Below are 144,179 nucleotides of genomic sequence, written 5' to 3' on the forward strand. Positions count from 1 at the left end.
ATTCGTTGTGTCTCGCTGGCGTTAAATCATGGACTCGATTCCCTGGGCATCTTAAGGTTATTTTACCAGTGACCTTGTAAGTACAATGAAGTGTGTATATTATCATACATCTCTCTTTACACCACGACTGAGACAAACATTTAAATTTGTGCCATACCGTCTACACAAGACTAGAAGAAACTATTGTACACTTATACATAGGAAAAAAAATGATAGTAATATCTTTATTTCGTAATTTATAATACGTAGCCATATGGCAACAGTGGGAATTAAAGGGTTAAAACCTGACCGTAGACACGTCTCCATTCTATCTCCCAACTTCCTCGTGTTTATCACCTTCTCCCCTGTAGAAGATCCTCCTTCCGAGGCGCTTCGATCCTCAACAGACGATCCTTCAGAGGATCACACAGTGGCATCTGAATGTCTGCACGCACGACTGGTCCCTGTATCGCATCAGGGATCTATAATTAACAGAGGATTACATGGTTTTCTTGCATGGTCCACCGTCCCTTCTGGAGTGCCTGCGCTCGATAGATGCACCGGATGCACTCGAGAGTCCAGCGAGCAGCGATCGAGGAAGAAGTGCTAGGAGGATCGTGGTCTCACGGATGCTCGAGGGGTGGGGGACTGGCCACATCGCGTATGGCTCCGTTACTGCCGAAACTTTCCCAGTAACTTAAAAGATAAAGGCAAACGGTATCGTGGATCTGGCGCGGGACGCGTGCTAGGTACCCCGTCTGGGAAACTTTTCTGATTTCCCGGGGCAGCAGGCGTCACGTGGACACACACTATCGGACCAGGAAACTTTGGACCACGGTGTATGGGTGTTTGTGTCGTGTACGGGAATTTCGTTGTTATTATTGTTAAGTCGATCGTATCACGACTAAACGCCGCGCGATAGGAGTGGTCATTGCGACCAGGTGGAATTTGGTGGAGGAACGTGTTTTGTCGCGGGTGCAAGCTGCTTTTCGGGCACCTTTGGAAATGAGCTTATGCTCGCTGGAATTTGTTACTCTTAATGGACCGTCTGAAACGTGTACGGAAGCGATGAAACGTAGTGACCAGTTGCGCAGATTTCGATTAGTAGGAGAATGTGCAGGTGAATTTTTTTTATTAATTAACCCAGTAACAGTTTATCTCGAGTGAGTGTCGGGCACGTCGCATTTTTTTGTTATTATTAAGGTCCCCAAACCCTTGTGGTTTTATTTAGCTTTACAATTATAGAGTTACAAATATATCATATTTTACAACTATATGCCTAGATTAGATACTTTGAGGAGGAATGAATACAAGTACAAGCTTCGACGTAATTTTATTCGACTGTTAATGAGTTGATATTTACAATTATGTGAATCGACGACAGCTTGAAACCCCCTACCACAGGATCTATTCTGTTGAATACAAAAGACACCAATTGATCGAGCTTAATTAGAATACACGTTTGATTGTTCTTGCAGATTCGAATTTACTGTACACGTGATTGGTCCACGGTATATTAATTGGATAATGAAATACGACTATTGGATCTACTCCGATAATGAGTTACTATCATGTGACGATTATTAAACAGTTACATACATTCAATCCCCGGCGAAAGTATATATTCCAAGGATTTTATTCGCGTCACGGTTAACGATGTTACTGTCACGAACGGAAACACGAATGCGGTTGATCGATTACCTCTCCTTTTTCATCGGTGTATATATTTTAATGCGCGAGCTTCCGTATCGACAGCGTACAGTGTAAACCGCTCTCTACCCTCCAGAGGAACAATATTTCCGAATAAATATTTCGCAAAATCGGTTGAAACGCGCGACGCGCCAGAAAGTGAGGCGGAAAAAAAATAGAACGCTCGGCGGAAGGAAGGAAAAATTTTGATGGGCCCGCGCCGTTTCCCAGACAAATTTATCGCTTTCACTTTTCGTTGGGGGATTTTTTTTTTGTTTAAAAAAACACGAATCATCGACGGAAAAATATTTTGCCAACGGAAGTATATTTTGTTCTTTTTTGGTTGTATCGTTTTCGCGAACGAAAACAGAACCAGCGGGGTCGTGGAATAAAACCGAGGAAAAAATATATCGGCCGCGATGTCCGGATATTTTCACGATGTCCCGCGGAACGATCAACTGGTAATCGTCGGGAAATGTTTCGGCGATCGGTGTTAGGTGTTGCCCCTTGTACCGCGAACTCCGTGTGAAATGTGGGACACTTCTATATTTCTTTTTAATAAAAATACGAATCCCGCCTGCGGGGAATTTTACACGCGTTTCGATCCATCATTTAGCAAGCTTTTAGAAAGAACCGTACCACGGTACCGTTCAAAACCATAAATCCTCCCACGTTTTTACGATTTTTCGAATATTTTACAGATACTTTTCACACGCTGTGTATTTTTTTCTTTTTTGAAAATATACAAGCAAGTTTTACATCATTCAAGATTTGTACGTGGAAGGATTTCTCAATGGGGATTGGCATACTATGTGCGATTCGATCTGTAAACCACGGGGCTCTCCTTCCTCGAAAGTGGATAAATCTCGACTGATTATCGGTTTGCTGTAAAAATACATGTGTAGCATTCGTGCAGCAAACAACGCCGCAATTAAAGTAATAATGGGAAAGTATACGGTTCACTCAGGGGTTGTAGATTTCGTAGAATTTCGCTGGGAAGCGGCTTAACGTTCATCGATGGAAAACAAAAATTTCACCCCTGACGGGTTATGGAAATTTCCTTTGAGAGACACAATTACGTTGTATCGATGGCCTGAGACGCGTTTATGGTCACTAAGGATAGGACATCAAACTAAAGTAGATTTTAACTGCAGATAGAAGCTGTCGTGAGAAGCTTATGAACTTCGTGAAATTCTGTAGAACACGGCGCCAGGTGGGGTGGGGGCGGGCGCGATTACCGTTTCTGGGAGGGAAAAATTTCGCGTAAGCAGGATATGCAAATTTTGTTTCTGAAATAAGGTTACATTGTGGCCGCAGTTTGAAAGACGTTTATAGGCATTAAAGATGGAAATCTGGCGACATATAATTTTTGCTCAAACTCGAGGACGGTGTATCGAACTCAATAAGAGGGATTTGAAGACTGGATGCAACAGTGTTTCGGGGTGGAAATACTTCAAGTAGGACAACAGATTCAAATAGAAGCTTTCGTACACATCCCTAAAACGTATTCTTCCTTAACTTGTAAATTCTCTTCTACCGTAGATACACATAATCCACAGTCTATCTTTAATACAAAGTTCATTGATGTCAATCCATTCCTCCAACATCAGTCCTTCCGATTTATCATCTAGAAGCATAATGTCTTTATATCCTCATTCTTATTCTCGTCGAAAAATTTCCTTATCTGTCGGCCAGACAGACGAACCATTCCCCGCTTCTCATTAGTGTCCGTTTCATGTCGACAACAAACGCGTCCATCGCCAAGAAGACACGTACTTCAGTCACAATCCAATACCCAGTGGAGCAATTTCCCTGGTGTTCGGAGGAGCGATGCGAGCCGAGAGGATCGATCCTCTCCGGAGTCAAATGAATCCGCCCTCGAAGTCCAATCACACTCGTTCCGCGTAAGTCACGCTGTCAACGTGTCGTTAAGAGATCGATGCACCCCCCGACGGACGTGCATCCGTTTGGCGCCTGTTCTCGGAAAGAAAAAATTCTCGGACGTGTTGCTGCGCTCGCGCTTCCAGCAAAATAGGGAAATCGCGCACCGTCTAACGTGAATTCGATGGCGTTTACAGGAATTCTATACATGGTGGTGGAAAAACCATTCAATATGTATGCGGTACATAGAGTTTACTGTACTGAGTAAAAAAGCCTTAGTAAGCATAGGTCGAAAGGTCAACTATTTCTGAGATATAAATATTTTTGTATGTTAGCATCACGATTGACTTACTACTGGTTTTTTGATATTTATAGAACGTGTTTCATATGTACCACATAAATATTGATTGGTTTTTCTTGAACACCCTGTATAGGCTCTATGCTATAGACATTCCGCGAGAGGGTATCGTGACAGTCGATCCCCCAATAAGTCTTCTTAATTAGAATCTTATCGGGCCGTGAGCCAGACTCCAGCCGACTCGAATACCGGGTGTCCCGGAAACGGCCACTCCTCTTCACAATACGGCAACGCGTGCGATCCGTAATCCCGTTGCTTAAGTTATTACTCGGCCAGCAGCTTTAAACCGTCGCGATAAAACGAATTGCCTGCCGTGGACCAGGCATGATGGGGGGTGGCAACCCTTGTTCGATGGAGAGAAAGAGAGGGGTTGGCAGTCGGGTAAGAAACGGGGTATTTTCTTTTTCACGATGATCGTTAGCTCCGCGCGCCCGTTGACCATTAAACGTAAGCGACACTCGTATCGTAGAACATCCAGCCACCCTCTCAAGCTTGTGTTTTTTTTTTTATTATTACTTTCATGACGGGCTTCGTACGCCGTGCCGCGAATTGTGAACGATTCCTGACGACTGGGGGTCGATAGTGACACTCTGCTCTTGTCGGTGTTCCATACGTATAATATTGCGATCCAGGTTGATTTCGACGTCTGGAGGATTGGAAATTGTACAAAATACAGAGTTGCTTCTCTAGATGTAATACCTCGGGGAGAGCCACAAGAATCGTAAGTTCGAAATATCGTCTCAAAATCTAGACCATGGAAAATAACCTTCTCCTCGTCTCCCTTCTCCAATGTTTCCCGTAGAATCTCGGAAACTGTAAACATTAAATCGGGCCATTCAACGAACCTTCACACAGTACACAACCTCCAATAACCACTCCGGGGGCAACCTGATCCGAACGTAGAGACGATCCAAAAGCACCCGAACGCATTCTCCACGAGGTAACAATGCTAAGAAGTCGCGAGGGAAGTTGCGAGAGAGGATTCGTATCTGGAATTCGTCGACGGGGTACGCATTTGAATAATTTCCCAACAAGACGTTCTCACCCTGCCCCACCCCTCTCTCCGTTTACGTAACGTTTGTCGACGCGTAAAGCCGTTTACCGGTTTCGTGGGACGAACCGTCCCTCTGTCTCTTCGGTGGATCCCTCGAATCGGTTCTGTTGGCTCGGCGCGCGTCGACCGGAGGGGCCTTGAAAGTTTTAAGTGAAATTCCTCGGGAATAATCCGGATGCGTTCATCCCCCTTGGCTCGTTGTGTACAGGAGGTGTCGCGCGTGCTGCGTGCCAATTCGTCGATGCATAGGCACGTCTCTGTGTATGCGCAGAGAGGCATCGAGCCTCGTCGCCGTTCGGCAACCGTCCAACAGAGACGGATTCCCGTGAATGCGACACGAGGAGCGTTTACCAGGGCTCCGGTGCCTTGAAACGACGACGCAACGGTGTCTGCGGAATGTTCAAGCGAGACTGACTCGATGTTGGATAGGGGTGGGAAGGTTTCACCGTGATTTTTAAACCCTTTGCAGGCAGAGTCATGCTTCTGCTAGATACGGCCAAGGTTTGACGCTTTGCATCCGGGCTATGTGTAACTTTCGGGTGAAAGATGGTTGTCCCTGTTTAGGAATCGGTACAGTACTTTGGTTGTTGGGCTTGGTACGAATACAGTCAATCATCGAAGATTGTTTGGAGACTCTTTGGCAATAGTAAAGTGAGGTCCTCAGGTGTAATGCTGATTTTTTAATGAGGTGCAGCAGAGGGATAGGGGTTAGAATTCTGAAGCCGATGATATTTGTTTGAGTCGCATATGATCATTAGTTTATGAAATATTTTATGTTCGAAGAGCCTTTGTTGAGTGTTCAGCAATTGTTGAGTGATTTATGAGTAGACTGCGGATGTTTATGCATTTATCGCGTTTCTTAACTTGGCAAATGCTATAAAATGAGCAGTATGAATGAAGTTTAATGTTACTTGCGTGTTAATATTAACACACTAAAACCTCTAGTACAGAATTCAAAATTATGCTCCAGTTTAATTGCCCGATATCAGCATCTAAAATTTTGATTCTGCATAAACATCCGCAGTCTATTTACGAGAGTGATAAAGTGAATTAATAATGTTACAAGTATCGTTAATGCAACCCATTCCAAGAAGAAAATACTATATGTCTCCTAAAAGTTACGTACTGTTGCCCCATATCATTATAAACACACAGTATATCTATATTCTGCTCCGACAGAGTCCCCAAGACGCGGTAACATTATCAATAAAGTCCGTTTTCCCGTATCTTTATCGACTTCGTTCTGGAACACATGAAAATTCCGACATCTGGAACAACGTGATATTTTCACCAGGGGGCTGGAGTCCAACGTCAACGCCCTTCTTTCCCTTTATCTATGCTCGTTTCCGGCAACAAGCCTCCCTCTTACGTTCACCCCTGGTTCTCCAGCGTTCTCCTCCGCTTCTCTTTCCGGCACTCCGTTCGCGTAATTGCATAATTTTACGAACGGGTCGACCGTCGATAGACTTCATTATTTTTACCCGTTGAACGTTTTAGTATCCATTCAGCCCCCTCCTTAACCACCCCCTACCCCTGTTTAGTATTCTCGTGCGAAGCCGTTGATAATTGGGCGGGGGCAATTGTAGATTATTTCACGGGGGTCGGTTGAATGAATTCAACGATGATCGCGCCTGGAATACCGTGAGGATCGTTTCACTTGGTTCCACGGGGGTAATCTTGTACGTGATAGCAATCCTTTCTCAGATCACCCAACGGTGTCCGTTTGCTTATCGTCTGCGATCTGAAAAGGCGATAGCTTCGACTCGGTAAATCCTCTTGCGCGCGCGCGACAATATCCTGGGTGCGCAACCCCTCTATCGCGACCAGGTAAGTCCACGAACGATATCTAACCGGAACAATCACGTACGAAACCCGTTGCTCGATTCACGCCGTGTGAAATCTCGATGGTATTAAGTGGGAGCGTGCGCGCATACACGTGCGATCGTTCGTGGCGTGGGTTCTGGTGAAAATGATCGAACGTCTTTAACGACAGGTGTATAGGTCAATATACTAGTAGTTATATTGAATCAACGATGTGTTCGAAGGGTCGTCGACACTGAGTGTCAGACATGGGAGTTCGCCGTGGAACCAGTCAAGCGCCCATTGGTGGGGATGACGTCTGAATACTCAATGCACAGAAGTCTACGGACATTCATCGATGATTTACTGTATATCAATAGATGAGACAGTTCTTCTTTGGATAACGCCGAGGTTCCTTAATTTTCGTAATCTCTTCAGTGTAATTTATATCTCGAGAAAATAGAACTTATTAATTCTATGAATGGAAAGGTAAAGACATTTGAGGACAGAGGAAACCATTAGTCTGGGTATTAATTAAATTTTCTGAGTCTGCTTTATAAATGTAGCGAAGCTGAATAATTATTATTATTTCTAGAGTAGTCTGCCGACCCTTCTTTTTTTTGTTGGTAACTTTGGGACGATTTCTGAACCCAGACTCATACCCTAAAATTCTCTTTCAACCCCCGTCGACCGCGTACATATTCATACGATCGCGACAGTTCGGTTGGTCAGTGAATAATATCGATTTATCGAGGAAAATATTTTCAAGTATTCATTCAACGGTCGAAATTGTTGGGTGTCGGGCGTAGCCCTTTGTAACGCGAACGTTTGCGTTGCAGTTCAGCTTCAAACTCGGCCTGGAATTCGGTTTGTCTATGGACTTGGATATGTCTGGAATGCTATGCACAGTGTTATCCTCGAATTTCTAAATCGTTATCGCGCGAAAATTTATCGTTCTTCGATAAAGAAACTTCAGGTGATTTTATGTGTTTGACAATAATCTCTCTTCCGAAGTGTTTTGCGAAACTCGCTCGAACGGTAGCTTGGAAATCTCCGGGAAAAGGGTATCGAACGCTTATCGTTGGCCCACGGAAATCCATTCGCCGTTGCAACACAGGGACGATAAAACAGCGTGGTGGATTCTGCAGTGCAAATTGAAACACAAAAGAGGATTCCCCGCGCCGGCAATACGCTAGCCCACGAGCTCGTATTTCCGTGGAATCGTTGGATTCGCTCCGAGCCAAACATTAAGGAACACTTTGCTTCTTCTGTTTCTGTCTTTCATCGGTTTTGCACGACTTCAATCGTCGATTACATGTCCCGCGATCTGACAATTCCTCTTCGTGGAAGGCGTATCCGCGCGGCACAAAAGCCACTTTATACAGCTCTGATCTTGCGATCCACGCTCTCGAGATTGTGCCACTGTTTAGACTAATACACCGTCGTCTGCATCGAGAGTAATCTCGAGAAATTGTTTTCAAACTGTTCACAGTCGCCGTAAATCGACGATATTCAGCTGGTAGATTATCCCAGTATATTTTAACGAAAACGTTTGCAATAACCAGAACCTTGATAACGCGGTTAATTTTCCAGCTGATACGCGATACAGTGATTCACTCTTTGAGAACGGAATTTTTAGTGGCCGCGAACACCCTAGGAATTTTATCCCCCGGATATTCGAGCAGGTGAGATAGGGAATTAATAAATTGCATTATCGTGGTGCGTTGTGCATCATTGAGGCATTTCGACATCACGGACGGGACAATGAAGTCCCTTTTTCGTGGGAATTATCGCGGGGACACGTTCGCCACCCGAAACTCATTGATATCGAATGCTGCGACACGTTGTTTCCTCATGGTATAAATATTAAATACGTCTTTTCAAACTTCAAATTTTGTTAAAATTTTCTCTATACACACTCTTAAATTGATTGATCAAAATATCGAGGTAAATAAAAGGGAAGTACAGTAGGGTGAGGGGTCCAAATTTCTCCCCTTCCCCACGGAAGGTTTTTTAGTTCTTGTTCGAAAACTAATCTAGACTATAGTCTGACAAAAATTGTATAGTCACTTTGAAACCTCATTTATGAAACCCTATTATCACTTTTTCAGTCATAAGTGATATACTATACTGCTACTTTATTAGAATCATATTTAACGAAAATGTGTACAATTGCCACTAGACTGCTGCACTTAACACTATAAATAAAATGGAGGACGTAATTAGGCACGGGGGCAGAAGTAAAAATTCTCCGTGATTTTCTCGAACAATTTTCTGGAGAGCCAGCAACCTGAGCCCTCGACCTCAGAGTGGCGTTAAAAAGGCACTAGCTCGCGACGCGATCCGTAATCCCGGAATATCCCCCAGCAGCACTAGGTTTTCCTCGGGGGCGGTGATTTCCATCGGTATCTCGCTAAACGGTAGCAATCGGAAGACGAATTTCCCCGGCCGTAAGCTCGCGCTAACAGTTCGAGGAGCCAGGGGCAACGCTGCTCCGCCTACGTCTGAGCTTTGAGCCTGGGGTTGTCTCCTCTCTTGGCTCTTCCTCGTATCCCCCCTCCCCTAGCGCACTGTTGGCGATAAATCGTCGGTTTCGCTTCTTGCCCCGAGAGTGCTGGCGAAGCAACCTGTTCAATCCTTAACCGGGGTTCTTCGCGAACTTCGCGACGAAAGTTCGCTCGCGTATTATACGGCACTGTTACTTTTATGAAGGACGAGCTGACTTTTAAGGGCCCTCTCGTCGAAAGACTTCCGTCATTTTATCTGGTACCTGATTAGGTATTGTATTTCTGGTGAGAAAGACACAATTAATTCACGTTTAGGAAATTGGGGGTGAATGCAATCGATCGAAAAATTGAACGTCTGGAATCGTACACAGTGAGGTATAACGAACGCAGACAAAAACAATTGGCCATTCTGCTGATTGTTCCAATACGACTTCGTTACCATGGAGAAGAAACAAATGACGACACGAATATCTGTTAATAATAGTCGTGAATAGTATTAGAGCGTCAGTTTCCATATTTTGGTATAGTTCGTGAAATTACAGCGACTGGAGGGCAAATAAAAATCGTGAAGTAATTTTTTTCCAGAATACCGTGGTAAACATTAACGCGCTCGTAAGGTACGTCGAATATGTTGGTCCGCCTGTGCAGTCAACTTATGGGCGTCAGGCACTTTTTACGACGAGTAGGCGAACGAGCGTGTTTCGCTTCTCCTGCCGGTTATATTTCCTCTAATTGAAAATTTGCGTGGAGTGTGTGTACATATGACTCTCCAGGCGCGTGCGTCGTACCGTGGCGAAATAAAAATGTCCCCCGGTGGTCGTCATGCGTTATTCAAGACAGTCGATTAAACAGGATCGTTTGGTAAGTTTTTTTCCGTTCGGCACGATGTGCCCTACGAATTCGTGTGAACTGTCAAGCCACGCTGTCCATCGTTCCATGGACAAATTCTTTTAGTTGAACACGCTACGCGTGGCACACACAGATCGCCGGATTACACATTGAAAAAAACGACGACGAATGGCGACATTCATTCTTTATCGCGCAATTCGTCGATAAACGGCCGTGCAACGTTCAAGCTCAGCCAATCGAACGATTTAGCCTCGGTCCTTTCAATTAGCACCGCATCCGCGGGGTTTTAGCAATCCTCGGATTTCTGGTCAGTAGAGAATTTGAGCCAGCTTCTCGGGATTAGAGAAATCGTTCTCGCAACCCTCTACGAGAACGATTTTTCACTTTTCAGTCATCACTTTTCATATTTTAACTAAGGAATTGGCGCCTTATGATAGACAATACGTGTACGACAGTGATGCTGCGCTGCATGCGACGCAGAATTGTTCACATAGGGGAGAGTTGCCTATATTGGACCGAAACTTTCCTTACCCCATTTCTGGTGACGTTGTACGGTATAGAAAAAAGAACGTAGCGAGACAGCGGGCAGCAGCCCAGCGAAACAAAACCTCCAGACCGTTTTCCACGCTTGTAAAGCCCGGATGACCGGCGGGGAACACGCACGTAGCGTGAGCGACGAACCGACGCCAGGCGTCTGCGTGCGCCAGTTGAAAAATAAAAGCAAACGAGACGACGCCGCCGCCGTAGCACGGCATTATGCGAGCTTCCACTTGAGAGGATAATTTTTCAAAGGGACTTCCGCGAGAGGTGTCTCTTTTCGGCTCGTCTTCGTTTTGCGAGGGAAAAAAAAGGCGAGGCCAGGTGAAAGGCCGACACCGCACCCCTTCCGCCCCTCCACGGCACCCTCTGCGTGTCCGTGAACGACAACTCCACCGCAGCTTACCTTCATCCCTCGTCTTTCGTTTACCTTTTTCACGGCCTTTACGTACCGCTACCTCCAGGCTTCTTCTTTTTTCACCCCTTTCCTCCCTTCTCGACCCCCCAGGTATCTTTCTCTCGGTTCTTTCCAAGATTTTTCTGGGCCGATGAAGCATGCCTTGATACAGTCATCTGTGAACAGCCACTTGTAGCCCAATAGCGTTCCCGAAGGTGTCTGCATCGACGAGCTTCATAAAGGGACGGTAGCGAAATGATTTTGCAGATTTGGATGAGATCTGACTACTAATCGAATGATGACCGTAACCACGTGACTGGTACAAATGACAATTTAACTTCATTTACTTAAAATTTGTTCTTGAAATAATCTATTAACCCGTTCGTTCCCAATGTTGCCATATGGCTACGTATTCCAAAGTATGAAATAAAATATTTAGTACTATGTATTTTTTCATATCTGTGAGTATGTAATTATTTCTTCTAGACTTGGGTTTCATTGAACTGATATTACATGCAGAGGGAAAGAATGTATTAGAAACTATGGGTAATAGCACGGAAAGTTCGTACATACTACGATTACTATTGATTGTCCCAATCTCCATTATGGAGTTCATCGAAATTCAATCGTAGAATTTGTTATTCATATTATTCTATCATTAAAACACGCAAACCTTTGTCATTGACTATCACCGACGAACAATTTAAATATTACAATTCCCCCCACCCGCGAATTTCAATCAGCGATGGAGCCGACGATACCTCCAATATTCGTTCTGGCTCACAATTAATTGCAGACTCCTCCCTCCCTGATTATTCACCGTGTCCATGTTCAATGATTCCGGCGATATCTTCAGCATATTTGTATCTGGTTAACGGTTTCATCGTTACACTCAGTACTAATACACCGATATGTATGCCGATAATAAACAGGTCAGTGGTACCTTATTAATAATAATTCATTGGACCGGCGATAAAGTGTGTAACGATTACCCGGTGGCCACGAATCGCAACGATATGGATTCACAAACGTTTTCTAAAACCAGGTGAAATGTGTTTGTTGCAGATATACGTGGGTAGCAGTATGGGCCAATTACCCTGGACCTATCTGTTTCTTCAAGCGTTATTGTTGACCACGCTGCTCTCCCCCTGTCTGTCCGCGTCGACGAGGTCACGGGGCAAGAAAAAGCTGTCGAAGGAGACGAAGGAGGTGAACATCTGCGACATCGAGGGCCAACAGGTGCCGATCTACTGTTACTGCGACAACAACGCGATCAAGAACGCGTCGCACGCGAAATGCCTGGTCCTGAACCCGATCAATCTGAACGATCCGACCTGGGACTACTTCAGCTCCCAGAACCACCTGCGGGAGCTGACGTTCAACGTTCAAATGATGAACAGCCTGGAGTACATACCGACGCAACTGTTGCGACAACTGAAGAATCTTCAGAAAATCGCGTTTCAGTACGCGAAGATCGACGAGCTCGCTGAATACGCGTTCTCGAACCTGTCCACGATCACGGAGATCAATCTGAATCGCAATTCTATATTGGCGCTCCGAATGCACGCGTTCGAGAACATGAGAAATCTGTCGATCATCAATCTCAACGAAAACAGGATCACCGAGATTAACAGGTACCGAATATTATAGTTTCAGACTTGATTTAAACTCCCTCTAAAATAGCTCATTACCTAATTGTATCAGAAAAGGTTTTTAATGAATTATGCAGCATTTTAAGGGATGCATTGGATCAAGGTGACCTTAAGTTTTTTGAAGGTCAATGTATCTTTGTTTTAATACCATTTTGTTGTAAATCTGTGTTAAACACATTCAGTTAAGACACATTGCCCACTAAAATAAGGTGCCCGGATTAAACAGGCAAATTGTGGTCTGACCAGCTCGTAATACAATATATGTAGAAACCGAAATGAATTGGTTTGGCTCTCGGGGAAAGCTCGGCGTGTGCATTAAAATTAACGAACTCGCAATGAGAATCATATTCGTTAAAGCTCTTGTACGATTTCGAGGCTAATCGTAGACCGACGTGGACGGGACAATAAACCCTCCGGATTCCATTTTCGATAGTCTCGGAGTGATAAGAACCCTCAACACGATGAGAACACCCATCATAATTCCGAATGATTCGTTCAATTCTGCCGTTATTGCGAAGTCAGCCTCACCGCCGAGCGGGTAAATTGAAAACGTCTTTAGCCCGCATAGCGACGTTTTACGAGGAACACTTGGGGGTGAGGTGGGGATATAAATTGCCGAGGAATTTCTCCTCTGGTTCGCGATGCTCGGGGAATTCGCGGGGCTCGAGCTCGTTCCGGTGAATCGGCGGGTTTGATAATCGAATAGGCGGTACAACACGATGAAACGTCGCTACCGCTCTAGGCAGCTCTTGTAATCCGGATAAACAGGTGTTTAGCGCGGTTAATAATCGATTGATCAATTAGCGGCCGGTTATACAGGTTTGGAGCGTCTGCCAATACAATTGATTAGATATTTTTGTCCCTATACACTTCGTCGATCTGATTCGAACGATCCTATTTTAGTTTTGGATATTGCGTTTAGAAATATAGATTTACGGAGAGAAACTAACAGTTTGACTGCCACGTCACTGGAATATTATCTAATCTCATTAACTGTTTAAAGCTCAGCACTTAGATACTGCTGCTTTTCACTGTGTATTATTCGAATAAAATTCTGCCCAACTCTAAATAACTGGTATTGGTATAAGAAGCCAAGATAACAAATTATATCTATTCCGAATAAATAAAACAAAAATAAAATTCATTATATTACACCTTTAGTTATCGCTGCAAAAGTCATCGCATCATTGCGGGAAAGAAATGTAACATGAAAGGAATTTTAAAATGAAATTGTAAAACCAGTCATTTTGACTGGTAGTTCTAGTGTTAAAAAATGATAGCGTTACAGGATTAATGCACCGCGGGTTTGCAAGTATGTGTATCGGGGTCTCGTATCTGGCGTGCTCCCGGGAGCGTGCCATACGCAATGCATTATCGAGGGGAACGGTGCCGCGTCTCGCCGCCGTTGCGTCGCGAGTTCACCGACACGGTTTTCCAAACGGGTGCAAGCTACTTATCGTCGGGCGTGTGCCCGCGGAGGGTGTCGTAGCCGCGATCGCGCGATTTTGATTGCCGTTGGAGCTCGCGTAATCTCGGCATTGTCCCCGTTGCGACGCGACACTATAAATAACCGTAGACCGGGCTTGCAAGATCGCTGACGTTCGATATGAATCCAGTCACGCGATAGAGAACACGGACAATACGGTCCTGGAGGATGACGATGTGTTCCCGGTTGCCTCGAACCGCCTGATGTCGCTCCGTCGGTCGTGACTTTCGACGTCGCGTTAAAAGCTCGCCACGTTTAACGGGGAACACGGTCGACGAATGAATAGAGAAAGTTTATGACGCCTCTTTGTCGCGATACCAGCCGATTCCTGGTCGTTCGCGTACGGTATTCGCAACTGGTACGCGGGAATTGGCTGTACACGGAAAATACCAGGGATGGGTTTCTCGACTACCGATTCAGCGATCGGACTAAGGCAACTCGCGGGTCACGGATAAATTTTGTTGGGTTACGAGGTTTTAACGCTTCGGGAAACTCTTCCGTAATTTATACTTTCGTTCAGAAGAAGAAAATTGAATACTGGAATACACATATAAAAGTGTAATTTCTATAGAAACAGGCTAGTATTTATAGACACCTTTTTTCACTTGAAATGCAATGATTATGGCATGATAAAAGAGGCTTAGAAGTTCTCCGAATCATCCGGGTCTCTCCTAGTGATTGGTAAAAATCGGCAATCTTTACGAAAATTCAAAATACCAAAGCGACATTGGCGCCGATTCAATTTGCCGTGCAAGGACGTTGAACTTTCCGGGAGCCATTAACACGGTCATAAAGCTCGTCCTCGCCGCCTCCTCCCAGCGGAATTCCTTCGACGAAGCTCCGCCGCCGCCAGTGTCTCTCACACGCATCCCTTGTCTGAATTCCGTTTGCATATTCGTTGAACCGTTTCCCAATTTTGATTCGCAGGGACACGTTCGTCAATCTGCCCTCGATGAAGAGCCTGTTCCTCAGTCACAACAACATCAGCACCATCCACGACAAGGCGTTCAAGCATCTGACATCCCTGGAGGAGCTGGAACTGTCCGACAATCAGATCAAAGTGATCACCGGCGACTGTTTTCACGGTCTGAGAAGTTTGGTCAGGCTCGATCTACGAAACAATCTGATCGACATGATCGGCGATCGTACCTTCGTCGAGATGTCCGTTCTGCGCGAGCTCGAGCTTGACTCGAACAGGATCGTCTACATCTCGGAGAAGGCACTCGACGGATTGAGAAACTTGAAGAATCTCAGTCTCAGCGACAATCGATTGACCACCCTCGAACCGGACTTCCTCGCTGGAGCGCCTGGAGTGTATTTCCTGAACCTCAGGGACAATCACCTGAAGACCATCACCTTCGACAACATCAAGCCCATCGTGACCAATCTGTACAACAGTACCAGCCACTTCTTCGTCACCGGTGAGTCCTTTTGATACCTTGCTAGATCTTTCTTTTACTCTAGTGTCTTTCGAGAAGAAGATTCGATAGGTCTAAGCGATGGTCTTCGCTTCCTGAATATCCGTGTTTCTTCACAGGAATTTCTGTGGGTATTAAATTACTGATTTATTAAAATCATTGTCGCCACAGCCTGTACACGCGATTAACAATTTTCAAAACTTCAGAATTACATCTTCGATAGTCTGAATTTTCCCATCCGTGTCGCCTGATACGATTATTCCACCGAAATTTGATTTAATAACGCGTGGACTTTACGAGCGGATCTCGACGGCGGATCATCGAAAAGTTTAACGAAACGACCGTAACAGTTTTATAGATGGGGTTCGACCGCAATAACGGCCAATATGCTGATAAATTCACCGTCGGGGGATCGAGGGTTCATCGTCGAACGTCCTTTTTGCCAGCGTCGGTTAATAGATAATTTCCTAACTATCCTCGTAACGGCCGTCGTTAAAGGACATCCCCGTGAATATCTTGAATCTCGACGTTCAAGTTACGCGGCCCGGTAATTGCTCTCGAGTGAGGGAACAGACGTTGTTATCACGCTCGTGGAATCTTTAATTTCGCTCGTTAGACGAGCGATGCGTGCCAATTCCGCGGTGGTTCGAGGGTGCCTTTTGAGGGGAACCCCTGTACGAGCATCGTACGGTCCACCTCCCACCCCCCTCTGATGCCCTGATTAACTTCTCCGGACCTTGAGGATGCTCTACAGTCGCAAATCAACGACGGGTTCCTCGAATGTTTGCCCAAACTCTGACATCGTAATCCACTAACCGCGTTAGAACCTCACCAAAACGGACCTTATTACCCGGATAGTTAACGCCATTTTTGGGGGAGACACACGAAATATGGGAATTAAGAAGATCGAGGTCAGAAGTTTAGATTCTCGGAAATTTACCTGTTTGCGCGGAAGTTTGGGGTTTGTCAAGTCCATTTTAAGGTAGCTAGCGAGAAAAGTAGATTTACGACTTGGTTACTAGAGAAGGTGGCCTTTAGATAATTGACGAATTTAACCATCAGGTGGTGAAATCGAAAGAGACCTAATAACAGTCGTTTAGGTCTACTAGCATGTAATTGTACTCTACCATATTTTAGGCAAAACATTTAGTGGACTTAAACTCTTCAAGTTGAATGGTATACTTTTGTCACCAACCAATGCGAAGCTCGCAATCGAACGACTACAAAACACTTGACCACCTTGCCACCCGGTGAACCTCGAAAAATATTGTTCTCCGAGGTGGCACTTGCTCGCCAAAGACTCCTGCTCCTTAGTTTGAAATGTAAATAATCCCAGGCGCAATATTTCCATCCGGCCCGCGCACAGTTTCCGATATACCGTCGGCTGGGGTCTGTCTCTGCCAGGGTTCCATCCATCCTGAAATTACCATAGACCGGCAAAAAGACCTGGCCGTGGGGTTTGGCCCGTTGTTATATATAGCGAGAAAGTGCCAGGAGTAACACGAACTCGAGCAACGAGTTCTGGCAATGAAGCAGACTTTTTGCTCGACTACGGAGCAAACCTGGAAATTGGCGAAATTGTGAAACGTCTGAGAATCTCTAAAACCCATACAACACTATAAAAATGATCACTGACGGACACCTATGCACACACCTGATTTCCATTCTTGGAACAATCAAAAGCACATCGTTTCGGGGCAAAATTGGCGTCAGACGTGGTGTTTTTTTTTTTTTTTCGTTCACGGTGCTTCTGATCGAACAGCGTTCGAAGCATTCGGGTCGACGACCCTCTTCCCGTCGAGGCAGACTCGACAGGACGTTACGTGTCCGTCAGACTCCTTATTAAACTCGCGCTTCCCAGAAATTTCTTGCCGGCGAATCGTCGTCGGCCCGGCGGACACGGTTTTAGCCGTTGGATGTTGATCAACTTTCTGACGAGGCGACGGCGCGGCCTGCCTCTCGTCCGATTCCATTAGCGGACGGGGAGTTACACAATCCTCCCGTTGGATCGTCCGGGCGTCCCAACAACCTGGGGGCTCGTGATCGTCGGGCTGGCGGCTCCCGTGGAGTTCTGTGAGCTAGAAATTCCGGGAACGTACCCCGGAAGGGCTGATTTCCAGGCACAAATTGTGCCGCTCTTTTAGCGGGGAAAGATCGATAACTCGATTGAAATTGTTGCCTGAATTGCTGTTCCCCGACGGGAATCGGGTCACTATGTTTAGTGACCGGCACAGGATACGTAGGTTTGTTGATCAAAATAGACTTAAATAATGATTGGTACAATTAGTGGAAGTATTTGAAAGGTCAGATTGATACCCCGAAGAGTTGAAATTTGTATAATTTTTTAAAGAAAGTGTTAAGTGTAGAAATTAATTCGTGGCACTTACAATTAATTATTCACTCGAAACCGCCGTCATTTCTTCGAGGGGGATTCGTTAACTGCCTGAAATATAACGTAAATGTGTAGAAAGTGATAGGGAATATTTACATGGCCGGACTGTATTTTGGTTATTTGTGAATAAACAACGAATGTATGAAAAGAAGACCACGAATTAATTAGTACACCTAATATATTCGATATTTTGTTTAAATAATTTATTTCGGATACTATCTATAAACGAGAAAGATACATTAACGGTAATAATCACATTTGCGCGCACACGTATGGTTGGTGGTTCGTAGGTGATTGGTTTAATTAGCGTTAATATGGGCGCAGCGATTTTTACTAATATCGTTAATTAACATTATTAGTTACGATTGAATGAAATTCTATTACGAAGAGTTAAATTGTACGAAGCATTTCGATACCGTAATCTAGTGGTCTCTTGGGTGAAATCGGTTCGAAATGTCTCTGTTTATCAAATACTTCATAATTTATACTTAAAACACTTAGAATTTGAGGCATGCACCATATAATTTTCTGTAATTAATGCCGCCGATCTGTATACATTTGAAACACTCCGTTGCGTTTGGTGTGTTCGATTTGAAATATCAATGGCCATTGACTTTCAATTAGGTAAGTACATCGTAGGTTCATTTCGTTGTATCAATTTTGAAGCGGTTTCCGCTTCGGATTGTTCCTTTAAATCGCGTTCCGTTTTCAAACGGAGCTTGTGGCGCGCTCAAAGCTTTGTGGTTCGCGTTGCGAAATCATCAAATATGCACGGTACATTAAATTCAAACGGTCCTCGAGTGATGTCTATTAAAACGAGATCCGCTATTCAGTTATATTTCATTACCACTTAATGTTGCGAGTGCATACACGGGGTTCTTTCGTCCTGGCCTCTTCCATTTATTGATTCTCGATTACTGCTGCATGGAAAACGATTTAAAAAGCGTCAGTACTAACTACGGTATCATAAATATTATCCATGTTTCCGAGAAAGCGTGACACACACGTAGAAAATTAAACATGGGCTTCGTCTGTTATATTCTCGACATACATAATTTGCATCCTCATTTTTCATTACTGTAATTACGAAATTTCTTTTCATATTTTTCATATTATCTCCACTTTACATACAGTTCTTTGATACATTTCTAATTTTTCAGTTTTTCCAATGCTTTTCAAAGCTGAAAAAGATAATTAAAATCTGTACGCTGTTTGTTGCTAAATGTGAAATACACGGAAACGAATATATCTACCTGATGAATATTAACATTGATAAAAGACGCAGACCGTGCGGTCCATCAGTTGGGCTTCTGTAGAACTCGTACATATTTGACCAACGTTGAATTCGAACAATTTCAAAAGTAATACGCAAACTGGGCCACCGGTACCCAGGGCCAAAATGGATTTCCGTATCATCCACGGTGGTCTAACACCACCCCCTGCTTTTTCCCTCTTTCAGATAGTTCTCGCCAGACCATACAGCCGAACGGCTCGGGGGGAAGATATCGAAGAGAAGTTCAATAACAGGGCATCGTCCCATGTATCGATTTCTCGGAGTCTACTTCGTTCGTTCCGAATGGGACGGCTTACGTTTATTTCGCCTCGTGGTCTCCATAGGAAATTGTTTGAACTACTGTTGGGAGCAGCGACGAGAAAAAGGGGGTCTCGGGGAATCGAGAACTGACCATCGAAGAAAATCGAAATTTCGATTTGTTTCACCGCACACACGCACACTTGTAACGGGAATAGAAATGCCACGGTGTTTAATCGGCTGGTTTAATATTTGCGAAGTAGAAACGCGTGTGAATCTTCGAATGTATCGAGTAACACCGACACACGCACACACACACCTGACGATTCTATTTTCCTACGTGAAGAAATTTTATTCGCAAGCCGTGTCTTGATCCACGAATTTATACACGGAAATATTCCGCGGGCTTCGGCCGCCAGGAAACTCATCGCGAAAGCTGTTTTCCTAGAGCGGGAAGGAGAAAACTTGGGTATCGGATACGCGAAGCAGCCGATTATAGGAAATACGTACTTGAATATGTGCGCCACAGGTGGCACGCAGATGCTCCAATATTTAACCCCACCGATATTGTTCCTTAAAGTCGCGAGAGATTACCACGCTTAAGCGCAAGAGATTTACGCGCGAGCACGACCCAGCTGAACAACTTCCGGTGGACCACTCGCGGATAATGGAACAATTATCGCGGAGTTAAACAGATATCCCGACAATTAAACAACAATAGTCAGTGATTTCGTTGAAAGCTTTGCCTTTTCGATCTTTACAAAGTGCATATACTTAGATTATTTTTCAATTTTTTTAGTTTCTTAGATCATTTCATATAGGGTTGATGCATGAATAATGTCAATAATTACTGTCACCCCAATTTGCAATAGACAAATCGTATTGTTGGAGTGATATGTTGTACAGCACATTATTGAAAATACATAGTTCATTAAATTCATTATTTTCATGTTTTAATTAGAACCTTTGTTTTCGTATGGAACAATTCCAGTTATTTAGGCATCAATCCAATATATCGTTTCCTTCTGGGATATAATACATGTATTATCTGCTAAATATATTAAAATGCTGTTTGTTCTGTACATTTATATAACGTTTGTAATAATTATATTGCGCATGTTTATGCATTTTCAGCATCTCTTAAATTGAAAAACGGAATAAAATAAACGTAACAATAAAGATTAATACTATTTATGTGGGATTATTAACGTAGCAAAGCCTCTAATACAGAATTCAGAATTCTGCTCCATTTTTATATTTTCAGACATCAGTACCTAAAGTTTTCATTTTGCATAAACTTCTGCAGTGTAGTCATAGTAAACTATAGTACAGCGTGAATTCTAATTAACACAAGAAGCAGGATTATTTAAATACAGTTCCAACATTTTTCAGTAAAATTAATGTCAAAGAAATATTTTTTTCTTTTTTTTGGGGAAATTTTGCTGTTTAATATTTAATTACAGCGTAGGAATGATGCTTGAATGAAAGGAAAACTAAATGTACACATACGTGTTACAATCTGGTAAGAGCTTAAAACAAGACCAATAACCACTTGTTAACCAAACGCACACATTTTCGACCATTTATGATTTTATAGAACGAAGTAAAGTGTGTCTGACTACGTACGGTCTTTTTCACTGTATCAGTCAACGTGTCGAAGAATGAGTAGTTAGTACAATGGTTATTGATCAGAATTTGAAGTTAAGAACAACAATTCATTATTTGAAGAGGGAAAGATTTTTATCGATAAAATAATTGAACGCTTATCTTATCAAATATCCTAGGTTATTAATAATCCAGTACCACTCGAAATTGCCACGGAGAATATCCCATCCAAAAGAAGGGAAGAAAGTGTGTCGAGCCATCCATTCTCTATTTATAATCCATCGAGCACTCCGCCGGGCCGATTTTTCCCTTTTTTTTAATTTGCGGTCTGATAGGGACTCCTGGACCAGGACGGAACGTCGCGAAAGATTCATTGTAACCGAGCAAATAAGAAGCGGCCAACACGAAATATCAATCTCGAGCCGGCGGTCTTTTCTGTTCCCCCAGCCGTTGTCGTTCGTTGTTTTTCCGTTCTTCGTTTTTGCTAATCGACCCGGTGACCGTGTGACGCGCAGAGACGGCCAGACCACGCGACGGAAGAAAAAAATGTCGAGGCGTGGTCGGTGTTGTCGACGATTTATTAATCGTCGCGATAACGTCGACGCGAATGATTATTAACGTGGAACTCATCAGCAGGAGCGAGCATAACAAACCGATAGTATCGATGATGTAATATTGTAATAGCAATAATGTCGGCTGATAATTAGAAAGCAATTTTCGCTGATATAATCGAGTCCTATAATTGTCGAATCGAAAATAGAGAACGAGGTAATTGGACGAAATATATTTCGCGAAACGAATGGTAACAGTGTAAAATTACCACGGTAACGTTGCAGCAGAATTACAATTGGATATACTGGTATACGAACACGAAGTCTGGTTTTGGAAAACGCAGCTATTTTGTAAATGAAACTTTCTACATAGTTAACCCTTGTTTTATTGAACGCATTCGGTCATAAGTTACATTTTTCTGACAATCAAAGGACCTCAACTGTTCGACTTCGATTTTTACAGGGTTTTGTAAGGTGATAGTATACAGGTGTATTAGGTGTAGACACATGATAATTTTAAAGATATAAACAATCAAAGTTACATACCTTCAAGACATATTATGAATATGAGTCAAACTTATCGAAGTGTAAGGTTGTTTGGTTGGTAAAACGAAGGTCCTGGGATCGATTCCCGTTCACCGAAAGATTTTTGTTTTCCTTTCCCAACGTAACTTCCATAACTTCGACTTATATTCCTACTTTAATTGCTTATATCTTTAAAATTACCGAGTGCATTTCACATATATCATTTGGAACCTGTATACTATCATCTTATATAACTCCGTTAATATCGAAGTCGGTTAATTGTGGTCCTTCCCTTATAATTAATCCATCTGATCGATAAAATTGTAAATGATTCCCTAGAAACACGCAGTTTCTGAAGTGAGCGATGGTATATTTCTAGTTCGTTAAAACTGATCGTCGACGCGATAAAAATAGGTTAAATCAGGATCAAGTGGACAGGCCGAGTTATTTCTACCGTGTTCACCCTGGATCGGCTCTTCCTCTCCGTCGCGGGTTCAAGAACCTCCGACGTCACTGTATCATTACAAATGACGTTCCCCATCCCCGTCCGCGTCATTTCATTGATCCTTAATAGATCCTCCCGTGTCCGACGGCCGTAAATCGCGACGCTGATCGCCGTTCTCTTTAAGCACGCCACGTAATAGAAAAGCGAATCGGCGCAGTGAAATACACCGGGACGAATGCCACCCCTTTCGCCCCGTCCTAGTCGAAGCTTTTCTGAAAACACTTGAGGGATGCAACGTCGTGTACCGAGGCCGGCTCGCGAGAGTAATTGCCTGAAATTTATTACCTCATCGCCGACGGTTACGCGATATATCAGAATACGAGCAGGTGGCACGCCTACTCCCGACGATTAATAAAATGTACAGGCGCCGTTTTACTCGGTTTCACGTAATCACCTGCACGCGCCGTTCTGTCCCGCCGCCGATGAGTAATCGACGCGTTCTAGAGCAACACGCCGGTTTCATGGAGACACGACAACCGAGAATACAGGTTTTCCTCTCAAGTTCGATCGTCGACGAACAAATTGGCGTCCGTTCGAGCGGTCGAGATTCGGTGAATTTCACCTGAATTTCTCGAAAAGAGTTCAATATTCTATCCGAAGACAGTATAGTAAATTCTCGACGAGTGTTTGAAGGCTTCACGGCTCGACAGTGAGAAGTTTCCAGGTGCAACGTTGATTTTTTAACCCTTTGCACTCGACTGTCCCCTCTGGAGGGACAAAATTTATGTAAAATTAAGAAATTCCGAGTGCAAACGGTTCATGAGGTTTAGCACGGTGATAAAGCGTGGAATTCTGAAGTGTATAATATTTGTTTCAGCCGCATATAGCCATTCGTTTATGAAATATTTAATATTCAGTGCCGTGGAGCTGACGAGCACTGATCGAACACTCAGAAATAATGACAATTGAATGGAAGTATTCTACTTATCGGTATTTCCTCGACCACCCTGTGTATTAAAGACATTTTCCTTCCGGAGAACTGGAATCGCGAGGGGGCGGGGCAGAAATGTAACAAAGGGTTCGAAGAAATCATAAATCAAGCACGTCCATTCTTTCCTCGTTGCTGCTGTGAATGGCCTATAAAACGTATTTAAGACTCCGTGGACTTTTCACGAAACGGGAAGTTCGTGTTTGAAGCGGTGAAATATCGCGGAACAAGGCGATTGCGCCGTTGCCGGGGCTGAAATCGATGAATAAACGGCGGAAAGGTCCCGATACGATCATCCGTTGGTTGGCGTATCGTCGCGAACAGGGTCTCTCTCTTGTTTTTACGGTTACCAACAGTGTTTTTCCCGATGAAATTGCCAGTGTGTGTTTAATTTCGGAGTCGAATTTACGGGGAAAAATATTTTATTTCTCGAAACGGCGCGTGCGGCCGCCACGATTCTCGATTCGGCCCCATACGATTCAAGTAAACCCCGGATCGTTACCTTTTTTTTGCCATAATCGGCGGAGGGTGTGCAGCTGGCGACTAATTACCGAAATATTGGAAATAAATTAGCGCGTCGAGGCCCATCGAAATTGATCCTCGAGCGAGCAAACAATCGGGACCGAATCGAACGCGATATAAATGATTATCATCGCGCATCTATCCGAAACACTGTGGAAATTACTTACTTCTTGAAGGACGTACGAAATATTTCATAAAACTTCAGAAGCTGGCAGCGTAATTTTCAGTAACGAGAACGTGGACGATTCGAATTGTAACTCGTCGATTCGTTATATCCCATAAATATGATTCGACGTTCGCTTGTAAAGTTGGTAAAGCGACCACGATTTAAAGTGGCCTCTCCCCGAAAGTATCTCGGTGGAGTGGCGAGGAACTTGATCTCAAAGGACCGTCATCGAGTAAAAAATTGGCCGGTAGATCAAAGTCATGGAGCTCATACACCGTATATTTCATTTCATTCACTCTGCACGTTCACGGGGCCCCCGTATATCGCCGGGCTCTGTCCAATCTTCGCTTTGTCACTGACTCCTCCTAAATGGAACAGCTTGGACACCGTCGAATCCGGGTGTAATTCCTGCGATCACGATATAAGGGCTCATCCGCTGAAATAATTGAACAAAAACTCGTACAATAATAAACAGTTACAGGAATTCTTATTCGATAAAGCACCTATAACTTTACATTCATCTCGGGCTGATTTGGATTAACCCTTTCGCTCCCAGTGTCGGGCGTACACTGACTCTAAAATTTGTTCACGTAAGACTGCAATATTTCTTTAACCAAATTACATACTAAATCATCAATTTTAATTTAAAATTCAGAGGAATTTATTGTAAGAGTATAGTACAATTGAAAGTAACAGGAATAAATGAGTATAAATCGTATGAAAACTTTTTCCACAGACACCAGTGTCGGATATATCCGTCATCCTCAAAAAGGTTCCCACATACCGTGGAGATTATTTTATGTAAATTCCCCTTTCTCGGTTTCTATACTCGAATTCTACATTCTTAAATAACTTTTACAAAAATGATAAATTATGTTATACATACAGTGAAATAAATTCCGTACCAATTCAACCTGGACTCTTCATCGCGGTCACAATTACGACTCGTTGGTCCATGAAGTATCAGAGTATTGACTGACCACTCACTGGTGTCGAAAGGATTAAATGCCAGTGTATTATTCGAATATCGAGCTTGATTTTCACGATTGCTGCAGTACGAGTAGTCTCGCTTCCCAAGCCTGGTTTGATCCTCCCTTCTCTCCCTGATTTTAATTGACGCCTCGGAACAGTCGCGGCGCGCTACGAAACCGTCGCTCGAGTCACCGCAACCACGAAATGCAATCGTCAAACGTAAAAGTCACAGAGGCCACGCGTCAAATTCTCGTGCCAGTGCACTTTCGAGAGTGCAACTGGGGGTGCTTGGTGTGCATCAAAGTTCGCCTCGCCACCGCACCACCCTCGAAAACACCTACGGGTCGTGCACGCGGCTCGGCGAAAATCTCGGGGGCAGGAGGAAAGGTGCACGTGTCGAGGTTCGAGACGTCTTGTTAGGCACGCGTGTCGGGGAGACACGAACGTGCATACAACGGCCGCTTATAATTATTCAAGCGACAGCTAGTTCACGCTTCCGCTGAGTTAACAACTTAGTCTCGACAAAGAAGGCGTGACGCGATCGCGATGTTCGTTAGATCCTACGAACATTGGATATTCATCGATTGTCGTTGCTTTTTGCGGAGAACTTATAATAACCGTGTTTCGCGTCGCAAAGTCGATTACCTTTGAAGTTCGTAATCTGGTACTTTGATTAAAATTTCGGCGAGTAGTTAGGACGACAGAATGCTTCGTGAGAACAAATAACAATTATTAATCAAGAAGACAATAATCCTTTTTTTTTTTTCGAAGTTTTCATACACGATCATTCATAAACGCACTATCAAAAATTTGTTTACTTCGAACCGATTAAAATCCGCAGCCTCGATCGGTCTCTCCGCGAGACGGACCACGGAACGACTTTTCTCCCCGACGTTCCTCCAACAAAGAAACTTTTTTGCGCATCACGAACCACCCCAAGCTGGAAATTACGCAAACAAGCTTCGCCGCGAAAATTCCCCGAGTCCGGGTGCGCGCCTGGGAGGAACCAGGACAGAGACACGGCTTATCCTCGCGGTGCCGCGAGATTGAAAAATTGAGAAATAAAATTAACCTCCGCCCCGGCTACGCAAGACGTCTTTTCCTCGTCCGCGTAATTTCATATTTCTCCTCTTTTCATTTTTTTTACGGCCACCGTTGCCCGTGTAATCCCCGCGTATATACATATACGGGTCCACGGATGGGGTATTCGTGTCGTCTGGTTTAAAATGAGAGCGGGAAGAAGAAAGCAGGGACCAAAAGTGAGGGAACGGGGGCAGTGGCAAAATGGGGGTAGAAAGCTCTTTACAGTGTGTTTCACGAGCTATGGGGGATGCCAGAGAGCACCCTTAATGGCGTCGCAACGGGGACGCTCGCCCCCGTCACAGCCGAAATGAATCGAGGCCTCGAAAACGGTTCTCCGATTCGACGTCCAACCGATGTAAAGTCAGATTTTATTGCGGCCGAGTGGGGCAAGTGTGATTGAATGCAGTAAAGAGTTACCGCCTGGTCGGTAGAGTCTATCATTTTTCCACGGGGAAAATTCGCGCGGCTGGGGTAATTACGCGGGTTCGAAAAACGCGTTTCGTCCACGGACGAATTCGTGGTCGTGATCGTCTCGATGAAAGTCAAGTTGGAGAGTGTAAACTGTCGTTGTGAGACAAAGTAAATTCGAAATGGAAAATTCCCGACTTTTGTCGCGGGCTTTTAGGTTACATTATAGTTTGGGAAAGCGATACAAATTTATAAATTAAATAATTTCTTCAATTTTATATCACAGTAAAAGTTGCCAAGGATCTGAGAAAAAGTACACAAGTGATTTTGACTTGTTCGATAATTCTAATGCTATCCCTTATCTAAGAGTAACTTACGAGGCTTCTTATTTATCAGTAAAATATCTTTCGTATTTAAGTCCAAGGATTCAACTATAATGTTGAAATGCAAAATTTCACGGATGTTTGGTTTACTCTAGCAACCGAGGCGAAAGAGCTCAAAGTACGAAATTATTCAGGCTCCTCGTTACGGATCTTCCTCAAAGGATGCGTCTTTTTAATTTAAAAAAAAGAGCTGCAAACGTACAGCTGGAATGAATTTCGGTGTCGAAATTCTTTCATCCCGCTCCACGTCCTCTCGAGTGACTACCGACGAAACTTGCGGCCGTTACCGGCAGAACGTAATTCCCAGGGCCTCTATCTCAATCTCTGTCAGTCCAGCGTCGCCGGGGATGAAATAAAGACAAAGACGCGGGCAGAATTCGGGGGAGGTGAAGCGTTCATCTCGCCCCCCACTGGCAAACGGGCGATGTTCATCCGCCGGCATCCCGTGAAACGCAATGATTTAACGTCCCAGATAAAACTACTACTCGAAGACATTACTTTCCGGCCACGTCTCCTCGTCTCAGCGCACGGGGTGTTAACTTTATGACTGGTATCCTCGGCCCGATTCACCCCAGCGGAATCGCGGCTCGATCATTCAGCGTCGCTTCGCTACCTCCGCTCGTGTGTCCCCGTTGAATTCTCAGATCCGCGGCTAATTGTGAGACATCTCTACCGTCTCTAGAAAATTTACGTTCTTAACGATTTAACGACTGGTACCTACGAAACCTATCGGCACGTTGACTGCCACAGTGAAACAGGCCGTACGTAACCAGGCACACTTTATTTCATTTTTTTTTAATGAAAGAATTCTGGAATATTAAGGGAGTATAGAATATGATCCTATTTCTTGGTACACATTCGTTACACTACTTCCGATCGATAAGTCTCTTGCATAGTCATAATAGTTTGTACAGGTAAATGCAAGCTGAAAAAGAGGGTGGTTCAGGGGTTACTGGATCGTTGATTAAACGGCTGTCCACACGGTTAAAGATACAACGAGCCTCTCTGCCGGTAGCTCGGCTACAAGTCCCGTGTTCCCATTCCTGTCACCGGTAAAAGCACCGATATTTCAACTCGGCCACGCCTATAGCGACTCGCGCCAGCTCGCGCTCGCGGAGTCGCGTGTGTATCGCTCGGCCCCGAAACGTTTAAGCATACGCTTAAGCGCTATGTGAAAAGTCTCCCGTGGAGGGCAAAAGAGCACTTTCCCAGCGCCAACCCGCGTTGCGAATTAAGTGCTACCGATCCTCTAAAGTAACTGCTTAACTGAAGCACCCCTCTGCCAGGAGGAGGGCCACTCTCGCGCAGTGTTTTCAAGTAGCTGGGTGCACGCTTACCCCGCCTTTTCACCGTTTTGTCGCGAATTCTTGCCGGTTTCTCGACCCACTGGCCCGGCCACGGTTCCGTTTCCAGTCGTTTCCACGGAACTTACTCCCTCCTCTTTGACGTGTCTCTCCGCCTCAGGATTCCTTTCCCATATAGTATGCGCTCTTCTCGGGGCTTCTTAATTGCTATCCGAAACAGTTATATGAAGGCTGCGAGTGGAGTAGCGAATGAAAAACATTTTGTGGAAACGGTAAAATTGTCTGGAATTTATTTCGACCATCTGGTAGTAGCAATATTCTTTTACTGGGAAGTAGAGGAGGAAATCCTATTGTTGGGAACTCGTCTGGATTTATTGGCTTCTAACAAGGGTAAGAACCCAATTGTTCGACTTCGATTTCGATGGAGTTTTGTAGGATGATACTATACATATTCCTTATGATATATGTGATATTTCACATAATTTTGTAATATTTAGGGTATTATTATTTATTTTAATATTTTAGGTATAGACACTCGATAATTTTAAATATATAAACAGTCGATTCTTTTCACGTGGTGGCGAAAAAAAAAGGGACAAAGAAACCCCTTCCCCTGGGGGAGCGCGACGTCTTCGCGCGAACAGAGACATCCCTTCGTGCTATATCTTTTATTTTAATTTCTTTCGCTTATTTACCTCTTTGCCTTTACGCCGCCACCCCTTGGCGAAGATAGGACAGGGAGGAAAAAATATGAACCCTTTGGGGATGTAATTCTTCCGAGGGTCAGGGCGCATCGTACCGGACGGAATTATTTTCAACGGCCGAGGTCTCGCGAGACACGCGAATCCACAAATTTCATTTTAATAAACTGTCAGTGCGTCTGCTCAGTGGGGTATATCCTCCCCCAGCCCCTTGTGTGTCTCTTTTATTTCACCTCGAGCAAGGTCATAAGCTAGAATTTAAAGCTACTTTGAAATCGCTAGAGGAGTGGGAGGAGGGTTTGACATCCCGCTGCTGCCGGCAGAGGATTAATTTTGCGCGGAAGATTATTTAATACGGTTTCCTCCGTATTCGTTTCTGAATCGCAGGTCGCTGGACTTTATAGAACACTCGAACAGAAGTACCCTGTGATTAAACCTCGTTCGACAGCTTTGTGCCCGGTAATTATTTTATCGTTGACTGCTGTTGTTTCGTTGGCCGCTTTTACAACAAAATCCAATAACGTTTCGTACGCATCGTGCAAATCATTTTTAATCGAATTCCAGGAAGAATCTGTTCCTTTCGGTTGCTGATTAAAAACGTGGGAATTTGTGCCGCCGTACACGGGTAATTTCCAACCTAGGTCGCGGAAATGGTTCTTGAATCGATCGTCTTGCAATAAATTCTAGTGTAGAATGGGGTACACAACGCGAAACAAGCTCGTTCGGTAACATTGTTAATGAATAAAAATCAGCGAAAACGATTGAACCGGGTAATGAACAGAAACGATTTGGTCGGGCAGCAATTGATTTTTTCACGGTAGAACGGACTGGGTGGGTCGGCTGTGGTTCAATCTTGCCAGCTTTTAATTAAAGAAATGTCTGGGGTGCGTAATTCGGAGTGTTTATCGCGTGTATTGGTAAATTAGGAGTTGAATAATTCGTATCCTGCTTTTTTTAATGTTAAACTTTCACGATATACATTGCCGTGTGCTTCTATGAATCGAGTCAATTCGATTGACAGATCGTATTCATGGTCTTCGACTTTCGGTCTTAACCCTTTAACGACCAGTGTTACTACCGGCCAAAAGTATCGGTCGATTTACCTATCTAATAACCAGTCTAATAACCAGTCACTTTGGCTGCTATGGTCGTTCAACTGCCACCGCTTCAATTCCTCGGTACAGAATCACACACAACAAACCCTCAGAAATCCAGTATATAATCTCCAGTAGACAACCTCGAAATGCAAGAACAGCGGCAGGACTGATCAAAGGTATCATCACCAACAGCTTATTTCCTGGCCCGAGATCAAAAACGTTTCCTTACGGCCCAAGTTCCCGGGCTAAACGTTCCCCCTCGCGAACGTCTACTTTCATGTGGTAACCGATGTGTCGGTAGCTCGGTATCCGCCTTAATCGTGACGGGTGAAGGGGGAGGGAAATTTAAAGCCCGATCACCATAAAATCGCTCGAATTATGGCAAATCGATAGCCTGATAAATCGCGCACGCGATAGTGCTACGAACGCCGCTGCTCCGTGGCGTAGCTTTCTCTCTCTCTCTCTCTGCCCACATAACATCCTCGGGGCCGATTCATTTAAATAAAGAATGTGTCCGCGGAGAACCAATCAGCCCGTGGATGAATGAACGATGGAGCCACTCGAGTTTCTGGCCAGGGCGTCATTTCCATCGGTGAATGCGCGCAACCCTTTGCCGCTGCCACCGCCACCCCTTCGGTCGCCCTCTGACGCTCGCCGCGAATGATGCATTATCGAGGGAACATCGGGCAGTGTGGCCGTCGACGCGACGTTCGTCGAATAATGGCCACTGGAATACGAAGGTAAAATTTTCCGTATGTCGAAATCGTTCTCTTATTTTTTTTTTTTTAACGTTGCGCGTACGGGGGGAAATCGGCCGATACGGCGCTCATTGTGCCTGGCAGTGAATCATTGCAGGATGGTGTTGAGAGTGGCCACGAGCAAAATAAATGGTAGACTGGCTGGAGCCTTGATGACAGTTTTTCTGTGTACCATGGTTGTCAAGAATTGCTGTCGATCCGACGGGCGAATCGTGAAACTTTTCAGTGTACAGAATTATTCGTGCAACTGGGGGTGGTTGTAGTGTTTATCGAAGAAACGTGTCGATGGATCTACAGGGTGGAACGAAAAAATGGTTTGTAATTTTTGGGGTAGATAGTACTTGAAGAAAAGGCCGAATAAACATGGGTCGGAAGATTAATATTTTCAAAGTTATAAACAATTTTTTGTTTCGGTTAAAATGACTGGCTCTCGTTTCTGGAGCTATCGTATCGTATGTGGAAAGAATGGAGTACCTTGTTATTTCTTCTTTTTCCGGTTACAGAAGATTTTCTATAATCTTTATTACTTTCTTTACAATTTCTTTCATTGAACAGTAAGATTGTTTATTAGTTCAAAAATGTTAGTTCTTCGACCCATGTTTTTCAGGACTTTTTTTTATCTACCCAAGAAGTTACGAATCCTTTTTTTGTTTCACCCTTGGTATGTTCCTGGGAAGCGATTAGCATCTATCGTGTGGTTCGTAAAACTCCTTTGACCCGATTGTTTAGGCTCGTGTCGTGTTTCGGTTCGTTTACTCGCATTCAGAGGAATATTATCTGGTAAATGCAGGCGAAAGAGGTACCCTTGGTATTGTATGTACGTACATATATGTATACATATAGGTACTCTTCAGCATGCCCCAGGGACCACGAATTTCCCTCTCGTCGACACTTGGAACTCGCTACACCTAGGAGGGGGCGTAAATCATTCATGGACGCGGCCTGCCGAGAAGCAGGATTAGAAAGGGTCCGTTCGCCTCGGATACGGCCGATAAGCCGTGCCATTTACAAGCTAGAGACCCCTGCTCTCGCCTGGACGACACGGTTTCGTTTATTAAAGCCAGCGTCGCCGATGGTATTACCCACGAGTTCGAACGAATTCGGCGCGGTGACTCGTGAAAAAGTCACTACAAAGCCTTCCGGATAGAATCTCCTGTCTGGCTGAATCGAGTCGTGAAAAGACTCTGCATTTCCCGTCGAGACTGCGACCACCGAGATTCGTTGAACAAATGAGGACGAACTCGCTTCCACGATTTCCCTTCCTTTTTTCATAATACACCACGTTGCTTTTGGACTGTATAACAAAGAAACGTATTCTTCTTCTTGTACCTAGAAAATCACTAGCTGAAGTTCAAAGAACTTTCCCCTTCCCATAGCATTCGCATCGAAATTTATTTATGTAAACGGAACGTTCCTCTTGGAGTCTACCAGACTTGACGTTCGAAACGAGCCATGGTTGACCGATAGTTAACGGAAGCCAAAAGGTATATTTTCGTCAATCATGCGAATCGATCATAAATTTGAATGATTCAAGCCAGATGTGGGGGATGGTAAGGGGGTATGGGGGCAAGAACAACGATCAGCCGAGGGACCGCGTCTTATGTAAATGACATGCTAAGACACTCGGTAAACATCGCGACGATACCGGTGGTTGCCGTCTCGTTGAATTTATTTTCACATCCTGCCCAGTCGAGCGTTAATTAAGCTCTGAAAGCACGGCAAATATAGTGGCCCGTGAGCCGTTTGTCTCGGAGGAGCTCTCTCTCCGAGTCCGTCGGTGCGGTGCGGCTTCGAGAGAATACCAGAGGGTGAGAATGAAAGGAGACGGGGCGGATCGGGGGGTTTATTAGGGGCCCCATATTTATCCACGTACGGAGGGTACCCCCTCAAACACGGAAATCGACGACTCTACGGATAGTTAAAACGCGATCCGCGACCTCTCGTCTCCAGTAGAACTCTCGTCGTTCACGAAGATCAAGATGGACGTCGTTGATCGTCGTTGAATATTCGAGATTTCGTTGAATTTTGTGCCTCGCGTTTAAGCGACTACGTGCACCGTGAACCAATCATTCGAGCCGTCGATTGGCTGCTTATCTTGTGACACAAATGGTAAGAATACATTCGAACATTTCAATTTAATCTTTGACTGGTTATGTATTAACAAGGTACAAGGTTATGTTTTTTAAGTTAAAAGTTATTAGTTTCATTTTTAAATTCTGAAAACAGAACAGAACAGAAAAGAATACCTTCTAATTAACCAGAATTAGATTCATCTGAATTCTTATAATTTAATAACATAAACTCAGCTATACGAAAGCACAAAATTCGTACGATTGGAAGAACAATGTTATGACTATTTAAAGCTAGCTTGGGTCTATTAAAACCTACGTTCCCAGTTGAAGGTCAAATACAATTTATCGTGTGCGGAATATTTACCTTCTTAAGGGAAACTAGGTATATAAGGACCCTCGCTCAGCAACGAAGGACATTAGTAGTACATCAAGGCATTATACAGTTCAGTGATGACAATTCTGTGACGAAAAATGACGACAGTTCGTGCGTAGGGACCTTGAGAAGCAAAGTGGATTTGTTAAAAAGATCAACCGTGTAAGTCCATCCATAACAATTTAAATTTAATCGAAATAATTCTTGCGTATACATCCATATCTATTCTGAAGATTTTCCTTCGTTTCGCGTCTGATTCCCTGTGACATAACATTCTGTGCCCTAGTAACAGGAGCGAAAAACGCGCGTGTCAAAAGGAAACGAAACGGCTTTGGAAGTTTTATTATTGAAAAATTACGAAAACCGTGAAGGTTGTCTTTTTCCAAGTAATACCGATGGCTGGGAACTTTTTCGCGCGTTGCCCGTCCGCACGGAACAGTTTCGAAAGTTTTCGAAAGCGAGGAATGCTTCTTCGGGACGCTTTCGTGTGCCCCTTTGTGCCCCGGCGAGTCGTCAGAATGCTTTCTTTTCGAGCGTACAAAGCATTGTTTCGTCGCCATAAATGTTTCAAACGTAACGGCGCGGCCTCTGGTAACTGTTCCGCGCCCGCGGATTTGTCGAGAAGTTTTGCGCCGGAAGCTCTCGGTTGTCGCTCCAAATTTTTCTCGCATTACGCGCTCCCGGGGATAAAAGACGACGAATTCTCTCCCCTCCCACGTCCCTTGCCCCTTTTTCCATTGGAGTTTACATCATTTAATTTCGGGACGTGCGCGCAACTTTTTAATTCGTTCGCGGTAAGCTTCTTCAACATTTCACGCTGCGGCCGCCTCGAGAGTTCTGTCCTCCTTCCTAATTTTTCGAAATTTACATCCCTCCGCTAAGCCCCCGGGAGACCCAACCGAGGCTAAACACTCGCACCTGTTCCTTGATTAATTACCCAGAGATCCAAAGGAAAGCCTTCTCAGACGATTCCAGACACCAGAAAATATTGTTTGTATCCTAAACTTACAGGAACCACAGTAGACGATCGTTTATTGCATATTTCGGGGATGTACAGGGTCAAATTTCTAGTAATGATGCAATAGACAGGGGCCAATCACACATTCGATCTTCCCGTCTATCGACCGTTCATTTGTTCGAAATAGCTAAATACAGTAAATTCTCTATGAATATATCATCGAAGATTCACTGAATAAAGTGAGTTAAATTACGTACTGTTTGACCACCTTACTATCTCCGTTACATTTAGAGATATCAAAATAGTTTATTCGCAAAAATTACTGACTAACATTTTTATTAGTACAATATCATATACACGGTACTTTATATGATGAAAAATATACCAGTTGAACGCAACACCGTACGTATTCGTTCCTTCGTAGCTGGGCAACAGAGTGGGCTGCGAGCACGTGCGTGAGAAATACGTGTAAGCAAGAGGGCGTTCCTAAGATGCACTAAACTGGCCTACATTAAAAGAGGGTCTGCTGTATTCAACAAATTCCAAGATTCTCTATGTCCGTTTTGACACATTTCCGCTGCCTCCGCTCGGTCCGAGATTTTTATATCTCGCCGAGCCCGTTTCTCTATCTCCTTTTCTCTCTGTCTCCGTAGGAATCAAAAAGGATTCAATTTGCATGAGAAAGAATCTCCACCGCTCAAACGCGGTTTTACGTGCGCTCGTAAAGGGGTTGCAGCAGAAAAAAACGTGGAAAGAGACGAAAAAACAGTGAAGGAAGAGGAATGGATGGGGGTCGCGAGCAGCGCATTCTTCGCGGCATAAAAATTACGCGAAATTACGTATGTCCCGGGTATGCTTGTACCCAGGGAATGTTGCTCGGTCCTACCAACGGGTTTTCGTAAATATTAATGCGGGTTCCTTCGCCATCCAGCCACGGAACGCGTAATTATTTACAGATCCTTCCCTCCCTTGTGGTGGATGCCGCGAGGACACGAGACGCTTTTCTGTTCGAGGCGAGGCGGCGGCGTCGTAAAGCGTTCGATCGTAAAAACGAGAAATTCCGTGGTCTTCCGCGACGTGAGATCGGGCATGCTTATCGGGGCAATTTCGGGGACGCTGGGTATATTCAATCGAGCTGTTTTGTGGGAAAGTGTATCTTTGTTGCTCTGACCCCGTGATAAGCAACGCACGATAGTTTACGAGCCAATTATCGGTGGACAGGCCCTACCGATTCCATTATCGACGACCTGGACCCATCAGGAACCCTACGACTCGGATACAGATTTAAATTTTATTGTGTCCAAAAGAACTTGGGGAATTATTTGTCGGACAGTGGTACCTGTGGATCGTTACTTTTCTGGGCAGAGAATTGGGATTTTGATTGTAGGTAGAATAATGTTGATTGTAAAATTGGTTCTTCTGGTCTTGGTTACCTGATATGTTTCAGACTACTACTCAGAAACGGTACTAACATCATCGAGTGACTTAATATTTATGTTAGTTAACAACGTTAAAAATACGAATATACGAATGAAATGTGGAAAATCGTGGGGGAACAAGAAAAAAATTAACCGTACCCAGTTGCATCTGTGAAAACGCTGCGGTGGGTAGGTATTGCGAAAGGGAATATCGAACACTCGAAATAACTTTTACATCCATTTCTGGTGGATTTATGCGGCCAGGATGTGTTCCGTGTAAAAATTTTCACCGAAATTCACGGCCTCGATATTGCCCTAGCCTGCCGTGTGCGCGCGCGCGCTCGCACTGACTTATAAAACTGGCAGGCGTCGTTATTTAAGTTTAACGACCGCCAATAACGATTTACCGCAGAAATTACGCGTGTGTCGAACATAACGAAGCCAACGAGAAACACGGTGAAATTGGCGACTGCCTTTAAATGAAATCGTCGAACCGGGACGAATATGTATTTATTTGCGCACGATTGGACCGCTGCAATTTCGGGGGTGATGCTTGAAATGTAATCGACTCGAGGATGTTTTTTTTTGTCCCTTTAACCCTTAGACTGCTGGCAATCTTTCATAAAAAAAACTTTTTTTAGTAGCAGTACCAGTACCGTACGGTAGGAAAACTTAAAAAATTTTCAATTTTTTATTTAAAGTACTTCTGGGGTTTTCCATTTCACTGATTACAATTTTTAAGTCAGATTTAAAATTTTGTTGGATTACAAAGCTAGCTTGCATAACGAGAAATGCATGGACAAATAAACATACCTATATTCAAATTTAAAGAATTTTCTTTCTTTTTTGTTCAGCGCCCGAAGAGAAAAGGAATGAAAAGATATTTCACGGGTGTAACAGGGAAGAATGAATGTACGCAATATACGGCGATACAAATTGAAAGATTCGGGTGAGTTGTTTCAATGTAGCGGTGGAATATGTATGCCCAGATAAAATAAGGATCGTTAACTCAAAATGCGAGCACTTAAAGAGTCCGCGAGTGTCCCGAGACGAATATTCAAGTCGGGAGAAAGAAAAAGGAATCTCGAATAAAAGGGGCAGGGTTAGAAGAAAGACGGGATGAAAAGTAGAAATGTATGAAGTCTGGTTTATGGAAGGGAAAATATATTCATCGCATCCCCCTTCTTCTGTCGTGCCCGTGCTAAAGAAAAATCCTCGGTCGAGTCGTCGTGTTCTACAAAATTGCGAGACTTCTTTTTGTATCCTAACTGTGCATGTGTTCGTTTTTCAATTTGTCGTTCGTCTTTCTATTAAATCTTCGTCCCGAAAAATTCGAGCTCCACGATGGATATCCTCGAACGACGAGAACTGTTACGTGCCGCACGGTTGAATGTTTGATAAATTTGAATAACGCCGAACTTTCGAGACCCGTTCGCGTGATCGATCTCGCATATTAAACTAGGGGGTGGGGAACAACGAGAGAGTCAGAGCGCTTTAAAACAACCAGCAATTTAATTTGTCGCTAAGGAAAAATTACGGGTGCGGCTTGTTAACCTTTTTAAAACGGTTTAAATGGCCTCGAAACAGCTCGTGGCCTCGCGGCAGCTGCTTTTGTTTAGCGATATTCGCGTCGCGCGAACACCCTTAAAAACGAAACGTTTTACCCCGGGAGCTAACGTGATTAAACTGGGCGACACTTTCTCCCCTATTCCCACGGAAAACATTTTTCCGTTGGTACATCCTGCTTTGAAAAGCACTTTCCTTCCTGTCCGTGGAAAGCGTCGGTACATCCGGGCTTGTTCGAGCACCAGGAAAAAGTTTGACGAATCGTACGAGAAGCTTCGTCTTTGAACGAACTGTCTAGTAAAACCACGGTTAATTACGCGAAAGTATAATTTAAAATGATCTCTCACATGTTTGTAGAACACTTGGTCGGAAGTTAATTAAAATAGCGTACGTTTGACTTTATATATCGCATCCTTCTGTAAAAAAATTTTACTTTTCCCTTTGATTCGGTCTCTGTCCGTACCAGAAGTGCCGTGATTTTAATACTCTCTGGTACTTATGGTGCGTATAAAAATAACAACGCCGCGCAGTGATAACCATATTGGGTCACGGGAAATTATCACGCGAGAACAGAATATTTACGGAAGCATTTATCGACGGGGAAATCGTGCTGGCGTCTGTATTTTTTCGGAAATATTGAAACAACGACTGTGCATTATTGCGATTGAATGAAAAGTAACGAACGTCGATATAAAACGAGAAAATATGAAGCGGACGTTTTGTTTTCACGTCATCTCTGTTTTCGACACACGCAGCTCGGTCAATGTTATATATAATAAACTCGTTGAAACCATTTCGCCTGCGTTTATCATAATATACAGGTTAACTGGTTCCGTGCTTCGACAAACCAGAGATTGAGTTTTGTCGCGTTTTATCCGTACATATGTATACTAGTCTTTTTTTTTTTTTAATTATTATTAAAGTTCGCTTGGAAATTACATCATTGTTTAGGGCAGTGATGGGCAACTCAGCGCCCACCAAACTCACTAACGGGCAATAACGTGCAGCATGCGGGCATATGGCAGTGGTGGGTGAAATGTGTGAATGAGAGCACGTATCTATCATTTTCTTCACACACAAATATGTAATACATAAAATTTCGACGACAAATGTATGAAACTATTCCATATGAAGCTTTGAACATCGTACGGAAGATTTACTGAATCCAAGATGGCGGAAATTGGAACTAATTCCAGAACTTAAAAACGTGTAGGGGTTTGTTCGTGTCGAGTACACCGCGAACGCGACGCGAATTTAATGAACATCAGGGGTTGACGTTTCTCTCATTCACTCTCCTGAATGCAGATTCATGGGCGAGCGCGTGCGTGGCGCGTTGAACAACAATAAACGTCCGCGAGTTCGACAATGAAAAGAAAGGAATCCCCAACCATATGTCGTACGTGTAGAAGTGCCATAAATCGACGGATCTTGAGCTCAGCCACTGCCTCGATTCGAGTTTCCCGCGATGCATCGGATGCGGTACAACCCCGTTTGAAATATCAGTCGTAAAGTGGCAGGGAATTCTCGAATATATATCACGCGGCGATTCTACGAATTGCTACACAACTTTCGACGTTTTCGCCGTCACGGAAAACCTCATTCTCTTTTATATTTTTCCGATTCCGCGGACAGTTCAGGTTTTCTATAGATACTACTCCCGATTTGCGTGATAAATATATTGCAGGTCCTGTGGACACTCAACGGATTCCATGTACGCTCTATCAAGGCTCTAGAGATATTCTGAACCTTTCTCAGAGATGCTCCATGGGGCATAGAGACGATCAACAGACTCTATAACCATTATCGTGTATCGTACGGGTGTTTCATGTATTCTATGGCCTCTATACAGAAGTTATAAATGTTTTACAGACATTGTGAGCATTCTGCAAAATACTGTGTAGGATTTAGAGATCTTGAGATAGATGTTACACGCAATCTACAAGTTTGATCGATATCCTGAAGATATTGTACGCACATTTCAGAAATGTTCCATAGAAAAACCACAAATATTCATTTCCCACACGTTCCACAAATTCCACGCCGTTTCATACTTTATTCCCCACCCCTATCACAGAGGGAAAGTTCACCCAAAACAAACGTATCCGAAAAGTCGCAACTTCCCGGCGATCCACCCTCCCCCCTGAAACTCAGCAACGAATCCCCCGCCCGTAGAAAACCTCTCCCTGACTCTTAACTCCGACAGAACATACCCACAAATTTCCCGACAATATTTCAAACACACGGGGTTTGTGTACACCGGCAGCTCGGTTCACAAAGGGTTCATTTACACTCAGGGGCCCAGTGTGTCCCCGTTCCCCCGGATGGATCTTTCGCTCAAACGAAAGGCGAAAAAAAAAGAAAGAAGGAATCGAATTAAGGGACAAAACGACACGTACCCCGTGTCAGATAATCCGCAAACACAGCGGGCCGGAGATGACACGCGTGCACAACCCCTCTACCCCTCTTGTGACACGCCAGGCCACGAGGGTTAATTTCATCCTTTTCAATTATTAATGCCCTCGCTACGCCCGAAGATTTATGGACCCGTAAAAATACAGGACCATCCATTTTCACGGGATCGGTCGTGCAACCGTCACGAAGTCCAGCATTATGGCTTTGAAGCGGGGGCGAATGTAAACGAGCCAACCTGAAAGATTCACGAAGAACACAGAGGGGAGGGAGGGCGGTTCAAAGATGCAGGACGCCTTCGCTTCTTCCCTTTGTTTAGCGGCTCGGCTACGGGCGCGAAGTATTGTTTTTATGTTTAACGAAGCTGCGGGCCATGGTTGAGCTACGTTATTCATGGTTAAAGAGAGAACCTTATTCGGAGCTGGGCCTCTCTCTTCCCGTCTGCCCTATTGTTCGACGTAGTTTTCTCTCGGATGCTTCGTATTATGGATGTTCCTTCTTTAAATTCCCCGCTTAACGTTGTTCCGAACAGCGTCGCGTGAACTCTCCGGTAGAGATCGAAAACATTTATTATATCGTCATTACGACTGTCTTCTTAACTCGAGATACATAGTTTATTTTAGATAAGGAATCTGGAATCTTTTGAAAGTTAACACGATGACGACTGATTTTTTTTACTTGTATGGTTTCACTACCTTGTCTGTGACAGGCACCATGGTGTTAAAGAATTTTTGGAACTATATAATGGAACACCGTAAGTGTATGAAACAATAAGCATTTTTTAATCCCTTACAGTCTGAATATTTTTCGTGAACATAGATAGATTTATTTAACGTGAAACCAACAAATATCAACCATTAAACACAAATTAACAATGAATCAATCTTCAAAGGTTTTATTGTATCTCAAGCTAGAGTTGCTAATCGTTACAAAGAATGTAAACTATTTACATTAATTAACGCTAAAACTACCAGTAACTGAATGTATTCTACTACACTATACAGTGTAATATAAAATATATTTAAAAAAAAAAAGAAAGCTCCTTAACAGTTTCAGTAACTGTTTAATAACTTCAAGAGTTTTTCAGTTCCCCTGTTAACATATTATTACCAAAGAGATGTTCTACGCCATACAGCGGCAAAAACATAAATTAGACCAAGAAAATATCGCTACATCAATATATACGCGACTTGAAAGTCACACGAGGCTATACGGGGTTAAATTATTCCCTCCGACGAAATCATATTTCCCCGCGTTAATAACAATTTCATCGAGCGTGCGCCAGCACCCTCCAAAAAACCTTCGATTCTTCGTCATACCGCCGTGTTCACCTCCCTGTTTCAATTATTAACGTTTACGACTGCCAGAGGATTTATAGCGAGTGTTTCCCCCGTTCTATAGTCGGACACAGTGTAGAGTCGCGTCGCGACAGCTTCGAACCCTTCCTCCAGCCTGTCGAAAACCCGCGCGCCCCCTCTGTGCGTACATTGTTTTTCGTCAAAAAAAAAACTCTGAATTCTCGCGCGGATCCCGCTTAACGGCCGTTCGAATCGACGTCTCCAACCCCCATCGTGTACCGACCCTGTTTGTACGCGCCCGTTAACTGAGCGAGAGGGTAGAGGGACCAAGAGGAGGGACATTTCCCACGAGATCGTGGACGTATGCACCATGGCACTGTATGTACAATACGTTCTGGGCGCGTGTAAGCCGATCGACGACGCCATGTGGCCTCGCGTCGAGACGCATTGTACGTAGTTCCGTTGAAACAATGGAGGGATCGCCTTTTAATAAATGGAACGGATTACGTCATACAGAGACACGGACTATTCTGGCCAGAGAACGCGCGGCAAGGTACGCACCGTGTGCGTCACGACGGCCAAAACGCCGTTCTTTTTTTTTTGTCTTTTTTAAACCCCCCCTCCCCCTCTACGGTGACCAGGTTCGGTGGTGAGGTGGGGGTTGCGTTCGTTGTTGTAAGCTGATTATTCGTCGGGAGACCCCGGTGACGAGGGTGAAAATATTTTGTTTTCACTTTTCCCCGGGTTCCTTTACACACCTCCGAGCCGGCTGTTTTTTGTCCCGACCAACGACAATGGGAAGCGCCCGCGAATAGACTATATAATTTCTTGCGGGGTTTGATGCCGGCTGGCGCGCGGGAGTATTTTTCCATATTTATTTTCTTGCGGGCAAAATAGTGACCGACCGTGTTTCCGCGCTTTTGCTTTGGATCTTCCTGTTTCCACCCTCCCAATGCTTTTCGGGGGTGGTTCGAGGTTTTTTTAAAATACATATACCGTGGAAGAGTGGCAGCTCGTTATACAATTTTGCTGGGCGAACGGTACATGCGGTGGCTAGACTGAGTTTAACAATAGGACTGTGCATGTGTATTGTACTGAGTGAGTAGAATACTTTAGGCTATGCTTGTGAAAAAATGAAATAGGTAAAAGGGAGAAAGAGAGTGTAACGTTTTGTATGGGGAATATAATATTTAGGGTATATGTCTACGGTGTCCTCCGAGGACTTCTGGACCCTCCAGGGGCCTCTGGAGCACCATAGAGAATCCCCTGAATGCTTATGAGCTCCCAGAGATCAATATTTACATTGTTGATGGAAAACAAATGGTTACTCGTGTATTTCACCCTTTCTAATTATCGATTAGTGGCGAATGGACAAGAAGTTCGAGGTTAGATACACAAACGACCGGAAATTCAAATATCTGTTTGCTTTATTGAAATACCACAGCATCCATAGTCCAGTCGGTATTTTCGTCGAGCGTATCCGATACTTCGAACGCATATTTTCAGCGACCAGTTATCACACGACAACGAATCCCGGTCGGTCTGTGTTTCTTCTGGAACAAAAAGTAACAAAATGGAATTTTCGTTGTACCCCGATAAAATATCGTAACGGAGAAGCTCACGATGAGGGATGATACCCGAGCAATAACAATTTTCCCTCGACGAACGCTTGGTCGGCTAAGGCGACGCGCGGGCTCTTATTATTTCAGCCTGGATTTCAATGAAAACCTCGACCACGGCCGATAACGCCCCGGGAATATTATCCAATGATCGCGATCTGAATTTCAAATCCATAGATTGCGCGGCTGGTAAAGAGCCCCGAAACCAAGGGAATTCCTTTTCTCCGCGGCGATATAATGATAATCGCGAAACGAGATTATTCAACGGTACGTGACGCGATCGGATAGGGGAGGGAACAACAGGGGGATGTTCGATCGCTTTTTTTTTTAACCGTGTCGCGGCTCGATCGATCGTTTCGCCCTTTAACGGTCGACGTCTGCAAGAACTGAATCCCATTCCTTACTTCGACCATGTTCCTTTTTAACACTAGAACAAGATTCGCTTTTGTTTATATTTCTGAAACAATATAGGAACGAACGCATTTATAAGAAATTACGAAACCCATAGACGTATCATCGTAGGGGTTGGAATCATGGGCGTGAACCATTCTCAAGTGCTCGATCCCCTTCGTGGTACGGCCCATTGCAATATCGATTCAGACGTTCAATTTACATCGCGTTGTTTCGTCTGCGAAAAATCGTTCCACCGTCGCTGGTAAATTAGAGTGGCGGTCGTGTTGGGGATGGTGGTTGTTTCAATGCGGTCCACACTTCAGATCCCGACATAATCGCTCGTAAACAACGAAAATGCCATCCCCTTTCTCACCGTTCCTCCCTTTTTTTTTTAACGAAACGGTACGCATATGGATTATAATCGATGCACGCGACAACGTCTGCTTTTTCCAGAAATTATTCCACATTCGCGAATAATATAGGGGTATACTCGATTTTTCCACGGTTTTTCATATGTAGATACGAGAATTCCTCTTCTGCACCGTTCGAGAAGAAAAAACACGCGGTTTGTTGGTCATACTGTGTATTAAAACATATTTGCTTAATTAAAATTCAGTCGCTGAACACGATAAATGTGCAGACCAATACACAGAAAACCTCTGGAAACTCCGTCTCTGCGATTAATTGCTACGTTGTTCGTTACACGGTCTCGGTAATTTTTCGTATTTTAGTTTGCCTTCAATTAGAAAATTGTTTTTTGAACAGCGAGAAAAGTGCCGCGTTTTCCGTTGTTTATGGTTGGAGCGCGTGACAGATCGTTGCTTGTGAAAAATAACGACTTTGCTTTATATCGACGAACTGTGAAATATTTAAAAATTTCATTATTCCTTAACTACGAATTTTCAATAACGTGTAATAGTTAAGTCATACACTTTTTTTATTTATCACAAAAAAACATAAGACAATTTATAGAGCTATCTACCAAATACCTTTTACAGGAATGTGCTAACTATAAAGAAACAAAGAAAAAAGAGGAATTACCGGTAATCATAAAACAAGTAATGTAAAAAAACTACCATATGTACCTACTGAATTTGACTGCAGTCGCTAGTAGCTATTAAGCGTTTACGATTTTAAATAAATAAATACAAAAATACAAATTCTGTAACACCACAGGTATTAATAATTCTCTAAATTTGTCGTTATTGTCACGCCAAGGGAGCAATTTATTTTTTAACATCACCATCACAAGGGAACAATTTATTTTTTTCTGCAAACGAAAACAGTACACAATTGCGTATCGAGTTTGCGTTTTAATTAACATCACAGTCGAGCAGAATGGAGAGCGTGAAGTTGCGTTATTCGCTTCCGAGTAATATTTCCATTCGACCGTCGACGAAAACATTCATTTGTATCGCGGGAACATATTGTACCTACGGTAAACAAGCGAGAGTAAAACAAAAACAAAAAAAGGGTCGGGAATACATTCATGAACCTATTTCCAAGCGGTCGGAAAAATGCCATCCGGGGTTGCATTTGCAATCACCGCGGCAAAAACACGACCCGTACCACGCGACGGAGAGTCTCCTGTTCATTACCAACCGCGTTAACCGATCGAGTGTTTTTCCATTGACGTTGGGGGGCGAGAACGAGAGAAAGAGGGGAAAAAAAATGAGCGGAAAAAACGGAGGATCGAGCGCAGAAGAACGATCAAAACCGAGGGGGGATGATTCGAGGGTGGGGGGGTTGCGACACGCCTCGAAACGTTTAATCGAATTCCGAAACAACCGGTTAAGCTCCCTTGAAAATCCGGCATGCGAGGCGGCGGTACCGAGGTTTAAAGAGCCGCGATTTATGGCGACGAATCGATTTATAGTGGCGAAAACAATGAACGACCACGCTCGTCTTGTTCCCGTTTATTTGTTAACAAATGGACCGGATCGGTTCGCTTGCGGCTGCGGACACATTCCTCACGCGATTTAACGCTTTGCCGCGGGAATCTCGCGATCACGCGTGGAAGGGGACTGCAGCTTTGTTGTATCCGCGCTTTGCTGAATTCGTTCACCCTTGTGTGCAAAGCCCTCGTTCTTGTTGAAGCAACAGCGAGGAATTTTTTGTCTATTTTTCGTGTTTCTTGACAATGTCGCCACTTATTGACGAACGTTTCTCCGAGTTTCTCCGAGTGAATATACCAAGTAATGCCTCAAGTGGGTCTATACCTTTCTATTCCAACCAGTCGCCTCGCCTACTGGACTTAGAGGATACACGTTCAATAGCCGATGAGAACGCGCACATCATCGACTATACATTCCGCCAACGAATAAGGACGCAGTGAATCGTGTGTCGCCTGTAAATTTCACGAGACACTGTCACAATCATCCATGTACACTCCATTAACCGTGTTCCTCCGTAACAGCACACGCGTTGCAACGGGATCGTTCACCCCCATTCTCCTCCTCCGAGAATCGGTCACCCCTCTTCCCTGGCCCAATCGGCGTTGATATTCCACGGGTGCCATTTTTATCCACTTTGCGAGCAGAGGGCTCCACAATATATTCAGGTTGTCCTTGTGCGCAGTTAACCTCATTAGGATCCACACGAAAGGGTTACAATAAAGGTGAAGGAGGGTGGGACGTGGCCGAGCGAAGAGGATAGAGACAAGCAAGGGAGGTTTTGGGAGGGGGGCGAAAGTAACGCATCTGCCCGGATTAGAATCTGACCTTCGTAATCGCTTTAAAACCGACGGCTAATTTATTCGCGGCACGGGCTCGACCTCTCCGGTTTGACGGTGCCCCAGGTCGATGCTCGATCCTCTGGAAAAATCGGCTAACCCTTTTTTTTCCGTGACGGAGAGCTGGCAGACTGTACGGCGCAACGGACCCGGCACCAGGGATAGAGAATATTGATCCTGAACGAGGCGCGCGATACCTAGCAATACGAGGCTGCTTGAATTTCGATGAGTACACTCCTTTTTCTACGTTTCACGTTTTCCCCCTACCCTCTAACCCCGTCTCTAACCCCCCGACGACCCTGTCTTTCGTCGTTCGTTTTCGAAACGCCAGGGGAATTCCAGCGAGACGCGCGGGTGAAATTATCGTGTCGCCGATATTACGCTCGAGTGCGTTCCTGCGAGACACGAGACGCGTGCCAGAAAAACGGGGCCGTCGCGATATGCTCGGAGCGATGAATCGATCGAACGAGCATGGAATTTATTGTACGCTTAATCCCCGTGGCATGCTTCGATCTTGGGAACCATGGATGTTCTAGGTTTCGGATGGGGAATTTTTTCATTGATGCACGGAACGTGGATCGTGTTTTGACTCGAGGAGCTTCAGGCGGAATTTCTTATCGGATGGAACTGTGTCACCTGTGAGATTCCCGTTTTATTCGGCTGCGGTCTCATGCGGGATGATTGACGATCGTCTGCTTTGACGGTGATAGGGGATCCCTTATTTGGGGAACCGATCGGATACGTGTGCGTTGCTTTGATGAAAAAGCTTGGAAAAGTTAAACAGTTGTGGTTTTCAAAAACAGTAAATCGTGGGTGAGTATTCTATAACTCCTCGGCACCGAACGTTAAATATTTCATATACTAATGTTAAATACTGCCAAAGATTGATCAGAAACAAATATCATTCGCTTTAGAACTCCAAGCTCTATCACTATGACAAAGCTCATTAAAAAATCATTGTTATATCTGAGGACCTCTCCTTGTTAATGCTGAGGAGTTTTCGAACACTCATCAATGATTTACTGTACACTACCACTCGACAAGTGCTGGGCCAGTTATCGAATATGCAGTAAATGTTACGAGGCATTACGAAATTATTGACAGTCTGTAATAAATATTGTTTAGGGGATATTACCCTTGCTCAGTGACTACAAATGTAATAAGACTACGGATGCCATTGTTATCGAGGGGTCATGAATCTGTGACACGAGAACAACCGCCATCTGCTCTATCTTGCCATAAAAGTATGAAACACATTCGTCCTGCAGAATATATCTACATATGGATGTACGTGATAGCACAGGCGAGAATCTCGTCTGTGGTATAGAGACCTAACTTCACTCTGGGGTCCTTAAGCACCCAAATTCCTTGACCCCTCGATAACAATGGCGTCTTATTATATCTGTAGTCACTGCCTTGCTGTTCTCGGCTCTATACGACACCCACGATAAAGATTATATTTCGATAAGTATTAAATTCTGAAACATTTGTCTTTAGTATCCAGTGTATTTACATTTCACGCCTACCTTTTGTGTATATTCCATTTCTTATGAACGAATCATTTCAAAATTTGACATAATTGTATTCAAAGGGATACAAACATGACGAATAAGTAAGGAGAACAGCAAGGTTAAAGCTCGATGCACAATCTCGTACTACTGTAAAGTTAAACGAAATGGCCAAAAAAATAGAATTTATACGAGACATCACATTCTCTTCGTATAGACCAGGTGTTCAAATACTTATGAGTAGACAGCTCATGTTTATGTATTTATAGCGCCCATAAAAGTTCAATGAAATGAAGGTTCCAATAAAATTGCCTACTACTTATGTATTATTATAATGGCAGTAAAGACTCTATTGCAGAATTCATAATGTTGTCCCATTTTAATTTTTATATATTGGTATCAAAAATTGTGAATTTGCATAAACCTCCGCATTTTACTGGAGAATAAGGTCGACTTGAATTTTTGTTTCAATAACCGACGATTATCGATTACAACCGCGTGTCGGTTGCACCGATCTGGAATGAAAAAGGTGTGTAGTGAAACCTTTGTGTCGAGACGCGACAAGGGGCTGTGAATTTTAACAGTTAAAATCTGCGTGGAGGATCAATGTCTCATACGACTCGTTTCCGATAAACGTCGTGCGCGATCTCGATGTCATTGCGCGGTTTTTGCGTCGAAGACAGGGCCTCCAGGCGGAATTGCGAATGACAGACCGAGCACTTCTCTTTGGTCTACTCCCCGTTGCGTACTACTTCTCCCCGTTGATGGATGATTTTCGAACGATTCCCGTCGCGTGCACCATTTGCATGCGTCTAAAAATCGATCGCTGATCCTGACAGGTTCGAAAACTATCATGGAGAATGGGGGCCGTAGGCTCGAGCGCGCGACAATTGTTTCCTCTTTGCAACGGAGAATTGTCTGCAAATTTTAGAAAAAACATTTCAGCGAGCAAAACGTTTTTATCGAAGAATATACGAGAGTCGGTAAACAGGGAAGGGAATCGTAAGAAATATATTAACAGTGACGAATATATTCTATATTTTTGTAGACAGATACTGTAACAATATCAAGAATATTTTCCACTGGACAAGAATTTAATATCCAATGACATCGCGATGAACGATGAGGAATCGCGGGTGGTGTCATGTCACGATCACGCTTCGATAATTTCAACATATGTCACCTGGATACGATATATCCACGGGAATATACGTAATGCATTAACATATTAAAATTCCATTCCCCGGAATGGGCCGCGCGCCACGAATGAAATTTTTATCATGGTAAAAGGATATATTAAACAGAGACGCCGAGCGGTACGTGTCCCGGCAGATATAAATTGAAAGAAAATATCCGATATCTCCCTTTCCGCGGGGTATAGAGAGGGAGAGAAAGAGAGAGATGTTTATTTTAACAAGAAGCTGGAAATTGAAAGACCGTGTGGGGCGTTTCGGAAGAGAAACGAGGAGGGAAAATTCTATGTATAACATACATAGAAAAAAATATAAAATCCTCCGGACATATTCAACATTCGACCAGTGTCGACAGCAACAATACGGCTCGATGAATTGCTAAACGAATAGGGGTAACGAGACCGCCCCTTGTGTATCGAGAGGCACAGGAGGTAGATTGGAAGAATCCTGCGGTCAGTCCAGTCAAGAAACATATCCCCTATCCATACCCCAACTTTCCCACCGGGTACTGGGCTACGTTTTGGCAATTAACCGGACCTTTCCCGTCTCCCCCTCTACCTCCTCTATCCAACGTATCGGTTTCCAGCCCTCGCGGCGGGAACGGCTATTTACACACGAATAACGCGCTTTATGGGATTACGTCAAAACATCGGGCGCGGAATCACCGGTCCCCGATACATCCAACCGGCCAGGATAACAATGAACGAAAAATAGAGAAGGAAACAGTGGAATGGGGCGGGTGTACGACGGCTGACGGGTAGCGAAAGGGTGAGTTTACCGGGGTTACAGACCACCCCCTCTAACCCCTTCCCTCCCTTGCCGCCGACGTTCGTTGACGAATGCAAAATCAACGGACCATTGTTTGGTTCGGTCGAGGGATACACCGCGTTCTTCAGGGGTACCGGCTGCGTGTCGGGCCCCGGGGGCTGCATGGAGTGTGCCACTACCGGGGCTGAGTGGCGCGATTCGAGCCCGCTAATTGGAACGTGGCTATCTCGGGGGATGATCGAGGGATGATGCGCCGACTGGCAGCGGGGGAGAACCTAGACCCGTCGCCTAGGCTCTGCTTTTTTTTTAACAGAATTTGTTTAACTGGCATTTCTTTCAGGGATCATACTCAGTCAGGAGGCCGAAAAAAGAGTGTTCTTTGGGAATTTTTTTCTCAGAAACTATAAGACCTTTTTCAAAAAATGAGGTTGTGTTTCAAGGATTGCAGTTCCTAGATTATAAGGTAAATAATCGATTTTTTCAAAACCTGCAGAATTTAAAATAAAATTGGAATATTCGAGGGCCACCCAAGTCTTCCTTGTTAGTTTTATTTTTTATTGCAGTCTTCGCTGTTCTTATTTCTTCCTGTACAGTCAGGAGTTAAGGAGTTAATATAGACCTACTAAGAATCCACGGAACACTCTGCAGGATTCGAGGACTCTCGGGTCCAGTCCGAAAGTATTAAAATCTCCCGAGAATATCGGAGCGCTTATCTTTTCTGGAAGACTCTCTTCGAGTAATTTGTAGGCGGGATTTCTTTCCTTTCCGTATCTTCGTCGAGGTTTAGCCACGAACAGAGGAGGAGCCGCCTAAAAGCCCCGAAAATCGCGGCCGAACTCGATGGTGCGGTGGCCTTGAGTTTCCGAGAGTAGCTTGAAAGCTTCGAAAGTCTCCCGAAACTTCTGAAACGCTGTAATTTCTTAAGGACCTTGAATAGTTCATTAACAGTTTTAATGAATTTCGAAGGCTCGAAAGTTTCGGGAACGTTGGAAATCTCGGGAGTCCACGGATACCGGGGCATATTAAATCTTCTTTCGAAATTTTCATTTCGTTCGCCGTCGAAACCGCCAAACAGACATTTTCTAGGCTGCCTCTCCCCTCCCCCACGATAATATCATTCTAATCCGTCGATGCTGGTTCGTTATAGCCGACCAGAATGATATATGGTGAGAAAGGCCTGCGCACGAGTTCGACGAATCGTTCGTCGAGGATCGTCGATGCCGGAGAGTGCTTTATGTTTGTTTGATTCGATATACGGTAGAAGGGTGGGTTTTAGGGGTGCGGATGGGTTGCTTAATCCCCGTTTCGATAAAACGTTTGCCCGTGGGGTGGGGCAGAGGGTCAGGGGCTCCATTGTAAATAAATTATCGGGATTGAACGGGGTGGGCCAGAGATTTCGGGACTGGGATATCAAAGTCCTCTCTCCTTTTTTTTCTCGCTGTGATCTATGGACGTCTCTGCTATGGGGGTTGTGGTGTTTCGACCGTTTAGCGACCTCTTCTTGTGTATTACAGAACATGGTAATTCTCGTGTGTCGTATATGAAAGCCAAAGCAAAGGAAAAATTTTTTTAACATTTGTGTGCCAGAACGTAATCATACAAATGATATAACAAACAAATAAGTGATTTATTAAAAATGTTCTTCTTGCCACTGAAACTAAACGCTTCTACGAGAAAAGGTCTGTAAATTTCTCCCAAGCATAGGAAATATTTCTTCGGAAATTTCTCGTACAAACGTTCCGCCTGGAGATTTAGAGAGCAGAAGATCAAACAGCGGACTATCGCCAGAACGTATTATATTTTTCTTTTCTATTCGTTAGTTATAATACTTCGCACGGGCTAGGTGGAATCAAGGTAAAAATAGCGCAAGCAGACAAAGAGAGAGAAAGAGGAATTAACTGCTGAAGAAAGAAATTTCGTCGCCACCCCCTTCGCCTGGCCGAGGTGATTTTTAACGTCGATTGCAAAAATCCCCGGGTTCGATATGTATTTTTCACGGTTGCGAGCCCGTTCTTCATCGTTCCACCGTTCGCCTTAGTCCCTTTATCCCCCCAGCAGAAATAGAGATTCGAAAGGAAAAATCTCGCAGCCGCGCATCGATTGAAACAAACCAACGTTTTAATCCCGAATGTTTCGACCAAAAAAAAAAAGGATAAAAAGAGAAGGAATAACGGTGGAAAAAATTCTCGATCGTACATTCATACACCGCCGCGAATTCTTGCTCATCGATCCGGGAGAACGCATTATATGAGAGAATTCTTCCACATCCATTCCGTCGAAACTTTTACCCCTTCTTTTTTTTGGGGGGGGGGGGGGTTCAACGATCGGATTTCTATGTATTTGTTTTCCGCTATATTGTCTCTTGATGATAAAGAAAAATCCTTTATTGTTCGTACGTTCATTTAGATTCATCGCAGAACAGTGGCACAAGCTAGGAATATTATTTTCGAAAGGGTTCGGAATAGTTGAAGCTACGGGGGAGCAATTAGGTCAGACTTAATACAGAAGCGAATATTGGTCTTCTGTAACTTTCCGTGCACTGTTCGAGCGTGTCACGTTGGTACTCCTCGAATTACATTGGGTTGAATTCGCAATCAAATTAAGGGAATAGAAACCGCTAGCTACGTTCCGAATATACGTGAACTACCGATATTACATTAATCGATGGACTCTGGGTAACAAAGGTACACGATTACCTAGATATTTTCCCTTGCTGACATTTATGCAAGTAATTATTGATAGTTGAAATTTAACGGCGAATCTAATTTACTCGAAGGATGCACTCGAGTTTGACGGTCTTTAAAACGATATCCGTTTTTCGAAATCGAATCAACACCTTGACCGCAGCAGTGAAAAAGGCCGTACGTAACCAGACATACTTTATTTAGTTTTGTAATGTGCCCCGCCTAAGGTGATCAACTTTAGTATCTTACTTGTTATAACGGTGTTTAAATTATCCAGCCTATTTGCAGTGTACACTACCAGCCAAAAGTAAAGGACCAAGTCTGATTATTAAATAAAGGGAAATATATTATTTCACAAAGATTTCACAGAAGTGATGTGTTGAAACTGGTTAGAAACGATCTTATTATATCACTTCTATTATATCATAATAGAATAACGAATTACTGTTCCATTAATCAGAGATGGGCAAATTCGTTATCTAAATAAAAAACTTCGAATAACGATTAAAAGATAAAAATGTACTTTGCCATTTTTAATAGCATAACCGTGAAACTTTCAATTTTTTCAATATCTTTTAGGCATAGATTATACAACACATTGTTACCTACAATTGACTGATTACAACTGGATTGTATACTAAAGGGTTATATACCCGTATATACAGTAGTGCACGTGTCACCCATATTTGGGTCAGTCAATCGTGGGTAACACGCTGCAGCAAAATTACCGTGAAAAACGTCCAACTAATTTGTCTCCGGACGCATTTCCCGCGCTTGTTTCCTTAAACGTTCGTGCGGAAAAGGAACAAACCACGGCCCATTCTGTCCTATTTGCCGGTGGGGGCAGCCCTGAAGAGTTCGCGTGGTACACGATTTAACGCCGGATAAAGATAAATCGCTGACCACGTTTTATCGACTTGCGCGCGGGAGGCGTCGTGGGCGGAAGTCTCCGTCGCAGGAAAGCCCGTCCTCGGATGCCTCGGAGAGATTTTATTCAGTTTCGTCTGGCGTGGTACGGCGCGACGGTACTTCCGGCAGCCTTGATTTATCGCCGATTTATTTGGACCCAGTTCGCGAAAAAGAAAAACACCGAGTCTCGGTCCTGTTGCAGAGTTTCTCTGGTCGCGGTGTGGTGTTCCGTGTACTTCCCAAGTACGACTCGTGCCGCCTGTATGTGTACCACTTTTGAAGCTTAATATGTATGACTGTTGGAGGATTTCGAGTTCGGCGACTGAGAATGTAACGGTGGTCCTGAGATTCATGATTCAATTACATAAATCAGGTGTACCGCGTACAGTGTGTCATGTAACTGGTGGTACAGCTATGTAGGGGTGATTCTATGTGAAAAATTGAGTCGAAAATATATAGTAGTTTTTTCATTCGAGACTTTGTTTTCGAGGTAAATCGACTATGCTGGATACTAGTGCAATTGAACAGGACTTTCCTAACGCGTCTGTTCGTTGTTTTCTGTTTCTACTTACCAACATCCACGAGAATACATGGGTTTCAACAAAGTATCAAATGAATCATTTAATTCCATATTTACGACTGATCTTTTCGCGTAGAATCACCCCCTATCCGTTGTACCACCAGTATGACACCCTGTGTATTAATAAGTGAAGTCGAACTCGTTGGACATCATTATTGTAAAATTGGATCGGACCTCAAATAAGAAATACATATATGTGACTTCTTAATTAAGTTGCTCCCACTTGTGTCAGCGGGGAAGGTGGTTGAAATTACACGTACCTTTTACGACCGATTGCCGGTGAGGTTCGCGTGTTGCCTTTCGTAATTATTCCCCGGCCGTGTAAGATGTCTATCCGGCGACCGAACGGTAAGAAACATTCTCGAAGCTGTTCCGCTAATAATCGTGCTTCGAACGAGACGAATCCGTTCGTAAAAACAGAAAGATAGTCTCGGTTATCGTTTATTTACATTTTTACGGAGAGACGTAAATCCCGCGGACGACAAGCTTGAAGAAGGTGAAGGTGGGGGAAGGGGAAACGAGGCGAAGAGAACACGGGAAAGGCCGTAACTCAGAGTTACACCGCCATGGGCGAAGTAAAGAATGTCGGGTTACACGCGATCTACGAAGAGTTTAGAAGATGCGAACGAGTTTTTCGTGTTACAGCTCGGTTCTCCATCCAGGCGTCAATCTACCGTGAGTCGAAAATTTTCTATCAATCCCCTCGATACTATTCCTACAGAAATGGAATCTGTGATGTCTCAATTAGACGCAATTTGATTTTCTCATATATTATATTTTCTGGGATATCGAGGTAACCATGAGTTTCATCAAGGTCACTGAATTTTTCTCCTAGAACTTACTCTACGTCGTTGAAATCGTTTTTTGAAAAAACTCAAAATACTTTGATATCTTCGAAAATATGGGATATACAAAAATCAAATTGTATTCACCTGGTAAGTCCCTTAAATATACCATTAACGTGCGCTTCGGAACACTGTTCGTTGCATGGCCGTAAATGGCAGAAGAATAGTGAGTATCGTTACGTGGGACACCCTGTATAGAAGGTGCCGAGGGTCGAGAATAATAAAAACATCGAGACGGCAAGCAGCGTTCGCGAGGATCGCATAAATTCCGCTACGTCGGTTCCGTCGATTTCGTATCTCGCGGCCAAGGATTTCGCATCGCCCGAGGATGTGCATAGAGATCCGTGTCGTCGATCCCGTGGACGCGGCAGGATACGTGCGCAGGTGAATCTCAAAGTCCTTTCGAGTGGAAACCGTGAAGGTCCTTCGGCCGCGTGCGACGACGGGGTGTCTGGCCCTGGAATTCAATTTGATCGTTCCATTCGTCTTTGCACGCCACGACAGCATCGCCACCGGTCTGTACACACACGCACACACCGTTTCGACCCTTGTCCCAGGGATATATCGCGTACCCACCCCCACCAACCCCCTGTTTCTCGATTTATCCGTCCCTTTGTGAGAGCGGGATCGCGACGACCAGCAGCTACGCGTAAACGTTTATTAATGCGCGTAAATCAAATCGTGTGCTTGATATAATGACCCTCCCCACGTGGCTGGGAAAGCTCTCTGTGCGACCCTATCCGACGAGATAAGGAGGATCTTCGTGTCGTGAATCCGAGAGAAATGGCCACGTTGCTGCGAGAGGGCGTTACTGCTCGCGACTGTTGTTTGATGTCCTAAGGACACTGTGGCTGGTAATCTTGTCGGGGATTTTTTTTTACGCGTGTACTTTACATAAATCCACGGGGAATCGACCCTTTGGGCACGTGGAGCGTCACTGGGATATGGGAGTAATGGCTGGGAATCTTTAACCCTCTCCTACTTTGAATTTTTCTCGCGTCTGTTGGAGATTTCTCAAATCCCCTCTATAGAAAATCAGTAGGGGATCGTGTCGAGGAAAGGTGTATTTCGGTGACAGATAAAATATCAACGAGAATTTTTAGATGTCCGATAGAAGCTACGAATAATAGGGAAATTAACGATTGTGAAGAGAATTGTCCAGCCAGAGGGGATTAATACGTTGTACTCGGGATTTTCTAATGCCCTGTACACATTTTGTCCTTTCAGAGGGGACAATCGAGTGCAAAAGGTCATTGTGTGAATAGAAAGAGTACATTGGTGTCTGAACACAAACCTATCCAATCTGAATTTTTCTAGCGGTCAACACAAGTCCAGAACAATTTTACCCCGTTCCGACAAAGAGAAGAAAATCTGTGTGAAAGCTAGGTATCACGGCCAGTACAATGTTATCAGGATTTCCCCGTGGGTGTTCCATTAGAAGCGAAATTAATTAGCAGAACGAAGAAGCAACGACGAAAAAGCTCCCAGCAGGCCGAGTTCGGTGGTCGATGTACCAGGAAACTGATATCGGATCGTACGGTATATCGTTCGGCTCCACGGTATCGAGCGATCCGTTGAGATTCTTCTCCCTCTTGGGGGGTTGCGAGTACACTTCTCGTTCCTCACTCGATCTCGAGAACGCGCTGTAAAAGCATTTAGCGTACGCATGCACGCACGCACGCAATTATTCCTCGCCGATAACGATCCCGTCCCACATCTCGATCGTTGCATAATATTTCCAGAGGCACGCAACACGTCGGGCGATGACCTAAAAAAAACTCGAACCATCGACTAGGTTGTTATTAGCACGAGAGGCACGTAGACGGGCTACAGAAAAAAGGAGTGACCTATCCGGCCTGGAGCAGTTGATTGCCGACAATTGGTTGCCGGTATCGCGACGAGAGCCTCGTTAATGGCGTGTTTTCTTTTTCACCGCGAAATTAATTATCGTGCGAGGAAAAGGTGGCACGGGTTAATAGAATACTTCGTCCATAATTGCGTTACGACGACGTAACCCGGTCAGTTTTGATAGGAGAAAGGGTAAAAGTCCATCAGACATTTGGGACAACTAGATTAGATTTTGCTCTTTAACCTCTTAGGTGCGAATGACGAGTATACTCGTCATGAAGAAATTGCAATTTTTTATGTAAAGATGAGTGCAGTTTTCATGAAGAAATGGAAATTTTTTGTGCAACGACGAGTATACTCGTCATCGCGTCGTTCTAGCGACACAACCTAGATATACACTTTTAAAAATCGACACCACACCTAAGAGCTCAAGCATTGTCCTAAATAAAGAGGCTGTCTCGATTCACCGTTGCAACCCAAATAAGCAGTATCCATTGTACTTGTATTAGTGAAAAATAGAATCAGTGAAACAAACGTATAATCGTGTCCCCTATTCGTCAGTCCCTTGTAGAGTGACTACACGCAGGTAATACTATAATATGATACTTTTGATGTCTGCAACTAAAAGGGCACTGTGTACCATGATACTTTTGATGTCTGTAAAGTAAAAGAGAAGCGAACTCGTCTGAATCCGTCAAAAATCCGCGTTCGTTAAGAGTATAATGCTAGTCGCATGTTTTCCCGTGGATATAAGTAGAAAACAAAGGAATCTCGAGGTTCGGTGTACGTGATAAAGGTGGAAAACCCTTCCGAAAGCGACCCGGTAGAAAACGCCGAGAGTCAACAACGGGTCCCGAGGAGGAACGGTTTTTCCTGTTACGCTTCGGAAAAACCGATACTGTCTCGTTGTACTATGCAGGGAGGGGTCAAACAAAACATCGTGGCCCGTGTTTGCCGGCTTAATGGCGGCCTCCGCGCAGCCAGCCACCGTCCCGCTGTGTGCCCTGTCCCTGAGAAAAAGGCGGCGTTTCACGTTCCGTCCGTGGAACACGGGGAATAAATACTCGGAAACGGGGAACAAGGCTCGGGCGGTAGCACAAAGCAGCAGCCTCGCGCAGGAACAAGGGTATGAGTAGTGTGTGTGTGTGTGTGTGAGAGAGAGAAAAAGGGAGGGAGCAAGTAGGGTGAAAGTTTGGACAGTGTCCCTTGTTGGTGCTCGGCGGGGGAGCGTTGCATCGAGTGCTAACGCGATTCATCCGCGTTAATGAATGCTTCCACGTGTCCCTCGTCCGAATGACTTTGATTCATCCTCGCAGGGGGGTGGCCGCGGTTAATCGTGATTCGATTATTTCCACGGGTGTGTTTCCGAAGTCTGCTTGTCCCAAAGCAGATCAACGTTCTCTCGCCTTTTTGCTTTCCTGTTTCATTATCGATGAGATTCGTTTGTTTGGGTATTTAATCTGTAACGCTGTGACAGTTTTTCAGTACACTTTTACAGTATGAAACATAGAGGGTGAATCAATAAGAAATCGTATCTAAAGTAAATTGCATCCATCCCATGCGTCTCTTAAAAGTTTCATCTCTATCGGGGGTTCACGTAAGTTCCTATCAAACATAAAAACCCGAAGAAGGCGGGATAAGCAATCGCACAAAGGGTTTCCATCCGCGCAGAGTTCCCCTGGAATCGATAAGACGTGTGCAGGATATCGTTACTCGAGGGGGATAGTTACTCTGTCCACGAGGGCCGGCAAACAGCCCCGAAGGCTTTAGCCTCCGCGAAAGACGCGGGACACGCGCGGCCAGGATCTCCCGTTCCAGTAGAAGTGGGTAGCAACGGGGCAGAGCTCTCGGCCGGGTGAAACTCGAAACGAGGCGAACACAAACGGTAGGGTCCCTAGGGGTGCAAACAACGCCCCGCCTCTCTCGTTCCCTCTCTCTTTCTGTCTACCTTGAAAAGGGCACGGGGATCGTCAGGAACGAAGGGCCCTGGGGCCTGGATCTCGCGGCCCCCGCGGTGTCGTAACGTTTCCACTCGGGAGGGGAGTGGAACGGAAAAAGCCGAAAAAGAAGAGAAAAGGTGGAAAGGGAACAACACCACCGCCACTCGCAACAGTGCGCGCTGCATTCTGGTTATTAGCGAAGTCTGTGGGTCCCGCGTATATACCTTCGTGATGGGGAGTCGAAATATAATTAAAGGTTCGCCGGTGGCCGGCCTAAGGGATGTTTTGGTTCCATTATAGCGTGCTGCTGCAAACCCCGTGTTCGGAGGGTGGCCCTTTCGAAACCCGTGGCCGGTCTACAATTACGCTCCTCTACCCTCCGTCCGACTGGCTATAAATTTCGATGCATGCATATTCAAAGCGTACACCCCGTGTCTCTACTGGTGTGCTCCACCACCCCCACCCCCCGCGAGTTTCCTTTCTTACCCAAAGACCACGGCTTTTACTTTCTCCCCCTCCTCTGTCTGTTTCTCCGACTTCGCCCTACCCCCCTTTGCTTATGAAATAATCATGGAATTATTACCCTCCGGCCACGTATGCGTGTTCCTCCAATCGAAATCTCACGGATGCACGGGAGTAGGGTAGCGCTCGATTTATAATGCCCGGCAGCGGATGCTTAAAAGGCCGTGGCTCCGCGTATGCACCCCCTCGCGGTGTGTAACGTCGTGTCAAAAATAATTCGGCGGGGCTGCTGGGGGTGGACGCGTTAATTACTACAGATTAATTTCGTTCCTGCGTTCCTCCGACTCCTTTCATCTCCCTAACCCCTCCCAAACTCTGCTTTGACAACGCTTGGACCGTGGTTTTAATGGGGACTCGCGTTTGAAGACCTCTTGCGGGACAGTGAACACGCGTCGCGTTTCAATTTACACGTGTTTCGACAGATTTCCTTGGATCCCGTTGTACCCTGAAGGACGCAACCCTTTTTCTTTGTGTCTCGTTCTGAGGTATTCATTTCTAATACTTTGTAAACGTCTTTGTGGTAAACTTGTTATCTGTACACTTTTCTGGGGAAACAAGTTTCCTCGCGATTTTGGCGTTTTGTGGAAGAGGGCCACATACCACAATACTAGACGTTTATAGGATAACTAGTTTCAGGAAAAATAAGGTTAGAGTTTGATAACCCTTTACCGAAGAGACCCTTAAATCGTTTTCGAATTGTTATATTGAAGTCGAAAATATCGATGTCAAACAGACCAAATTTTTAATTTATTTTCTTTTTTTTTTGTATTTTTGTAGGGTATACTTGTCAGGTGAATACGTTGATATGTAGTTCACATCAGTGAAACTACGGATCCTTGGCGTACTTTTAAAATGAGTGTTGCACCTGGCCGTTAACACTAGGACTACCGACGATAAACGCATAGTTGCTTCGATCGGTGGATAAACGTAAAAAACTTTTGAAAATTTAAAAATTTGGGAATTAACTAATTTCTTCACTTTCATGTCGCAATAAAAGGTGCAAAAGATCTGAGAAAATATATTGTGTATTGACAAGTCATTTTGACTTGTTTGGTAGTTCTAGTGTTAAAGGATTAATGGTACAGAGAACCAAAAACCTATGTAGATGTGGCCTTTTCCACCGAGCCCGTCAATTTTATCGTGTACCTACCAATTGTCACGGCAGTTTCGTTGAATTTCTTCGCAGAGACTCGGCGTTCTTTCCTTTCGTCTGAACGTCGAGGTGCAGCGTCGTCGAGCGTTGAAAGCTACTAAAATATACAGAGATCGGTCGGAATTAATTCATTGCTCTAGTTCGAGCAGAGGCGTTTCTCTCCGATGGTCCCCGTCTACTTCGAAGTGTCTTTGAAACCGCGGAAATTCCTCGCGATCCAAAGGACGATGACTGGTCCCCGGGGTGATCGACCCCGTCTCGCTTTTTTCTCCCCCCCACTCTCCCTCCTCGCGAGCAGAGAAGTTTGCCGAGATGATTCACGGCGATTACGCTCGACGCCCGTCTGCGCCCTCGTTGTAATCCATTAAAAGCACTTTAATAAATTGACAAATATATGAAATATCATACAGCCGCGACCCCTTTGTCTCTCTCTCCCTCTGCCTCCTGTTTGCATGCGTGGACGGATTCGATTACCCATGGGCAGCGGGGAATCTCGAATTTCTTGCAAAATATAACATCAAACCGAGTCGAACTGAACGGGGGAACTAGACATGACTCGTGGTCGACGAATCGAATAACAACTTGTTTATTAACTTGTACTCGGGACGGGGGTGGGAGAAAAGTTATCCAATTAAAATCATACCCAGGAACCGGAACAATGCTGTCGCACTAATAGCCGGGAACGATCCACAGCCACGTTCGTTATTTACGTTCATAATGTGATTGTAATTCGAATCGTTTTAGAAAACCCCGTTGGCTATGCAACCCCTTCCTCCCGATAAAATTGCGGCTGCGTGATTTTAAATTTTCATGGGCCCGCCCCAGGGGCTGCCAACAATCTGTCTAATTGCATTGCTACCGCTTCTGGTCCGTTATCCAACCCGTTTACCGGGTATCAACGGCCGGTCGTTAATTAATTAATCCCCTACGCTAGCCGTCCGAGTTGATATTTTTTTTTCTATTTAGTAACGCGAAATTTTGCCCAACACGCCGAAAATCAAAAGAAATTACGGGGTGAACGGTCGAACTTGTTACCCTTGATGGCTTTATGTTTGAACTCTTAAAAGATTCGTGTACCTGGCCGAATATTTTCGATGAATCAGGTTTCCTGACTATTTTATAGTTTTATTTTTAGATCTACGTAGCAACGGCAGGAATTGGAAAAGAAAAGTTACTTTGAATTCTTTCATAATTTTATATGGAAGATGATCTTTCGATTCTCCATAGTTGAACCAAAGTTCCAGTTTATCGTCTTCTTCTGGACACTCCTGCTCATAAATATTAGGACACTTATCGAACATACAGTAAATGTTACACTTGCCCATAAGAATAGAATTACTCTTGTATCTGAGAAATTATTGACGATAAAGTAATTCTTAAGAGTGCAGTCGTTAAACAAATGGTACGGCATGGGGTTAAAATTTATAATTTTTACGAAACATTACGTTTTCTTCATATACCCCAGCTGTCCTAATACTTATGACCATTAATGTATATCACACCGCGAATCGTAGTTTATACTTAAACTCTCCTCGAACCTTCAAAAATAATAGTCGATCAAAAAGCAGTCCTTCTCAATACAATTCTTTTCTGTTACACAAGTCCGTACCATTCGATGCTATAGATTCACACCCGACGATCGCTCAATACCGGTAATAACTGGTTCTCCCACTCCTATCGACGTGCTCCTGTTTTCTTCGTGAAGTATCGACGCTGACAAAACGTCTCTCTTCCAGCGAAGAAGCCCGAAAGTTTCGTCCGTCCTGGCCTGGTGGGCGGGCGTGTAACACGCGAAAATGATCGACGACAAAAGTACAAAGGCCACGAGAGAGCCACGGACCCTGGTAATTTATGTGTTTGTCCCGTGTAGTCGACCACGCTATCCGTTCTCGTATATCGCACGCGTCATTGGCAATGATAAAGAACTCCCTTTCTCTGCTTCTGCTCCAACGTGGTGGCCTCGAGGAATAAGGCAAGGGGGGTTGGATTTGTTAAACAGGTTGCACTTGCCCACGGTGTTATTTTCCATTACGGACGAACCTGTGCGTCGTGTTCGTCATGTTTCTTGCTTAGACCAGAGAATCCTGTGGAACATTTGAGACTCATGGCTGGATGAACTTCAGATGGATTTTCATCCAGCCGCTGAAATGGCCCTCGCCTGTGGAATAATCGTTGAAATAGTATTCCATGGGCTGCGTGTGACAATACGATAACCGTGTCGTGAATAAAGAATTCTTCGTGGGAGGCTGGCAACCAGCTGTGCTAACTGACAGAATCCTTGAGTATCTGGCTCCGTAGAGGTTTAATGGGATGATTCATACATTTCTTCGGAATGACAGTTATCGTGCATGGTACATAAATAATTTCAGCATACTCTAGGCTTTGTTTGGTCTACAGAATAATTCATACAATGATAGTATTTATAGCCAGTTCGGAGAATATATTATTAAAGGCTGCGGATCGGTAATGTTTATTCCTTCTCGAATATAAATTAATTTTTAAACACAGTTCAAATTAGGATTATACGAACGTGATATTTTATAACACCGTATCATTAATTATCATGTGTCTCATGTATGCAAATATCCATTAGCTAGCGTACACCGAGGCTAGAAATTCATTTAATTTACTTAACAAAAGCCTACTGTTATACCTGTAGATACACAGCAGTACAGATTCGAAGATTTCGATCGGCATGAAAGTTGTGTCAAAAAGACTCTATTAAAGTGAAAATTGTTTGCAAAATGTTATAGCGTAAAAATAAATTTATCGTTGACACTTGACGACCAAGAGTCAAGCGCAAACATTTTCACCTCGACACGTGATTGAAAATATTTTCCAGCCAATACAAAAACAGGTCAGCGTTCACGCGATCCACGTTCCACAGAATTCATGTTGAACGCAATGAAGACCGGTTTTACGAATTCATTCTGCTAGAAAATTCTTGAACGATCGATATTCGTTTCATGTTAAATAATAGCTGGTGCTGTCCTTGTCGCGATTATTAATATTTGTACGGAATACAAAATTGCGGGACCGGACAATGCGGGAAAGTGCTCCAATTTGTTGTAGCCAACGCGACGATGTTGACTTTGTGTCAAACGACAATTAATCTTTAACGTTCGGATACGGGATGGAATTCTGCCCGTTAAAAACAAATTGCCAAAGTATTGTATTTAAATCACGTCATTACGAATTAACCCTTTGTGATCGCACGTCCACTCGCAGCTATCAGAATAAATACGACCATAAATGTTTAACAGCTTTCCTCAAATCTTCAAATCTTTGGAATATTGAAGAGAATAGTCAGCAGTTGAGGCCTTCGTGATAATCTATCTACTATCTGTCAAATCGGAACTAATTCAAACAGGAAAGTATTGGATCAGGAAAAGTTAAAAAAAAAAAGAAACTGCATTTATTTTCAATCCTACCCAAGTATGCACCGAAATTGCATCCCCAATAATTGGGCTAAATTGTGTAGAAAGCTACTAACTCTCGATGATCTGATGTTAAGTAAATTTAGTTTTAATACAAACAAAAAATTTGCTTTATTTCTATTAGATATATTTTATTTCTTGTTGCTATTTTTTAACGGCTTATTCAACAATGAATAGTATAATTAATATAACCAGCTAAAAGACGAACCCTTAAAGAACTCACTATGGTTGGTTTTAATAATTACATAATAAAAGATATTATATCATATCCATGGGTTGGTCATTTTTGGCGAATTAAGAAGATTACAAAATTATACGATCCGTTCCGTGTTTAACTAGTCGTTTGTCGTTCCAAAGGTTGCGTAGGTTTCCACGTAACTCGGCGCGATTCCGTTGCCAGCGATGGTGTCGGTTGCAATGGAAATCTACAAATTTCCGCAACAACCGAGCAAAGCAGTGATCTCTAAACCGGACAAGCCGAAAGCTCGACCGGGCAGAGCCAACAACAGTGTAAAGTCCAAAGCAATTCGTCAGCCGTATGCGCTTAAGGACGTACCAATTAACCGAACGAGCAAATAGCGTTGCCGTCTGGCGTGTTTGCGCGCGAATAAGCATAAGCCAGGATTCCTCCCGGCGATGGTCAATTCGGTTAATGCACCGTGCTGCTCTCCGCGGTCCCCGCCATTAGCATAGAACGGTCCGACAAGACGACGGGGTCGGGAGCCAAGAACATTTTCAACGAAACCACGACGACACTCTATATGTGCCTGTGAAGCGTCATTGTTTGCTTCGCGAACGACCCACCCACTCGAATATTACGATTTCGTGGAAAGAAAAACCATAAAAGGATACCCCCACCAGCCTATTATTAAATCCCGTTTCTCATCGAAACCACGGATACGTTTTTCGTTTCCTTTTTTTTCCTCGATCGAATCCACGGTGGAACGTTGAATCTGATTTTCGAGACTTACAAGGTAAATAATGCGAGCTTAACCAGCGACGAGCCCGCCTTTAAAACGAGCCACGTAATACTAGGGATTTTAATTTCGCGCCAGACCTGCCCCGGAGAATGATACAGTCTAGTCGCGGGCGTATGGCCATCTGGGAAATCCTGGGCGTATAAATGGCCCCAACGCGTGGAATAAACGGGTACGTAATTGATAATATTTTGTCGGGGTGTTTGAGGACAATATAGACCGCAAACTGACGTGAAATGGATGAGATTAATATCGAATCTCTGGGTATCTGTACAGGTGTTTGCGTATGATACTCTGCTTTGTAAAATCAATTTTTCTTGTTTCAAGTCGATAGAGACATCCCTATTGAAAATTATTCTGTATTATAATGACCCCACCATCGATTCGATTATACCCCGAAATTCGCTGATCGTGCCTGCGAACGAATTAAATTCATCGTTAAAACAACGGGAGCCTCCGGTAATATAAATACTAAAATATCGTTTTACCATTAATTATCCGTACGCAACATTCTACCAGGAATATTTCCCCGTGAAATGATCACGCGTTTACCATCGGATGGAGTAGAGCAAAGCTGGGAGCACCGATTCCGCGAATGATGAAGATCGGTTCATTCGCGTTATCACGAGGCAACTGTCCCATCACTGGAAATTAGAGATCATGATTTTCAACGTATATTTCACGAAAAAGTACATCAGTAGATGTCCTTTAAAATACACAGGTACACGTGTACTATTTCACGTAAATTTAAATACACGTGTATTTAGTTACCCGTGGATTAATGCATTCTTATTTTACTTCGTGTCATTTTCAGAGCATTGATATTAAATCATGAATCGGAACCTTCGTTTCACAAGTTTCGAGACCATTTTTATTAGCACAATTTACTCAGTGAATTATCCATTTTGATACAAGGTTCCACAATATGTGAAATGGTACATGTGCATTTAAATACACGTGAAATCCAGAGCTCTGCTGGAAACGAACAGCGGACCACTATAAAGGTGCGTTCGAACCAAACGAACGAATGCTATTTCGCCTCCCCCCATTTTAGTAAAATTAAAACAGACAAGCATTATTTTGCGTATTGGTCGAAAAGGCACGAATACACAACGGATAGAATAGGGGGTATGCAGACGAACATTCGTTCGTTTGGTCTAAACACATCATAAGAAGAAGCTGATCCGTCGTACTAACACGCGAATCACGTCGTTGTCCCGGATTGTGGCCATGGAACGAGGTTTCCACGACGTGGGTCGCGCATTGCAGAACAATATTTCATCTTCTTCGTTTCACGGCTGTCAATGGCCCCGACTTTTATGTATAGAGCCGCTAAAGGAGGGAAAGGGGGAGGGGGCGAGCGATAGGACGAGACGTGGGGGGATGGCCGTGAATTATGCAAAGCACGGAGCAAAAAACGAGAGGACCGTTGGCGGGAACTTAAGGCGGAAATTGCAAGCTGCTGCCCCCCCCCCTCCCTCCCCCTGCCGACACTTCCACCTGACACTCTCAGGTCTGGAGAATCGATCACCGCCGCGGCCCATTCTAGCTGATACCGAGCAACGATCCTGGCTTCTTTCTTCCCGGAGACTTCCTCGTCGTGACGTGAACCATTCGGTTGTTTGAAGATGTCTGCGGTGTTGACTCGGCAGAATATTTGGTACGACGACGCTCCAATCGAACTGAAGGTGTTCGTTGGACGAAGTCCTACGGTTATATCACCTTCTGTTGAAGTGTTCTTTGGCGTGACAGGATCGCTCCATCTATTCATAGTTTTCGACTTCATCTTCAGGTGACTTGATTTTTATGATCACAGTTATCGAGACAGAATCTTCGATTTTCGACTCTTCGTTCGTTTTTAAAGAGTGGCTGTTAAAGAGTTAATTATGGCCAAATATGTGATGATAATGAAAAGGAATGACCAGTTAACAGGTCAAAGGATCGCTTAAAATAATTAGTTGGCAATGCCGTGTACTCACTTAGAATGGAACTTAAGACGAATGGTACGAATGAACCTTGCACATTTATTAATCGTTTCCCTCGGTTCTTTAAATATGAAATCCTTAAAAATAACTTTGCCATCACGTCAACGTTTTATGCCGCTGTATCACTTGGCCGCAAAATGAAATAGGATCTAAATTTCCCAACGGGAATTAAAATTCTTTTATAGAGTCGTATAATCTTATAACCGTACTTTATGCATCAAGTTTTCACTTGGCGGTTTTAGAATGTAACGTGTAAAAAAAAGTTACAACGCATTAACCTGACGCGGAAGAAGAGCCGCTTGTTCCCTATTCCCTTGGGTGTTCCCTAAAAATATAAGAAACGATCGTGTGACGTGACCTGAAATCGCGAAGAAGCTTTTTTTTTCACTCATTATTATTTTACGTAAACTGAGCATTCTTGAAATTTCTTTAGATTCCTTCTCCTCCTCGTGATACAAGTTAAATTCCATAAAAATGATATATTCCCAAACGTAAAAACAACTGGGACACCAAACGATAGCAAACGATGACAGTAGTTCGCAGACTTAAATCACCGACGAAAATGCATATACAGCACCAGGAAGATTTAAGACGGAAACATTTCACATTTACCCTGGCGATAAGGATATGTTACAGCTATGTGAATCTGCATCAGCATGAAACACGGAACAACCTAAGCGTTGGTAAACGTAAATCACTCCGCTACGTGCCAAAGAAAATGAGTGTAAATATAACGAACTGAAGCTATCTGTTCCACGATCGTAATTATTCGGGAATAAACAAGATTAGAACGTGTTACACGTGGTCGACGGCCATACAAATCTTCGCGTTACATCCCCTTAATCCTTCCCAACTCATCAAACTACCAATAAACCGCCCCTCCGCAATATCGCCAGCCTGGAAGAAGATTGCCGCAGATTTCAGTCTCGTTCGGCGATATCGTGAACACGGATTAAACCGTTCGCGGAACTTTTTCCCGGTAACGATGCTCATTACGATAACGGGGGCGAGCGTGCTGAATTACAAGTACGAAAAATACAGAAGAGTGCCAACGGCAACGAGAAACAGAACCCCCCCATCCCCTATCGGTGACTCGTGCGCTTTTCCGGTTAAAATGAAATGCTTCGGGCGAACGTTATGGCTCGACCTGCGTCTATAGGGCGCGTTCCTCTGCTTAAATACTCGAACTTCGAGTCTTCGATTCGATATTTTTACTTGTATTAAATTCAGATTTTTACAGTCACGAGAATCGAAGTTGTATAGAAATCAGTTTCCTCTGTTTATGGTTTTATTAATGAAGGTATTATAGGAAACTCTGTTAGCCCTTGTGCTTGTGCACTGTTTAACCATTTTTTCAGGCCATATATGTCGTGAAATGAACAAGGTACGGATGTACGAACCGTAGGCACACTTTGTAGACAAAAAAAAGTGATTCCTATCGATTCGACTCTGTACATTTTGTCGTACGTTCCGTATTATTGTCTCGCGTTAGTATGGTTTTTGGCTAATTTCAGTTCTGGATTTACCCACGAGTTCATGAAATTATCTCGGTTAAAAACAGAAGCGGTTCGGCGATGACACCATTTTTTCCTCCCACGTTCCTTTCGTGCGCGAAAATACAGATGTTCCCCCTGGTGGTAATCCGTTTATTTTGCCGGGAACGCAGGCGGGGTTTTTGAACGTTCGCGAAAAAGCGAACCCGTGCTCCATTTTGTACTAGAGAAAGGGAGGAAATGGAAAACGTGGAAAACTCGGTGAAAAGAAGCGACGAAAGCCCCCGTTAATGTAGGGAAGAACTCCGATGGCGGAACAAAAAAAAAGGACGAAAAAGAAACTCCCGTCTGTGATAGTTTTCGCGCAACGGCCAGGGCGGTATTAGCGGAAAATTAAAATCGACTAGGTGGCCCAGGCGGACACGTCAAAGGCGGGAATGCGCGCTCGGGTAAAACGCACACCGTGGGTATTAATAAAGTCGGTCGACGGCGTTAATAACGTCCGCGTGTCACGTTTTTGCCAGCCACGATCTACCTGTACCCCCGGGTTTAACATAACGAGCGTGGATCGCGATTTACCCCTCTTAATCGTGGAACGAGACGAGAGCGAATTTCCGGATCGTTGGCCAATTACAGCGGAGATAACGACGCTGCTTGCCCTCTTTCCAGGCGAGTTTTTTTTTTTTTTCATAATTTTCATCAGTTCTCGGGCCGCAGAAAATCTCGATGTATATTACATGCATTCTAATGTTGACGGTGTAATTGAAATGGATTTACACATTGTCGGATCGTTCTGTAATGATATTTACCCGAGGTGTCCGACCGTTATTGGTCTCGTAAGATTTCATAAGACGGAATGTCTGTTTATCAGAATATAACGGTGTAAGGTGGGGTATTAAAGAAGAGAATGGGAAGATATGGTTTGCCGAATACCGTAGTTTCTACACGGTATAACACGTTGACTACCACAGTGAAAAAAACCGTACGTAGCCAGACACGCTTTACTTCGATTTCTAAATCATAAATCGTCCAAAATACATACATTGCGTTCCGTTAATAGAGGCTGTTGGTCTTGTTCTAAATTATACTGCGATATTTATATTTAATAATCCAGCTTTTTTGCAATCGTACATGGCAGTCAAAGTGTTGGAGATGAAAAAAAAAAAGAATCAAAGCAACCTAGTTCTGCCAAAGGATTAATACTGATTAGTTGATTCAAGCACCTAGACTATAAATTGTTAGATATGTTTCATTTACAAATGGATAATTAATCCACAGACACCTTTGATTCTTTAATCTAAAAAATTGTCTTTCGTTTCCTCGATGCAATTGCCCTTCATGCATTTACGTGTTATTAAACCTCCGTGGTTAATCGTGTCCATTGATTCACATTAATTACCCTACACACACCGCAACTGTGTGCACACCTAAAGAGCGGTATTGCCTGTATCCTGTCGCTTGCTTACTTACGCGCTCGGCAATTCAACCGATCAGACCGATAGCACGCAATCCAATAACTCGGAAGTTCACGGAGACCCCGTTTCCATTCCGGCTACGTTTCTATATTCCCTATATACATATGTTTCCATATTCACTACGCCATGCTGTATCCACTTTCACGTTTATTAACCCCCCTTTCCACTTATGAAAAGAACACTTTAATCCTGAAATCGTCGATTCCCTTGATACTGATGTTCCTTCGAAAGCAATTGCCGGAAGAAATCTTTCTCCTTGTCTACTTTAAACCATACTAAGATCCATCATCTACACCAGTGGTGGTAAAACCTTGTCAGGATGGAAGCCATATATCGCTTATTAGAAATACTCGAAAGACACAACCTCGATTGGAACGATATCAAATTGTGCATTACGCTTACAATTTGTATGTATATTACTTGTTTACTTATTTATTTCATTTTACGAATGCTGGGGAGGGGTGTTGCGAAACAAATACATATTATAAGGGAGAATTAAAGAATGTAATTAGGGGTAACTACTAACCTTTAATGTAATGAAAATACATATAGAGAAAGTACGATTTAACCGTGCCGGTCAATTTGACCGGCTAGCAGTGTGAGCGTACCTATAATAGCTTAGCAGCAGTACGGGTTAAGTGACTCACCCTGTAGACAATATTTCACCCCCTCAAGATCGATTAATTCCGAACACACAGTTTCGAACGTCCCCCCGTCAACAAGAAATACTGAATTACAACAGATCCACGACAATATACGCTCTCGCGAGTCTGCCCGGCATCAATCTAAGGCGGACTCGAGAGGCTGCAGCTCATCGGCAGCCTACGGTTTCTTCCGTCGATCCTTTCGTCGATCTTACCAGTCACGCTGCGCCATAACTTACCGCCAGAGTCTAACGCCAGCAGAGAGCCCCTCCATTGTATCCGTCGCGGATATCGAGGGCAGGAGGAGGGATGGAGAGAGATGCAAGATTCTCTCCATCGTGCAATGAATTTCCCGCGGAACCATCATTCTTCCCTGTTCCTGGTAGCCGTAGACTGACCATACCTCCAGCAAACTGAATTTCCTCGGGACCCTTCGCAATTATGTAAAGTGCCCTCATTACAGGCCCGTTGAATTATTTCCCGCTTCATTCTTGCCGATCGTCCTCTTAGTCTCTGTCCGGCCGATGTCCGACGCGTGTCGGCTGGAATAAACATTTTCCATTCTCTCTTTTTCTCGAGATAGAGACAGACAGCACGATGGAAAAAGGCAAACTTTCCACCCGACGTTCTTAAGTTATTCCGAAAGGGGTTGAACGACCCCACCCACCCCCCAGTCCTTTCGTTGTATATTGTAAAACTACGGGGAACATCTTCCGTGGCTTCTTTCGCTGGTCGCGAAACTGTTCGTTCCTTCTATTCCAGCTCGGGCAGCTTCCTTGTAACTAATGAATGGCTTCTGCGGCTTCTGAGAAGGTTCTTTCGCCTGGGATCCTTCGCGGCGTTGGCGGCTGGGCAAGACATTTCTCTATCCTCGGGTATCCCTCTCGGGACGGAAAGGATATACACACACCGCGGCGAAACGTGGGCCTTTTACTTTTCCCGCGTTACGTACGAGCATCCGCGCGGGGTGAGTCCGTTATTCAGCATGCACGGTGATAAGTCGACGGCGGATTTAACTTAAACTAAATATAACCCGCTGCAATCTTCAGAACGTAAAATACGGGGTACTTCTGCATATTCCCAAAGATTTACACGCTGCAGCGGGATCTGTTTATGCAGAATCGAAATTCGTTTCACGGTAACTCGGGTAAACGCGGGCGTGCCCGAACTTCCGATCAAGTGTGTGCATGCACAAATATTGAAGGTAACTCGTCGACATTCCGTCCAAGCCGATGGCTGTAGGGAAGGAGGGGTTGGCTTGGGGGTGCGCGCGGATGGACTAGGAACCCGCGGAACAAACTATCGCGCGACGGCGGTGGCTTGATACCGGAAGTTTCGCGTTAGCTGTCGGAGGATCGCGAGCTTCCGTTTCGCGGCGAGTGGGGAGGGGGATCCCTTCTCTCCTGGCAAGTGTGTACGTCTTGGGGAGATAACCCCGAAAATGCAAATCAGAGCAACGAAGCGAGGGGGTTGGTAGGGGATCGGGAATCCCGTGGCAGCACATCGCCGCGGGCAACAAGATGGCGCACGCTCATCCGACCCCGAAGTCAGCTAGCTGCGCGGGCAGTCCTCGTCAGTCGATTCGTAGATGGGAAGGGGGGAGGGAATCCCTTTGTGCCACGAAATTGGTCGAGTTCGGTGGCTTGGCTTCTATAAACAAAGCTGGATTCGCGGCCTGGAAAGCGGAGCATCCACCGCCCCATGTCTTTCCGACGCAGCCGAAATCGTGTTCGATCGGCGTGGCCGAGGATTTTGGATCTTCCTGGGACTGGGAAGAGGAAACTTAGCCTTCCTCGCCACAGAAATCGATTTCTTTTGCTTCGGAATAGGATCGCGTAACAGTTGGTGCACACTGTTGTTCACGTCGAAATCGTCGGTTTCAAAATCGTTGGAAACCTTCTCCCTCGTGTGTCCACCGACGCAGCACAGTTACCATAATCTTTTTCGATCAATCGTTTCGTTTCGACTGCAGTTTTCTGCAAATCAAAAGACAACAAATGTTTTCGGCTACAAGATTAAACTCTTCAATCTACTTTATGACAGCAGAAGTGTCCATTTTTAGGAAACCAAAGAAAATCGAGGTGAAATATAAACTCCATGCACCCTAGTACCACCGACAAGCGGTCTACATAATTTAATTAACGACCTAGTAATTCAGAGAGAAGATACATCCTTTCAGGATGTTTATTTCTGGCAGTGAGAAACTTCTCTAGAACAAACGAGTTAATGTTCATAGCGAGGCAGAATTTCGACTCGATAAACCAAAAACCTATTTTTGCAATCCGTAACTGTTTTATTTCATATCAACCGTCGAGTTGTCACGCGTCTAATACGTTATTCACCCAGGACGGAGCAGAAAGTCGGCTGCCTGAAAGCCAAACCCAGTTACCAGATACACAATCCCTGCGTGCTTTATTTCACCGTGTGCTGTTCTCCAGGCGACTTCGTCTTTCGTTTCCCCGTTTCCAGCCGCTCCTCATCCCCCTCTACTACCCCATCGGCCCACTTTCGTTTCCGCCTGTTCGGCATCGCTCGACTTATCTGTTCCCTTCCTCGCTCCCTGTGTGTGTACACACAGCCGTGGCGGAGAGGAGACGGTGCTCCGTTGAAATAAAAGAGAAATTTATAGGGCTCCCGGCCGTATTCACGGAATTCGTATCGCGGAAGTATTAAGAGCGGTGCCGTGCAAGAAAAATGGACTTTTATGGATCCTACCATGGGCGAGATTTCGCTGAGAGACGCACGCTCTCCTGTCTTTCCTCGGATATGGATTTTTACGACAGCTGTCTCTATTTTCTTGTAAATCGTCAACCAGACAATGGATGTATAGGGTCGAACTTTCGAGGAATCGGTATGTTGTGCAACCGAAATAAATAGTCGATGATTTATAAATGAGGAGGTTTAATCACTGTTAATTGTAAGTGTATTTAAAACGTGACATTATGGAGGGTAACGAAGAAGCACTTAAATATCAGAAATCCTGGACGATAATTTATATAGTATTTTAAACGAGTGTTGGATATTTTACAAGAATGGTCCGTAGCATTTGAACATTTTATACCGAATCCAGACACCGTGAAAGCGCCAAAATGCAGAAATACGATTCTCACTGTTAACCCAGGAACAACCCAGACAGCGCCACGTCCTCTCTAGGTCATCTGGAATGGAAAAGTTGTACCGTGATTTATACACGCACAGAAATCGTAAATCATAAGATCCGATTACCCCTCAGCATATTTGCCTGTTTGATAAACGCAATTAAAGAGGATGGGGTCGAACCTCAAACGGCAACATTATATACGCCGCGTTACCCCTGGAAATTCCCAAGACGGATAATCCACACCCCCCGATCATCCCCCGTCTGTTCGAAAACGCAATTTGTAGGCAGTAATGTCCCGTTTATCAGGCAAAGCCTCCGATTGGCCCGACCAAGACCGAATTCCGGTCGTGGTAGACGTTCGAATTCACCCTTCTCGATTGCTAATAATTTCTCCCAGCCCACTTCCTCCCCTTCCCATTCGTCCGTCACGACCGCTCAGGTTCGTCGCGGGAAGTTCGTTCACGGGGGCCGTTTAACGGGAGTGATGGATCGATGCGTACGGATTATTCGGGCGGCAGTTGCTCTTAGTTAATCCATTATCCAGCGCCCCATCGCGATAATTGTCTCCGCGACGAGCTCGTTAACGGGACCAACGCACGGTGACCATGGGTGACAGGGAGGAAAAATGACAAGGCAGGTGGAGAGGGAAGGATCGACTAGAGGGGGAGGGTAGATTCGACGGGTAGAAAAGGGGATGTCGTAGAATCTCGACGGTGAAATCGGGGACCGAAGAACGTGGAAATTTCGGCCGTGCTCCTGTAATGCCGTGGCCCGTTACCCGCAAAATGGTCCTTTTTATCGAGTCGTTTATGAGGTCTTCAGGTCAGAACGACATTTATGTGCGGCGACGTTTATTTTCTCTCGAGTCTGTGTAGTGGGGTGATCTGGTGACAGGGGAATTTTCCGGTCGTAACGGTGGTGATCAGAAGCGAAAGACGAACGAATTCAACGGTGATTGCGCTGAAGAATACAGTCGTGATCTGGAAACGAGACAATGAAGTCCTTAGTGATACTGTTTCGATAATCTTCGGGGACTATAAATGGAGGATATAGAGTGGTATTATCGTGACAGTGAAGTGTACTTTGCGATCTGGGAACGTGAATGTTTTTTAGTGTGATGAGAGTGATCTAGAAACGAGAATTTACCTTCAACTGCCTAATGTGACAGGAATTCCTTTAATCGCTAACGCGTCGTCTTCCGAGACGGCTAACGTGAAGTGAGTAGAACAAAATATACTTTCGTGTTTGTTTATTGAATACAGTCGTTTATATGTGTCTGAAGTATAAAAAAAAAGTAGGAACACAATAATTCTTGATTTTAAACGAAACAAATAGTACATTGTTTTAATCTACTCAACGTTCGAAAAATATTTTTCGAGAACGTCGTGAACATCGAACAGACCTATTTTGTTCATTTTTCTCTTTTGTTTATTTATTTTTAGAGGGAATACTTAAATTTCTCAACTGGTAATGTGGTGGTCTACTTCGTATCACTGAAACTACTTATCTGTTCTGAAAAAAATGAGATATTAACTGAGTAGGGCACCTCAGAATATGCTTTGTATCAAACGAAATGAAAATTTGTGTGATCGACGGTGTCTGGCAGACCGCAAGTTAGCGGTTAAAGGTTAAGAATTCTCGTAAGATTGATTTGCTGTTCGAATTATTTAGCTTTAATAGTCGTTTTATGATATCGAAGGTGGCGTGGATTGAGCATCCGTTTGAAATTGCGATAAAATTACACGAATCCGTGAAAGAGAAGAAAAGAAATTTATCAATGGAATGATTAATCGACGCCCTCTCGATTAATCACTATCCCTGGATGCTAGCGTTGGGCTCGGACAAATAGACGATGACGATATAAATTATAATTTACGGACATCGCTGAAAGAATAGGGATGAATGTCGCGGCCATTTGGATAATCAATTTTATTCCATCAGCGCCAATGGAAATTAATTAATAGACACGCGGTGTGTAGACGATGCCGGATTTGACAAAGAATCACCCGTTACCGGCGAAACGGGAAACTCCTAAAATTTTATTTCTCGTTTTAATCAGTTGGGCACATCACATTTGAATATGGTTGCGGCGCCCTGCCATTAAGCAGTATAGCACGAGCTTTTAATTGCGCGTTCGGCGAAGCGCTTAATTGCACTTGTTGCGTTTTTCAAACGGGTAACATGGTCACGTTTCAGCATTTTACCCCGGTCGAAATGGATCTTTAATCGTTTCGAGTGAACGTTTCAATTTCCCGATTCAAAGAAACCAGAAACTGCGCGAACTACCGCTCACTTCGTAGATTTTGTATTTCGTTTGAATACAATTTCAGAATTGTACTGCTCCTCGTGTTACGATAATTAAAACCGTGTACGATCTATATTTATTGTTACGAAAGTTCGACGTAAATGGGGCTTCCACGATGAAATATATCTGCACGAAAACGACACAGCAATTTCGGGGGCTGTTATTACGATATTTCAATTGGAAATCGGAAACCAGATGAAAACTGAACGCTTCGTCGTCGTCCCTTGTGTCTGCCTCGACCAAGATCGCCGGCGAAGATACCGTAATAACATTGTCACCAATAATAACTATATTGGAAACCTCATTAGCACCGAGTGGTCGACAAGCTATTATTATCCCAGTTGAAAATCACCGGTCATTTCGGATAACGATCACCAGTATGTACGGTAAAATAAGATACACTCGTTTAACCTGTCCATTGTGTTCGTTTATTAGCCGCGTTGTTTTCCGTGAATCATGTGACAACACGGTGAAATTAGGATCGTCGACATTCGATTGTTTTCAAGAGCGAATTTAGTGGAAATGGGGGATGGACCTCTATTTGTTTTAACTGGAAAAACGTAATGAAAGGTATTTCGTATTTACCTATTTAGTGTTAGCTCTTTTAATCTGTATTTTGCCACAATAAATATATTATATTGTAATTATAAACAAATTGCGACTATCGAAGTAAATTTTGTTATTTAATAATGAGAATAGTTAGAATAACGAGTGTAATTAATGCGTACACCGTAACAAACGTAAACACCTGTGTTTAATGTAGAAGTATGAATTTCATTACACACATAATTTCGAAATAATTTTCCAAAGAGGGAACAACGGTTTCAGAATACATCCTTCGGGCAAAGAAAATTAATCGGCAAACAGTGTTCGCATAATAATTACCCGTGAAAATTAATTGAAACACAAACATGTTACACCCATATCAGGATTTTGTTTACACTCTCGAAAAGCATCGAGTTCTCGAAATGTTACAATAATTAAGCAAACTCTCGTCGGTTAGCGGGGTTCGATTTAATTATTTTAATGGAAATCATAGGAATCATTTGTAAATTCACGCACACGGTTCTGATAAACAATCGACGAAGTTCCACTGGCAATTAGTATCGAAAAACCGGGTACATTAAACATTGTACCGTTGATTATTTGCATTCACGCGACGGTTAGAACTGATAAATTTCATGCTTCAGCGAATAACAGAATCGAATCAAACATTGATACGCGGCAGCATAATTCCGTGTAAAACGTATTCAAACGATATTAAACGCGTTTCAGAACTTTCCATATGTTTCATCGAATGTAATTAAATTAATTACATTATATTGGCCAAAAATTTCGTGCAAAATTAAATTTTTTATTTTTATAAAAATTTTTATAAAATAAGAAATTAAATTTTCTATAAACATTCGTAAGAACCTAGTAACTCTACGGCACAGAATCTAATACACACAAGATCGACTCCACCGCCATGCACCATCCCCAGAAAACCGAACAAACGATAGAACAAAAATTCCACAATTCCGCCACGCTCTCCCTTTCTCCCTATTGCCAACGTAACAGAATCCTCGATGAAAACGGAAACAGAAAGAAATAGAGACATAAAAATAAGGTTTAACCGAATGAATCGATCGATCAGCGTGTAAACACGGCTTCTTGCGATCCAGCTCGCCGCAAAACTCCCCCCGGACGATGGGGAAAGCGAGCCGAGTAGTTTCGAAACTTACACGCTTTTTCTGCTGGGTTCGTTCGCTATTAGCAGGGCAACAGAGCAAAAAAAAAACATAAAAAAACAACCAGAGGAGAAGAACGAGGGGGGGATCGACGGAGCAATCGGGCCGCGTTAAAAGTTTATACACGGACATCAGCGCACGGAACACCGTCGGGGGAGGGGGGAGAGCAGGTACAGCAAAAAAACAAAGGCACGAGGCAAACAATTCGGTTTTCGCCAATCAGCGTATAGTTAGCGAAAACGAGTGGAGCGCGATATCGGCCGCCGTAGAGAGCCGAACTGATAGAGCCCCAGCAGTCGGTGATTTGAATGCGTGGCTTTTCAGGTGGAGGGGGGAGGCCAGGGTCCGATGCTTCAGCCGATTTCGACGGAACAATTTGCTCGGCAAACACGGCGAACCGCGAAATCAGTAGCGATTAAAATTAGTCGGCAAAACAGGCCATTTGACTCTCTCCCACTCTCCGGTCCTTCGGGTTCCGCTTCCATGGCGTTTCGCGTGAACGATAAAATGGCCCCACCTCGGCGTTCCATCCGGCCGCAAATTGCGTCGAGCCTCTGTCCAAACAAAACTCTGTCTAGCCTTCAAGCGCTCGTGTCTTCCCCTGGGCTTGTTTGTATTTATTGTTACCGGCTGTGTTTCGCGAGCCGTACTTCGGTTAAGACGTTTATTCCGGTTAATGTTACTTTCCGGTGGTGTTGCGCAAGATGTTTACCATTTAAGGGGCTATGCTAGTGTGACGGTTTCAGAAAATCGGATTTTTCTTTTTTGCAATTTGCAACAATTTTTTGAGGAAGTGGAGGGTTGTTTTATATCGCAGAAGAATCAAAATATATATTATATAGATAATTAGGATGAAAGAAATATTTTTTCAAGTAAAAACATTTAGAGAAATGGAAAGACTTCTCTGTATCAATGGCGTACGGAATACGCAGCCCGTGTCCTTGAGGAATGAGTGGAACTGGAACGTCTATGACCACACAACATTTCTGCTCCCCGAATAGAATTCTTCTCTGGCTCATAAAGCTATATGTACGTATATAATAACCTATATAAACGTATACCATTTATATGATCAATTCGAATTATTCGAACCGATATCACCGTCGGAAAATAATGTTCAATTTTCAGTCGTGTCTTTTTGCAGACGAAGCATCGCACTATTTTCACAGTTCCACTTTCGACCGAGCCAGTTCTCAAACCATGATCGTTATTCAACTTCGCGAGATCGAATTCCGTTCCGAAATCTTTTGTAACTTTTCTCGGTTCGGACGTAAACTTGCGCCATGAATTTGAACAAAATGGAAAGTCGGCCGTACTCTCTGTCTCTCTCGGTCGCGGTGCTTTCATCTGACAAAGGCGGTGTCGTGGCTCTTTAGGCCCCACTTGTAACTCGTAATTCCGTATTCCCAGTCGATTTTACAGTCGAAAACCAGTCGAGCCCCGCTCCGTTCGATCACGCACACCCACGTCGACTGAAAACGAACCCACTCTCGAAACTCAGCCAGTGAATATTCGAAAAAAAAACCATTCGCGACAGATCGAACGGACCCCGCGGAAATGGGAACTGTTCCCCAACGATTCCACGTTAATTCGTTTCACTCGTGAACGCTGCTTTCCAGAAATTGGCGAACAAATCGTCGAGCAAAAATGTGATCGATAATTTAAATTTTCGTGACAGAAATAAGTAGAAATTTTGGCGAATTCCGTTACATTTACCAAGAATTTGAAACATTCTGGTTTGTTGCACTACCGCTGTAACTTCCTTCTAGATAAAACTCTAAAACAATCCCGAAGTGAATCTATCAATTACAAGTTTAAACGTTGTTTAAACTTTCGAACGCAAATTCTCTCTCGAGGTAACCGTCAAAGTGGATCTCGAAAGTCGTCGTCGATTTATCGTGCTTTTGTACCCGAAGCTGTTACGTTTCTCCTTTTAAAGCAAAGGCCGGAAGGCGCGCGCAGGGAATGAAATTCAAGCCGACGCTAGGACCCGTTCAACTTTTCGACTACACTGCAACTCCCGTAATATCGTCCGTTTCAGGTTTTATTTCCAGACCCGTCCGAACGGCCCACTTTCTTCCCTCCCTCGACTTGCCTCGTGTTTCTTTCCCGCCGAGTTTTGAGCTCGCGCGCAAGTTTCGCGCGGCCTTCCGTCACCGGATGTAACGAGACTAGCTACGAAACTTCCGTCGCCCTTTCCCGACACTTTTTTTACTCCATAAACCGAGGGGATCTTGAAATCCGAATGTCGGTAATTGATTTTTCGGTATCCTTTTGACTGACATATGATCGACAACGTGTCTGACCATATACGTTCCACTTCCACTTGCAGAGAACTTTAATCTAGGAATTTTTGACTGCTTCATTAAAATTCAAACGTATGGAAGCTTCTTCTATGATTATCTGGAACTAGCTATTAATTAGTAAAGCAACTTTATAATTGAATGGGAAATGTGTCTGATCATAAATTTACCAGTTCTACTTATTCCATCGATGTTCCATTCTGCAAAGGCTTTCGTGTTAATGATATCAAAGTTACATCTCGGTGGATTTTGATTATAACTTTCTCTTTTGGTTAAAGAAAAACATTCGTCAGTATTGCCTCGACACAGTGACATCCGTGTCGAATCTTTTAACTTTCTCCCGCGATTCATTCGTTCGTATCTTTGACAAGCTCTGTCCGTACCGCATAAACCTCATCTACTTCCAATTAATTCATACTCCCAGCCGGCTATTGAACCGGATCGAAGTTTGCAGGAACAATCGCCGTGTATACTGCGTTCGAGCGGTCGTTTGATCGGTCAAAGCACGGCCGGGCTGTTGGTTCAGACGTCAGTCAACGACGATTTAGCTCTGACGTGGGGGAAATTGCGTAAGAAAAAGATTGACGGACAGCAATTCGGCGGTAGAATTTCATTATCTCGAACAAATAGAAATGCTCTCTAGTTCTCGCTCCGAGGTCGAGATCTCTCATTTATTTCGGAAAATCTATTCCATGAGTCTCGTTCAAAGCTTCCAACGAATCCTTCCCGCAAAAATTTCGTATTAAAAATTTACCATGATAAACGTTACAGATGATTAGTACTCGTATATGTAAGTAATAAGAAGCGAAGCGAGAGAGGGAACGTTGCATCTCAAATTGTATCTATCCGGTGCATCCCTTAAAATGCTACACAATTCATTAAAACGTTTTTTAATACAACTAATAGGTAATGAGTTATTTTAGACAGTATTTCTTATTGAATCACCGTGTATATATAAATTATAAGAGCTACAATATATCGAGGGAAGTTTGACAACGAAATGTCTAAAGACTGTTCCTCGTCGAACTGAAATTTGCGCGTTCCCATATCGCGACACTTCGACAGCTCTTGCGCATCATTTGTCTCGGCGGCAGCGAAGACAAAGTATAAACAATGGGATAATCATCATAGATCAACTGTGTCGAGATGTCCTGATCCAAAGTTTAAATGAACTGATATATGAGCTTCCTATGTGTCATACATTTGTGACACTGAATTATCGCCGGGTGACACTATTTTGCGTTTCGTTTTTCTTCCTCGCACCAATGTGGCCGTATATTAAATCTTGCTTATTACTGTCATTTGTTATTACCACCGACGGAACAGAAACAACCAATACAAAAATAACGATACTTTTGTTACACGCGACGATCGATAATATTGCATAATGGCGCGCGTGGTCTGACCGAAAGAAAAAAGAAATCATTTCACCGTTGACCAGAGACGCGGAAAATGAAATAGTAACCTGTATAAAAATGTACCTCTGCCCCGGCCTCGGATAGAAATCATCGCTGCGTGACGAGATAATCGTCCGGACGCGGCACGTCGCATATCTCTTCAAAGCGACGTACTCGGTCAGCCGAGTTGAATCCCCGATGAAATTCTAAACGGGGCCACCTGGGCAATCCCACGACTTCATAAGTGGCGCCAAACGTGTGCTCCATTTTTCCTCTATTCGCCACGATAACGTGCGGGCGCCCGAACGCTCAGTCGTCTCCCATCATCCGCGAAATTATCCATTTTAACTTTCTTAATACCGTTGGCGTCGAAATAAAGCTGGAATTCCGAAAATCCACAGTGCAATCATAATAAATATATCCTCTCTTTATTCCATTCATTATACTATACAATTCAAAGTCTCTCCATTTACCAGATAATATTTCCGTCACTTATATATATTATAGTTTACACACGAATACGACCATTTACACCGTGTTTCGCGAATTCATTGTTTATGAAATTGGCGCACCAGTGGGAACGTTTAATGGACCCGTTCATCGATCGACAGTTTGTAAACGTCGGGAGTGTAAGTAACGAAAGATTCGAGGGCGGAATACCCGAAAGAAAACGTGAACACCATTTGCCCATTAAAAAAACGGAATGGAAAAAGGGCACGTCTCGTTCCCGCGCCGGCGGGAACAATTTCATGAATTTAAATTACGTGTTCCAATCCAGGGACCGGAGGGGGAGGGGAGCCACCGTGAATTCGTTCGATTTTTTTTTTTCTTTTTTTCGTTGGTACGACGAGTTTTGCGAACCGCGGACAACCCGGCAATTCACCGTTAAATCATCCCCCCTCCCCGACCCACCCCCTGGACATTCACCCCACCCTTTTAACGGTTACACACCGGTATTATTATCGATAATGGAAATTTCCTAGTCCATCGGGGAAATGGCCACTTTAATCTCGCGGAACTTAATAATTTATCGCGCGATCGTATGTCATCCGACGGAAATGTACCGCGTGTCTGTTAACGGGTAGTATACCTAACAGCTGGAGCTTCTCACTTTCAGGAACCATTTCTCTCTCTGTCTATCTATCTACCCGCATACGTAATGTTCCAGTACGATTTATCTTTTCGCTGAAAACGTATGCACGTTCGCTGGGACGTTCACGGAACCTGAAACTTTAACATGGATTAACGACTGATTTTGCTTCAGTAAGGAAGACAAACAGAGCTGATAACTTTTTAAATAAAAGAGACAGCGCTGAGTACAAATAATTAATAAATTATGATAATTATTAATTGTAATACTTAATTGATCTCATTAAGAAAATGATAATGTTATTATCAAAAAAAAAAAAAATTCTAGAAAAATTAAATTTCTAGAAAACAGGGAACAGAGGAATATAACTAAATTATATATATTGATAATAAAAGTAAATGTAACCAACGATCGTTAATTTCACCACTGGATCATCGTGTCGAATTCGTGCGAACGAAACGCGTAAGTTCCAGAACGGGACACCGCATTGAAATATGAACAATAGGTAGCATAATCGTCATGGATAATCCATTGAATACGGCGGGGAGGGACTGCGTCGCGACGGAAATCTTGTCGCCGTTACACATCGGAGGAAACTTCCGAATTCGTTCGCAATGTCGCGGGACGAACAATTTCATGAATTCAAATTACGCTTCTAAATTCGAGGCAGCTCCCCCGCGGCGTCGAGATTTTACCAACTTAAATGTAATGGCTGGGAAGAGGGGGAGGATGGGCTTTTATTGTTATCGCGACGGAGCGCGATATTCTCGAACCCGGCAAAGGAGTGTCGAAATCACGACCGAATAATCGACCATGCTTGCGAGCGCGCTCTCGGCTCTTTGCAACTTTTCCAGGTGGTGGCCTTCTTAATTAAGAGGAATATTTTAACGGCTGGGGATCCGCCACGAACTGTTAAACGCGCCTCCTATGTGTTTAAAGTTTTGTTAATGGAAAAAGGGAAGAAGAAGAAACGTGAAATAAGAGAAAGAAGAACTCACGGAAATACGAAACTGTTCGCCAGTTACTTTGAACAGTTTCGTGAGCCATATTCTCGCGAGAAAAAGAATGAAGAAGAGATTAATTTGATTATTACCAGGGATCAAGAACTTTCCTTTAGAATTAACATTTTGGTTCGCAGTTGAGCCAGTTGGTCCTAAGAAATCGGATTTATGGAGAACAAAAATAAAAAAACCTGAACAGAATATAAGGTTAATGTAATTTTCATTATATTTCTTTAGATTATCATTCGTACTCATAATAACTATATTATCGTTTACAGTGACGATACCGTATCTGTAGGGTGGTCGGTAACTCGTGATACAACCGTTAAGGGGGTGAAAATATAGAGTAGATTTTTATTTTTCACATGTTTTTCAAGTCAATCACGCAGTTCAGTGGTGTAATATCGGTAAACACGCTGTCGGAATATATTATAAAACGCGTTAGTTCTTCAGAGAGGCTAAACCCTATCGATTCCGATCTCGAAAAGGTTTCCGACGCAGTCTCCTCGGCAAATAGAGGGTCGCTGGTAGGAGCAGCAAACAAAAGGAGGAAACGCAGAAACCACTTTCCTCGGTTCCCTTGCCCGAAGGATCGGCGTCCTGGGTGCTTGAAGGATCCCTAAGGATGCATCTCGTTGAATAATTGAGAACCCAATTTCCTCGCTGAAAACCGGTCGTATCGGCTCGAGACACATCTTCTTTCCCCTTCCACGAGCCCCTCCTCGATTTTCTTCTGGCTCCGCGGACGTCGTTTGAATCGACGAGGCTCATGAAACGGCCATTAGCTCTCACGATCGACAAGTGTGCCCAGCCGGAGGCCCGGTTTTTCCTTGATTCACGGATCGCGTGCACGCGCACACATCCTCGATCCTCATTAGCCTAATGATATCGATTTATTATAGAGGAAACCGGGCCACGATGACACGAACCATAAAAAAGTCCGTCTCTGAACACTGGTTTCCACTGGTCATACATTTATGTCCGTGAGTTTCACTGTTTTTGTGGTTACGTCGGCTTTTTTTGTTGTTGACCCTAACTTGAGTCGTGATTTTTCACTTATTCAAATTGTATCGCGAGCTGTGATCGCAACGAGAAAATTAGGCTTGCGCTAGTTACATTCGCATTTACATGTGACCTTATTTAGTTAAATGAATAATTCCCTGCGGCTACGGAGAAGTTTTTTGAACGATTGATTAATATAGTTGGAAAGACATTTTCGTTCATCAGAAATTCCTTTAACGCCTGGTAGGGAACATGTACAACGGAAAAGTAGCAAATTACCCATACGAAAGTTCGTTACGGATCGTACTATATAATTGTCTGTTACTTCTTTTAGCCGGTACACGAAAAAAACTTACATGTTCATACGAGGCATTCGAATTCAGTTTGGAAAGTAGAGCGAAACCGTATTACCGGAAGTCACGAAGAGACGAACGAAGAAACCGTGTCTGGACGTTACGAGCCATTGCCACACGGTTCCATCGGTGGTCCGGTTTTTGGTTAACGAGTTGAAACGCGGTTCGTTAGTTTGATGCATGCGCGGCTGATTTAAAAGGGGTGGCGGAGGGATCCCGCCGCCGCCCGGAGCCTGGCAATAATTGTAATTGGAATATTTTTGCAACGAAAACTTTTATTGCCGCAGGCAGCGGGGTAACACGGTTCTCGAACGGGTTGTGCCGTTAATGAGGGTTAATTTCGGGGTAATAGAGTGATCGAGCGTGTGGACCGTAACGTCGGGAATTTAAAGGAAAGTTTAAAAGTTCGGATTAAATAGTTCCTGGGGATTCGTGTGTTCGAATGGGAATCGAAGTGCTCGAAACGAGGAAACTTTTCAACCAACTATAACCGTTTGTTCGCTCGTGATACATACGTAATTTCTTCGAAAATCCTTATAACTTCCGAGAAACCGGAAACATTAACCCTGTCACTGTCTAGTACGAATGTTTTGAAATCACTTAATAAATTTAAATGCCTACGATTGGTAAAAAGTATTTCTGATATTAGTAACCTATTGATAAAATCGATGTCCTGTATAGTGTTTAAAGACAGTGAGCGTTGCATAGAAAAAAGAACGAGTACAGAACCAAAAAAGATCCAAAGCTCGCAGGAAGGTTAACAGAATAGTCGAGAATTTCGTCAAAAAAATGGAAAAAACCACCTTGACACGTATTGGTGCAGGTTCAGATAATCGTCTCCAATCGCCCAAATCGATGTTCCGCTGATTCACGTGGCCTAATTCCACCCAGCTTCGATCGAAGCAAACTTTTTCCTTTCGTACGAACAGAAATTCCTGGTGAGTTCCGCTTTACGTTCGAGTTTCAGCCGCAAATGCGATCGGATCACTGGAATTCCCGTCGAGGCTGCAACCAGGGACATTTTCGGTGTCACGTGGGACCTGGTCGATGATCAAGAAGCATCTCGAACCGGTCGATCGATCTCGCGCTCACGCGAATTTCGTTCTGGTGGGAACGAAACCAAGAAGAAAGGGGGGTGTGTGAAAGATTATAAATCGCGTGGTGGAAGATCGCGAGATAACGTAAATCCACGGGGCGGCTTACGTAGTCGCGCGCTCGCAGGCGGCCATCCTGCCCCGCGCTCGGGAGAGAAATTTACTGCAGATTACCTGCAACGGGGGTTAGGTTGCAGACTTTTTCCAAGGTGGAGACCATCTTCGTACCCTCGACGAACTACGAGCCCGGAGTACTCGAGGGTGTGGGTGTATAGGGTGTGTCGCGCGGAATCGGACTCCTCGATTATTTACTGGACTTTTAAAGCTCTTATCCCTTTGAACGCAACGTGTTCATCAGTTTCAAGGTAGAGTTCGAGGATAGACTATCTTAGGCTCTAATTAGATGTCGTACAGCGGTAAAATCGTTGTTGTTAGGCTGATCTACCAACACGACGATATACAGGCAAAGCAGATTTTATGGACAAAAATGTTTGTATCTTAGAAGCTGTCGAACTTTCGACCTATGATTACGAAGGCTCTTTTACTCAGGACAGTGTGGCCTGAGATTTTTTATCCTTTATTCGTTATTCAAAACTTTTTTATTTAGATAATGAATTTGTCCATCCCCGGTTAGACGACAATAGTTTTATAGTTGTACAACATTTAATTAATTTTATTAACGGTTGTATCATGAAAATTCCAGAATGATGAGAACCTTTAGATAGACACATCTGTCGTCGACAATCACCTCACGAACGTTCTTTCAAACAGGTGCGTACGATTAAGGGGATGCATTCGCGACATCGATGAATCCCGGGGACAGGAAGGGGGTGTTCCCGGCAGAGGAGCAGACTACCACGCCTACGTCCCTAAAATTTCATCCCCTGAATGATTAAAACCTAATATACGGACACGCCTACCAGGAGGATGTCTCGAACCCCTCGTCTGACGCCGTGTTGTCCCCTCTCTATTTCCTTTTGCAATCCACCCCTGTTCACCCTTACCCTCTTTTAGGCCGTTACTCACTTTCACTCATCCTCTCGCTTTCCGTTCGCGATTCTCTCACTTTCCTGGATTCCCTATCCCTTCGTCGGTCCACATCCCCCCACCCCACTCGTCCGAACCAAGATCCCCCTCGTTTTTCACCCTTTTACGCAACCCCCCCCCCCTCTCTTCAGTCGTAGATTTCGGAGCTGTGTGCTTTTTTTCGCGTTCCTGGCTCCGTCGAGCGTGTCCCGTGAGGGTCGGAAACACCCTCGGTGAAATCCGCGGCTGAATTTTCACGGTCACTGGCTCCAATTTCGCTCGGCGGTTTGCTTACGATGGGTCGGTTTCGGGGGTTGGAGGGGATGTGTTGGGGGAGTGGTAGCGGCGTCGAAGCGGAGGGTCCGCCGGGAACGGGAGAAAGGGAAGTCTTTATTATAGGACGGGGGGGCAAGTGGTCTACGAGAGCAACAGCCTCGCGGTGATACGTACAATTATACGACGGTAAAATTAGAAGGAGAGAGGGAAGGGTGGTGACGGTTCCCTCCGTGATTCCATGCGCGGTAATTGCGAGCCCCCATCGTGCTCTTTCCGCTGAAATTGATACACCGTAATGAGACACCGCGGAGACTCGTCGGGACTCTCGACCACCAGTGGAAACACGGAATGAGATCGATCGAGATCTTTAATTATAAAGTAGAACTGTATTGGAAGTACCTAACTCTGAAAAGTCTCCGAGTTCTCGAGGATTCATTGTCAAGGTTGTTTCGGAAGTTGGATTGAAAAGTCGACGAGGATAATCCGATCTGGGTATAGGAAATTATTGAACAAGACGTTGGTACCGTGACTTTTCATTCTGGGTTTGATATCGATGGGACACTTTGGTAATCTTCTTATGATTCTTTTAGCGATCTTCTGATGTTTTAGTGGTTTCGACTATTCTTTTAAAAAGACACCTGCCGTCTTCGAATATAAGGAGGATGATATTATATGGAGTAGGACAATTGCGAGCGTACTTCCGAGATCCTTCGCGGTACCTACCAGGGGGGTTCACGTCGACTTTGTCAGACCTACTATAACTTAACGCGACAGTCTTCTTGCTGCGCGCACGAACTATCTCTCTGCCATTGTGTGCCAGCTGTTGCCGGTATTATTTCGGACCCCTGGACGTAAATCGAATCCCACCGGCCGTGGAGCGTCAGGCGTGACAACGTCGACCCGGAAACGTGAACAGGGAACAGAAACTAAAAGCGGAGAACGGCCGTTGATGCGTTTCGGACGGATATATCGTCGTATGATATTGACGCATCGAAGAATTGGTAGGTGATCGTGTTACTGATCAGTGAAATTATAGTCGCAGGATGTAATAGTCGTGAGGAGATTAATTATCTAACAAAATCGAGATATACTTTTGACAGTACTCGCGATCGATATTTGATCCTCTTGCCTGACGAATGTTACATGCTCGGATTTAGCAAATGGTAGGAATAATATATTATTGTCTAAAATGGTATCTGCACACTACCGTCTTATTAATAATAAATGGGATATGAATTTTTTATATCCAATGTAGTATCTGTAAAATATGTAAATTAATATTTACTCACTTCGTTTGTAGACATATTTAGCTTACAAAATAATCGCAATTCTCGTTAATTTTGGATTTTTAAATGATCGAAATATGGTATCTGTGACGTATCGTTTCATATATTACATTTTAAATATTTATCTAGAATTAATAAAGAATTCGAATAATATTCCTTTGTAAAGTAGGAAAGATCTAACAAAGCATAAAAATTAAAATGTAAAGAGTAGCTTTGACCTAACAAAAGCACCTCCAGTTCGATAAACCAGTAATAAATGGGAACCAACAGGCAAGTTACCTACACATAATTAAAACAATATCGAAATAGCATACGATAGTTTATTTACCGGAAGCCTGGCTATCGTCCGAATCTTTCAATGCTTCATCAGCGAATTCACCAAACTGTTTCGGTAATTCGACGGACTATCAACGTTATGCGTCGACGATTCTATCGGTAAGCTTAAGTAACATTCGCAAATGTGATATACGTGTTTACAATTAGACCTCCGAGCGGGCTCTCTGTGACTTCTTGACAACAAACTTGGATAACGAGCAGAGTTTCGCGGTGTTTCACCGTGAACCGTTGCGTACGTTGCGATAATTACGCTTCGCATTTGACGCGTAGAATTGGGAACATTTTAAAAAAAAAACACATAAACGACTTCCATAAAAAGGCGAAAGGGGGTGGGGGAGAAGGCTTGGCTCTTTAATTTCCTTTGAATACGGGAAAAACGCAAGCGCTCGGCACGTCGATGTTGCTCTCTTGCTCGAAGGCTCACGAATAGGCGGAGAGAAGTTCCTTTGCCGACGAGACAGGACGTTTGACGACGAGCCTCCCTGCCCGTAGGAAATGTAACTTTACGTCGAGCACCGGTCTTAAATCCAGAATTTCAATTTAGCCAAGAAGTTCGCGCGATCTCTCCTTGAAGGTGGATTATACCAAGCCGTTTCGTATCTCGTAGGACAGTTCCGCGTTTCGTTAGGAAATCTCGACGTTCTAAATTCTAGGACGCAATGCATTTTACTTGGAATATCCTGCACTTTCTCTTCCGACTACCTCGATTATATAATATATATCAGGTACAATTATACAATTACTATAATATTGGTGCGTGGACGCGGCATAATCTCCAATAATGAAAGGACAAGGTTTATAAAAAGAAGAATTATTTATTTCAAATTCATCTTTGACACATCCTTCTCCTTCCAAGGAGCAACAACTCTCCATTGTCTATTTTGAGCGTTACACTACACAATACGTGCAACCTATTGGGCAACACCTAGCAATATGTTAATACTAAAACTACCAAGCAAGTCAAAGTGACTTGTCAATACACTCTTACAACGACGATTAAAATGTTACAATACATTTTCTCAGATCTTTCGCACATTTTATTACGATATGAAAGTGCAACTATGCGTTTATCGTCGGTAGTTCTAATGTTAATTATGTATAAACCATAGACTATATATAATTGGGATGAAATGGACTTGTGATGGGAAATAAATTCGTCGAATCGAGGGTAACGAGTCTCATCCGGTAGTAACGACGAGGCCACAGAAGTTACTTCCCCGAAATCCGATCATCCATTTCCGATTAATTAAACAATCGTAAAAGCAAAAGAGCCACCCTCCTTCCATCCGTGAGCTACGAATGCGCGTGACTGCTGCAACCTGCGGCAAGGCGCGCCATGAAGGAGCCGCTCAACTTCCGGAAGTTTGGCCCGCCGTTAAATCCTCGTTACCGCGAAGATTAATCCCGCCGCGAGGCCCCGCGTACTCTTACGGCCGCATAACCGGGATGTGTAATGTGTGCGATTCATCAAAAGCCAATTATTAATTCCGCGAGAAAACCTGCGACCGTATATGCATACATACACGAAACCGGCAAAACATGATTTCATGTGTTCGTGCATCCGGTTAATTAAAACGCGGCAAGTTCAAGCGAAATTTCCGCTTAGATGCTCGGAGAAAATACTTGCGAAGGACTGGTAGAATGCAACAATAAATGATCTACCTATTTCTTCGAAAGATCGGTATTCGTTTCTATAGAAGTCTAGGATCTATATTGTTTAATTTATATTCTTACTCGACGAAAGATCGAAAAGATACTCTTATCGTCTCACAATTTCCGAACTCGTGGATTACTTGTTAGTACACCTGATGTTTAGTGTTTACCTTCGTTCTGAAAGGAATATTGCAACGGTGGGCAAAGTTAGTTAGTTCAGTTGTACTACTATATAGTTGTATTTTTAACAACAAACCTACGTCAGTCAGAAGAATAGGTTGCTTCGTTTCCAATAATCCGATGGCACTTGAATTTCAGGTAGACCCAGGATATAATTATTTAATTGCTAAAAGTCGCTGTACAAAGACCGAAGCGGGGTCTTAAGAAGGTTCGAAAAGTCTTAAAGTTTCCACGCGCGTGAGAACGCGCTTTTTTTCGCGGCGCGAACACGGGCGAAAAAGAGAGCGAGATTTTAATTCCGTCGGAGTTCACGATAAAGAGCATTAAACATTTTCCCCGCCTAAAGGCTTCCATTAGGAAATCGAATTTATTTCGTTTCGTTCATGAAACATGCATACCCCGGAGCAGGGCGCAACTGGATTTTCCACCGGGTGAGCATCGAACGAGCCGGTTTTTAATTCGCGGGGCTTTAATGAACGCGCGGGAAAAAAAACCCAGGGCTAGTTTAATATACGTGTTTCAGCATAATACAACACGCAGACGGTTTATTTTATATCATATCCGCGGAAGTTTCGCCGCTCGATCCCCCGGTTTTCCCATAGTTTGTTTAACTCCCCGTTAATATGTTGGTTCGTTGAAACTTCTGTGTAAACCGCGCGCGTAATTGAAACGCGACGTGTTACGCTTCGAAAGGGAAACCTCGAAAACAGTATGCTCCGCGTTTAACCCACTCACTGCATCCTTTTAATATCTTATGCAAACATTCTTTTTTTTTTTTTTTCAGAAAATCAAAAACTAATAGAAGACTATTTAAAAGATTTAAAACATTTTTATTAACGATGTATTTGGTCAGGATAAATAACTCATCGTTTTTCTAATGCCTGTGACTGTAAAGAAAAAGATCGCATGTCATAATTTCAATGGATTTGTGCTTATGCATATGCTTCTTTATTGTTCATTCCGACAATGGTATATCAAGGCTGAAAAGTTTCGAGCTGAATCCATCCATTTCGGTGACTCAAACATTTCAACGGGACATAAGTATCCCCTTTCCAGCGTGGACGCCCCATGGTTTCCGCGTGAAATATCTGTCTGAAACCACGCGTTGCCGCGATATTTCGCGATATCACGCAACAGGGGCCGAGCAAAAATCCCCCTACTGCACTTATCGATTTCATTACCTCCCTTCCAGGCAGTTACTCGCCCGGAAAAAAATACACGAATGTTTTAACGCCGTTGGACAACGACCTAAGAGGGAGAGGAAGGGTGGTATAATAGAATGGAACAAAAACATAATGGCGGAAACTGGGGACGACGAGGAGCCAGAAAGTCGAGTCTTTTTACGCGCAAGATTCTTCCCTGTGAAAGATTTAACGGAACACGGAAAAATTAATTTACGTAAAAAAAAAAGAAAAAAATAAGAGCTTGGAAGATGGAGCGAACAGACGTACGGATAAGAGCATCATCATTCGAGTGGAAAATATTCCCTGACTCTCTTTCGTTTGAACCAGTTCGCTCCGTAATCAAGTCAACTCTTTTGTAACCCCCGTCGAGTAATCAAATGTTTGCTAGCCTTTGGTAACCGAGCAGTCTACGAGATCAATAAACTAGCAGTGGAGGGTAGAGGGCTGTGCTCTTTCGACTTTACACCATAATACTACACGGACTAGTCGGCTGATTTAATAACACCGTGATTATCGTTATTATTATTAAAACAGATGGGGGATGAAATGGATCAAAGTTGAAGGAAGAACCCACGGGGTACAGGCAACGAAATCGCGATACAAAGGAACAGCGAGAGAGCAACAAGCGGGGATGAAGGAGCGCGAGCCGAAACCGCGGGAAACAAATTCAACGGGGGAAAATCAGCAAGCGTGGATCTAGTCAAAGGAAAGGAAAACAGAATTAACAAAAGGTGAAGAAACTTGCGGGAGTAGTGTGAAAGACGGACGGCAAAGAAGGGCTGTGTACTGTGATGGGGAGAGAGAGCAAGACTTATTCTCCAGGATCGTGAAATCAAAGGGGATAGATAAAACAGAGAAAGACGGTAACGTCGCTCGTCGTGAGACCGTCAAAGCGAATATGCGCCGGATTAAAATTCGATACGGATATCGCGTTTTCTTTCTGCCAATACTATCTATCAGCCGTTCGACGGGAAATGTCGACCGTTAAATAATTCCTTGCCGACCGGAAATCGACAGCGACGAGAGAAAGAGGTTCCATCCCGCCAGCCCGTTCCAGCGGAGAACCGTTGGAAAAGCTTCTGTCGGCGGTTTTCATGGAAAATCGAAACCAGTGTACGTGTGTGTGGGTACGGTCAAGGGTATCGTTGCAACGGGGGGCTCGATCCGGTTACCGATACTCACGGTCAAAGAGGTAGGAAACGTCCCCGATAGCTCGGTATTCGGACACCTCGAAGCACGAATTCAGTTTTTTTAGATGATGGTAGGATATAATGACGCTTATCGACAACGTTTTGTCTTGTTGATTAGGGGATCTTACGCGGAAGAGCCTGACGGGATTTAAATAATCCGTCGTTGCGTCGATACAGCTTCTGCTCCCTTGATGATCGAGATTTTCTGTGGGCTGTTTCAATTTTATCGTTGTTAGAGGTTGTTGGAATATTCTTAAATGTTTATTATCAATTTTAGAAGCAATTTTTGTACGTAAGTTACGATACAAAAAGGTGTATTATAGTTTGGTAGGACTTTTGGCTCTGACTTAACACAACGAACCGATCTTTAAAAAGAATCTTTTCAGATGATTGATAGATTTTTTCACTCTAAACAGCATGACATTGCGTTTTACAACTGTAAAACCACCCAAAATTTGCAATCCTTATGTATTGTGGTTGTAACAAGAACGAACCGCTTCTTTTCTAAGGAATATAATTTCTTCTTTTCTGGAGGAGGATTATTTCTCAACAAGCATTTTAGACATGGCATACTTGATGCGTTTTTATTTTAGAGTGATTTTATAGTTACGTCACACAGTGTACATGATTTTACAGACGTTGTTAGAAGTTATCTAACTTTAATGTAATCTTTAACCAGACTGAGCTCCGAATGAACCCACCAGGGTCGTACTTTCAGTTGTTTATCTCAACTTTATGAAAAAAAATGTGTCTGTCCTTTATGCAACTTTGTCCGTAACAAGCATCGTTTTTTAAATACACGTTTTTATAAGACGTGTTTCCGTTCGTAAAGGACACACGGGATAAAAAGACACGACGAATACGAGTGCAAAAAATATACGATATAATTTGTCCTTAGTTGGCAATTACTTTAACGTATACACACAGGATGGAAATAATGGAAAAGGATGGGGATGGAAGAAGGAAATATTCTTGTGTAAAGAGGGCCGCCGTAGAAGGATCCCCCGTATCTACCACGTTCGTATTCCATGCACGCAGGAATGTTTTCCCGTGGAAAACAGGAATGCACGCCTTCGGATAAATACGGAAACCACATTCGCCGTGTTCTTTCTTCGTTTTTTTTTTTTTATCGGTATGTGTCAGTAATAAAACAGGGACGGCGCAGGTACGCGATATTTTCGCGGAGCTTTAAAAAGCTGTACGTATTAAAATTCATGATGTACCATATAACCTGATGCTGTTTTCCCAATTGCAGCGCTGGTTAGCTTCAAATTGACTGGATATAATATTCCGTTGATTCTTGCAGACGATTTTCTTTTCTCGTAAAAAACGTCGATGGATCGGTTCACCGACTGATGCGATTACGATCAATTTCTGATCTAAATAATGGAATAATAGTAACGATAACTGTCCTCAGGGATAGAGTATGAATTTGTATTGACGAAAGTATTTGTACTTTGACTTTGTAACCATAATGTCAAATTAATGGGGACTGATTGGAATAGTAGTATCGAATGTCAAAACGATTTCGTTTCATTAAGGATACATTCAATTCGCTCTCTGGTATTCGACGATAAATAAAATCGATTCGGCTGTCGGTCGTGTAATTTCAATTTATTCTGAAAACAGAAATAGTCTACTTTAAGCTTATTGACATAGACACCTGGCTTCTTTTGATCGTAGTCAAATGGATCTCATCCCATTAGCTCTGTAACAAACATTCCATGTCCTAGGTTGAAGGTTAATCCATTAGCCCAGAAGCCAGACAGCGATTAGTGTACCGAGGCGTCGCGAAGCGAACGGTTCGCCATTCCAAATACGCAACTATACAGACTATAGACCAACAATAGCGAAGCAAATGTACCTGCCGAATTATATTCCACCTGATATAATCTTGCTTCAAGTCAATCGATTCAAGTATGCCTTCAAAAATATGTAAACAAAAACTATAATTGATCACGTAGCTAAATTTTATTTAAGCCAATGATAAAATACATAGACTAACTTAAAAAACCTACTTTACTTTTATTTAAATAATGAGCATTAGTATTTTTTATATAATATATCCCTGAAAGAGATCGTTTTAGACACCTTTCCCCTACTTCTACGCCTCGCTCTTATCACCGTTCTGATCGCTTATCGCAGCTCCAACATAAACGTACCCTTACCGATACTTTTCGTCTCGAAATGCATTCATTACCACCCTCCCCCCTCCATTCACCCAGGGAACAAATAAGAGATACGTACCGGATTGGACAACGCGTCCTTCGACCAAGATTCATTTCATTAATCTATTTGTCCTTCCGCTGTACCAATATCGACGCGGCCACCGCTAATTCCCGAATTAATCCGCGCGGCTGGTCGAAAGCCGCGTTGGTAGTTTACGGGGTGGGCCGTCGCGCAACTTTCCATTCGTTATCCCGACCCCCCGGTTTTGTTTCCGCCACGACGCGCAATGCTGGACCGTTCACGACTGCGGGCTTGCATTTATCGCGTGAACACGGAACCGATAATGGAGGAACGGGGGTGTAGAGGGCAACGATGAGAACGGAGGGACGAGGAGAAAAAGAAAGGCTGGAGTTAAAAAAAAAACTGGGAGAACCGGTGAAATTCGGAGTAGGATTCAATCGAGGATTCTCCGAGCGGTTCGCAACTTCTATCCGGTCCTTTTTTCACCCCCCATTCTCGCGATTCCTGTTGATCTCCCGACTGTGGCCATTCGAACTCTTCGGAACGATTCCACGGTTTTATTTCTGGATAGAATAGCTCCGTTAGTGTGAAATTGATAGGATCGTTAGATGTAGGTACGCTGAATGGGTACATTAACGATTTGACCGCCACGTCATCCGAATATGGGTGACACGTATATTGTATACAAAATGCTTTTGCGTAAAATTAACCCTTTGCGCTTTATTTCAAGAGAGCTTTAACGTGATTATAGCAAATTTGTTGTCAACTATTTTTTTTCATGATTTATCAAAGTCACCTTCAATTTTTTGCAAATACAACTATAATTTTTTTACGCCTAACACATGTTATGTTATGATACTTACCGAATTCGTCTAGACGTTCTCTAACAGATAGGAGTACAAAAATTATAGGTGTATTTGAAAAAAATTGAAGGTGAAAATTTGGGTTAATTTGTCATTTGGAAAAGACGAGAATGTATTATTTGGATGATACACGACAGTTTAATCAATCGACATAATTATTACCTTGACAGCTCTATAACAAAACTATTTTTACCTAGTATTCCTGGAGATGTTAGCGTCTATCGAAATCTCAGCGATCTCTGACATCCACGAAGGCAATACGATTGCAGTTCGTCGACCTCTTTGTTTCGCGATATTCCGTAGAATTCTTTATTGGTTCCCCCTCCCGCGGTATCCAGTCTGTAAGTACCAGTTCCGGGGAATAAAATATTTAAAGAAGCAAACAGCGACAATTCTCCATCGAATGGAGCACGAAGAAGGATCTTTTGTGTCCCGGAACATTTGCGCGCCATGAATTCTGAATGTCCTCCCTATTCCGTCAAAGTACATTCCCCCCACTACCAAGTGTCGCGAATCTCTTTTCAGTGTCGTTTAACTGCATCCTTCGCCTCCGTAAACACGGAACGGCGTCAATTAAACAATTAGACAGTTTGGTCCTCTGTGCCGTGACGCGTTCGTTGGCAAGGGATCGATTTCAGGAACACGCCATCCTTGGTGAAAAAGGTCGTATGTGATCAGACATATTTTATTTCGGGTTTTAAGTAAAAAAAAATTTTTAATTTTTTCTCCTGTTCTCAAGTGTAATGAAATTTAATTGATCAAGATGTAGTTTATATTCCTGAGACATGAAGTGCATAGGATTTCCTATGCAGAAACTGATTTTTCGCAGAAATTTCTGTTGTACACATATTTGGTTTGTAATGTACATGTCACCCATATTTGGGTGACGTGCAGTCACAATGTTAAAGAGTATTCAAGTTCACTTCTGACAAAACGAATGATCCTATACTGTTCGGTTCTAGTATGTCTCTAATCTTTATATCAGTGAATTCATTGTAGAAAAACAATCGAAGAACAAATTTTCATTCTAAAATGTATAGGAGTGTAAAAAATGCGAGTATTTTTTTTAAGGAATGGCTCCTCATTCACCCAGTTGCGCGAAGATTCATCATCGCTGATGACCCACTTAGGAACGTGTGAACTGTGACACAGAGCAAAGAAATGCGCCTTGAAAGGGCAGAAACGGCGTATCTATGATTCATGGGTGTACAGTGTCGTGCAAATATGACGCTCTAAAGGTGTCATTACTGGCGGACAAGTCACCCCTTTTGTCACCGTTCTTGTCGTCGTGACTTCGATCGGGAGCAACAGATAAAACGCGTCGTGAAAAAGACTGGGGTAAGGGGTACAGGAAATAAAACCGCGAGGAATAAAGTATGTTGATAACCGCGAAACGGGCACGTTGAACGAGCCACGGAATAATACGGAAATAATCATACGGGAACGAGGGAAGTTGTTCGCGACTCGTAACAGCTTTCGAGAACATCAAGGGATTAATGGAACGCTCTTGAAGATAATTTTACACGGGTAAACGGATAATAAATTGACAAGAAGTTTATTCACTCGCGTTATCGCGATCTAAGATCCTTTAAGACTCTACTTTCATTTCTTCGAGATATTTCTTCCTTGTTAATCGTCTGTTATGGCAATCGTAACTTCTTCCCCATCCCATATGTGTATAGCCATTACTTTATAAAATATTTAATATTCAGCGCCGAGAAGCCTTCGAACACACATCGATGATTTACCACATTGGTTCCTGACTTTATGAAAAACAAAATTTGATATAAGATACCAAAAACATACATTGAACTTACGGCCCATATATGGCATTCCTTATTGTCATGGACATTCCGCAATAATGAAAACAAAAAAAAAGTCTTGCTAGCTAAACACTTCTCCCAGAAACAACTATCATTCAGAGGGGACAGAATCATCCAGAGAACAAAATTCTCCCACAGAACCAACTTCACTGGAAGAACCTCAAAATCCAGCGAGACAGGAACTCGGTTAAAAAAAAGAATTCCATGCAATTATCCAACGCCACTGTATAAAAGAGTTTGAAGTCACCGCTGTCACTCAGTCGACAAAACAATCATTCGCCACGCTTCGACAAATCAAAGGGGAGGGAAAAAAAACAGAGTGTCAATCGACCACTCACTCGGTTTGTCCTCTTCAAGAGCGATATTAAAGCCGTGAAAGCGAACTAAAGATGATATACCGACGCGAGCCGGCAGGGACATATGAATATTCAGACCAGTTTGACGCGATCGCCGTGTATTCGGACGCATCCGGCGAGCCGCATTTATATTCATAGGTGAAAATAAATCGCGGCCACCAGAATAAAACCGTCCATGGATTCTCGTTGCTTCTTCGGGTGGGCATTAATCGACCGTATGTGGTTGAAAAAAATGAATATTGATAATGAAAAAGAACGTTATCGCTTGGGTCGCATAATTTCATAATTGTCGATAAGCGATTTATCGACGCGTCACGTTGCGAAGTAGCGAATACAGTAAATCCTCGACGAGTGCTGGAAGAATCCTCGGCAAAAACATTTTCCGTCTTGCTTGGATGTGACCCATCCACAACGCCGAATAGACCAATTAGCCTGAAGGGAATATCGAGAGCTTTGAACCAATCGAAAAGATTCTCACTTCTCCTCCCATCTGTCTCACCGTTGCGTCCACCTAGAATCGTTAGTCGGAAATCAATCATCGCTTAGTGAACTTCTCTGTGCATAGACGATTTCCTTTTCTCTCGGTTGTAAAATTAATTTTGTCAATATACATATATAGTTATTGTAGTTCGCCAAGTATTTGCTTCGTTTATCATAATTACTTACACAAAGTTAAATGTAAGGCAATTACGCGACGTGTGACGCATCAGATACAAAAAGTTTCCGTACAGCCGACGTTTAATGGTGTCAGTGACTATTCAATGAAACTTTCTAACGGATTCGCGAGTTGCATCTGCCATGAAGTCTATTAAATTCAACGATACGGTGGTGACAAAGATCCAATGGATCACGATTAATATTTATTTTCTAATAGAGTCTACACTAAAATAGTTCCGTCGAGATCTCAAAATAGTTCAAAATTCCAGTCAGATTGTTAATAATTACTTCCTTTCGAGGATTCTTCCCCCGCGAGAAAAAGTTCGCGAAAACGTTCTCGGTCGTTCTGTATCGTCTATTATTCATTGGGGGCGCCGGGAACACAAAGGCGCTGGAACAATGGCAGGCAAAAGCAGGAAATATCGTATCTCTTTGGTAGCCAATAACCATGAACACCATTTCGAAGAGGATATCCGTTGAAAAAAGAAGGCAAAAAAACGGACGAAATCCGGCCCTCTGGTCGGCCTGCGTCTCCCCCTTCGTCGCGATAAATATTCAGGGCGTGTGCGAGTGGGCGCACGTGGGCGGACTTTAATTCCAGAATTAATGGACGTTCTGTCGAAGTTGACACGATTAACCCTCGTTAGCCCGCGCCACGATTATTTCGCAAGAACGGGATTCGGTGAAGTTTAATAAACACCGCTAACGGAATTATCGCCGTCGCGATTTATGGATTATATCGGACCGGCCGTGCAGCGATCGCGATTAATCCGTTCACCTGAGGCTGTGCAACGGTAAGCTGCAAATCTTTCACCTATATAAGAATAACAGTATGAACGATATCGTTCTGCCTTGTATAAAGACGAATATATGAAAATTCACATTCAATATCCACTGTTGATCCATTGACTAACGTAGGCGTATCAGTACGCCACGTAATTTATCTGTTACATTTAGAACTTCTATTGTGAAATATTTATTATTTTTCCAGGGTCTAGGTTGCTTAGCAAAAATTATAATTTGACTTCATTGGGTTACAATTTTTTTTTATCACATTCAGAAAGAATTTATTTATGACGGGATTTTATTAGAATACTAAACCCTATAACGCCAAGATATTTAAATCAATGTTTCAAACTCATGACGTTAAAAATACATGTTGTGTATATTGTTATTTTGAAGTCGAAAATATTGATATTAAACGATCTATTTTTTCATTGTATTTCCAACCGAAAACGCTAAGATCCACGTTGCGACAGAATTAAAAGCACATTTAAAAAGACTTTTACACCGGTGCACTTCTGCGTTAAAGGGTTAATTAGAATGGTACTTCATTGTGTTAACATTCTACCCTCCCATATACACCATAAACTGTTTCCACGAATCAGAAAACTTTACACGGTAACGTTTATACGATGGTGATCCTCGTTCCGAATAATCCAACGATTCTCGATTGTTCTTCCCGTAACGAAACCAGGAAGGACCAGACCGTCGCGCCGTCGGCGTAAAGCATTTCGACAAAAGAAGGGAAAAGGGGAGGGGGGAGGTCGAAGAGAAACCAGGAAGAGAAATGAGAATCGTCCAATAAAGAGAGATCCGGTTAAAGATCCGGCGGACGTACGTACATAGATGAAAATTCCTAACGTCTCCTGGTACCCGAAGGTAAAGGGAACTCGGGGGGTGGGGGGCGTAAAAGGGTCAGGAGGAACCTGAGGAGAATTCGCGTGGTCTCGAGGCAAAAGGGCTTTTCCTTATTTCCAGGCCCTTCCAGACGACGCGCGAGACGACTCTTTGCCGGCTTTCATTCCGCCGCGAAAGTAAGCACGATCGATCTTTCGATGTCTTTCTGGGCCGGTCGAGGGGTATCAAAAGGACTATGAAAATGTCGGACGAACGGGGAATAGATACCCACCCGGAAAACCCGAATGGAAGCGGTTTCCTTCCGGCCCGGCTATGGGTGTCTATCAATAATCAAACGCCGCGGAACCATCCCGTGGGAAATACGAGCGTTCGATTGGGCGTATACAGTGAAAAATTCGGTTTCCACTGGGACGTTTCGACGCTTCCGTAACGAACGAGGTGTTTGGAACTGTTGTATTTCTGGTTAATAGACACCGTTACCAGGACGATTCGATGTTTGTTTTCCTTCTTTGTTGTGGTATCGTGGGGTAATCTTGGATTAACCCGCTCACTGTGCATCTTTTTAATATCTTGTAGATAAATTTTGTTTTCCTAAAATCATGTGGGATTTGGATGAACTTCGTGAATCGAGATTGGCGCAGTGTAATATAAAGAAAATATTTTTAACTAAGAATATGAAATAGTACTGAATAGTGAAATAGTATCGGGGGATTATAACTTATTGGAGTGGTCTTGATCTCAACTACTACGCCATGCTGATAAAAAAACTGTAGTCCCCTATAAAAAAAACATCGATGATCTTGAAATTTCGAAAAATATGATCTTGATAAATGTCGATCGTCAAGAAATATTCCAAATATTGTCGCTAAAATAATGAAGGAGGCGTTCACTGTAATAGACAAATGCAATCGAAGGGTTAATTACATTTTAATACTCTTTGGAATAATTACATTTCAATACTTATAAGTCGAGGCGTATACACCGGTGATTATAATTAAGTGTCAATCACCGTACATGAATGTCAAGAAAATGAGGCGAGAACCGTGCGACAGGATTCATCAGAATCCATTCAGCGTTCATCGATCCCTTTTTGCACGAAAATTTCATAATTACAACGTTTAGCGGTCGACAGCGCTCTCGCGTGCGCACGGCAATCAGATTTCATTGAAACACGTACAAACCCATCGAAAATGAATCGAGGCGACTATATTTACAGGTGGACGTTACACGCGTCCAATTTTCGCGTGCCGACACCATCCTCCGACGAGAGAGATGTAATTTTTCAACAACATTTCTTGATCAACCGCGTTCGACGGTGTCTGCATTTTAATCGGATTCAAATTGAACAGTCAATCTATCGATATTCGTAATTTAACTTATGAATTTGTTATTTTTTTGTAAATAGAAGTTATTTGGGTCGAAAAAAAATTCACGAGAAAAATATCAAACCGGTGGGAATTCAACGCGCAGAGAATCTCGTCGAATTGTTTTATTATTTTGTACGGGGCCTTCGAGAGGTAACCACGCTATAGACGTCTCAGAATTTCTCGCTGGATCGTTCGCGGGAAGGGAAAAAGCTCGAGCTATTTTCAATCGGGATCGGCGATATCGAAGCGAAATCCTGATGCGAGGGATGCCAAGGATCAAAAGGGGAGTCGCGCTTGCACGGCCAGCATTTCCCCCTTTGAGCTGTCGCGAATGTTTTCTCTGACTCGGAACTCACTTGCCTCTCCGATGGAACGCGCTCGTGAGGGCGAACCGATGGCTTTCCAGGGGAAAATTATTCGTTAAACCGGTCGAAAATATGCCAGTAAATCATTTCGACTTTCCTAGATGATGGTATAACGCAGGTTGAATTGTTTAAAGGTATTAAAAGCTCATTTATTAGTAGACATTAGAATTTTATGCATTTATAGAATAACTGATCGGCTATGACTCAACACAGTAGATATATTTAATGTTTACATAAGTTTAATATATTTTAATACAATTTCTGTTTCATTTTAAATATAATTATTCTTAATTAAACCTAGTACTCTTAATACATTAAAACAAATTTCTTTCTATCGTAGTATCTGTAAATTAGTCTTTAAATATTGATATTTGCATAAATATCCGCAGTCAATTTATTACCTCGAAATTCCCAGAACGAACAACGGCTGACTAATATTGCACACATACTACTGAGTACACCATATTAGATCACTTAAAGTGTTCAATAAGTCGTCAAACTTTTTTGCAACTTTTTATTCATAATCACGTTTTTGTATATGCATATATTCTTATTTTAATTTATCGAGACATCAATCAGATAACAAAATTTTTTGCAAAAATTCAAGTTTCTGAATAAAATCGGAGTAATCTTCCTCGCAAATACCTAGTGGATCTTCAACTAAATCGTAATTTTCCTTCAAAAATGCTTTATTTCTACCGAAGAATTTCCTCTGTTTATCTTACTCTCTCCTCTATTTGCAGTGTCTACAGTGAACCTCTGCCTTGCCAAATTTTTTTTAAATCTACCACTTGAATCTCCCCACCGAAGCAAACAAATTAAAAAAAAAACAGAAAAAAGTAGATGCACGTCAAGAAAATGGTCTCCAAAAGTGACCCCAGAGACCTTCCAAAAACTTGTTCCACGGTTCCATTTAGTCGAACCAACAAGACGGACCTTCATTCCGTAGTGGTTATATCCAGCGCGGTTCGCGACAGTATCTCGGCGCATCCTACACCGCAAACCGCTTTCAATCAGTGATATCGTTCGAGGAAGGATGGTTTTACAGGGGAAATAGGGGGTGGAAAAATCTGGAAAGAACGCCGTATCAGATGGAAAGACAAGGCTAGCGTTTCCCTTTTCCAAGCGTGCCGCGCTCGATTCCATCGGAGTTTTCATCCGGCTGCAGGATCGAGGGCATATCGAGAACAGATCATCGATTGTATCGAGATGAAAGCGAATGAATAGTCACCCCACCCCCTTTCGCCTCGCGGGAACGATGTGCTGCCGTGCTTGTACCACGCCGTGAAAAATTATAGGTTCGAGAAAACGTTCCTACCGGCGCACCTGATACACGTTGAATAGCGAACAAGCCGTCGTCGCGTTTCCCCTGCGGAATTTTCCGGGCTCTTTGATAGTCGTACACTTGTTTCGTGTCGGTGCCACCTTTGTTCAGCGAAAGTAAGACGATAGATCGTTCCTGTTCGCGATATACAGGGTATCTCAGGTAACTCGATCACCTCGAATAATAACTTAACTTATTTTTTCATTTTATGAAAATTTTGAGGCGTGGAAGTTAAATGGCATCAAAGGCTATATCTTATAAGGTACGTGCTTTTTTGTGGGTGGAGGCACTGATCACCTTGATTTTTTTTTAACGGAATGACATTTTTTGTACCGTTGATCGATAGAGTATAAAATTCTGAGGGAAACTGTGGTGACCTTCATATGTCCTAAACCTAATAGTTAACGAAATCTTTGTACTCGTTAATTTTCGATCAATATTCTTTTGTTTAGTGAAAGAAAAAATGACAGAAATCGTTTTAGATTCACAGTGGAATAGTTCCCTTTCGAGACACTAATATCGTCCCATGGTTTTGACGATCTGTGTACCGGAACTTTCTGAGATCCGTCGACATTTCACCGCATGTCGCTTCGAGGCTTTCGCGTTTCCACTAAATCATCCGCGAAAACTGTCTTCCCTTTGTGGTTCTCCCCTTGTGGGTGAGCTTTCAATCGTGAATTCATTATGATTCCGATTTGTCTGGGGTCAACATGATCAGTGTGCAACAAACAACATTCTTAAAATTAGCTGGTTCAATATATATATATATTTTTTCGAGTACAAAATAACAAGATACTACATATATATCAGTCTCACAATTTTGAAATACCGATTGAAAGATCTGGGTGTTAAAGGGTTAAGGAAGTCAGGGTTCAAAGGTCACTGTAAAGTCACTTAATATGGCTAAGTGTCGCTACCGAACGCTATCATCCTCGATTGCTTCCATCTCAAAGAGGTCGAAACTCCAGCCAGCGACCCCATACGCTCGTTTTTTCCGCCATCTTTCATATCCTCAGCCAACGATCGTTTCGTCCCACGAGTCCTTCGGGGCCTCGTCCTGAAAATTGAAAGGCCACCACCGTTGAAACAAACCCGAAGTGGAGGGGTGGTGGGTTGACGGTGGTGGCTCGTGAAAGTATAACGAAATAATACAGAGAGAGGACGCTCCTCTCGTTCAGGAGAGACGCTTCTCCGGCTGATTCATCGCGAAATTGAGAAAATGCTTAGCGTGGAGCGTGCTCGTTGAAGCTCCACGGCATTAAGGGGAAGCGGATGCAAATCCGGCCGACTCGCGAAATATTTGTTTCGCTGACTGGCGTCGAGCACTTCCATCAAACTTTATGCTCCTCTCTCCGACCGTTTCGCGTGTACCTAATAATCATACTGATAAACAGAAAAGAACAAGGTACATATATCAAGCCCGCCATACTCGGATTTTCCTCTAACGAACAGATTGATTATAAAAGTAGGAGCAGAACTTATTAAAAATAGGAAACGCTGGTGCATAATGTGCATATTATACATATATTGCTTTATAGTAATATGTAAGTTATAATAATATAAGGAAATAATATTTCACTTTCGAGAACTGTTCGTGCCACTAAATAAAACCACCCTCAAATTTCCAAGTCTTATACATTGTGATTTCCTGTACTTGGAGAATAAATGAAAAATTTCAGCTCGATGCAGAGAAATTTCGTGTGTATTTCGTGAACAACCAGGCCGTAGCACGCGAATTAACCAGATATAACCGAGCCGGAGAGGGGAACAATGAGAACATGATAAATGGAGATTGAAGGGACAGGGACAGTTGTCTGTCTTGGCTCGTCTTTAGTCACCGCTTCTGGCGTTATTACGAGCCATTATGAGCTTCAAAGCTGGAATATGGAGCAAGTTACTATATATACGGGAGGCGTCCTCATTGTTTCGAGCGTCGCTTTAAAATAATTGCTAAGCGTCCATTGTCCACGCAACAATCGCGCCGACGTTCTCGTATCCATTACATTCGTAGCGGCGCCCGGTGTTGTCCTCCGTTAAATCTTCTCCCGTTGAATCGAAAATGAAACAACTGGCGTTATCTTTTCTTGGCGGAGACTGAGGGGAAATTGTATTCTCGTTTCTTCCGAGGCGAGGACGTGACAATTATGGATAATAAATAGCCGGATGAATGTTGGAAATGTAATCGAGAACGTTGAAATCACGGTAATGTTTCGATAATGGATCACGATTCTGGACCGTGAATGATAGATGTTAAACGAGTTAAGCGCTTAATGATCTTGCTCGTTAAAAGGTGGGAATATTAATGACTATGTAGCTGTGAAGTACTCCATTGATCTAATAAGAGTTTCCTAATTTGTTCCTTTCGACATTTTTTAATATTATTTTCTTCAGAGTTTTACGGAGGGTGTAACTGAGGTATGATCGAGTAGGAGGTGGATTCTACGGGAAAACATAAGTCGAAAATATAATGGGTGAAACGAACAAAAAAAGTCTTAAATAAAAATACACTAGTTTCTTAGAGCACGTCAGTAACAGTAAGAAATTAACAAGGTAAGAAGTTCAATGAAGACCGCGTATCGGCGGGATATCAGATTTCCGCTGACAAAAGGCGTTCCACCACCGGCGAAACGGGCGTGTTCCGTTCGCTTGCCACGGGGACCATTACATGTTTGTGCCACTTTAATCGAACCACCGGGGCGGGTCTGGATTTTCCGGAAAATTAGAGATACGGTTCACACCGCGAAAATACCTCACGTGTGACTCGTATCACCGTGGTGGGTCCCCGAACGATCGGTTGGGGGGGGGGAGGGAGATGTGCTCGATGAAATCGTTAAGAGCCACTGCCCAGTTAAAATCGTGTGCACCGTTGCGAACAATTCCCCCGGTTTTCAATTTATACACACGGTTCGAGCACCAATTGAAAATCATCGAACGAACAGGAATAGAGTTTTAAGGCTCAAAATAGTCGGAAATTTTATTGAACCAAGCAACGTAGAATTTTTCGTGGCACTATTATTGTCGTCGGAAACGTGTACTTCGAAATTCCACCGGCAAAAGTCGAATAGAACGTCGCGAAAAAAGCTCGTAGGCGAGGTATGGCGTTGGAAACGGACGTGAAAACTCCGGGAAAGCTGGTCCCGTGCAGGGCTTTGGTTCAGTCGGATAACCGTAACCCGTTGCGACGACACCACCGCAGTCGCATGAATTTCTGAGGGTCACAGGGGACGGAATTCCGGAGAAAGTGCCGGTCCTGTCCCCTGCCCTCGGAAGATATTATTAAACAATTAATTAAAATGGTCACTACACACCCACCGGTACTCCCTACGACCGTCGTCGAAAGTCCATCGAGCGCCGTTCGTGAATCATTTATCCTGAGACGCTTGGAAACTCTTCGTAAGTCAGATTGAGTTTTATTTTTAAATAAACAGAAGGAATTGATAATGTTAAGTTGCTGTGTGATTCGTGACTTCGGAAAGTAAAACCTTTTTCGAAAGAAAGTAGTAACCGACAATAGTTGTATCGTTAAATTGTTTATTTAAGCATAGAATTACAGATACTACGGGCGTATAGAATATTGCAAATAAAAGCCAGATGAAACGACGTCTTTCGGGAACGATTGAATTTTCCTACAATTTCCGAGCCAGCCCTTAATAGACTCATTTGTATTAATTGATTCAGTGCAATGCAAGCGAAAACTGTTTAAGCTTGGAATTCATGTTCCGACGTTCGCGAAGTTCTGGAAGGTTGTTGAAGGGAAGAAAATTGTTCGATCGTGACGTTGAAAAGAAAATCGCAGTAAAAACCGTGAGAGATTTTAGTGGCCACGTTGGCTGGGGGCCGGGAAGAAAAATGAAACCACAGCCCCCGGTTTCCCGCGAACGTCTGCAAAATTCACTGGCTTGCTAAAAGGGCCGTCGTGTAAGTCTCTCCTCCGGCTCGTGAGGCAGAATTAACCTTTAATTGAACCCCTTCTATCGGGCTTTAAAATCGACGACTTCGCGCGCAGCACTTTCGTAATCGTAGACATTTTAAATCAGAGATCGAGTACATATATGGCTCGTGTACATTTCTCGGGTGATGCACATTCATTGCCAAGCGAATTTTTCCACTTTATTCAGCGACACGTTGCAAATTGAACATTACTTCCCCGCTGTCACTATGACCGGGCACTATTAAAAAAATTTAATTTTGCCAACGAGATAACTCTAACAAGATTTTTTTGTCTTTATGATCCGATGGTTGATGAACAATTAACTAGATTTTTTCAGAGCTCACTCTTCATTGTATCTGAAAAAATTTCATGCCCATAATTAATGTTTCTATATTTATTTGATAATGACTTTCAAAATGTAGACAATCACTTGGTGTTTCAGCCCCATTTTCTTAGTGATAAATCTTTCCTACGGTTCGCTGCACAGTTAATTGTCCCTGACCCTAATAATACAACCCTCTCTAATCTTGGATTCAACAAAAACTGTCCCTGTTGTTTCCCCTTTAAAGTTACGAAACTTTGTGACTACCCTTCCTACCCTCGTAGACATTCCTTTGCGCCAGCCTCTCTGCTCTTGTAAACGCTCTCGACTCAAGAATAGAATTTAAATACCTTAAACAATTATCAGCCCAAATAGTACTCGAATTTCATTCCACCTGTAGTAGGTACGTCCAGATATAACTTTGACTGTCACGTCACGCAAATATGGATAACACATACATTCCAAAGAAGCTGAATTAATATCACAGTATAATTTCAAACGAGGCTTCACAGCTGTTGATTAAACGAGTACTCGACGTGTCTGACCACGTACGGCCTTTTCCACTGTGACAGTCAGTAATTCCTCTTGTGCCGTCCCCAGTTTATATTTTATTATTTGTTTATTATTCCCGTTTTAAAATAGTTTTCATTATTTAGTAAACGTATAATACTTCCATTATTATTTGTTATATGACTAAATGATTATGCCTCATTATATAAATAAGCGAAAGTAGAAGTTTAAAATAATAACTACCCAAAATCCTCTGTCCCACCTGTACATCTTCCTTAAAACTTCCGAACAATAGCGATACAAAGACCCAGTCTGTAACTATAACAGTTTCCGTAATGGTAACACCTTTACGTAAGTCACGGGAATACCCCGTAGAATTCTATGAACCGTGTTTGGTGCCAGGCGAATTTCCCTCTCGACGCCCTCTAGCACACATTCGCGAAAGAACCAAGCCAGTAATACGAATTCTCAGTCATAATGAAACCGTCTGATCAAACATCGCTCCTTTTCTCGTTCCAGGCAACGAACTGATCTGCGACTGCAAGCTGGCATGGATCTGGGGTCTGAGGAACGAGACGAAGAACAGGGAGCTGCGGGAGGCCCTGCGGAAGCTCACTTGCTTCCTGGAGAGCAATAACGCATCGCAGAAGATCAACAACGCGGACCTCGAATGGAACCAGGCTCTCGAGATTGCACGAAATCCAAGTGGGTTGCTCTGCTTACACGTTACTTCCCCACTTCTCCCTGCGTTCGTCCTGTCTCCTTCGCGTCCCGTTTCCGTTAAACTTTCTTACCCCATTGTTACGGGAGTCCGATGCTCGGGATTTTCCGTGTCACCTAACGGCCCATACTCTTTCGCGAATAACACACGCAGAACCGCCGTTCGCTGTACGGTGCTTCTGGTTGGCGAAGCTAAAAAAATAATAAAAAGAATCCGTGACAGTGTTCTGTACAAGCTGGACCACGAAACAAAATATCTGGAAAAAAAGGTTCTTAAAAATTTGGTACGATCATCTTGAAGCTCTCCTTGAATCGTTTCATACTAGCCAAAAATTTTCCGATCGACCAGGTAACGCTGGAATGATCTAAGATGATCACGTTTCGTGGTCCATTCTGTATATCGGACAGATTCTTGCGGAATCCTTTTCAGCTCGTTCTATCAACCACCATCCCCTAAATAACTTCATCTTCCATCATCGGTAAGCGCTGATACAGATACGGTTCGTTTTCATGCGTCCAGTTGGTTCATTGATTCATCAACTTTTCTACATTTTTGCTTCATCTTCCAATATCACGAATATCGAAAGGCCAATCGGTTTCCATTCGGGTAATTGCGAATTACAATTCCTCGACTGAGGATTATTGTGTGTGAAAAAAAATTGCGTTTTCCGTGAAAAAAGTTTTCTATGCGTAGCACTCGTTTATCGTGCCTGGGCCCCGGTGTACTATTTCCCATCACGGGCAGGAATTTGATTTAAAGAACAATTTAATAGTAACGCGCGAACAACCCCTGCTCCCGTTAACGAATTTCTTTCAATCGGAACAAATCCCCCGGAAATATTAGCCTTCTGTAACTACGAATGCGTATACACGTAAACCAACCATCAGTCCATTAAATTCGATTTTCCATTTGTACCTGTGGTTTCACCGACGAGCCATTTACTACTATTACCGCGGCAGATATAAAACTTTCAATCATATAAATCAATGGTTTTTAATTTCATTGTGCCCAAGTTCGAATATCGTTCCATTAAATCGCCCCCGTTGTTATTTATACCACTCGGAGTGACGGTGACCGGCCATACGGTACCATTATTCCGTGAAAATAAAAACTCGATTAAAATTTTATTAAAACCGGATCCTTGTAACGGCCGTTTCTGCTGTACGCAAACCGTGTACACCAGCACGGAGTGTATAAAAAATGTGGAACAACGGATTTTTTTGTTACAACGTTTCCTGTCCTGAATTTTGAATACAATGGGCTAGACTGTCTGACCATTATCGACCATTTCTACTTGCGCCATACTCTGAGAGCATCAGAATGTTATTTGTTACCCATCGATCATAATACTTTCTCTCGGATCAAACGAATTTAGGTATTTGTTCCTTTTAGAAGACGATCGTTAAAATATTATATAGGGTGATGCAAAAGAAAATTCATAACTTCTAGGGTAGATACCTTCTTGCTTCGGGGAGCTATCGTACCGTATGGAAACAATGGATTATCTTATCATTGTTTCTTTCTCTGATTACAGAAGGTTTTTTACAATCTTTATTAGTTCCTTCTTGCAATTTTCTTCATTGTCTCCACACGGTACCGATAGCTCCCGAACCAAGAAAGTCATTCGCTTTAACCGAAACAAAAAATTGTTTACAACTTTGAAAACATTAATCGTTTGACCCATGTCTATTAGGACCTTTTTCATTATTTAACGAGTACTATCTACTATAGAACTTATGAACCCCTTTTTTGTATCACCCCATATATCCATAAAAACGACGATTTCGTATCGTATAATTTAATACAATAATCTTAATGTAATCTAACAATCGTTCAAGACACGAATTACGTTACAACGGAAATGGATAGAGAATAGTATTTGAGAGGAAACAGGAAGCTTTTTTTACCGATTGAATATTTACATTCTTTCCGACGATCGAATCTTCCTTAGAACGGAATTTCCGTTTTATTCGATAATGAAATTCGTCCCGTGGAGCAAAAGCAACAATCCCCCGGGAATGGATTTTCGGCGCCTGTTGGATATGCATTTTTGTTCGAGTTTCCGGTTCTATGCTATTACAGAGGAATACCTCGCCATGAACTTCCGAGGCGGGAACATCGAGGACGCGGGCGCTTACCTGGACGACGAATACAAGAGCGAAGATGGATACGAGGATTCCTCCTTGAATTCCGATTTCCAGCCGAAGGTGAGAATCCTATATTTCTCGCTATATTTTTCTTTTCCCTATCCTAGATCAGCTCCAGTTTCGATCCCGTCGCCACTTAGAACCTTATACGGAATTAAACTGTAACAGCAAGAAGAGAGAAAAGAAATAAATACAATATACAGGGTGACTCAATAAAAAGTACTATTTGAAATAACTCGTTACTTATTGGTTGTATAGAAAAAACATTTGAATAAATTATGTAGCATTTTAATGGACGCATCGGATACATACACTTTGATTTTTTTATATTTTTTAGTTTTTTTCAAGGTCAATGCTTATTCTTAATACTATCATGCTATAGGTCATTGAATTCGTCCTGCTATAGGCAACGATGTGGTATTAAAAAAAAGATGCATTGACTTTGAAAAAACTCAAGGTCATCTTGTATCTCAAAAAAAATTACATTAGATAGTAGTTGTTTTAAGCAATTATTTTAGATAGTAGTTGTTATTGACTCACTCTGTGTATGTACTATTCCCTGCATTGTTCCACGCGAACAACGGCGCTAAAAAATTTAAATGACACGGGATACGATCGCAAAAAGATTCGAAATACGAGGCTGGAATATCTTATCGACGTGACTCGACCGACGCCATTGGTAATTCTCGCGTCGTGTCTGGAATTTCGTAGGAATATATTTTATTTAAACGGACGACCGTGTAGATAAGCTCGGTGATGTAGCCGTGATGATTTTTCGGAAATGAAAAAAATTCGAGAGACAATTTAAGGAGAAACTCGTTTCGGCTGACTGTCAAAGGGTTTAAAGGTAGTTGTGTTTTTTTCAACGAAGATGTATGGGAACGCCATAGAGCTCGTAACTGCCGCGAATTTAACAACGTATCGGGTAAATTTGTTTAACACCGTCCTCCCCCACCCACTCCCCACCAACGCGAGATTTCCATTTTTATACACAATTAACGCGACGGCCGGACCGGACGGTTTGCTTTTTTTCAATTATGCCCGGGATAAAGCGTCCGCCGTAACTCAAACCCTTCGCGGGCCATTTTCGTCGTTTTGACAAGTGCAAAATCGATTTCGAAAAAACGTCCCTGATAGTTTACTGTTTTTTTTTTCGTACCGCCGTGGGAAATGATTTATGGCTCAGAAGCAGAGGGTTCCCGAGATATTGTAAATAATAAAAAAAATTTTTCTCGCCCGTTTCGTTCGAGGGAAAAAAAGTGTCGTCGATTTTGCGGGAATTTTATTTCTTTGTTTTTATGAAACACACCGAAGTTTTAAAGGATATTTTCATAAAATTCGCAGGATTTACACCGGGATAAAAGGATCCAGATGTACAATATTTCGTTTGTTTTATTAAAATTACTTGTGTTCGAAGTGTAATTGGTCCGTCTGATACGGAATCAAAGCGTGCTCGATACATAATAATTCTGTTTGAAGCACCGACTCGTGACCGAACGCTTTGACGGGTAAATATATACACTCTCCATGGCCTCGAACAAACAATTCGGCTTCATTGTGGCCGAACACACGGCCCGATATTGTCAAATAACGTTCCTCGATCATCGAGTGTCCACTCGGAACATCTAAACGCGATTGCATAGCCCAAACTATGGACACGCTCAGGCATTTGAAGCAGGCGCGAAATACAGGGAGATAACAATTTCACCAAAGCTCAACAAGACTTTTGTAGTAATCTTCATCGAACATTCGTCAAATTGTTGACATGCTGAGCAATTTTTAACAGGGGAAAAATTTATTAAAAAATCATTGCAGAATTTTATCAAGACAATTGGAAAATTAACATAGAGTTTCATGAAAACTTAACATAGAATGACACATGATAATAATAATTAAAAATACCTGTAAATGCATCAAATGCCAACAAAATTTTCCATGCCACCTCTGGGTCATAGGTTCGCCATGCCCAGTGTCTTTGACTTCCAGAACCTAACCCAGACGATCGATCACAATTAACCGGGTCGTTTCCCGTTCGCTCTGTCGCAGGTCCAGGTGATAGAGGGCAAGTCGATGCAGGTGAAGATTCTGTTCGACCTGAAAATGGAGGAACTTCCGTGCCCGGAGCCCTCGAGGGAGGATCTAATGGCCTCCGAGCAGCCGTCGAGTCGCCACGAGAACGCTCCCGTGGGATCCGGTTCCAGCTGGTTCTCATCCTCCGCGATCTCCATCCACATGGAACTGTCCGTTCTCGTGTACTGGTCGGTGCTGTTGCTGTCGGTCCTATTCACGTAGAAGCGGCTACGCGCGCTTGACGACCCGCTAAGCAGATCAGAAGGATGGCCCGTGGACGAGGACGAGGACGGTTCTCGGTATCCCGAAACGCGTGCATAATCGAGCCCGGACCGATGTGTGGACGTGTGCGCGTGTGTGTATGTGTATCGTTGCGTGTTTCCTCAGCCGAGAGAATCGACGATCGATCAGCCAGGACGATATTTCGACGCGCTTTCGGGCGTCCTCGAGCGATGAAAAAAAAAAACTACTTCGAGACTCATCGTTGTCTTCTATCTTCGTTCCTTCGTTCACCCAAGGAGAACCTTGCGCAAGAATCCCTCGACTGGATCGCGAAAACGATCGAATTCGCGTATCGTTCGAAACCACTGACCGAGGAGTCGTCCAGTAACCATTTCGATCGGAAGTGGGCAAGTTTTTATCATCCAAGAGGTAGGCAAGGTGAGTCTCATCCTGGATTCCACTGGGGAAAACTCGATGGGGGAGGCGACGAGTCGAAATAAATCGATTCTTTCTCTCTCCCTCTCTCATTCGCGACGAGGACACTTCGCAGTGTGCTTGAACGTCCAAGGCTCGACGGATCCAACGAGCCTCCGTGTGATCGAAGGAACAAGCACACGCTGAGGGGATCGCAGCCGATTGCGCGCACGCCATGGATCTGGAAGAAGAAAAGATTCGAACGGATATCGGGCCCGTGTTCTACCCGCAGAAGTGGCACTCTGAATACCTTTGAACGGATACGTCGATTCTCTTTTTCTAATATCGGATCGTTATCGCTGAACGTTTATAGGATGCTTACATCCGGTATCCAAGATGGCGGGACTTTTTATTCTGGAGTTTGTATTACCGAATTTTTGAGCTGACTTTTCTTCCCCTTCCCCCCTGCCCCGTCCCATCTTTTTTGTCGATATACAGGGTGTTCCAAAAAATATAGTCCCATCTTTTTGAGATTCCCTGCATATACTATATATATATACATACAATAATGTTTCTTAATCGATTTTTTCCCCGTGATGGGCTTTAGTTCGGTTGACGGGGACTCAGTCAAGGATGGATAATCAAATCGTCTCCGTTTCGAGCTTCGTTCACGCCCGAACGTGACGGCTTTTTTTTATGAATCGCGCTGCATGTGTATGTATACACACAAACAGATGGTTTTTCCACGAGTTTTCGTGGCAATTTCTCGTCGTGTATCCGATCCTCCGGAGGCTGTCGTTCCCCGTCGAAACAAGTTCTCGCCGATCGGGGAACGACGAAGAGTGGGACGGAAAAGTTGGTCGGGAGACGATCTCCCGCGCGAGATTTAGTCAATTCCCCGTGCAATCACGAGCCGGTTTTATCGGCGAGGTGATCGTCGTAGTACCTACTCGGTCGTCCAGCGGAGAAAAGTTCTGAAGTCTGAAACGCTCCCCCAAAAAAAAAAAAAGAAAGAAAGAAAGAAATCCTCTCGATCGCCAAGTAGCTCTAGCCATGACACAGCCAGACACTTTGTACAAATTATTATTATTACTATGTATAGAGATCGCGTGCGCGTCTCGCCGCGATATGATATTATGATAAATTGTTGTTGTAATACTGTTACTGTAGGTGCGTACGTGTAATAGGTACGCGTTTAGATGGAGGCCGTTTGTGTTCATTACTTAATATCGTTCATTCACTGATAAAACCTGTATTCTTCTCTTTTGAATTTAATCAACTACTATTTTCCAATTTTTCAAACTGAAATCTATACGCCATAAAAGGGTCTATATATTAAAAAATATAATTTACATGTGCCAAATATTTATTAATATTATCATCACTTAAACTTCGACTTTAATCGATACAAAATCTTTAAAGCGTTAACTCATTGCTACGTTAACCCTACGTTCCATTTCAATTCTATCGATTCATTCATTTCGAGTTCTCCGTTCGGAATTTCTTATTTCACAAAGAATCCTATAAAATATTTGCCACCCTGTCAGAAATTCGTAGTATATGGCGAAAGTCTAGACAAGTGGGACGTGCACGCGTAATGTGATTCACGGTATAGGGTAGTTGTATTCGAGAGGTCAAGACGAGTTTGCTTCGACTACCAGGCCACCGAGGATCGTTCCTCCAACTCGATAGGATCGTTTATCCCTGAGTCACCTTTGGCCAAATCGAGAGTACCATCGTGTATCCACCTAGCCCCGCGACGTCTACGATGATTCGAATTCTCGGATAGTCGTCTTCCGACCATCTAACCTCCCCCTCCTGGCATCGAGTCAACCGACAGTTTCAACAGTTTCGCGTACGCGAACGACACATGCCGCATTCAATGAATAAATTAGCACGGTCTCGAATTCAAAGGCCAGGAATCCAATCCCTCCTCCACCCCCAACCCCTATCCCTGTCCTCGTCTCACCTAACCCAACACCTCGTCTATCCTTCCTTCGTCCCTGTCGAGCCTCCTTCAGCGAGCGAGCACGTCTTAATTACGCAGCTAATTGAACGTCAGACAATCGAGAGTGAAACGTCGCGAAGAGCCACGGCGAACAAGGGGAGGGGGGTGCGTGTGTGTAGGGATAAACCGATACCGTCAAGGTATGAATACTATTACTCATAACTTGTATCGGGAAAAAGTACCGGTATCTACTTACAAGAGAAGGCATGGAAGTGCCCACCTCCGATTTTGATGAAACTTCGTATGTCTGGTAAACAGTCAAAAATAAGGGATACGTATTTTTTTTTATCAGCTGAGACGCGACTTTAAAGGGTGAAACCACCCCTCGAAGTTTCGATCCGAAATATTTTTGTTACAAACAAATTATATTTTGGAAAATTTGTTAGCACCATATTATTCTACATAAAAAACCGCAAACCTCATCAATTAGAAGTTTTCGTGTATCTCCTCTGGTTTTCGAGATAGTACTTTCGGGTCGAAACTTCGAGGGGTGGTTTCAACCCTTAAAAAAATACGTATCCCTTATTTTTGACTGCTTAACAGACATACGAAGTTTCATCAGAATCAGATGGGGACACTTCCGTGCCTTCCCTTGTTAGTATCGCGTCAAAAGTGTCGATACCTACTTGTATCGAGGAAAAATGATCACAAAGTTCTTTTTTTTATTAACATAATATATTATAAACAGAGATGAACAGAATTCTAGTTGAATGGTACATAGTGAAAAGCTGCAGTACGTAAGGGCGTCATTCTGAACTTTGAACGGTTAATTAAATTAAATAATTGTTCGTCAAATGTCGACTCATTGAAGATGAAGTATTATTCTGTTATAAAAATTGTAATTTCCACTTTTAAACGGTTAAAAATGAAGTACTTTGTTCATCTTTTATTCGTTATTCGAGATAATTTGTCTTCGAAAATATCGATACTAAAAATACTCGATATCATTTGTATTTACTTGGATCGGTTCATCCCTACGTGTGTGTGTGTAATCTGACCGTGCAAGGTGAAAAAAGAGAAAATGGTTACGGTGAGAAGAATAGGTCTGATTGGGGAGTCAAGGTGCGATCCAGATATCGGTGAACCCCGTCGTCCGCAACCCTCCCCTTCCCTGCCGTGCGATTTGTAATATAAATAGCGAGCAGCGTGTTTTCTATTCAGTACTTCTGTTTGCTTGACACACCTTCAGTGCCATCCGTTCGACGTTAATTTATTACTCGATAGCGGTTAGCTTCCTGGTGAGGTCAATCCGGTTTGCGCGCCTCGTTGCTCCTCGCCGGGAATACATTCGATAAGTGACTATTGTGTGACCGTGACTCGTGGAAGTGGTGCTCGATTAAACGGTTCTCGTTTAGTCCCTTTTGTCCCTGTTGTCGGGATTCTTCGATCCTGAAGAGACTGTGTAAATTTGTGAGTGGACACTGAAAATACTAACAGAGACTGATTATTTAAGCCCCTCGATTGATTTAATCTGTTTAATGGTAAATAATAGTGCAGTGAAATTCTAGTTCGTTCTATTTATACGAAGTTTAAAACCATATCGACACTCTTCATTAAGACTCCAATGATCTTTCATTATAGGATTTAGGGAAATGTTTCTAGACGTAGAATCCATTCTTGTCATTTTTTACAGTAGAATATACTCGTGTCTAGTGTACTGAAAATATTTTTCATCGTGAAAGGTTAATAGTATCTATGATCCATAAAGATCATAACCAGCAACGGAAAGCCAGGGGTGATCGTTAGAAATCGGTTAAATTGTAACTCGAATGCTAGTAGAATGGCTTTTGCACTCGAAGCGTCGAACGCACAGGCGTTATTCCTTTGTCGAATGTAACAATTTTGCATTCGATGCATTACCCTTTGATGGTCAATTTATCGACGTGGCATTACAAGGGTTCGCTGAATCGGCGCTGCTTAATCGGCTTTTACTGGGACTGCTCGACGAGCCAACTTCGATTAAGTAGCTTCCCCGCGACGTACCACTTCAAAGGGGGAACAGGTACGGAAAGATCGGAAATCGTTAAACGAACAATAAAAATTTAATGAAACTTTGAGAATGATACGTATGAAATCCCCGATGGATTTCGGTTGAAACATTAATGTGTCCAAGTGACAATTTCCCAGCCCCGAATAAGTTATTTCCAACGATTCATTCTTGACTGACGCTGGTAGAAGATCGTAAAAATTAGGTAAAACTATCTACAATATTCAACTGTGAATTAGAGAAATCGGTGGTGTAGCGAAATAACACGCTTCGTATTACTCGAAATCACGATACGAGGAATAGAATGAATCTAAGATACTTCATAGTAACTTCAATATTCTGGAAATGACGAAGTATTCGAGGCCATTCCGAGCACCTTATCGTATTAAGATCTCCTTAAAAACCAACCGACCCGGAATTACAAAACACTGCCAGCAAACTGCAAATAATACAGCTCTGTTACTGCTCAGAATCACGAAACGAAGGGTTAAAGGAATTTCACCCCCTCCCCCACTAGCCACCCCCGTAGATACGGGTTTATCGAAACACGAGAACCACTTCCACGAAACGTGCCACTGCGTGACCAAATATGCCTATATAAGTTAATCCAACGGATCGTCTGTGTTCGAACTATAATTTCGTACGATCGTGACGAGGATCGAGGGTGATAATACGCAAGGGGAAAGGACTGAAAGACGCGTTCGTTTCGGTTTCTTTTCCTTCTACGGTCAGCTACCCGCCGCTTATGATCGTTAACCCTTACGCTACCAAAAAGTCTTGGACAATTGATCCAGAATTGATCGAAGAGAGAAGAATCCTTCGAGAAGATCTACACGAAGCTGGACAAAGGGTAAACGTTCGGTTGTTTTTCTAATAATGCTTTACAATGTTTTTTTACTGACAATTGTAATCATTTTTATGCGACTTTTTTTGTACTTTTCTAAGTAATGATCCTCCTCCTACCTGTTCCACGGAGATTATACATTTTAATCGTCAACGACTGACGAGACGATAAAAGTCAATCAGGTGATCCTGTTGTGGTTTGGTAGTGCAAGGGTTGAACCAACGAGAGAAATCAGATGAAATTGATATCGTGTGTCGATGATTGTCCCCGATATAACGGCCGACTGATAACGTGGAGTATCGCTTACCCCGCGCTAGCGCGCGAGAAAGTGACGCGACAGGAAGAAGAAAAAAAAAAGAAAAGGAGAATAAAATAGCAAATTATCGATAATGTTGAGATTGTTTGTCATAGTATATGCGTTATCATATATAGTATCGCGATATATAGTATATGAATGGTCGGACTGCAAAATGACGCGACCGGAGAGACGATATGGGGTAAGTTGATGGAGAAGTTTGTCCGAGCGAGGTGAAAAACGCGATTGATTCGTTTGCACGCGTGGACGGGGGTAGCGCTCGGTTGATTCGAATACCACGGGACGGCTGCCTCCGATTCGAAACGCGTGTGTAACCGAGACCAGGCGCCGATGCAACATATTTTCTACTCTATTCTATTCGCAGTATCGTAAATAATCGTGAACACGTTGACGCCATTGGGGGTAACTGTAAACAGCAATGGATTTCGAAGAGAAATTGATCAATTAAAACTACTCGAGAAATTCAGAGGAGTTTGATGAGTTAATTCGATCGTCGAGAAGTCAAGATAGTTAATTTATCCTTTTTCCTAAAGTAATCTCTTAAAGATTTCACGTGATTTGTAGAACAAATTTACTGTCGAAGATAACTGTCAAGATTATAGTGGTGGCTACAAATACTATAAGACACTGCATGCCATTTTTCTCGAGGGGTCATGGATTTTGGAGTCCTCAGAAACCCAGAGTGAAGTCTCTATTACCACAGAGGGGATTCTCATCTGTGCTACCACTTACATTCATATGTATTCTAGATGTGTGCTACAGTGCGAATGTGTTTGGTACTTTTATGGTAAGATAGAGCAGATGGCACTCGTCTTCGAGGCATAGATACCCTTCGAGAACAATGTTACGCAGAGTCTTATTAATATCTGTAATCACTGGTTATAGTAACATATCATGAAATACACAATCTATTAAAGTGAAATGATAATGGAACATTAATCCCTTGCCTTACAACGTCGACTCAGACACGTGATAACAATTTCAAACTGAATTTAGTATACATATATATTATTCGTTTTCTTCGAGTCGACGTTAAATACTGTATCGCTGGTATTAACATTACAGATTTAGAATAAATGTAACACTTGTCATAAAAATAGAATTCCTGTTGTATCTGGGAAAATATTAACGATAAAGTAATTCTTGAGAGTGAAGTCGTAAAAGAATTCGTATGGCAAGGGGTTAATCCATAGGCATAGACGTATAAATAATATGTAGATCTTGCTTTGTCAATGTCTCCCGTAGTCAGATCATGTGAAAAATTAGAAAGAGATAGCTGCTGTACGGTACCACCAACCTGTCTTTTTCCAACGTCGCGTGGTATAGTAAAGAAATCGTTGTATCGCCTGGGAAACAGAGAAGTAAAGGGAATAAAAAGGAAGGAATATCAGACGACCAGTTTCACGAGGTTACTTTAGGATCATTCTTTTACGATCATCCCAGTTACAGGATTCCCCCGATGGCGTTCGGCGCGCGTCACTTTAGCCTAAAAAGCTCCTTTTCTCATCGTGATTGTTCTTCGTCGACTTCGTCGTACATCGTCCATCCATGCGATTCCAGCACGGTGGCATTTTGTGGCACGACGTCTGTTGTCAATCGAGAGACGCACGCACGCGTACGAGAAAAATAACAAAACAAAACAAAACAAAAAAACAGCAAAAAAGGGGGACAAAAATCTTCGGGGAAAACGCCTGGATAGAGAGAGAGACAAAAAGAAATAAACGAATCCAACACCAGACACAAGAGTAACAAATAACCAATGACTCGGGGGTACCGCGTGCGCCACGTTATTTCTCTTCTAAATAATAATAATAATAACAAAGAACGCGCTGGACCGTGGTCCAGTCGACGACGTGTTATCCAAGTGTGATTCTCGCTGACACGGTTGATCACTCCCACGCACAAGCGTTTATCAGAGACGTTCGAAGTTTTTTCAATGATTCTCGAGCATAGGAATATCTAAAGTGTAAGATAGTCTTAAGGTACAAGTAACGAATCTCTCTCTCTCTCTCTCTCTCTCTCTCTCTCTCTCTCTCTCTCTCTCTCTCTCTCAGACTCACAGAATATACACACATTAAACAGACACACCATACATTCTCACTAACATTCACATTCGGATCCACTAGAAATATTAAGCTCTCGTAGGTACCTACCAAAGATAAAGAAAAAGTTCGGTGTTAGTCGTTAAGAAGACCCGTAAACATGATTCATGGTCCGCGCCTGATCACACTTTACGGATTTAATTGTTAAACTCGTGTAATTAAACGAACAAGTCCGCGGAACGAACACACACACGGCATATGTTCCGGGGGTATGTCTGAAAAGAGGAAAAACGTTTGAGAAAAACGAAAAAAAAAAACAAAAGAAACTTCTCTTCATGTTCGAAACAATGTATCGCGAACCGTGTGCCGCTCTCTGTGCTCCATTCTCTATCCCTCGATCGTTTCGTTCTTCGTTGTCAAGTTCATTCGTTCGTTGAACGTTCGAGGCTACGTTACGCTCTCGTGTGATTCGTTCTTCCTTCTTCGCGTGCCATACACCACGAAAAGCTGCACGCGGGAATACTATAGATATATGTATAGAGGGTGTAACAAAAGTGTTGTAGATCCTTGAAATGGGAGACTCGTGAAGTGATTTGGAACAAGTTTTTCTTTAGCAAAAATGTTATCCGAGGCTTTGTTCATCTCGTCAACCAAGCTACGGATAACATTGTTGCTAAGGAAAAGCTTATTCCAAATCACTTCACGAGTGACCCATTTCAAGGACCTACAAGACTTTTGTTACACCCTGTATAATAGACACATCCAATGTTAAAAGCTGTCCTAAACATTAGAGAAAGAAAAAAAGAGCGTAATAATGGTCGGATATTTTTTTTCTCTCGCACATCTAAAGAACCACCAATGCTGTCCTCATCATTTGAACAATTAAAAAAAGAAAAAGATCCTACTACTATTGTACTCTCTTTCTCTAATGTTGAGGACAGATCTTCACGTTGGACGAGCAGTCTATCTTGATAAATTTATGGGGAACACACATCGTTTCATAATTTCACTACTATTCGTCTGTTTTTTTTTTCTTTTTGTTCTTTCTCAGCCGCGATTACCCATAACGTCGTTGTTTCTCTCCGATCAAGGGGACGTCGAGACGCGCGCGGACTGTGCGCTCCTACGGGACCCCCTCCGTTTTCACGTGTGTCATGTAACACCACGCGTAATACACTCGTCCGTTCTCGAGGGACACGACGAATTTTTTCACGTACGGATTATATCGTTTTAAGCTACGGACGTAAGTGCGCTACGATATATGTTTAAGGTTTCATAAAAAAAAAAAACTACTTATGGATTTACTGTCAAGCTGTAATATGTATTATATGTTCTTTTGTAAGATCTAACAAATAAATTAATAACTCGTCGACGAAAACGGTGGAATGGAACACACGCGTCGTCGAGTTAATCGTCCCGCGGATCTGACGCTAATTTCGGCGGCGTTGTCCTTTCCTTTTATCTCTTGATACCACTGTCACACGTGATATACATATACGGTAAGTGGATTTAGCTTACTTTATTCGTCAGAATATTGTTCATCCTAATGATTCGCGATTTCGATATTACCTGATTTGTTAGTAATTTGATTATTTTCCACGTTATAAGATCGGATTAAATAGAATGACCGATGACCTTGAATGAACCAAGATGCGAATTTTATTTCCAAATTAAGAAAAAGCGATTGCACAAGAACGATGAGAGTAGAATAAAGAGAATGTAAAACCTCAAAATTGCATAAAACTTTGGACACCTAATTGTTATTTCAGAAGTCTGTGAACAAATATGTCAGTCACTCTAGCTAACAATTTATATTAAGGCAATAATATAGCGGAATCCAAACATCCAGGAAAACACATTTCGCTCCACATTTTTCCATAATTTTTGTAATTACAGAACCTGTCTTTCGATATGCTGTCCAATCAAAAGTCTTTGCTTCTCAATGAAAATACAATGTTACGTTCAATTTTGGTTGATCCTCGACCGTTTTATTCGGAACGGTGTTGCTAATAGACGCAAAAATACCGTCTGTTTAGTTTTCATTTATCGAGTGAATACTTGGATCCACGGATTGCGAAAGCGGCATCGCAAATTCAATTCAATTGAGCCCCTCCTCCCGTATTATGCAGTTCTCGCGAGCACTGGAACGCCCGAGGAAAACACCGTGTTTACTCAACAATTCAGCGAACGGACGGGAAAAATATTTGCCGACAAATTAAATGCCAGCCGAGTATCGTTACTGTGTTTTCTCTTTTAATCCGTCCTCAAGGCGGTCTCCCGAGCATTTTCAGTTTGCGTCGAAGACATTAAAAATGTTCTCATTATCCTCGACGGGATTTAATTTCTTGCCACAAAATCATCTCGAGAACATTTCCTTCGCGTCACGATCTACCATGTCAAACGGCGTCCTTCCATTTTACATTCTCGCTAAATCGAATAACCATATTGACACACATCGGCCACCATCGATTCGTGTAACATCGTAAATTGATCGCGTGTCATCCGTAAACATTCGTGACCGACCGTTCGCCGGTAGTTTCATTTTGCTCGTCCTCGAGAACGGACCTGTGAATCTGTACGCAGGAAAAGCCACAGAAAAAATTATCTAACATTGTCGAAAAAGTTCTCTTAAATTAATCGAGCGAGTCGTCCAGTTCATCGATTTTTTCGTACAGTGGCGAAAATAAACAGTAATTATTATTATTATTTATTTAGAATTGACGGGCAATTATGTGTATTAGAAATGACGGCTATTATGTATATTATTGAATTAATTGAGATAGTTTACATTTAAATGACCATATATTACCTGAGAAGTATTTTATTATTTGATTAATTGGATTAATAGATCCGTATTTAGACTTGTAACAACGACATAGAAATGGTTGCCTCTTTCCTTTTCTTTCCAAAAAAAAGAAGAAGTAATTATATCGATACTGTTTTCAGCACGAAATTAGAATAAAAAATCGCGGAGTAGATTTATTGCAAATGATTTATAACTATCACCGTTATTTCAAATGGAATGCTTTTTTTGACAGCGTATACTCGAACAAGCACAGCTTTCAGTATTAATTGCATTTTTAAGCGGCAAAAAATTCGATTTCATGCTCGCAGAAATTCCCGGTCGAACGTACGATCGGCTTAGCGCGAATTTAGAGCAGGCGAAGCTGCTGATATGACGGCATAAATTACCGCGGAGTGGTTCAGTTCCATCGAAGCTCCTCTGAAGAGACACGGTAAGCTCCACGGGAAATGTGTTCCAGTAAGTAGCTCGTAAATATAATAAATATCTCCATCTAGGATCGTCGGGGACATACTTTCGCGAATTTATGAATCGATCTCGATCATACCCTCTCCCGATCGCCCTGTTTTCCGGCTAATCGAGCACGCTAAGACGAAAAGATACTTTACGATCGTTGTAACGATTGCGCGATGGCCGTGCAATCCTTAAAATATAGAATCTTCGAATTTTTCCCCAGTTAACCCGCTTAGTACATCTTTTTGGTACCTGACACAGATTTATTTTTCATAAAGTAAGTACCAATAATCATTTGAAGACAATTTAACACATTTTATTATTTTACAATTATTAAATTCACATTTTAACATTTTTTTATGTGAGCAATGTGTTTGCTCAATATAGTAGACACAATAACATCGTTTTTCTAATGTTCGGATGATAATTAACACTTGAACTACCAAAGCAGTCAAAGTGACTGGTACGTAACTCCATGTCAAAATTATTAAATGTCATAACAGTGTTCCGTACTGCCGATCGTCAAGGAATGTTCCAAATATTGCTACTAAATTGAAAAAGTAGGTGTCCACTGCAGTGGACAAATGAAGTAGCGGGTTAAAAAACCGGAAGCCATTTGTTCTACACGCGAAGCGTTACATGTTCATTGCGATTCGGTTTACCAAATACCGAATCATTAAACGTTATGTTTAAACAGCGGAATATTTAACGAGTTCAATGTTAATTCTGAATCCCAACTGTACTTCGGTTTATATTGAATATTTTATGAGATTATCTTGCCACAAAAATTCCGTACAAATATACAATTTACGCGTCGATGGTGCCATTGTTCAAGAACCGCATTGAATATTAAGCATTCATCCATTATTCGGAATAGCAACAAAAATAATGGAGAAATCACGAGAAACAGAAACAAGTTATATAAAATATATAAAACAGTGCACCCGACCGTAGAATATTACTCATTGCGCAACCACGAACGCACGCATACACCGGACCTTCAATTTACGCGGAATATTTGCTCGATGTGGTTCTTTATGCGGATAAAAATCGTCTAAATGGAGCCTGTCTGTACGAAAAAACATTCTCAAGAGAAAAGACAGTACTAGTAATAAAAATATTTATTTAAAGAAAAACTAAATGGAACGAATACTATAAAATCACAAAATCGAAAACTGTTAAGAAAATCACGCAGAATAAATTGAAACCCTCCAGTATCACGTTTTCGCTACGTCCATTTTCCTCCGCCGGAAGTGGGGAAAGTTTCCCGTGGAGTCCAGACACAGGGCGTTCAGGAGTAAAAGCAAGGTGCTGAAAAAAGCTAAGAGAAACGATAGAAAGTGGCAGGTTAAAGAGTCGTTAGCCAATTAACCGTGGTCGGAGGTGTAGTTAAAAATTTATCTCGTCGATTACCGGAGTTCGTAACTTCCTACAGTCGCTGTACGGGGAGGAACATCTTCGCAGATCGATCCACGACTCGAAAACGAAGAATCGAAGTCTTGGACTGGACTACGACTACCTGTCTTTTATCTTCAAGATGTCAAGCTGGTCTGTGTCTAGTGGACCACCAAGACGGGTAAGAAGATTCAAGGGAAATGTCTACAGAATCTACAACTAAAGTTACAAGATTCCTTCCCTATGGAAGAACATGATGAGGAAGCTACCAACAGCACAAAAACAGTCCAAGTTCTCAAGGATCTCCAAAAAAAAAGAGGGGTGGGGAGAACTGAAAGTTGTTCTACATTCTGCGTTCTTCTCGAGAGTGAAATTAAAAATTTCATTCTGTTCACCATGGTAACAGAACGACCATCGAGGTTCTTCTGCAGTCTGCACCGTTTCCAGGCTCCCGTTGACCTTCTGTTCGTTACCCGACGTCGTGGACCGCTCTCGTCGTCGTCGTCATTAGCGTTCAGAAACGTCCGCTTGGACACAATAAATCCTCATTCTTGGACGGCCTAGTTTCAATTAGTCCCCGTAATTGTCGGGGGACCAGAGTGGTTTCGTGTTTCAGCTTGAAAAATTCGCGAGACTGACACAGCCAGCGTCGTGGGACTCCCTTTATCCCCGGGTAGCTCGCCTATTTCTGGAGAAGACGATCGCGGCCGTACGGAACGGAATTATGTAAAAAGGCCAATTGTTTCTGACTCCCGGTTAGTTTATATAAACTCGCTCCTAGACTACTACGGTTCCAGTGGTGGAACGTGAATCGAGTGCGGTTACACGCGTTCACAGGAAATCGAGAAGTGTCAGCTACGATTTTCTCGGAGCGTTCGAGGTTTGCTATCTTTGGTAGAAAGGAAACAAAGCTCAAAGCTGGAACTGTGTGGCGGGAAGAGGTCCCGTGATATTCGAAAATCAGTTCGAGGGTGGTATTGGATCTTTCAACATTAATTTTAGATTGGTGGATCTTTCAAAATTAAGGGCGTGAATGTTAGTAAGTAGTACAGGTTCGTTAGACTGGTTGGCTTTGTGAATTCTTCCGACTTTGCTACCGGAGGAATAAGTAAATGCAATCTTTCCTCTCTTGGATGTAAAATTATCTTGTCTGTCTAATTCAAAGTATTCCGAAGTAGGTACCAACAAGAATTCAATGATTAGCAGAGGTTCATCAGACAGGTAGATCTTGTAAATGAATCTCCCTTTGACTCCCTGTACAGCAATCTGCCTGTGGGATACTTCAAATTTTAGTAACTAGTACCAGTTCGTTAGACTGCTTCGTTTTGCTGTACTCAATTCTCTTTGCTGACTGTTATTACTAGACAGTTCATTTTATTCATTTATAGTACACTCGTCTGAGATTCAGTGTGTTGACAAGTTCAATCAATTTCAATATGGTTTTTCATTTTGGATCTGTAAATAAATCATTAAGGATTGATATTTGCATAAAAATACCCTGTTTAGTTATCATTATTTAGTACAATAGAGAATAGGTAATAAACATTTACGATATTCCATGACACTTTTTATCAATTTCGACTCAAAGAATACGTCCTCTTAGGTCCAATTCAGTGCAGAACGTGCATTGATTGCGAATGGTACAATTATTTCCGTGGGGGAAGGGGGCCACGAAGTAGCTTTCCGATGGAAACAGAAGCAAATCACGGGGTGCAGTCACTGCCGAGGATTACACGGAAACTACGTTCATAAATTATGCGATTTATCTCGGAGAGGTGCGCGGAAGCTTTTTTAGAATAACGATGAGCAGGATCCCGCTCGAATAACCAACGAGTCGCGCTCTCCCTTTGGATGTTCCTCCCCCGTCTTCGAGGGGTGGACGAACTGAAAATCAATTTGCTCCGTTCAATATTGGCCGATATTTTCTTGACCACGGAGGGAAAAGATCGAATTTCCTTTTTATCGTCGGTTCGTATGGCTAGTCACGGACTCGTTTAAATTATTAGATTTGTTGTCTCCCCCAATCCCTTTTCGTCCTATCTGAATAATGCCTTGTGAATGGGTCTGTTAAAAAAGACAGTTTAAATATGGGCTAGCACTTTTACTTCAGGACGTATTACTTATTAAAATCTGTTGAAGATTTATAAAACGTAACATTTCAATGTACCCAAAATATGTTTCTTTTATAATATCGAGTTAAAATAAGCTTCTTTTTTTCTTGGGTCGTAGTTTCACATGATTCTTATACTTTCAACTAACCCATATTTAAACCCTAGCTTATATTTAGACCATCTCCTGTCTTAACTCTTGAAATGTCCAGAGTTCAAAACCTCGAAGCATAGTTAGTAATTCTAGAGTGTCATCGGTACGTATAATCCTTATCAATAATTAAACGACTGGTCTTTAAATGTTCCCCTTGGAGCAACCCACTAATTCTGTTATTCCCTATGAAGTCGCGCAAACAACATCGTCGTAGCTCGGTCTCATTTTTAATGGATCTGTAGGGATCTCTGATCGACGGTCGCGTGACACGTTTCGAAACATCGTAGAGGGATCGTCGGGATCAATAGGAACGTTATGAATTAATCGTGGCGAAACGAGACAGTTGTTCAGAATCTTCCTGGTTAACTATTCATCGATACCAAATTGTCTCGTTTGCTTTCGAAAGGATTGTTGCGTGCACGCGAATTCGTTCGCGACAAATGGAACGACGATAAGAATACGTCGATTCGACGATGATTAATCACCGCGGATAGATCGACGAGCGATACAACTACTCGTCGATTGCTCGCTGACAGACGGCGAAATCTCGGGAAGGCTTGAACGCTCGGGTAACATGTCTGGCCAACAATATTTTACAATATTTTGCCTCTTTCTTTTTTACCACCATAGCTGCAGAACTAATAATTGCACTTTCATATTGGTCTGGATATTTGTCACTGCGTCGAAACGCGATCGCGACTGTTGGTCGGCTGGCGAACGTCAAACGCAGCCATTGGCATTAAGGGAATAGCGTATATCCGTGGGGGAGATTTAGACGACGAGGTCAATCAGTATCAATCGGCTGATGTAATTGGATCGTGTGCGGAGTAAACGGATAAACAATCTATATACCAGGAACGATTCGCCGTGGTGGAATCGAGATTTTCGCTGACGACGATATACAGCGAGTAAGAAAAATGGTCAAACTAAAGGATTCCAAGTTCACGTTGTGTAATATTAGTTGTACAATTGTTTGGAAATTTTTTGCTTATAATGAACCTTCCTGTAAGTTGGGAATGTCACACACAATAAATAAACCTGGACGATCCAGGGAAGTAGTTGAGAATTCAGAAGACTGAACAGTATTCAAACTAGCTAAAAGTTGGACACCTTAAAAGACTCGCATATAGGGATTGGGCAGTTAAGAGAAAAAATTATTTATTTCGTATTTATGTCGTAATGAAATATTTTCCCAATAATTGTTACACGGATCAAATGACGAATCCAAGGGGAAAATACATAGTTGCCATAACAGAAAATCGTGGACTCCCTTTGAAAGTGGAGCCCGAGGCCATAGGTCCCCTTAATCCGGCGATGGATGCGAGTAATTAAAGATTAATCCCTTGCCATACAATGTTTTTAAGACATCCCTCTCAAAAATTACTTTATAGTTAATATTTTCCCAGATACAAAAACAATTCTATTATTATGGCAAGTGTTACATTTATTCTAAACCTTAAATGTTAATACCATCGAAAGAGTATTTCACGTCGACTCAAAGAAAATTAATAATATACATGTTTACTAAATTCAGTTTGAAATCGTTATCAGACGTGTCAGACTCGACATTCTAAGGCAAGGGGTTAAAAGAAATCGGTCCGTTCCATGCTCTTCTTTGTCAAAGAATCATCGTCACAGCGATCGTCCAATCGATCTACGTCCCAGCAACGTGGCCCGCCACCGGTTATCATTGTTTCGAATTAAGGGTACCCTCGTTTAACAGCAAAGTCCACTCTGTCTGCGCAGCCCGCGCGTCGTTCGCAACGTGACACCGTCGACGAAACGGAATCGAGAAACAATAAACGCCACTAGAACGTGTATACGCGTGTGTGTGTGTGTGTGTGTGTGCGCGGCTACAGTGAGATGATCGACAGCCAGTGAGGCGAAACGAGCATTTTTCGGGTCGTGGAACTAAAGGTGTCCAAATCGAAGATGGGAAAGGTATTGGCTCGCGGCGACGATGTCACACCAGCCACCGATGACAATCGGTTACAGGCGAAAGCTTTAACATCGTCGCTCCGATTTTCGTCGCACGTTTTTATCACCTGTCCCGACTGCATGTCACCTGGAATTCGGAATGTGTGCTCGTCGTTTTTACTCGACCGGTGAATATGTACACATCCGTTCATAAGTATTAGCACATTTATTATTAGACTGACTTTTATGCAAAATAAAAGTTTCTATAGTAATTATAAGTTTTATAATAAAGAAGGTACTACTATAAGTGTATTTTCAATTACATTTTTGGTACTACTTCGAAGTGTTCATCATAATTTGATCACCCACATACATGAAGTAAACGAAACGAAGCATTACAAAATTATTGAAGGTCTGAAATAAATATTGTCTAGGGAAACATAAAGCTCGATCGACTACAATTAGTCTGATATGAACTAAAGTTAAAGTGGCCCAAAATGTATAATATTTTTGAAACGTCACATTTTCTTCATACAAGCCAGGTGTCCTAATACTTATGAACAGCAGTGTACACATCACGATCGCTTTATACTATTCTTCTTGAGAAGCTGCGCGTGTGTCGTAATTATTCACAGTAATTATTGCGGCGAGAGTGACGTGACCGAGGGCCGTTGGAAATTTCAGCTTCACCGGCACGCCTGCAATCTCATTAAACTGAATATAACGCATCCAAGCATTTCCGCGGGGCGCAGTTTGCTTCGCAAATATTATCTCTATAAGCGATTAACGGATAACCGGAGATCTCGTTAAAGAAGCCTTCGATCAGCCGTTTGGAACCGTTTAGAGCCTATTTGCGACGAATATGTGCATCAAAAATTGAAAGGGTTACACTTACCTGTATAATCGTTATTGTATCGAATGTGTAACTCTATGTAACACTAGAACTACCGACGATAAATGTAGTATACACTGCGTGGCATATTTGTAAAACCATCCTGAAATTTTCAAGTCTTATGTATGATGGTTAAAACAAAAACGAACCAAGTATGCAATGTTTGAAATCGCGTTCAGAAATAATATTTCTATAAAGATAGGTTATATTCCCTAGAAAAAGAAAGTGGTTTGTTTTTATTTTAACCACGATACATAAATATTGCAAATTTTGGTATTGAAAATTGTATTCTTATAACATTTTCACTTATTTGGTAGTTCTAGTATTAAGTTCATGATTCGGAACATGAATATTATTCACTGCTCGTGTTTAATTAACGGGGATTTAGGGATAAATTCTGTTCTGTTTTCTTTCAATTCTTATTACCGAACGGGTTAAAGCCTCAGGCAGAACCGACTTGTTCTCTCTAGACTGTATTACGAGTTCCCATGTTTTATCTTTCATTTGTTTATTTTTTTTTTTTGTTCTGTTACATACAGGGAATGTTCTCAACGGCGAGCGGAAAGCAGCAAGTATGCCTGCTGTTCTTCGTCCAAGTCGTCCTAATTGCGCTAATGGGCGCGCTGATGACATATGGCCCGGAGGCGAACGCTAATTTGCTAAAAAATCACGCAGGTCAGTAATGCAGTTCTCATCCACAGCCGATCCCACGCGTTCGTGAGTTAATGCCGTGACGTAACTTATCGCGACAGCCACGTATCGTTACATATTCGCCAGTGGAAGTGTCAGTTTCGGAATTATATCACGGGAAAATTCTTCCGAAATTTTCATCCCGTGGAAAACGCGTGATGCCAGACTCAACGCCCGAAAAAACTGACGGACAAGCACGCGTTATCGCATATTTCGAGCGTCGTAAAAATAACACGCGATTTAACGATGTTCATATTTTTTAGAGCTTTAAATTTTGGAAATCAATTTTAATTATGGAACCTCAGGTATACATGGAATCGCAAGATTTCTAAACATCATCTGGCCATCTCCATCTGGCCGTTAAAAATGAACGGAGAAACGGGGGAACCATAAAAGAAACTGTAATAGTTAGAGACCCTTCGAATTCTAAAACGTCAATCAGGCTCCACCTTTCAAGTCCCGTCACTAATTAAAAAAGACATCGAGTGATCGATACTTTTTTTTAACACAGAAACGAACGTAACCCATAGATGAATTATACAAATTGCCAAAAAAGGAAGAAATAACTTTTTTTTTTCTGTACCTTTTTCTTTTATTCGATCTCGGTGCAAGTTACAATACAATTACAGAGGTTTACGCGTCAGTAAGAAAAGAATCCACTCGCGTTTCCGCTCGAGTCGTCCAATCGTAGCCTAGTCGAACGATCCACTTCGACTTTTTACTGTTCCCTACTCGAACAAGTGCTCGCCTCCTGTTCCCGAGTCAAAGGAGAACGCAGAGAGTCGATGAGAGTCCGCCCCTCCTCCCACGATGTCTCCCGCCAGATTTCATCAAATTCGCCAAGCGTCATGCGCCGTGTGACGGGAGTAATTAAACTTTCAGGTAACCGCGAGGACTGGAAATCCGTCAAGAAGCCGGATGGCGACCCGTTGCAAATTTATCCGAGTGAGTAAAATCGAATTACTTAATTCCGTATTTATATTCGGCCGGCGAGAAACTAGTTTTCCCGGACCTGTCATCGAAAGTTGAATGTAAAATAAAAGAAAAACAACAAAACCCGAAATTACGGGGCTTGCTCGTGGAGATTATTATTTTTTATCGGGGTGAGTCGAAGGTGGTTCCTAGGAACTTCCGTTCTCCAAAAAAGAAATAGAAGAACGGAAAACCACCAGAATTAACTTGTTTCTTTGGTCTTTGGATCGATTTTTTTAACTTTATCACAACCGGTACTGTAATGTAGTCGCTCCTAAATCTATTCTTCTCAGTCTTGCGCATCTTAATTAACAATTCGACATTGTGACTTTAATCTGGAAGTTTCTTCACATGTGTGAATGTAAAATTTTCTCTGCACTTCGATATATTACTTTCGTAACTGTTTTAAGTAATTTCCTTTATAATATTTTTTTGTCGAAAGACAGAATTTTTTATGTAAAAGTTACTGTTCACTTTGATATATTATTTAACTGTTTTATGAATTCTGCCTTCCGTCGAGAGAATCGACGCTCCATCTTAGCGTCTGTCCCGCCGTCTCCGCTGATAAAAGTGACTAACATCGGCTTAAAAAAAATGGCCGCTGTGCAGCAAACGTGAAAGGCGCCCGCCCCTGCTTCTTAATAATAAATTCTACTCCGCTCGTACTTTTCCGCGGCAGGTCCATTAATTTAATTTACTCTTTCGCCTAGTACGGTGAAACGTTTATTCAACGTGCGTCCAATAATCCGCATGAATTCGCGCGTTTACTTTGTTGCTTTGAGAACTCGAGTGAACGTCTAACGCCGCGGCTAATAACTATTAATAATTTCCCCATAAAACATAGTTACCGTTGGAAAGTCGACTTTCCGCGTAACGTCGCAGCTCAAAGCTATGTTGAACGACACGACAATAACATTAAAGTCGAAAATTGAACAAAAATGAAAGCCTGGAACACCAGGTACCCTGTTGAAAATAGGAATACTAATTTTAGGTGACTGAAAAATACCAAATGTGACCTTCACCAGTTCCATTTTAAAATATTTAAAAATTTCGAAAATTTCATGAACTTCAAGATAATTACTTGCCCGAATAATTGAAAAAAAAAACACCTTTACAGAAATATTGTTTACATTCGACAGTTTTCGATCTCCACAAGATTTCGTTGTTCGTACCGTGCCCCGTGGAAATTTCTTCGATTTCCCTGACCGTGGCGCAGTAACGACGGGGGAAACACAAAGATCCGCGCGTCATGAAATAATAATAAACACGATCACATGGAGGTCGCGTCTCATTCAGTTCTCGAACCAGCCGAATACCGAAAATGTAAGCGAAGTCCCGAGTTAACAGCCGTGCGGGCGCGTATTATCCGGCGTAGAACAGAAGTCGAGGGGGTCGAAAGTTTCCGGATACGAGGGCTCCTTCGACCCTGCATACCCAGAATGCATAAAACGTGAATTTAGGTGTTCACCGGTAGGGGTTAACAGCCGTATCATGCGGCACGCGTGACGTTACGACTCTCGCCCCCTCCCTTCAACGAAAAGCTGCCAGATACTTCCGAAATTTCTCCCTCGATGAAAGACGCGGTCCTTTTTCGTGAAGGTGAAACCACGTGTTTGTTATTACCGTCGAGTCTTTCAAGGTATAAAATGTATGTTTCTAGAAAAGTTGTCAGTGTTTCGTGAACATTCGAGCTGGCCACGTCGAGTGTGAAATGACCGTACTGCAGTAAAGTCTCGATAAGTGTCTTCACTATTGGACGGGTTTTTTGGAATTATTCAAGTGGTTAGAAGAATACGGTTACTTATGGGGGTCAGACATCGTGTCCGTCCGTTTTGAATACTCGCAGGATTTAACTGTATTCGCGATAATTCGCAGTGTGGATTTGTTCTTCGATCGTGAGCTTCAATGCTTGTGAACATTGGGATAATTATTTGTAGTGTCGGTGAATTCTGCGTGCCTCGAGTTTGTGACTGTTCCCAGGATCGTTGGTTCTATTTCTTTTAAGCAGAAATATAGACGTTCTCTGTTTCACGTGTGGTTGTCGACGGGACAATTGGTGATTGATAATCGATGAACCGTCGAACGGAATTTAAACGATGCGGAAAATTCTCTTTGTTCGTACAGAAACGCGATGCAGGACACGCGATACGATGTTTCCCCTTGTAAAGCAGAATAGAAGGAAGCAATACAAATGGAGTTGCGATATCGAGTAGCGAAAAGATCCCATCAATTTTTTATACCGCTCGTGCGATACTTCCGATTCTTATCGATTCTATCTTCGCGGAGAACCCTCAAAGGAATATCAATCGGACCGTGGTTTTATTTTGTTAAACGAAGTGCCCAGGACGATGTAACAGAAGTTCCTCTGCCGCGGGAAACGAAGTAGCGAACTCACTTTCCGTTCTTCTATTTTTCGACCTGGAACGGACGGGAATGAAATTCATTAGAATGTTCTCCGGTCGACAAAACACGCGTTCGCGATGCTCTCTCCCGACAAGAGAGTCGGAGGCAGAGTCACATGACCTGTTCCTTTTTAAAAGAGACGGCACTGATCTTTATCGGGTATTCAAAAGACCTCCACACCCCCCCCCCTCCGCCCCTATCCAGCCGGAGATGCTTCGGGATGCAAAAGCTTGTCGATCCTCGACACTCCGGATCGAGTATCGTGCGAGTTACGAGATCGAATTCCAATAAACACCGGGAACCTGGGCGGAACATCGGTTACCTGGACAGCCTGGCTTTTCTCTTGCTTGAAGTGCCTGTTAAAACGATTCGGCTTGTATTAACGAGGAAAAAGGTAGTCAATTCTCTTTTCACCTGATACATCCGTGGAAAAACATTAGAGACAATCGTAGATTCCGTTATAGAGGCTGAAACAATAAAAAGGAGGTCATAACTTCTGGGGTAGATAGTACTTGACAAATGACGAAGAAAAGTTCTGATAAATATGGATCTAGAAATTAATATTTTCAAAGTTATTGACGATTTTTGGTTTCGGTTGAAGTTAGTGACCTTCTCGACTCTGGAGTCATCGTACCGTATGAAAACAATGATGAAGAATATTCTAAATTCTAAAAGAACTAACGAAAAATTATAGAAAACATTCTCTAACCAGGAACCAAAGAAATGACAAGGTAAGCCATTGTTTCCATACGATACGGTAGCTCCGAAATCGTCCGCTTTAAAGTCGAAAATTGTTTACAACTTTTAAAATATTCACTGTCGACCGATGTTTATTAGGACCTTTTATCATTTGACAACTACTATCTACCCCAAAAGAAATAAACCCTTTTTCTCATTTCACCCTGTATTTCATCCACCTGATTCTTCGAATATTACAGATTATTTCGTTCGAACAATCTGGTGTCGGTTACCAACGATCTAAAATTAAATGAAGAAACGGGACAGTTTGACCGTGAAGGTATCAAGATCACACCGATTAAATATCGAACCCTTATTACCGTCAGTCCACCATCGAAATTTAATTAAACTGAAAAGGGACAATAGACTTCCGTTTGCTAACGAAATCGACGGATTCTCCGTGCGTGATACACCAGGGAGTCGTAGTCCTATCCAAGAAGAAACGATCCGTACGTTTATAGAATTCCCCCGGAATGCTTAAACTCGATGGATACAGTCAGGTGAGAAGGGCCCCGTCGCGGTTCGGCGGGTGGTGGGGGTGTGGGGAAAGTCACCCTCGGGTGCCTCCTATTCCCGCGCCACCTCGATCCTGGCGAAGAAACCGTGGCGAAGAAGAGATGACGACGAGGAACGGCAGTGGTGGTGGCAGCCTATCGCACGCGATCGTGCTTCTCTTTATCGAGGGCTTCCTTCTCTGTGGTTTTTTGGGCACGTTCGATTACGCCCCGGAGGCGGACGCCCGTAAGAGGGAGAACAGCGTTTCGCCTCATCTAAATGGAAACCTGACTTCTTTGCCGGTCACGTACACACGTAAGTCCTTCGACTCGTTCCTTTTCACCGGCATCTTTTTTCTCCTTATTCGTCTTCTTCGAGGCGAACCTCCATCACTATCCTCCCTTCGTCCCAGCTTCCGCCACCCAAGCTCGTTTGTCTCTCACCGGTGCGCGGCAGGGTGCTTCGCGTTTTAACGGGCAAACTTTCGGGATGATACCCCGTGACACTCGGAATGAGAAACAATGGGCCCTGGAAATTGTCCACGGGGAAGTTCATTGCGATGGTCCACTCGTGGATTTTTTTGTTTTTTTTTTGTTTAACCGTTCTGGGAAGATTTATGGTGCTAGCATTACATTTAAAAGACGCGTTAGATCATCTCGAGTTTCTGGTTTTATTTTATTTATTAACGGGATAAGTATTGTTTAGTAAAACAGTTGACGTACCACGAGACGGACGTAAAAAATGATGTAAGGGAAGGGCCTCTTACCACTTTGATTCGGAGTTACTGAAATTTCTGCTAAATTAACATTTGGTTTAACGTTTGTTTCGGTATTTCAAATGAATCTATCGAACGATAGGATGCCCTCATACCTACACTACTTTTTCCCTTAGAGGAAGTCGAGTTTGCTCGCGAGCGTACATGAAAATAGAAGTAAACGATAGTCTTGTTAATTATTGACAATGCAAAGAAAAGCATTCCTTAATGCTAGTGTAGAATAATAGTTCCACCGATAACACATGACGCCTGAAAAATCATTCATCGATGACTCACTGTATACGTGCTTCTTGCGCAATGTCCTCTGCTGTCGTTGATTAAAATCAGTCGTTTCGGATTTTAATGTAAAGTGCTTCTTTTCTTCGTCCGTGTACGCTCACCCCAATGCGCGAAGTTCGATCGTAAAAAGCGAAAACACGCCGCATCCTCTAGCCTGAAACTCACGACAGGGGAGGGGGGTGTCCAACTACCCCTCGAAAGATCGCGAAAAGAGCGGAAGAAGAGAGGGCAGAGAGGGTGGCGAGACAGGCTCTATGGAAGATAACGAGAGACGCGTGCGTAATATCCCGAGAAACTCGTGTACCTATATAACGATGCAAAGAGGGGGTGGGCTTGACTTTGCCATGGAGTCGGATAAAGTACGTATATTAACGTTGCGCCACTACACCAGAAACCTCTTTGTGAGATACGGCCGGGCATTGTGTTACGCGAAATCGTATTGCTTTGCGTTTCGCCACCCTCCCCTGCCTCCACGCGCGCTTACACACGCTTTTGGTCATGATTACCTTCACTATTACGGAATTGCCTGTCTCGAGGCTGGTAATTGGCGAGCTTAACCCTCTCCGACCCCTCTCTAGTCGTTGTTCTTACACAGACCAAGCATTTTTGAGAGTCGAATCGGATTACACTTGAGATATTGCCGCGGAACTCATCTAGAATCGAATGGTAAATGGGAAAACACTCGATACGGTTGGTGTAAAGTGGTTGTGTAACTTTCACGAACGATTTGATTTTCATTTAAAACTTTCGACTGTTGAGGGTGGGTTTAAGGAGGTTGGGATCGTGTGTTTATGAATAAACTGCGGTTGTTTGTGCGTATTTACAATTTTATAGCACTGATGTATGAAAAATAAAATTCGACGGAATTTTGTCTACTGGACTGGGGGTTTTAATATGTTAATTATAATGCAGAACAGTATTAACTAGAAGTTTTAAATTTTTAGGTTTTGCAAGTCAAAGGACGCTATAAATGCATAAACATCTGCAGTCTAGTTATGGGAGTTTTGGGATTAAATTCTTTTGAGATGAATATATCGAGCGATGATTGAAAATTACGTTGGAGAACTTTGGGAACGATCGCGTTAATCTTTGCTAACAACTTTTCTTAACCTTGGATCATTTTTTCCCAATTAAATTTTTTCCCACTAGACTTTGGATCTAAATAATTTTCCGTGACAATGTGTTACAGCATTCTGAATTGGGTTATTAACGCAAAACACAGTGGATTGTGATTAAGAGTTTTTAGTAGAAACCACCGAACCGATACGACTGGTGTGTTTCTTTTCGAGTTCCCCTCAGTACTTCCTTTCTTCACTGCCGAGTACTATTCATATTCATCGATTCTGCCGTGTATCACGCTCGCGCGTGATAATAACGCCGGTTATACGTGATATTAGACGGCATAAACGGAGCCTCGTGTAATACAGTTTGAGCGTATCTTGGGAGTTTCGAAGCGGGGGACCGTTGAAACTCGCGGGCGGAAAGATGAACATATGGTCAACACTTTGGCCGGGGGAATCTGAAATTCAAAGTGATACTTTGTGTAGATTACAAAACCAGCCACCGGCGCAGAGGCATAATTGGTAAGGTAATCTCGTTGCTCTTCAAAGATTATAAATTTTAGCAAAGGAGAGGGGGTGGGGGACGCGCGGCAGAGCCGAGCGTGTACGTGTTTTCTTATGGAAATAGCCTTTCAAGCTACGACCTAGACCAAATTCCCTTCTCATGGAGATGCGACGGTTAGCAGGGAAATACAGTACAAAACCTAAAGTGAGGATCATCGTGTCGCGTTTCTTTTCGTTTTGCTTCCGAAAAATTCAGCTTCCACCCTTGTATGAATTAACACCCTGTGTCCGTTTAAAGATAACCACAGGAATCGAACGCGGGGTTAGTGAATTTAAATCAGTTCAACGCGGTGGAAAAGACGGAATTTCTGCGCGAGACGGAAAAGAAATACACGGACGGGGAACTCGTGAAAATTCGGCTGTTCCGGACAGAAACTTTTACGCGGCATGGCGCAGAACGCAACCCTCTCGAGCAACTTCGATACCGTACACGAGCAACCCCCCTTCCTGCCTTCAACTTTCCTGGAACTCGTGTCGTGGATTATACTTTGGTGCGAATTTTGGCGTAGGGTGAAGGTACCTAATATCACCTGGCCAAAATAAAATCGCTGTCAATTAAATAATAATTGATACTTTTGTATGTGATTTGTTTAAACGTAACGAAAAAGTATTCGTGTTTTATGTGACATAAGTTCGAACCGTTGAAACACATATTTTCAATTGGAACTCGAAAAACGTAAGGCATGCAAAAATTGGGTTCTGAAAAAAATGTACCTAACCATCACCTACTCAAGAAATATTAATTAATTCATGCATATATTAGTTTTCAATGGCAATTTCTTATGTGTTTTTATTATTTTCGGTATTGGGAGCATTAAAGTTAGACGGTGTCGAGAACATGCATCCTGATAGAAGAAAAATGCTATTTTCATTAAGAAAAATGTTTGAATCGACTACATTCCTTAAGTCTTTAATTATCGTTCATATGACGCTGCAATCACAGCATGTATTCTTGCACAGCATGTATTAGGAACATGGTATTAGGTACCTTCACCTTACAACTGGGAAAATAGAGGGGCTACGGGAAAAATTAGACTTCCCATCGAGATGCATGACAATTAGAAGTTTCGTTGAAGCGTAAGAGTATCTGTAAGAAACAGGATAAAGCTGTTCGAAATAACGACGTTCGACCAATCGAATCAGAGGATCTTAACGGGCGCCATTTCGTAGCGATAATCGAGTCGAATCGCCGTGAACCGAATTTCCTTTGGTTTCAAGCTGGATCAACGGCGTATCCCACGGTAACCCGATCACTACGTCTGTTTTATCCTCCTCGAAGAAAGTTGCCTTCGGTTTTTCCGAAAATTCTTATTCGATGACCGCGGGAAAAAAAGGAAGGCGTGCCCCACGATTCGTTCCAACGTTCCCGTATAAAAGTCACGACGGGGACACACCAATGCCTCAAGTGATAAATAGATTACACGGACGCGTCTCGAATAATTTCGAGCGGAACACCGGGGCTTCCGGTGCGAACGCCCTTGCCAGAGATAGATCTTCCACCCTGTTTCGCTTGTACCATCACGGCGAAAGTTTGCTCGTTGATCGGATCAGGGTCGTTTCCCTTGTCGTTTCTTTTTTTAAATATTTAAAACGTGTTTATTTCCAGAAAGGAATCGATCTGTTAATTGTCAGTTGAAAACGTTCGACGGATCTTTCCAAGCTAATAGAACGGGCATTTATATTTGCGAGCGTTCTTCCACAATTTCCATACACGTACCTGTAAGTTCCTATTTCTAGAAATGTAATTACATACTCTGTGCGATATGCTTCATGAGTGCTCAGTGATCGGTGTTTATTTACAAAGGATATCAATATTTAAGCAGATTGGCGATCGATCGGGATCGTAGATTATATTATTTTTCAAATTCTATTTTTGCGTTACATATCATAGTATTGTTTAGTGGTAATAACAAGTAAAAACTGCTTTTTTGTACTATATTCGGGTAAATTTTAAGTAACGGATAAATGAAAATAATCACATTTTGATGATCGACGTTATTTCTACTTCTGAACCAGTACGACCAGACGGTTTTTTTACTGTTGAACTACTATTGGTATCACTGTTTTTTCTCCTATCTAATTTTTCAGATGTCAGACAAGTAAATATATTCTTCCTTTCGCGATTAAACCCGTGTGTTCTGTCTTGCGGACTGACACAACGGGCGACATTACCTCAGCAGTTTGTCTTACTTACTCGAATATTCTTATTTAAATTGAAATCCTGGATACATTACCGTTCGTACAGGCCATATATATTCATCCTGTGTCACGGAAAGCTATCCACCGCAAAGTATGCTCGGGAACTTCTTAATCCTCCGCCTTTTTCGCGCTGTACGGCTCCTACCCCTATCAGTTCCGACGCGTGGGATATTGATACAGCAGCGAAGGTGTTCGTCGGGGAAACGGATGGAAATTACACTCGGTGACAGCGACACCACCCCCATACCTATGATAAATAAATAGATCACGCCATCCGAGAACGGCAACCAGGTTTCTTTGATCCGTGGTTTCACCGGGAATCTCGCGGAATAAGTTGTCGATCCGAACGAAACGAAAAATCATCCCTCGAAATCGAACGGAGAGAAAGAAGACTGGACTCCTGGGTCTAATATTACGCGTTTCATTTTAATTAGGGGTGGGTTGGAACTTAATTTTTCAATTCTTGAAACTCGAATCTGACGCTTTATAAGATTTCGAAATTTTCTTCGAAACTTGATTGCCTGATTTTGGTTTATGAGAGGAATGTTTTTTTTTTAGAACTGAATCCTCAACAGATTCTTTGCACAAACCTTTATTGATCACAATTAAACGAAACAGAAAGAAGAACATAACAATTTATTCACGTATTCTTTTTTTTCTACTTGTTACTACCACTTAACAATACTACCTGTATTTCTCCAATCCCGATCGATCGCCAATCTGCTTACATTTCAATAATCTTAAAAACAAAAACCGATCACCGAGTACTCATGAAGCATCTCGCACCGAATATTCGATACACACACGAATCGAATATCTCGGCGTATTCTGCAAACGATTCCTCTCAATCGATTTTCTATTTTTTCCTCGTCTGAGTTTCCAAAATTTCGAATCGCGAAAAAAAGTGCAAAGTTTCATCTTCTCGTACCTCAAAACTTTCTCCAGTTTCGAGGAACCCATTCCTAATTTTAATGAATCGACCCTCGTTAAAATTCAACGGGAAACGGGGATTCTCAGGATTCAATCGCGCGTTTCTTCCGTTCGACGTTTCTTCTCCCCTGTTCGACGGACACGAAAATTTTCTTGCCCGTCAACGTTGGACCGGGATCAGCAAAATTCTCCCTCCGGGCTATTATGCATTCACGCGCGAATCGCGCGAGCCGCTGCAAGTAGCGACACCCTGTGATGGATGAGCCAGCCGATTCAGGGCGCGAATTATCTGTTTCGAGATGGCCGGTGACCTAAGACGTCCGCCCGGTTTTACCAATGATTTACGAACGTGTTTTATACAGCGGGAGGACCGTCTGGTCCTTAATCCAGCCTCTACGCTCGCTCCTCTGGGCGGTTGATTTATTCCCGGTTAATGGACGGGATGAAAATTTAACGGCGAAACGATCTTAGTCGACGCCCCGATGTCGCACGATCGAGACCGCGCGCCCTTCAATGGACGGGATCGATTTTAACGTCGGAAACTGTTAATAACAATGAAGCACCGAGACATTACGGCGACTGAAACGAATCCCTCACACCGGAAGTGTTGGAAGAAATTTAAAGAGACAGAACACTGTAACGATCCCAAAAGTATTTTTGGGATTTTTTTCGAAACTGTTTGAATACTTTACTTAACATTTCAATATAATGAAAAGATTTGTTTTAGACGATGTAGGGCGGATATATCCGCAGTGGAAGGCCCGTAATTTTGTACAGTAAATCCTGGATGAATGCTCGATGATTCCTCGGCACTGAACATTTCATAAATTAATGACCTTGTGCGGTTGAAATAACTATCATTGGCTTCGAAAGTCCAAATCCATCACTGTGCTGAACCTGATTAAAAAGCCAGTAATACCATGGAGCCTTCGAACACTCATCGAGGATTTATTGTACTCCATTAAAAATTACGACTACCGTGTTGACAGCGATTAGGCTATACAGTCCACCAAAGGTCAAAACATACAAATTTTCAGTAACTACATATAGAACAATATTAACCGACGTAGGGAAAATTTAATAACTGAAAAAATTTACAAAAATGGTGGACCTTTAAAGAAAAATGTCAAGGTTCTCAAGCCAATGAATGTATGTTATTAGTAAAAAAGCACAAATGGAAAAATTCAATTTAAAATATTGAACATCATATTAGATCGTTAGAACATTACATAGATCGAGCACCACAAATAATCATAGGTACTGTTCGTCGATGTTTAACCTATTTCCCTATAACATCGAGTCAGACTCTTGTTAACAAAATCGATGCAACAAAGAAGAATGTTATTCGGGTTTCTTTAATATTTCACTGTTTACAGTAAAAATACAGTTGCAATAAGTACAGAATTCCTTTCGTTTCTGGGAGACCATCGACAACAATGTAATCTCGTAAGGCAAGGGGTGGAAATCACGAATCCAGCGAGAATTTCGAATTGTTAACAGGAAAATGAGTCTTCCAGATCGCGAAGCAATCCCCTAGTAAAACGTTCCGGGGGCAGGGTTGGAACTGATTGCAGCCGAGGCGTGAATTATACGATGCCCCCACGGTTGCAGAACACGTAGTGTCTCGCGCATAAGTCTGCGGTTATCTTCGAATCGGTCAGGTAGAAACGTGGCGCGTCCTTCCTCCCCGCCCCATCCCGCCGCGTAATTGCGGCGATCAATTAACGCGCGATTAACAGCACTCAACGAACGAGGCGGCCGAGCAAACAGGCAACCGGCGTGCGCGCGCTCATTAACCGCACGCGAGCCATGCATGCGCCTACAAAAAGGTATTTCTGTTTTCCTCGCTCCAACCGCCATACACGCACGCACGCATCCTGTCGTCGCTAAAACGGCTCAGTGTATCAAGATGTCCACGTGATGATATGGATCGGCTTCGGGTTCCTGATGACGTTCCTGAAGAGGTACGGCCAGAGCGCTATCGGTCTGACGTTCCTCGTCGGCGCGATCCTCGTACAGGTCGCGATGATCTGCGAGGGCGTGATGGAGATCAAGACGGACAAGAAGGCGTACCTGTCGTTGGGAAGGTCGGTAGAATTTGTTTTAATCGGGAAAAATTTACTTGTTCTGAAAGGGAAGATCTGTTTAATCCTCGTATTACGAATACAGGATCATTTTGACCCCCTTGTTGGGGGCAACAACCAACAGCCTCTATTAAAACGCATGCAATTTCAAGGATTTTTTTTTTTTGAATGATTTATTCCAGAAATTTGTTAGATGTAGGTGTAACAATTGTAGAATAATAATTCAAGAAGTGAATGCTATTGAGCTTTCGACTGAAGTTTGCCAATTGGGCAAGTTGATTAAATAACATGATCCAAGGTACTTTAAAATTTTTGTATCGTGAAAGTATGCCATAATCAGTTTAGTTATATTTATTTTTTAACTAGAATCAATGCTTTCCCCGTGATGCACGGAACACGAACAGTACTTGTACAATCTCCGTCAAGGATCCTTATAAAAAGTAATCGAAAGTTATCGGAAAGTAACTTTTTTATTTGTTATCCTTGCCACAAACAGAAAAATCGTTCGAGCGAAAGATAACGAGAGGGAAAGTAATTACTTCCCCGTCTGATTATTATCATTGCATTCGCAGTGAGAATTTTCTGAGTGGTTGAAAACCCCCTGAGCAAGACCAGATTTCTGTCGGAATTAACGCGAAAATTAGTACCGTAAGCATGCTAATTAAAACGTATAATATTCATGGAGGGGGAGGTCGTGCTTCCTGAAAACCGGATTAACTTTTCTTCGCCCCTTTCCTTTTGTCATTCGTATGCCTGCTTACGAAGATCTCGCGAAATACTTGGACTCTTTTCGATCCTTTCGTCT

The 144,179-nt window shown here is 43.0% G+C and overlaps 2 protein-coding genes across 3 annotated transcripts in view; both read left to right on the forward strand.

Moving 5' to 3' along the window:
• The first annotated feature begins 12,134 nt into the window (after nt 1-12,134).
• On the forward strand, nt 12,135-112,851 carry LOC107191747 (connectin-like). The gene is made up of 5 exons (XM_015580849.1): nt 12,135-12,685; nt 15,117-15,610; nt 108,211-108,396; nt 110,495-110,619; nt 112,606-112,851. The coding sequence occupies exons 1-5, from the start codon at nt 12,135-12,137 to the stop codon at nt 112,849-112,851; spliced, it is 1,602 nt and encodes a 533-aa protein (XP_015436335.1).
• A 16,384-nt stretch (nt 112,852-129,235) lies between these two features.
• The window catches only part of LOC107191600 (ammonium transporter Rh type A), a 23,220-nt gene continuing 8,276 nt past the window's right edge, over nt 129,236-144,179 (forward strand). The window contains exons 1-4 of one of the 2 annotated variants that reach the window (XM_015580666.1): nt 129,236-129,316; nt 130,724-130,859; nt 131,757-131,819; nt 143,191-143,377. In XM_015580666.1, the coding sequence (XP_015436152.1) occupies nt 129,308-129,316; nt 130,724-130,859; nt 131,757-131,819; nt 143,191-143,377 (395 nt within the window). In that variant the 5' untranslated portion in view covers nt 129,236-129,307. The remainder of the gene's footprint in view (nt 129,317-130,723; nt 130,860-131,756; nt 131,820-143,190; nt 143,378-144,179) is intronic. The other variant, XM_015580667.1, reaches the window with a different exon arrangement.

Source organism: Dufourea novaeangliae, unplaced genomic scaffold, assembly GCF_001272555.1.
Source record: "Dufourea novaeangliae isolate 0120121106 unplaced genomic scaffold, ASM127255v1 scaffold228, whole genome shotgun sequence".
NCBI classification, from domain to species: Eukaryota; Metazoa; Arthropoda; class Insecta; order Hymenoptera; family Halictidae; genus Dufourea; species Dufourea novaeangliae.

Excerpts from the sequence above, each read along its gene's own strand:
- LOC107191747 (XM_015580849.1), top strand. The coding sequence starts at position 12,135 with ATGGGCCAATTACCCTGGACCTATCTGTTTCTTCAAGCGTTATTGTTG. Across the intron at positions 12,686-15,116 it reads AGGATCACCGAGATTAACAG|GGACACGTTCGTCAATCTGC; the intron begins GTACCGAATATT and ends TTTGATTCGCAG. Across the intron at positions 110,620-112,605 it reads ATTCCGATTTCCAGCCGAAG|GTCCAGGTGATAGAGGGCAA; the intron begins GTGAGAATCCTA and ends GCTCTGTCGCAG.